The 144,179-nt window shown below is 39.9% G+C and overlaps 2 protein-coding genes across 3 annotated transcripts; both read left to right on the forward strand.

Annotated features, from left to right (window-relative positions):
• Positions 1-48,117: 48,117 nt before the first annotated feature.
• On the forward strand, positions 48,118-109,897 carry LOC126163167 (uncharacterized). Of its 2 annotated transcripts, none has more exons than XM_049920113.1 (10): positions 48,118-48,842; positions 72,130-72,294; positions 72,373-72,637; positions 80,465-80,677; positions 98,553-98,663; positions 98,962-99,066; positions 105,235-105,372; positions 105,480-105,626; positions 107,282-107,473; positions 108,798-109,897. In XM_049920113.1, the coding sequence occupies exons 1-10, from the start codon at positions 48,604-48,606 to the stop codon at positions 108,819-108,821; spliced, it is 1,599 nt and encodes a 532-aa protein (XP_049776070.1). In that variant the 5' UTR covers positions 48,118-48,603; the 3' UTR covers positions 108,822-109,897. The 2 variants fall into 2 exon arrangements, with proteins under 2 accessions (XP_049776070.1, XP_049776071.1); XM_049920114.1 differs by having other exon boundaries at positions 109,550-109,897.
• Positions 109,898-137,468: 27,571 nt separating this feature from the next.
• LOC126161270 (uncharacterized) lies at positions 137,469-140,559 on the forward strand. Its single transcript, XM_049917010.1, has 3 exons — positions 137,469-137,474; positions 140,129-140,325; positions 140,367-140,559. The coding sequence occupies exons 1-3, from the start codon at positions 137,469-137,471 to the stop codon at positions 140,557-140,559; spliced, it is 396 nt and encodes a 131-aa protein (XP_049772967.1).
• The last annotated feature ends 3,620 nt before the right edge of the window (positions 140,560-144,179 follow it).

A 144,179-nucleotide genomic window follows, 5' to 3' on the forward strand; every position in this document is an offset into this window, starting at 1 on the left:
CAGGAAAGAGGTGAAAGCGTTGCACGGTGGGGTTCACGTATTGACGAGTTACGACTTCATTTTAGAGAAGCCTTCCGAGTTGTCACGACAGAAGTTGAAATGGCTGGGAGAGCAGTGTTCATACAGGGACTCTATGACAACAGAATCAAAACAACAGTGAGGGCTAGGAGGGAGTCCGTGACACTCTCTGAAGCCGTTGACATTGCTGCTACGGTGGAAAGCGCGATAGCATCGGCTAAACAGAAGCCTGCCGTGAGAAATATGGTTAGAACACCAATGATGGACAAGGCTAAAAGTCCATCGTGCTATAATTGTGGAAATCCAGGGCACATGGCGAAAGACTGTCGTGCACACAGACGTGTACGAGTTTACGAAAAAGACACGGATGGAATGCGTCGGGAAGAGAAAGAAAATACAGACAGGCTAGCGAACCTGGAACAGGAAAGGGCGGACAGGCTAGCGGAGATAAATAGAGAATTTAAGGGGCACTGTAGAGAAATAAAGAGTTTGACATCGGTTCATTGGTGTTCTAACCATATTTCTCACGGCAGGCTTCTGTTTAGCCGATGCTGTCGCGCTTTCCTCCGTAGCAGCAATGTCAACGGCTTCAGAGAGTGTCACGGACTCCCCTCTAGCCCTCACTATTGTTTTGATTCTGTTGTCATAGAGCCCCTGTATGAACACTGCTCTTCCTAATTTCAAGACTAGCGCAACACTCCCAGCCATTTCAACATTTGTTCATGAGACCCAGAAAATATTAGATACAGGCTCCCAGGTAGATGCTATTTTTCTTGACTTCCGGAAGGCGTTCGATACAGTTCCGCACTGTCGCCTGATAAACAAAGTAAGAGCCTACGGAATATCAGACCATCTGTGAGGCTGGATTGAAGAGTTTTTAGCAAACAGAACACAGCATGTTGTTATCAATGGAGAGACGTCTACAGACGTTAAAGTAACCTCTGGCGTGCCACAGGGGAGTGTCATGGGACCATTCCTTTTCACAATATACATAAATGACCTAGTAGATAGTGTCCGAAGTTCCATGCGGCTTTTCGCGGATGATGCTGTAATATACAGAGAAGTTGCAGCATTAGAAAATTGTAGCGAAATGCAGGAAGATCTGCAGCGGATAGGCACTTGGTGCAGGGAGTGGCAACTGGCCCTTAACATAGACAAATGTAATGTATTGCGAATACATAGAAAGAAGGATCCTTTATTGTATGATTATATGATAGCGGAACAAACACTGGTAGCAGTTACATCTGTAAAATATCTGGGAGTATGCGTGCGGAACGATTTGAAGTGGAATGATCATATAAAATTAATAGTTGGTAAGGCGGGTACCAGGTTGAGATTCATTGGGAGAGTCCTTAGAAAATGTAGTCCATCAACAAAGGAGGTGGCTTACAAAACACTCGTTCGACCTATACTTGAGTATTGCTCATCAGTGTGGGATCCGCACCAGATCGGGTTGACGGAGGAGATAGAGAAGATCCAAAGAAGAGCGGCTCGTTTCGTCACAGGGTTATTTGGTAACCGTGATAGCGTTACGGAGATGTATAACCAACTTAAGTGGCAGACTCTGCAAGAGAGGCGCTCTGCACCGCGGTGTAGCTTGCTCGCCAGGTTTCGAGAGGGTGCGTTTCTGGATGAGCTATCGAATATGTTGCTTCCCCCTACTTATACCTCCCGAGCAGATCACGAATGTAAAATTAGAGAGATTAGAGCGCGCACAGAGGCTTTCAGACAGTCGTTTTTCCCGCGAACCATACGCGACTGGAACAGGAAAGGGGGGTAATGACAGTGGCACGTAAAGTGCCCTCCGCCACACACCGTTGGGTGGCTTGCGGAGTATAAATGTAGATGTAGATGTAGGTTAAACATACCCAGTGTAATTAGTCAGAGCACAAAGCACCGTGTACAGATTCAAGTGATGTAATATGTTTTAAATGCAACCAGAGAGGCCATCACGGAACACAGTGTAACGGATGCCCATGGTTGGCGAAACTAAAGAATAAGAGGCCGGTAAACTAGATGGAGGCGCAATGAGGCAGTCGCATTGCGCCACATCCAGTAAGGTATTTACAGTAGACTGCGCAAATACACTCCTCGAAATTGAAATAAGAACACCGTGAATTCATTGTCCCAGGAAGGGGAAACTTTATTGACACATTCCTGGGGTCAGATACATCACATGATCACACTGACAGAACCACAGGCACATAGACACAGGCAACAGAGCATGCACAATGTCGGCACTAGTACAGTGTATATCCACCTTTCGCAGCAATGCAGGCTGCTATTCTCCCATGGAGACGATCGTAGAGATGCTGGATGTAGTCCTGTGGAACGGCTTGCCATGCCATTTCCACCTGGCGCCTCAGTTGGACCAGCGTTCGTGCTGGACGTGCAGACCGCGTGAGACGACGCTTCATCCAGTCCCAAACATGCTCAATGGGGGACAGATCCGGAGATCTTGCTGGCCAGGGTAGTTGACTTACACCTTCTAGAGCACGTTGGGTGGCACGGGATACATGCGGACGTGCATTGTCCTGTTGGAACAGCAAGTTCCCTTGCCGGTCTAGGAATGGTAGAACGATGGGTTCGATGACGGTTTGGATGTACCGTGCACTATTCAGTGTCCCCTCGACGATCACCAGTGGTGTACGGCCAGTGTAGGAGATCGCTCCCCACACCATGATGCCGGGTGTTGGCCCTGTGTGCCTCAGTCGTATGCAGTCCTGATTGTGGCGCTCACCTGCACGGCGCCAAACACGCATACGACCATCATTGGCACCAAGGCAGAAGCGACTCTCATCGCTGAAGACGACACGTCTCCATTCGTCCCTCCATTCACGCCTGTCGCGACACCACTGGAGGCGGGCTGCACGATGTTGGGGCGTGAGCGGAAGACGGCCTAACGGTGTGCGGGACCGTAGCCCAGCTTCATGGAGACGGTTGCGAATGGTCCTCGCCGATACCCCAGGAGCAACAGTGTCCCTAATTTGCTGGGAAGTGGCGGTGCGGTCCCCTACGGCACTGCGTAGGATCCTACGGTCTTGGCGTGCATCCGTGCGTCGCTGCGGTCCGGTCCCAGGTCGACGGGCACGTGCACCTTCCGCCGACCACTGGCGACAACATCGATGTACTGTGGAGACCTCACGCCCCACGTGTTGAGCAATTCGGCGGTACGTCCACCCGGCCTCCCGCATGCCCACTATACGCCCTCGCTCAAATTCCGTCAACTGCACATACGGTTCACGTCCACGCTGTCGCGGCATGCTACCAGTGTTAAAGACTGCGATGGAGCTCCGTGTGCCACGGCAAACTGGCTGACACTGACGGCGGCGGTGCACAAATGCTGCGCAGCTAGCGCCATTCGACGGCCAACACCGCGGTTCCTGGTGTGTCCGCTGTGCCGTGCGTGTGATCATTGCTTGTACAGCCCTCTCGCAGTGTCCGGAGCAAGTATGGTGGGTCGGACACACCGGTGTCAATGTGTTCTTTTTTCCATTTCCAGGAGTGTAGAAACGATTTTATGGAATACGGTGCACAAAAGGAAAAAGAAATCCAATGAAGTTTTAATAGATAGTGGGGCACAAATAAATTTAGTAAAAAAGGGAAGTTTGTGGAACAACGGGAAATGTAACCCAAGAGACGGTATTAGGATAATGGGGATCGCTAATACCGTAGCAAAGACTGAAGGTTCATTAGAGTTGGAACTGCAGATTGCAAGGGATCTGCTTGTAAAACATACAGTTCATGTTATAGGGACAGAGGTAGATCTGCCGTTTGAAGGTCTGTTGGGGAGAGATTTCCTAACAAGACAGAATTCCCTGATAGATTATGAAGCATAATGTGTATGGATTCATGGAAGGTGAATTGAGCTGAGAACGGCATGGGAACGTCAGTCTACAGGAAGGGAATCCTGTAGAAACAGTTATAATGGTAGCGCAGTAGGAGCGGCGGAAGAGAGATGTACTTATTCGGTTGCGGTCGGAGCCGCGAAACCGAGAAAAGTCAGATCGAACATGGTCGGAGCCGGTTCGATGGCAGCGGTAGCCGCAAGAGATAGCTATCGTAGTGAGAAAGCGGTTGGAGCCGCCAAGCAAAAGTGTAAATGTTCGTTTGCGGTCGGAACCATGAAACGAAGTAGACGTGTAACGAACGCAGTTGGAGCTGGTTCGATACCAGTTGGAGCCGCAATAGAAATAAAAGACACGTCGAACGGGGTTGGGGCCGGTTTGATGGCAGTAGAATCTGCGAAATGCAGAGTCAACAGTTCAGATGCGGTTGGAGCCGCGAGAGAAGAGAAAGACACGTCGAAAGCGGTTGGGGGCGGTTCGATGACAGTAGAATCTGCGAAACAGTGCTAAAATACAATTACGGTTGGTTCTGTGACACAGAGGTTAAGTCAGTGTGGGCAGGAAACAGTAAGAGCGAAACAAAAGGGGCAAAGAATAGCAATGGGCCCTAGAGAAAGAATTCTTAGAATCGAAGTCAAAGCAAGGAATGAATCAGAGGTGTTTATTCCTAAACAGGAAATAAATCCTGGAGTTTATGTACCAGAAGCGCTGATACGAGTTAAGGAGGGCACTTGTATAACAAGTGCACTAAACACAATGGATGAGAGAATATCTATGAAGTGTCCAGTATTAGTGACAGAGAAAGTGCCGCCGGCCGAAGTGGCCGTGCGGTTAAAGGCGCTGCAGTCTGAAACCGCAAGACCGCTACGGTCGCAGGTTCGAATCCTGCCTCGGGCATGGATGTTTGTGATGTCCTTAGGTTAGTTAGGTTTAACTAGTTCTAAGTTCTAGGGGACTAATGACCTCAGCAGTTGAGTCCCATAGTGCTCAGAGCCATTTGAACCATTTTTAGAGAAAGTGCCACCTGAGGAGGTGTATAAGGTATGGCAAGTGAAGAGAGAAAAGCCTGAAGTGAAGTCACGGGCTACTAAGTTAAAGGAAAACCTGAGGGTTGAACATTTAAATAGTGAAGAAAGCAATGCCATTTTAAAAATATGCATGGCATATAATGATATCTTCCTCTTGCCAGGAGATAAATTAACATATACAGACGTTACTAAACATGAAATTAAATTAATACCGAAGCAGAAGGGCGATCAGTATGTTCAAGGCCCTACAGAATGCCGCAGGCGCAAAAAGAGGTCTTGCAAGAGGAAACTGATAAAATGTTGCAAGACGATATTATAGTTACAAGCAAAAGTGCGTGGAATTTCCCATTATTGATGATTCCTAAGAAAATGGATGCTAATGGAAAATAGAAATGGCGAATTGTAGCCGATTATAGGCGCCTGAATGAGATCTCAATTAATATTGTGTATCCTCTTCCAAGAACAGACAAGATCTTAGACAGACTAGGAAAGGCAAAATAGTTTTCGACGCTTGATTTAGCTAAAGGGTACTATCAAGTGCTATTAGATGAGCGAGATCAAGAGAAAACGGCGTTTAGTACGCCCTATGGGCATTATAAGAGGATGCCAATGGGTCTAAAAACAGCCCCAAATACGTTTCAAAAACTAATGAATTTAGTCTTAATGGGACTGCAGGGAGAAAAGGTATTTATATATCTACATAATGTAGTAATATTTGGATCCACACTGAAAGAACTGAAGAAAAATTTGAAAGACTCAGGAAATATAAGTTCAAATTATAAGTCGACAACAGCGTGTTCTTACGTAAAGAAGTGACATTTTTGGGGCATATTCTTACAGCAGAAGGATTAAGGCCAGGTCCGAAAAAGATCGAAGCAGTGAGAAAATATCCGCAGCCAAAGACTACCACACAGTTAAAAGGTTTCCTCGGACTCAGTGGGTATTATAGGCGTTTTATAAGCAATTATAGTAAAATTGCAAAACCCCTTTACGAAGTGCTGAAGAAAGGAGTAGTATATAATTGGGGAATGGAACAAGAGGAAGCATTTCAACAGTTGAAGGAAAAAGTGATAAACCCCCAATATTGCAGTATCCATATTTTGGACAGTAATTTATAGTAACCACAGATGCTAGCCAAGTTCCATCGGAGCCGTTTTGAGTACACGCAAAATCGGTAACGATTTACCTGTAGCATATATCTCAAGAACATTGAGTAAGGCTGAGCGATCATATAGCACCATAGAGAGAGAAATGTTAGCTATATGTTGGGCAGTGAAATATTTTCGACTGTACTTGCTTGGTCGAAAATTCACAATTTGCACAGACCATAAGCCATTAACGTGGGTAAGCAGCGTTACCGATCCGTCGTCAAGGTTAATGAAATTCAGACTGAAACATAGAAGAATATGACCACCAAACTCTGTATAAAAGTGGTAATAGAAACCAGGTAGCAGATTCTCTATCCAGAATACAAAATTTCGGGGCAACGACCGAGGTAGATGACGACAGAGACGCAACGGAAAGGAGTCAGGAACAGATAATCGGAACAGCTGAAACAGCTGGGATGAATAGTAATTTAGAAGCGGTCTCTGAGGTCGTAAGTGGTGACATAAAAGAGTCAGCTGCAGGAGGGGAGATAAGCAGGGCCAAACGCTCAGGCCATGTGGAAGGCAAAGATACACAGGCCGTCACAAAAAAGGCAGCCGTGCAGGAATCGGCCGCCAATTTGAGTTTAGAGGAGGAGAATACAATCCTCAAACAGTTTCATGATTCACCAATTGGTGGTCATCAGGGGATAGGAAGAACTTATGAAAGAATAAAAAAACATTGTACATGGGAAGGCATGAAAGCCAATATAGAGCAGTATATTCACAAATGCGAAATCTGCCAAAGGAATAAAATTACACAGAACAAAACTAATAAAGTGCCCATAGAAATTACGACTACCTCTGAGCATGTATTTTAAAAGTGTGGCATTGATATTGTTGGTCCAGTGACCCCCACAGACAAGAGCAATAAGTACATCCTTACTTTTCAAGATGCACTAACAAAATTTCTAGTCGCGGAACCTGTTGAGAAACAAGATTCCGAAACGGTGTTAGTAGAAAAGATCATTTTGAAGTTTGGCATACCATCCATATTACTATGGACAGCAATAATTATATGGGCAGCAACTTCGTGAGTGAAACAATGCGAATAGTATGCAAATTGTTGCGCATAGATAAAATTCAAACCACTTGCTACCATCTGCAGACTAATGGAGCTCTAAAAAGAACACACAGAACCTTACCTGAAACGCTCCGCCATTACATAGACCGAGCACAAACCGATTGGGATGCATGGATCCCATAAGCGGTCTTTGTATTCAACTCAACACCGCATAGTGCAACTGGATACACACCTCACGAGTTGTTCTTCCGGAGGTTGTGTAATGTACCAGGAGTACTACAAAAGAACCCAGATGAAGTAACATATAATTATGACGATTACGTGCTCGAACGAAAAGAGCGAGTGCAGGCTATACACCAGTGTGCGGGAAGCTATAATGCCCAAATTAAATTGAAGAACAAGGAATATTATGACAAAACCCAGCATCCGAAAGAGTTCCAATTCGGAGACAAAGTCCTCCTGTATGATAAAAGTGTTAGAAGGGGAAGTTCAAGGAAATTAGATAGTCAATGGCGAGGCCCATACATAGTAATAGAAACTAAATGACCAAATGTGGTCATACAGATAAGAAAGAATAAGTACCTGACGGTACAAGCCAATTGCCTGAAAGAATTTTTCTAATTACCTGATGGCGATGACACAGCTGATAATTGGACTGGCCATATTAGCCTTCGGGATTACTTCGGTCCAAACGGTGGGTCTTCATCCGGATTTTCACCTTACAAAATTCCAGTCATCACCAGGACTGTATTATGACAACAAGGGGAGGGTCAGTCTCGATAGTAAGACATGGAGAATTGTAAGTTATTTTAACTTGCTAGAGTTACAAAAGAAATTTGAAAAGACCGAAGCATTAGCTACCAGAGCTGTGACATTCTGTCAGAGAAGACTCGCTTTACTTAATATGAGTGCGTCAGAATGAGCCAGTGTGAAACATGCATTAGAATGGCACATCGGAAAAATAGAAAAATCTCAAAGTCTAATTGGACAGTTAGCTCACCGTGAAGTGAGAATACGAAAACAGGGAATACTAAATTTTGTTGGAGAAATAAGTGAAGTTTATTTGTAACTCTAGATGTAGATGATGCATTATATTTCAAGTCAAAATTGATGTTTAGAGGGAGAACAGAAACAACTGTTAAGATTAAGCCGAGAGCAAGTCACAATAATAAAGGCCACGTTAACGAGTTTTAATTAAACTGTCAGCTCAATAGCTAGAAATGAACAGGTAATTACTCAAGGAATGAAAAGGCTTAGTCATAACGTTATACAGTTCGAAAATAGCACTGATAAGTGGCTACAGAGAGGAGTTATTTTGATAACCATTAATGAGCAGCTGATTTAGCTATTGTCTATTTTCAATGAGCTTGAACACGAATATGATTTGTTAATCACAGCAATTGTAAACGCACAGAAAGGTATTTTAGAACCTCATTTGATTAATCCTGTGCAAGTAGTAAGATATTTGGAATTAATAAAAGATGATATAAAAGACATATGGATATTAGTTACTTACAGTAATTGACTTTGATGTTTTTGTAGCTGGTAACATATTAAGTTATGTATTAAATATTCCCCTGGTAGACAGCAGTTTATTTGATATGTATAAAATGTGCCCCCCTACCAGTTGAAGTAGACGCCAAAAAACAATTGTTTACATATATATCTCCAAAGAAAGAGATATTATTAATAGATGATGCGGAAAGTCAATATGTGAAGTTAAACTATGAGCAATTGTTGTGTAAAAAATTAGACCAAGGTCACAGAATATGTAAACAAACATTTGTCCTATTGTCTACTTACAGTCATGAGATGTGTGAGGCTAGAATGCTACAAACGGTTACCAAGATACCGAAAGACAGTAACCAGAGGTATGTATGATTTAATGAAAGCGTATGGACGCAAGTCAGAAGTAACGAATGGTTATTTGCAGCACCTAAAGATGAAGGTCTTACAGTGTTATGTAGTGATAATGAACCCAGAGATGTAGTTGTTCATGGTACAGGCAAGTTAAAATTTCTTGGAAAATGTAAAGGTTATGGTGCTCAAATATTAATACAATCTGAGCACATAATTAAACAAATGTAACAAACGATGATATTGTTTAAATCTGAATTTGGAGATAGATTGTTGCATTGTTAACGAAGAAAAGCAAAATATAACAGAGGTTACCTTAAATTTGTCAGTCAAACATGTTGTAAGACAGTTAGACGAATTAAATGCAGCTGGACATAAGTTAGATGAATTGGAGACTGAAATTTTATACCAGCAAACGACCGCCTTCAACGGATTTTCACTAAGCAGTATGTCCATCTGGAGTTATATGGGCTCAAGAATTGTAACTGTGATAATCCTTTTATGTATTTGCAGATACTGTAAATGTTGTAGATAATGCTACAAATTTACTTTTAAGAGTATGGGAGGCGATTGTTGTAAAAAGATCTGTGTAAGAAATAAAATTATAAATCAGTACCCAAGTAGAGAAATGGTTAGGTACCAACCCGCTCGTAGGGAAGTTGGAGAAAATGATGAAATTATTTTAGAAAGAATGCCCATCAGATATGAGGCAAGAGATAGGGCCATGTGAGTTATGAAAGAGGAATAATACCAACAAGATATTTGGAAGAGATCGAAAGACAATGACCAGTAATGTTAATGTCAAAATTGGACAAGAGATAAAACACTATGATTATACTAATGTAATAATGGTATGATATGATGTGTGCCTCAAGATGTTATTATTTGTGTTCCCTTGAAAAGAGAGAAATTATTATATGCACATGATTTGTATAGATATAAATGTATACAGAAAGTAAAATTTTCTGTTGTGTTAAGAATACATATTGTGTGTGCCCTTGAGAAAATATTGTTTGTGTGCCCCTTGAAAACTAAGAAATTATGATGTGCCATGATTGTACAGAAAGTAGAAATTTTTAGTGTATTAAGACTAGATAATGTGTATGTCCTTGTGATAGTAATGTTCATGTGTTCCTTGAAAAGCAAAAACAAAAAATTGTGTCTATTAGTTGTATACAAAGAGAGTAAATAATTGTGATGTGGAGACTGAATAACTATGTGTAAACTTGAAGATGATTTTTAACTGCTGTTGAAAAGAAAGGGATAATTGTATTAATGAATTTGTATATTCATAATAGGATTTTGTAAAATACCATTGAAATGTAAAAGTATCAGGAGCCTTTTGTTGAACAAATGTTTTTAAGAGACATGAATGCACTTTAAAGAAAATTAAGTAAATGTATAAAGAAAATGTAAATTTACAATTTAATAAAAAAATTCGAATGCTAGAGGCATAAGTTAACACATTGATAGCAAAATTTTGCAGTCTCTGAGGACAGAGAATACAACATTTTCCCTCGGGGAGGGAGATGTCGCGAATGGGTCGCGGATGTGAGTAGAAATGCATAAGATTGCATAAGATGAACCTGTAGGAAAGCAACCTAACGTCAGCCAGGGCGCTGGGAAGCAGGAGAGGCTGCGTTTTATAAGCAAGAGACGCTGGAGCTTTGTGACCAACTACCAGAGAATGTTCTGGAAGGACGACAGGACACGGGAGACGCGCGTGATAGCGGAGGATTGCATCAGACGAGCCTATATAAGCAGGGCCGCTGGTGCTAGGGGATTCCCTCGACAGTTGCCTCAGATGCTGGACCTGAGATACTTTGCCCTTGGGACGGGACTTAGTTTCCCGTGGCACTTAGCTGCACAGGATACATGCAGGACTGCACAACTTACATTCAATGTGTTGATGCCTGTTAGGGATCGACAGTGGTCTTATCCTACCTAGTGTTTCGTCTCAGTTATTTCATCAGAAGGATGCGTCCTTTATCCCACCGAGTTCCCTTATCTGCAAAGAATTTCCAGCTTGTGTTCCAGCACCAGGACTTCGAGTTGGACCAGCCACCTCATTATTGGACTTAGCGACCAGCTCCCATCCTGATCCGCTCGCAGGAAACTACAGACGCGAAAAGTATTTGATCAATATATTCTACCTGTGCTGATGTAAGATTGCGAGACACGGACACTGAACTTCTTTACAAAAGGGAAACTTAGGACAGCACAGAGAGCCATGGAAAGATCAATGCTGGGCTACACAAGAAAGGATAAGAAAAGGGAGATGACATCCAGTGCATGATGAAGGTTAAGGACATCTTAGAGACAGTGGGCTCCTTGAAATGGCAGTGGGCTGGCCACATCGTGAGAAGAAAATGCAGCAGATGGACGAAGCTAGTACTGGAGTGAAGTCGAGAGACCATCGGAGGCCTAGAGGAAGACCACCGGACAGATGGGACAAAGAGCTCACGAAGATTGCTGGTAGCACCTGGCAGAGAACTGTCCGAGACTGTTCCACTTGGAGAGGACTGCTTACGTGAATCCACGACTCGAAGAGACCACAACAATTAATGACTGAATTAACTGATGATGATGATGACGATGATGAATTCCACTATCCAAACATTACCAACTACAGCCATCCACATTTTACAATGCATGTCCTACCAACACAGAGTTTCCATGAAGGACACATATCCAAGTCATCCGCTCACTAACTGCTAACTGCTAGTCCATCCAACCACAGAGTCTCTTACTGAGAACACAGAGCGCTGTCAGCGATATTAATACAATCCATAGCACTGCCAACATACAAACATATAAACAGGCTACTTACAAACTGAATTGCTTTAAATTCTCTCTTGATTTGCTTGTCCCAGTGACCCAAGACACTTATTTACAACAGTTCTGTTCTCTAACTGGAAGGTGAGCCGTGCATGGCTCATGTTACCTCCATCACGTATCATTTTACACCCTGTTTTTAACGTACTTCCACCACACTACGTGGCTCGAAACAGCATATCCAGACACTCCGGGATGATGATGGCATTGAAACAGAGGATGACAAGCGTAAAGCTGAAATACTAAACACCTTTTTCCAAAGCTGTTTCACAGAGGAAGACCGCACTGCAGTTCCTTCTCTAAATCCTCGCACAAACGAAAAAATGGCTGACATCGAAATAAATGTCCAAGGAATAGAAAAGCAACTGGAATCACTCAACAGAGGAAAGTCCACTGGACCTGACGGGATACCAATTCGATTCTACACAGAGTACGCGAAAGAACTTGCCCCCCTTCTAACAGCCGTGTACCGCAAGTCTCTAGAGGAACGGAAGGTTCCAAATGATTGGAAAAGAGCACAGGTAGTCCCAGTCTTCAAGAAGGGTCGTCGAGCAGATGCGCAAAACTATAGACCTATATCTCTGACGTCGATCTGTTGTAGAATTTTAGAACATGTTTTTTGCTCAAATATCATGTCGTTTTTGGAAACTCAGAATGTACTATGTAGGAATCAACATGGATTCCGGAAACAGCGATCGTGTGAGACCCAACTCGCTTTATTTGTTCATGAGACCCAGAAAATATTAGATACAGGCTCCCAGGTAGATGCTATTTTTCTTGACTTCCGGAAGGCGTTCGATACAGTTCCGCACTGTCGCCTGATAAACAAAGTAAGAGCCTACGGAATATCAGACCAGCTGTGTGGCTGGATTGAAGAGTTTTTAGCAAACAGAACGCAGCATGTTGTTATCAACGGAGAGACGTCTACAGACGTTAAAGTAACCTCTGGTGTGCCACAGGGGAGTGTTATGGGACCATTGCTTTTCACAATATATATAAATGACCTAGTAGATAGTGTCGGAAGTTCCATGCGGCTTTTCGCGGATGATGCTGTAGTATACAGAGAAGTTGCAGCATTAGAAAATTGTAGCGAAATGCAGGAAGATCTGCAGCGGATAGGCACTTGGTGCAGGGAGTGGCAACTGACCCTTAACATAGACAAATGTAATGTATTGCGAATACATAGAAAGAAGGATCCTTTATTGTATGATTATATGATAGCGGAACAAACACTGGTAGCAGTTACTTCTGTAAAATATCTGGGAGTATGTGTGCGGAACGATTTGAAGTGGAATGATCATATAAAATTACTTGTTGGTAAGGCGGGTACCAGGTTGAGATTCATTGGGAGAGTCCTTAGAAAATGTAGTCCATCAACAAAGGAGGTGGCTTACAAAACACTCGTTCGACCTATACTTGAGTATTGCTCATCAGTGTGGGATCCGTACCAGATCGGGTTGACGGAGGAGATAGAGAAGATTCAAAGAAGAGCGGCGCGTTTCGTCACAGGGTTATTTGGTAACCGTGATAGCGTTACGGAGATGTTTAACAAACTCAAGTGGCGGACTCTGCAAGAGAGGCGCTCTGCTTCGCGGTGTAGCTTGCTCGCCAGGTTTCGAGAGGGTGCGTTTCTGGATGAGGTATCGAATATATTGCTTCCCCCTACTTATACCTCCCGAGGAGATCACGAATGTAAAATTAGAGAGATTAGAGCGCGCACAGAGGCTTTCAGACAGTCGTTCTTCCCGCGAACCATACGCGACTGGAACAGGAAAGGGAGGTAATGACAGTGGCACGTAAAGTGCCCTCCGCCACACACCTTTGGGTGGCTTGCGGAGTAGAAATGTAGATGTAGATGTAGATGTAATTTAAATTACTACTGTCACTGAGTTGCTACCTTGCCTGAGCGCGACTCGGGCTAGCAGCGAGTATCGATATATCCCCTCTTGTAGTATCTTTGCTCGACTGCTATTACTTCCCAGTCGTTGTCTATCGTAAGGAGTTCGTCGCGAGTTCTGCCAGTCAGTTGGAACGAGTCTGGAGCGCAGTCCTGACCTGCCAGTCGGGGAGTTTCAATGCGGCACTAGTGCAGTCAAGTTGAAGCAGCAGTGATGTCTGCGTCGACATGGCTCGCCCGACCATTGCCACTACGCATCACTTGAACTGGGCCACGGTCTTGGTGGATCGTCGGTCGGTCGTCCTACTGGACGACGTGTTTTGACTCGCCGATCGTTCATGAATCGGCTGTGTGTGTGCATCGACTCCCGATTTGTCTTCATGGGTGCTTAGTTACTGTTGGGTACAGTTCTAGTCTCTGTGCAAGTGTTTGTCAGGTTGTGTGTATGTGGCGTGATTTACTTTCACTATTTATTTTAAACGTTGTAGGCGTATTGGCTCTGAGAGGTCGGTTGTCTCATCGGATGATGTGTAACTGGTTCTCTGAGGGCTTCTGGGCCCCTTCAATTACCGTCTTGTGGAACTTGGGTCGGTCCTTTCCTGGTGCAGGAATGTCGTTTAGCCAGTGGATATGTTTCCTCTGCATGGTTGGGTCCGAGTCAGTATTTCCGCCGTCATGTGTCTGGAAGTGAGTCGGAGACTCACCAGCAGTGCAGTCGCGACAGAGCAGCAGTCGCGGACGGGTCAGCAGGCAGTCGGTCGGTTGGTGCGGACCAGGGAGAACATCTCCATGCGGTGCAGTCGCCTGAATCCGTTGCCAGTGTTGGAGCGTGTGTGGAGCTGTCAAATCGCTACGAACTTCGTGGTTCAACGACCCACGACGTCAAAGTTGAGTAGTAGTTTCAACTATCCAAGCCACGTCCATTCATGCTGTGTGCTTTGTAACTTTTGTGTGTTTGAGTTCTCACTTACGGATTGGTGGCAAGCAAGTCGTTGTGTCAGTCGGTCCATGGCTGTCCCCTGGTTGGGTTCCGACGCATCAAGTGTAGTTGGGCTCACCACCTGTCTCACCTAAGTGAATGAGAGCAGACCAACCTCCCTGGACGCTTCTGAGTGCCACCGGTGTTTAATTATCTGTTGTCAGCTACTTTAAATTTAAGGCTAATGTTTCTTTTTTTGTTTTCTTAAAAATTTTAGCAAAATTAATTTTTAAATTTATCTTGCCAGGTAAACATTGCGGCCTTCTGCTTTTAAAAGATTATGGTAATATATTTTAAAATTTTGAAACTTAATTGTGGCCTTCAGCCATAGGTATTGCATCTTGCATATGTATGTTCAATCTGCTTAGCCTTAAGGCTTTCCACGTAGGCATGATACTTTTCTTTTATTTATTTGATTTGCCTCTTTCATTGCATTTTAATCTTGTACATTTTTAAGATTTCTTGTTGTTGAACATTCTGGCCTTCTGCCTTTAAAAGTCTATGGTAATATATTCTAAAATTTTGAAATTTTATTGTGGCCCTCAGCCATTTGTATTGCACTTTGCATATGTTTGCTGGGTTTTTAAAATTATTTTATTGCTATCTTAACTGGATTTTTATCTTGTTGATTTGCTAAGATCTCTTGTTTGGAGGCCTTCAGCCATGAAAGAGTTGCATTCGGTAAAGGTGTGCTGCTTTGCTTGTAAAGGTTACTAAATTAAAATAAACGATAATTAGAAGGAGAAACTGACCTCAACCTTTGGTCCTTTCCACAATCCTATTACCTGTTCTGCCCAGCGGGTTTAGCGGGCTTAGAAGGTACAGTCCATTGAGTGCTTAATGAAATGCTGTATTATGAACTGAGTATAGCATATTCCAGTAGAAAAGTTCATCACTCGTTTTCTTTCATCTATGTATTTCAAGCAGCACCACATTGGCCGACTCCAGGCCATAATTCAGACACGCCCCCTAATATTGCTGCAATGGGCTCATCATGTGGGATGTGCGCCATCAGCAAATACACTCCTGGAAATTGAAATAAGAGCACCGTGAATTCATTGTCCCAGGAAGGGGAAACTTTATTGACACATTCCTGGGGTCAGATACATCACATGATCACACTGACAGAACCACAGGCACATAGACACAGGCAACAGAGCATGCACAATGTCGGCACTAGTACAGTGTATATCCACCTTTCACAGCAATGCAGGCTGCTATTCTCCCATGGAGACGATCGTAGAGATGCTGGATGTAGTCCTGTGGAACGGCTTGCCATGCCATTTGCACCTGGCGCCTCAGTTGGACCAGCGTTCGTGCTGGACGTGCAGACCGCGTGAGACGACGCTTCATCCAGTCCCAAACATGCTCAATGGGGGACAGATCCGGAGATCTTGCTGGCCAGGGTAGTTGACTTACACCTTCTAGAGCACGTTGGGTGGCACGGGATACATGCGGACGTGCATTGTCCTGTTGGAACAGCAAGTTCCCTTGCCGGTCTAGGAATGGTAGAACGATGGGTTCGATGACGGTTTGGATGTACCGTGCACTATTCAATGTCCCCTCGACGATCACCAGTGGTGTACGGCCAGTGTAGGAGGTCGCTCCCCACACCATGATGCCGGGTGTTGGCCCTGTGTGCCTCGGTCGTATGCAGTTCTGATTGTGGCGCTCACCTGCACGGCGCCAAACACGCATACGACCATCATTGGCACCAAGGCAGAAGCGACTCTCATCGCTGAAGACGACACGTCTCCATTCGTCCCTCCATTCACGCCTGTCGCGACACCACTGGAGGCGGGCTGCACGATGTTGGGGCGTGAGCGGAAGACGGCCTAACGGTGTGCGGGACCGTAGCCCAGCTTCATGGAGACGGTTGCGAATGGTCCTCGCCGATACCCCAGGAGCAACAGTGTCCCTAATTCGCTGGGAAGTGGCGGTGCGGTCCCCTACGGCACTGCGTAGGATCCTACGGTCTTGGCGTGCATCCGTGCGTCGCTGCGGTCCGGTCCCAGGTCGACGGGTACGTGCACCTTCCGCCGACCACTGGCGACAACATCGATGTACTGTGGAGACCTCACGCCCCACGTGTTGAGCAATTCGGCGGTACGTCCACCCGGCCTCCCTCATGCCCACTATACGCCCTCGCTCAAAGTCCGTCAACTGCACATACGGTTCACGTCCACGCTGTCGCGGCATGCTACCAGTGTTAAAGACTGCGATGGAGCTCCGTATGCCACGGCAAACTGGCTGACACTGACGGCGGCGGTGCACAAATGCTGTGCAGCTAGCGCCATTCGACGGCCAACACCGCGGTTCCTGGTGTGTCCGCTGTGCCGTGCGTGTGATCATTGCTTGTACAGCCCTCTCGCAGTGTCCAGAGCAAGTATGGTGGGTCTGACACACCGGTGTCAATGTGTTCTTTTTTCCATTTCCAGGAGTGTAGAACACTGACACCCAATCCTGATAAAACACCCACCTGGTGAATGGATTCTTCATCTTCTTCCACCTGTGTATGTCACACAGCAACACAATGTCTGACTGTGACTGTGAGGCAGACACGCCATGTGAAGGTGCTGCAGTGGCTGGTTGTACTAGGATGGCTCACAATGTGTTGCAGTTCCTTGTCACCCTCAGGTCATGTGCACACAGTGCCCACATACTTTTTGACAGTTCCTCACAGCTCCGTCAGTGGATCGATGTGAGTGATTCAGTCCAGCCTACCCATCCAGACACGTGTACCTGAGGTCGCTGACGCAGTCAGATTTGCTGAGGTGGGGCCGGTCCAGATAGCAGAAGCCTGATGTCAGGAGAGTATGGGGGCTGACACTCTTCCCTGCCATGTTTCCCAAACTACCGCTGATTGGACCCTTCGATTCGCACCTGGCAAGTAACCAGAACTCCCACCTTGTCCTGCCACTATTGGTACTCGACTCTGGCTTCTGTGAGTGCAGTGCTGAATCGTGACAGTTGCAGACTCGTCGAATACTGGACTCACAGACCAATATACACTGCAGTACATTCACAATGACAAATTACAAAGTCCATTTGGTTTCCCCATGAAGAAACTTTACAAGAGGGTTTTGTAATATAACCGAATCTTAAATTTACCCTTAATTTGAACAATACACACTGACTTGTCCCAAAGACCTTAAAATATGGGACTCACAGAATGTAAAAATAATGTACATCAATTATATTTTGAAACTGAATGGAATAACCAGAGAGTAACATTTACTTGCTTAATCGTAAGAAAGGAGACTATTCATTAAAATAATGGCGCAGTAAGAATGGCATTCACAACAGTCCACATCCATTCACACAGCAAATCAGACACATTCTCATACAGCGTAGGTGATGTTAGTAACAAAATACACACATTCTGTACCTTCACTGGCGTCACAATTACCCAAAGATGTAACAAACTGCCTTCCACCACAATGGACACATAAACATAACAGAGTAGACTTATAACACTTACTGCAACGTTCGTTATATCATTATGCAGTTTATCTAGTGACGATAAGATTTTAGTCTAGTCACTAGGGAGCCAAATATAACACTTACTGCCCAACAGTGGGAAAAACCAAATACAACACTATACTGCTCCGTTTGTTACACTGGCACATGTATTATCAAATATGGTATTATGTAGCAGTACATTTTACCCCCTGGGCGGATTTAAGTAAATTGACCCTACGTTACCTAATGGAATTGCATTAGCGAACATGAATTTAATATAACAGTAGAAGCCAGAACGCTAAAGATACAAATTTGGAGAATTGATTAAGCAACCAAGTTTACTTAAATGAAATAAAATACAGTCACCGACCTAATTAGGCATAGTAAAATGAAACATTACTTTTAAGAATCTGTATTAAAGTTTGGTAAAGGAAAGCTACCATTACTTCTTTCCCAGAGAAGTGCAATGAACTCTACCATAACCAGACAAGTGGTACAGTGATGCTAGCAGCTATAAATAGTATATGGAAGTTCTCACAGAAACGGTTAACGGCTTATTTCCTCTCAATGGTAATTTCTTTGTTATATATGAATTATGTGATCACCAAACGTTATGAAAGTCAGTACTAAACCAGAAATTGGACATGTACTTAATCCTCTTTCAACAGTTACTTTCCAAATAGAACAAATATAATTAAAAGTCACTTGCAATGCGATTTTTACGTTCATTAAGAAGTAATGTTGTTTCTGTTTTTATGGATAAGGGCAATTACATTAACTTTATCTTTCATAGGCAAAGACTTAGGTGGGGGCCCTCAAACTGTCTTGCCAAATTTGACTGCACAAAGCAAACAAAACTATAGAATTTCTTCAAAATGCAGTTAGTAAACTCATTGTTCAAGAATGTTTTCTCGTATTAAGCAACACAAAAGTGAGGGCCCTTAAACTGTCCATTATCATAAAGCAAACTAAACACACTTTTCTGAGAAAAATCATGAGATGCAAATTTTGGTATTATTCATTCACTAATTTTACTCACCATGCAGTACTTTTAAAATACTTAATGTCAGTGATCTTTTATACAAGTTGTAGTGGGACGCAAAATTGAAGCGTCACCCATCCACCAGTATCAGCCCAGTTTGCAGGTGAATATAAGTTTACTTTAGTTTTGTTTATGTATTTCTATCATATTTTTGTGATAGCTGTGAATTATCTAAAGTTTTTGTATTTTTTGTATGTTTCATGTACGGAGAGGGCGGCGCAACGAACGGAGACAGCATCTTCGCTGCCGCGACCAGAGAGGAAATTGCTGGCCACTATACGTCGCGGGTCGACAGCCAAAGAGCAACAGAAGATCCTGGAACCGAGTTGTTGCGTCGTGCTTCTAAAAATTGAAAATGAAATTTTGTACTCTTTTTGTATAACAATGACGTCATAGAGAGCTTAATCTTATTGAAAATGTCAGTTCTAGTTTGTCAACGTTCAAGTTCACAACTGTATGTAGGAAGCTAATAAATTAGTGGATGCTACTAAAGTTGAAACACGTGTTCTGAAGATTTATTTATGGAGAATTATGTGAACTGATTAATAATATGTTTGACAAGATTATTGGATTTTGACAGCGTTCATCGCAACTTCGAATCTCAAAAGTTTATTTATGTGTGGTTCTAATTTTGATTAAATCAAGATAACGTGTATCAATATAAGTTCTGAGGAGAAACAAACGACGTCTAAAATTGCAAGAGTTTACGCAAACCAATTGGCCCAAGTGACGAAATTCTTTGCTTACGACTCAACTGATGTTTTACACTTTCGTTCAAGAACTATTCTATGACAATTTAAAAAGAATATAAATCATTTTGAAGTGGGTTTTAACTGACGTAGGTGACGAAGTCTGCACATGGTCATATGATAAACGAAAGTCATTCCTAAACAAAACCTATACGTCGTTACACTACACCGTGGCGACCTTATAAACAGGACTTGTGTGCAATTAAGGCACACAGGTACGAAACAAAACATCAAGAGTCCTTCGGGAGAGCAACGCGAGTTTTCGTGGAGCCTTCACCAGCCAGCGGCGACTTCGCGGATGTGGGCATCCGACGGAGCGCAGCCAAGCAGTACGGTCATGCAGTTATTCCACGAGAAGGCGCATCTGTTGGGCAGCAGCTGAACGCTGCAAACCCCGACAACCTTTTTTCTCCCTAAACTAACAGGCCCAGTACGTCAGCTGGTGGGCGTTCCTCCGGCTGGTATTAGAGGTGTGGCTGAGGGCTTGGCCTGTCTACGGCGGTGCCGGGCGTGGTTGCAGCCAGGGACGTCTCCGGTGTTCGACTCAGCGTCCTGCCGGTTGCGGAAGCGGGGTCGCAGCATCTCTGCGGCATCTACGGCTGTTACTTCTGCAGCCCATAGTAGCACACTGATCATCGAGAACTACAAATTACAATATTAGTGTCCGGTGAGTCTGTTTCAAGTTGGAAGTGCAGTGTTGTACATAGGGAGTGTGCTTTTACAGGATTGTTGATTACAAGTCTGCGTGTGTAACTAGTTAATATCTTACAATAATGTCGGGAAGTGAAATGTCAGACGAAGAGCAGTCTATGTCCGATAGGAGCATGAGATCCCTTTTTAGGGCGATTGCTAAATTAAAACAGTCTAATGCAGAATCTACTGCTAGATTAAAAGAGGAATTAAAACAGTCTAAAGAAGAATCTACTGCTAGATTAAGACAGTCTAATGAAGAATCTACTGCTAGATTAAACAGTCTAATGAAGAATCTATTGCTAGATTAAAAGAGGAATTAAAACAATCTAATCAAGAATCTACTGCTAGATTAAGTGATAAAATAGAGGCTTCTAAAGTTGAAATGCAGGAAAAACTAGTAGGACTTAGTAATAAGATTGCGGATAATTGTAAAAGGTTAGAAGAACATATCCAGGAATCACGTGAGGAAAAAGCTCGTATGCGAAATGATATTACTGACTTAACTGAGAGACTAGATAATGTCAATATCTTAGTTGTAAATGAAATACAGGAAAATAACGAAATGTTACGAGATGAATTTTCTATGCAAACAGAAACTGTTCGTAGAGAATTATTAGAATCTATTAAAGAGGTCTCTACCAAACCTGTGGAGATTTCTTCAATAGATAATGTAGAATTAGAGACATTAACTCAGCAAGTAGAAAAAGATCATACTGAAATAGAAAACATGAAATTTTTAATTACTGAAATATGCAGTAACCTTGAGACCTCCAAAGATAATAACAGTGACGAAGGTACAGAGCGTTCACATCGTGAACACAGTGAAGAATCGATACTGGCTAATCGCGTATCCAATACAGAAATGCAAATACAGGAAATTTCTAAACGGTTATCGGAATTAGATAATAATGAAAACATTTCAAGTAGTAGAAGTAACAATGTAATCAGAGACAACAGTCGCATCATGTTTGCTAGCTCGGACGACAACAATACAAATAAAGAAATCACGGCAAGCCAATCCGATGCAACTCCGTCTCTGCAATCTAAACAAAATCCAACTATGTCTCTCGCAGAATGTTTGGATGATATAACGACAAATTCAAATGTAGCAAGTCGATTTCCTGTATTCAAACCAGGAGGCGAACTTCACCCTATAATCTTTATAAAAGCTTTTGAAACTTCATTATCTCCTAAATGGAGTAATAAAAAAAGGATTCAATTTGTAATAGGACATTTAGAAGCAGAAGCTGCGGAGTGGGCAGTACTGCATAGAACTGAATTTAGGGACTGGGATGATTTTGTTAAGCAGTTTAAACAACATTATTGGTCAAGAGGAAAACAACAACACTTAACTTTAGAGTTGCTAGACCCTCCTCCATATTCTAAACAGTGGGGAGGTTATAGGAATTATTTCGAATGGCATTTAAACCGTGCTAAATTAATTGAAGAACCAATTATTGAAAGTCACCTAATACGAGTCCTAATTAGTAGGTTACCGTATTATGTAAAGGAAAGAATGATAGAAAGAGAATGGTCACAACCTTGTGAATTATTAGGATATTTAGAACAGTTAGATATACTTAACAGAGAAAGGGAAGACGAGAAATTTAGATTTGGTAGAAATGACAATCCTCGAAATAATAATAATTCAGAACCACGAAAATTTAACAACAACAATCATAGCCGGTTTTGTTATATAAAACGTCAATCTAAAGATAAAGAGAGCCAACAAAATCATGGTAATAACTCTAAAATGCGGAAATTACACAATAACGATCATGAGATAAACCACCCTCAAGTAATTAATGAAGGTCAAGTTGTAGGTGACGTTATCATAGAAAGTTCGGAAAACTAGTAAAGTCCTTTAGTACGGGACAACTAAAGGGAACTGTTAGTCGAGATTATACAAGACCGAATTGCAGTTTATCATTAAGCTGCCAAATGGAAGGTAATTGGCAACAAGATTTACTTCAGGAAGACAATCAGATAAGGGAGAATATAACTTATAAACCCGTTATTAAAGGTTATATTAAAGATACCGAAGTAAATATTATAATTGATTCGGGTAGCAAAGTGAGTATTTTATCGAAAGAATTATTCCAGCTTAAAAGAAAATATTGGAATTTCCCAACCTTACCTGTAACTGGGGTGAAAATTATAGGAGTTACTGGTAAAAGAAGTCAAAATATTACTGAGGAAGTTTATTTAACTTTTGAAATTGCTAAACAATTAATTGCTCACTCTGTACTTGTCGTAGCCAACTTAAATGTGGCCATAATTTTAGGTATAGATTGGCTGTGTAAATATAAAGCTATATTAGATTTTAAAGACTCTTCCTTAACCATCCATAGGGAGGCATGTGCTTTTAAAGTGAGGTTTTCTGATAATCGAGTACCTGAAAATTTCTACGAATCCTTACAGATTAAATACACACAGACCATAAACGTATTAACAGATTTTAGTGATCTTGAATATGAAGTATACCAATGTCAGGCTAGTAGCAGTATCGAAACCGAAGCGAAAGAAAAATGTTATTCTACGAATTGTCTATCCGAACAAGAAAAGGAAGAGTTGGAATCTTTGTTGTTAGAATTTAGAGCCGTCTTCTCAGATGAACCGGGGAGAATTAAAGATTACGTTTGTAAACTTAAGATTAAAGATCAAAAACCATTCTTTAAGAAACCTTATCCTATTCCAGTACAATTCAAAGAACCGGCTAGTAGAGAAATAAGTAAGATGCTAGAACAAAACATTATCGAACGATCATGTAGCGCTTTTAACAGTCCTTTGTGGGTAGTTAAGAAAGCTACTGGTGGGGTACGACTGGTTTTGGATGCCCGTGAGTTAAATAAAATTATAGAGATGGAAAGAGACAGACCTATTCCTATGGAGGACGTACTTCTTAAGATTGCTGGTTCACGTTATATGAGAACAATGGATTTAACTGCTGGCTACCATCAAGTAATATTACACCCGGATTCACGGCAATATACGGCTTTTCTTTTTGAAGGCAGATCATATCAGTTCCAAGTTTTACCCTTTGGACTTAATATATCAGTGTCAACTTTCATTAGGGCATTAGATTCTGCTTTGGGTCAGCAATTGTTACAAAAGATTATTTTATATGTAGATGATATTTTGGTAGCCACTAAAACGTGGGAAGAACACGTAACGATATTACGGGAATTGTTTGACCGTTTAATTGACAGAGGAATTACTTTAAAATTATCTAAGTCTTACTTTGGAAAGGAGGAAGTGAGATTTTTGGGGCATATAGTAGACAGTAAAGGTATTAGGCCAGACCCAGCACGTATTGAAGCTATTGCTCGATGCCCGAGTCCTAGAAATCGGAAACAACTGAAATCATTCTTAGGAATGGTAGGATTTCTGAGAAGATTTCTTCCAGGGCAGGACATTGTCAATCCTAAATTACTGGATTTATTAAAAGAGAAGTCAGTATGGCTCTGGGGAAAAGAGGAAGAGGAAGTTTTTAATAAGATAAAAAGAGAATTAACAGAAGCCAAGATGTTATACCACCCAGATTTCAATCAGGACTCTGATTATGGTGTGTCTTGCGTAATATTCCAAGGTGATCTGACCAATGAAAAGGGATTACATCGGCCTATTGGATTCGCTAGTAGAACTTTAAATATACATGAAAGGAATTATTTTGTAACCGAGAAGGAAGCTCTCGCAGTGGTATGGGGTTTTCAACGATTTAGAGGATTATTAATGGGAAGAAAAACAATTGTATATACTGATCATCAGGCTTTAATCTTTTTGAACAATTGTCGGTTACTTCACCGTAGACTATTACGTTGGGTATTATGCTTGCAGGAATTTCAGTATGAGATTAGGTATATAAATGGATCTCAGAATGTAGTTTCGGATGCTTTGTCGAGACTCCCCGTAGGAATGGAGAATATTAACATTGCAGAAGAACCAGGAACAAATTACCATGTTTATTTCCTTTTAACTCAGGAGAACGAACGGAGGCTTAAACAGATAGTAACTGCTATTAGATGCAATGAAAGAAATGATGATCAATATAGGGACCTTATACAAAACCTTAATAATGGGAACGAAACAGTTAACACCCGGGGTGTGTGGTTATATTTTAACGACTTGTTGTATTGGAAAGCACAGAGCGAACACCAGAGATGGAAAATCTGCATTCCGGAAACTGTTGTGTACGAGTTAATTACTTATACACTCCTGGAAATGGAAAAAACAACACATTGACACCGGTGTGTCAGACCCACCATACTTGCTCCGGACACTGCGAGAGGGCTGTACAAGCAATGATCACACGCACGGCACAGCGGACACACCAGGAACCGCGGTGTTGGCCGTCGAATGGCGCTAGCTGCGCAGCATTTGTGCACCACCGCCGTCAGTGTCAGCCAGTTGGCCGTGGCATACGGAGCTCCATTGCAGTCTTTAACACTGGTAGCATGCCGCGACAGGGTGGACGTGAACCGTATGTGCAGTTGACGGACTTTGAGCGAGGGCATATAGTGGGCATGCGGGAGGCCGGGTGGACGTACCGCCGAATTGCTCAACACGTGGGGCGTGAGGTCTCCACAGTACATCGATGTTGTCGCCAGTGGTCGGCGGAAGGTGCACGTGCCCGTCGACCTGGGACCGACCGCAGCGACGCACGGATGCACGCCAAGACCGTAGGATCCTACGCAGTGCCGTAGGGGACCGCACCGCCACTTCCCAGCAAATTAGGGACACTGTTGCTCCTGGGGTATCGGCGAGGACCATTCGCAACCGTCTCCATGAAGCTGGGCTGCAGTCCCGCACACCGTTAGGCCGTCTTCCGCTCACGCCCCAACATCGTGCAGCCCACCTCCAGTGGTGTCGCGACAGGCTTGAATGGAGGGACGAATGGAGACGTGTCGTCTTCAGCGATGAGAGTTGCTTCTGCCTTGGTGCCAATGATGGTCGTATGCATGTTTGGCGCCATGCAGGTGAGCGCCACAATCAGGACTGCATATGACCGAGGCACACAGGGCCAACACCCGGCATCATGGTGTGGGGAGCGATCTCCTACACTGGCCGTACACCACTGGTGATCGTCGAGGAATAGTGCACGGTACATCCAAACCGTCATCGAACCCATCGTTCTACCATTCCTAGACCGGCAAGGGAACTTGCTGTTCCAACAGGACAATGCACGTCCGCATGTATCCCGTGCCACCCAATGTGCTCTAGAAGGTGTAAGTCAACTACCCTGGCCAGCAAGATCTCCGGATCTGTCCCCCATTGAGCATGTTTGGGACTGGATGAAGCGTCGTCTCACGCGGTCTGCACGTCCAGCACGAACGCTGGTCCAACTGAGGCGCCAGGTGAAAATGGCATGGCAAGCCGTTCCACAGGACTACATCCAGCATCTCTACGATCGTCTCCATGGGAGAATAGCAGCCTGCATTGCTGCGAAAGGTGGATATACACTGTACTAGTGCCGACATTGTGCATGCTCTGTTGCCTGTGTCTATGTGCCTGTGGTTCTGTCAGTGTGATCATGTGATGTATCTGACCCCAGGAATGTGTCAATAAAGTTTCCCCTTCCTGGGACAATGAATTCACGGTGTTCTTATTTCATTTTCCAGGAGTGTATTCATGAAGGTTACGGGCATTTTGGAATTCATAAATGTATTAAACATCTAATGAAGTATTATTATTTCAAAAATATGTCCCGTATTGTGAGAAGTATTATTAGGGCTTATGAAACCTGTCAAAAGGTTAAAGTTAATAACAAATCTATGCGTTATAAATTATATGCTGTAATTCCTCGAGGTCTGTGGGATCTACTGTCATTAGATTTTTTCGGCCCTCTGCCTCGTAGTTCAGGAGGATTAACTTATGTGTTTGTTGTAATGGAATGTTGGTCCAAACATGTGAAGCTATATACTTTGAAACGAGCGAATACAGCAAGCGTTATACGCTGCCTCACCCGAAATTACTTTGTTAACTGGGGCATTCCTAAACGACTTATGTCTGACAACGGTAGTGCCTTTATTAGCCAAAAGTTTCAAGATATGATAAAACAATATGGAATCAAACATGTCTTAATTTCGAAATATCACCCTCAAAGTAATTTAGTAGAAAGAGTCATGAAAGAATTAGGACGACTATGTAGAACTTATTGTGCACATAAACATACTCGGTGGGCCAAACTAATGCCTGAATTCGAAAAGATATTAAATGAATTGCCTCACCTAACGACGGGATTGTCACCTATAGAAATTTTAGGCAAACGAATTTTAGGTGAGCCTTTACTAGCTGCTCTACCTTGGCCACCAGCAAATGAGATCCAACAAGGCATCCCAGACGAAAAAGTTTGCGAACAGATTATTAAAAATGCCGAACGGAGAATTAAAAGTTATAATCAACATGCTATAGAACCCTCATTTCAGGTAGGAGATCTTGTGCTAGTACGATCTCATCCTAAAAGTTCTAAGATCGGTAAGGAAATTAGAAAATTCTTCTTTATCTTTGAAGGTCCATATGTTGTACATAAGATTGTACATCCCAAAGCGTTACTTCTTAGGGAACCTTCATCAGGTGTAATTAAAGGATTATATAGTGTTGACCAAATGAAACCTTTCATTCCTAAATAAGTTAATATTTAGTATATGTTACATACGGAAGAGCGTTCATAGTTTATTCATGTGAAGTTTTTCGTGATAATTACGTATTATTTTAAAGAATTAAACAGAAAGTTTAAACAAGTGTTGTACAATAATCTACTGGTACTTCAAAAAGAGAAAGATAACCAAAGGGGGGATTTATATGGAAGAAATTTTGTTATTAGGTCAGAAGGAATTTTGTATATTTTTACATTTACTCGGATAGTAGGAACCAAAGGGGATGGTCAATAATTTTAGGGACCATGGGCGTCCAGAGCTATATGGCTCACGAGAACATACCAGAGCGCCTTTAATAAAGGTTTGTAATAGTGTTAATATAGAACACACCAAACGGGGCTCTCTCGCTTGTTTCTCCTAAATAAATTGCCATTACTCAACAAGGTGTCCGAAGGTAAAGAAAGTCGTGCCGAGATTCTAAAGAAAGTTTTGCTTGATTTCTTCTTGACCTCAGACATAAATAAGGCATTAGGGAAAAGAATGAAGAAAAGTAAATAGTACTGTTAGTTATTGTGAGAAACTTATTATTAATGTACATTTTTGGAAAGAGTAACTCTAGGAAATGAATAAAACTGAAACTAATTTATCACAATTTGAACGCTCTGTCCTAATGTAACAACGTTAAAGAACGTACTAAATTAGTATTTACTAGCAACTATTAATTGAAGAGGAGTAATCTCCATACATTCGGTTATCAATTACCCTAATAGCACAGTTAAGAGTAAATGACAAATAGTCACAACAATATCATAGTAAAAGGATTAAATCTAAGAGCAAGGACTCTAGATTACGTAAAATGCGAGGAAAATGTACTAACAGTTAAATATTGTATATGGAAAAGGTCTTATTTTCGGTTAAAACCTGACAAACTGAGCTTGTGGGTGGGGTATGTAGTGGGACGCGAAATTGAAGCGTCACCCATCCACCAGTGTCAGCCCAGTTTGCAGGTGAATATAAGTTTACTTTAGTTTTGTTTATGTATTTCTATCATATTTTTGTAATAGCTGTGAATTATCTAAAGTTTTTGTATTTTTTGTATGTTTCATGTACAGAGAGGGCGGCGCAACGAACGGAGACAGCATCTTCGCTGCCGCGACCAGAGAGGAAATTGCTGGCCACTATACGTCGCGGGTCGACAGCCAAAGAGCAACAGAAGATCCTGGAACCGAGTTGTTGCGTCGTGCTTCTAAAAATTGAAAATGAAATTTTGTACTCTTTTTGTATAACAATGACGTCATAGAGAGCTTAATCTTATTGAAAATGTCAGTTCTAGTTTGTCAACGTTCAAGTTCACAACTGTATGTAGGAAGCTAATAAATTAGTGGATGCTACTAAAGTTGAAACACGTGTTCTGAAGATTTATTTATGGAGAATTATGTGAACTGATTAATAATATGTTTGACAAGATTATTGGATTTTGACAGCATTCATCGCAACTTCGAATCTCAAAAGTTTATTTAATGTGTGGTTCTAATTTTGATTAAATCAAGATAACGTGTATCAATATAAGTTCTGAGGAGAAACAAACGACGTCTAAAATTGCAAGAGTTTACGCAAACCAATTGGCCCAAGTGACGAAATTCTTTGCTTACGACTCAACTGATGTTTTACAGTTTCGTTCAAGAACCATTCTGTGACAATTTAAAAAGAATATAAATCATTTTGAAGTGGGTTGTAACTGACGTAGGTGACAAAGTCTGCACATGGTCATATGATAAACGAAAGTCATTCCTAAACAAAACCTATACGTCGTTACACTACAAAGTCCTTAAGTATGACTTTAAATTCAGTTTACTTTAACTTACCACAAAATAACGTACTTTCTTTTGTCACCACTTATTTTCAATCGTTTTTCAAATACAGGATACTCAGATGTTAGTAATTAAGTGGAATGGATCCTAAGATGTATGATGAGAGGAACTAATTCAAGGGCCAGACACACTGTTTACCATAATTTGACTTATTATTGCAAATTAAAAAACACTTAAATGTACTGGTTCATACTTCAGATTAGATCAGATTAGATTTACTTTCATTCCAATTGATACATAGTGAGGAGGTCCTCCAGGATGTAGAACATCTCAGAAAAACAACAATACATGATAAATATTTACAACTCAAACAAATAAGCTAATGTACCATTCCATAGGTCCCAAGTGGAATGATCGTCATTTTTTAATGAACACTATATGAAAGAATCATTTTACAAATACTAATGCACTGAATTTAAAATAAGAATTATTTTTATTTATTTATAAAGTAATGAACATGTAATATAACTACTATAATAATTATTTACAATGAACATATTACAGTACTGAAATGGTGCAGAAGTTAGATTGTACTTAAACAAACAAACAAACTAACACACACACACACACACACACACACACACACACACACACACACACACACACACACACACACATACATACAACACACACACACATACACATACACATACACATACACACTTATTTACAATGAACACATTACTGCACTAAAATTGTGCATACATATATATATAAAATCAGTTGGTTCTACTGAGAAATTCATCAATGGAGTAGAAGGAGTTGGCCACCAATAAATCCTTTAGGCTTCTCTTAAACTGAATTTCATTGGTTGTCAAGCTTTTTATGGCTGCTGGCAAGTTCTTGAAAATGTGTGTTCCTGAATAATGCACACCTTTTTGTACAAGACTAAGTGACTTTAAATCCTTGTGAAGATTATTCTTATTTCTAGTATTGATTCCATGAATTGAGCTGTTGGTTTGCTAAAGTGATATATTTTTAATGACAAATTTCATTAAAGAATAAATATATTGGGAAGCAGTAGTTCATATCCCTAGTTCCCTAAACAGGCTTCTGCAGGATGTTCTTGAGTTCACACCACATATAACTCTTACTGCACGTTTTTGTGCCTGGAAAACTTAAGCTTGGCTTGATGAATTACCCCAAAAAATAATCCCATATGACATTATGGAATGACAGTAAGCATAGTATCCCAGCTTTTTCATTTTCATATCCCCTATGCCTGACACAATTCGCAATGCAAATAGAGATTTGTAAGACGCTTCAGCAGTTCTGTGGTGTGTTTTTCCCTGTTGAATTTATTATCAAGCTGTAAGCCCAAGAATTTAACACTGTCCACTTCTTCTAACTGCTTGTCATCATATGTTAGGCATATGCTCGTGGGACACCCCTTACAAGTTCTGAACTGCATGTAGTGTGTTTTTTCAAAGTGCAGTGACAAGTAATTGCCTATGAACCAGTGATTAATGTTCACAAATATTTTATTAGCTCATCTTTCTAAGACTACACTTGATTTGCTATTTATTGCAATATTTGTATCATCGGCAAACAAAACGAACTTGGTATCTGTAATGTTACTGATGAGAGGTCATTGATATACACAAGAAAAAGTAAGGGACCTAAAATGGAACCTTGTGGGACCCCACATGCAATTAGTTCCCAGTTGGATGATGCCTGATAACTTGATACATGTCTCTTTACTAATAACATCATTTGTTTCCTGCCAGTGATGTAAGATTTGAACCATTTTGCAGCATTTCCTGTTACACTGTAATATTGTAATTTATTTAAAAGGATATTGTGATTTTGCCTATGACAGATCACGAAATATACCAGTTGCCTGCAATTTTTTATGTAATGAATTAAGCACATTTTCACTGTAAGAGTAGATAGCCCTCTGAATATCAGAACCCTTTAGAAATCCGAACTGTGACTTTGACAGTATGTTATTTGAGATAAGACAGTTATAAAGTCGATTGTACATTACTTTTTCTAAATTTTTTGAGAATGCTGGCAAAATTGAAGTTGGGCGGAAATTTGATGCTATTTCTTTATCTGCCTTCTTAAACAGTGGCTTAACTTCAGCATATTTTACCCATTCAGGAAATATTCCACTGATAAACAACTGGTTATACAGATAGCTCAATATGTTACTTAACTTGAATCACATTCTTTAATTAGCTTTGTTGATATTTCATCATACCCACTAGATGTTTTTGATTTTAAAGATTTTATGATAGACATTATTTCTGCTGGGGTAGTGAGGGTCAAATTCATATTATGGAAGTTACTTGAAATGTCTGGTCTGAGGTATTTCATAGCAGCATCTACAGAACCTAACGACTCCATATTTTCAGTTACAGTTATTAAATTTCGTTAAAAAGTTCTGCAACACTATAGATATCTGTCACCAATATATCATTTACTCTTAATGCTATTTGTCCCTCTTCATTTCTGGTTCTACCGGTCTCCTCCTTCACTATATCCCACATTGTCTTTATTTTGTTATCTGATATGACTATATTTTCCTTGTAATATATTTGCTTTGATGTCCATATTACAGTCTTTAATATTTTGCAGTATTTCTTATAATGTGCTATGGCATCAACATTGGAATGTTTCGGATTGACAGATACAGTTTTCTTTTTGTTTTACAATATACCCCTATAACTTGAGTAATACATGGCTTCTTTGTAGACTTTGCTCTAACCTTGGTAAGTTTTTGGGGAAAACAGTTTTCGAATAAGGTAAGTACTTTATTAGCAAAAGTGTTATATTTTTCATTCATGCCATGAGCACTGTAAACATCAGTCCAGTGAATGTCTCTGAGGAGTGTCCTAAAATAATCAATTTTGGGCTTCTTGATTACCCTCTTGACCTCAGATTTAACAGATTTTATATTCTGTTCAGTGTTAACATTTAACAGAATGAACTGCATGTCATGATCTGACTATTGGTTTTGTAATATAATTTTGTCCCTTGGACTTTACTATAAAGATATTATCAATGGCTGTTTGTGAGCAATTGGCTACCCTAGTGGGGAACTTTACAGTAGGAATTAAGTTGAATGATAGTGTTACTAACTCAAATAAGTTCTTGTTGGGCGAGTCTTTAAGGAAATCTACACTGAAATCACCAGCAACCACTATTTCTTTGTTTTTAGTTGTTAAATGGGCCAGTACAGCTTCAAGGTAGTTTACAAACATTAAAGTTACCTGCAGGTGCTCGATATACACTTAATATTATGAAGGATTTTTTGTGAAATTCTACTTCTGTTGCACATAATTCCATATACTGTTCTAGGCAAACTTTATGAATGTCTATGTTCTTAAATTTATGACAGTTCCTGATGAATGTGGCAACTCCTCCTTTCTCCATTCCTGATCTACAAAAGTGAGATGCTAACCTAAATCCTGTAACACTTAAAAGTTCTATACCAGTGGTCACATTATGTTCAGAGAGGCAGATTATGTCAGCTGGGTTTGAAGACTCTAATTCATCTATGCAGATAATTAATTCATTAATTTTATTTCTCAGTCCTCGAATATTTTGATGCAATGAAGATAGCTGACATTTCACATTGACTGAGTTAAAATTGAGTAGATTTAAAATATCTGCTGACTGTTGAAATTTCTTAACCAATGGCTGTTTATGCTTATGTAATAAGCTACAATTATGTTTTTTGGTTTCTTTCTCAAACTGAAGGTTTGTCTCAGTCCTAACCTCTCTTAAAATTTTCTTTCTTTCTGTCCCCTCTACCCTAAAAACGGGTCTTTTCTGAACCCTATAACCACTGGTATTTTATTACTCATGACAGTGCCTCCCTCCTTTAACTTTCCTGCTATTTTCCCAGCCAGTTTACCATTCCCCTTCCTGTTGAGGTGAAGGCCATGCCTAGCATAATCCCACCTATTGAGAGAATCAACAGGAACTGCACCAATGTGTGACCCTGCACCCAAAATAAGCAGCCGTTCCAGCTCCAAATTAACTCTCTTGACAGAAGAGTTCAAATGAGGTCGGTCATGGTGCCCAAGAACAGATACAAACTCAACACTTGTATGCTTCTATGCTGATGCAATCTTTGCCAGGTCACACTCTATACTGTACCCAGCATCTCTGTCAATACTACTACCTGCCCCACCCACTATAACCATTGTCTCTTCCTTAGTGAAATTTTTGCAAACTGATCCCAAGTCCTCTGTCACCTGCTCCAGACCAGCACTAGGTTTAAAAAAATTGGTGACCTGGTATTCTGATCCTAGTTCATCCTGCAGAAGTTGACCAACACCTCTTCCATGGGAACTACCTAACAACAACACTTTCTTTCTCTTTACTGATTTCCCTACTTTCTTACTTCTCAATTTGCTGCTGAAAGTTTGTTGTGTCCTGTCTACACCTGCAACTGCTTGAGGCTCACCAGTTTCTAACTGAAGCAACAGGTCAAATCTATTTTCCACATTCACCACAAAGCTGTCTGATAAAATTCTAGGCCTGTTCCTCCTGTTGCTTGTTGCCACTTCCCACCTCTCTTTGCCCTTCCTGTCCCTACCACAAATCCTACAAAACAACTGATCAGTCTCATTTACTTCTCGTATTCCCACGCCACTACAGTCACCCACATCGAAAAAACTACAGCACCCATCACACCAAAGCCCCAACCTAACAATTCTATGGCAAGTCAAGCACTTTTCACTCATGATAAACGTAATAGTTTATTAAGAATAAGTCAGTTAAATTACAGATAAACACGAAAATAAATCTCACCCTTATCAGCATCTGCAACCAATGTAGTGACCAGAAATGTGGTCCGTTATCGAAGATAACTCACTTCACAGGGCCGATCTCATGAGAGAAGTTATTGGTGAGTGCAACAGCAACCGTCTTCCCTGTTACCCTGCTCAGTGAAGTGAAATACACAAACTTGGAAAATGTAGACTTTCACGGCCGGAAATATCATGTCCATTATAATTATCCGGGCTGTTATGCCATGGTCGGTTGATGAATTTTGTGTTAATTCCCAACGTTTCGTCTCCGACTGCGGGAGACATCTTCATGGGGGTCCGTAGCTCGATGGAAGGTCCAACACACACACTGGCTCGCTACTGACTGCCGCTAAATTCCGTGTCCGCGCGCTCCCACGCAGCGGCGTGACGTCACGTGTTTTGAAAACGTCAGTGCAATTGGCCGCTGTCCGTCGCCGTCGATCGCCGTTGCCATCACCCAGTAGTGGACGGGTGGTACACATCTTCTTTAACACCGGCATCCATATCCCGTTTAATTTCACGCCCTCCTCCTTTCGGTTGAAATTATTTGGGTGTTTAGCGATTTCGATTGCCTCCCTGTAGAGCCTTTCGTAATATCCGCTTGTGGCCGCTAGTACTTGCGTCTCCTCGAAACGAATATTGTGGTTCCCTGGCTGGAAAGCATGCTCCGCAACAGCTGATCGTTCCGTTTCTCCTCTTCTACGATTTCCCTTGTGCTCTTCCAAACGTTTAGAAACAGTTCTTTTAGTGGTACCCACATAAACATCTCCACAGCTGCATGGGATCCTATACACTCCAACTTTTTCCAGTGGTTTGCGAGCGTCCTTGGCAGGCTTAAAGTATTCCTGTATCTTCCTGGTGGGCTTGTAAATTACGGTAATATTCCGCTTCTTCAAGATCCTCCCTATTCTTTCCGTTACATTTTTAACAAACGGCAGGAAAACCTTAGATTTTGCAGTAGCCTGAACGTCAGTATGATTTCTGCGTGTCTGCCTCAACGCACGTTTTATTTCGGCGGACGAATATCCGTTCATCATTAGTGCATTGTGGAGATGTTCCATCTCAGCGTCGAGCAACTCAGGTTCACAAATATTTCTAGCTCTGTCCGCTAACTGAATTCTCGAGTTTAAACCGTTCAGATGTTCGTGGAACCAGCTTAGTTCAGTTTACAATGGAGGAGGAGGTAGACGGCAAATTACATTTCCTCGATGTACTTGTTTTTAGAAACGAAAATGGGACTTTGGGCCACTCAGTATACCGCAAACCCACGCACACGGACCGCTATTTGCACCGGGATTCGAACCACCACCCACAACAGAAGCGGGGTGTTATCAAGACGTTAGCGGACAGAGACCCCAGCCTTACGCAAACCAAGATCATCTTTTACGGACGCCAACAGAGCCTTAATCTAAGAAGGTGGTCGAAAACCACATTTCACATCATATTTCCGCAAAATAAGGCTAATCCTGTTGGAAATGCTTCCTGTGTAAGGCAAAAAGGCCGTAGACTTAGGTGCCACTTCGTTGCTATTGTCACTCACCCATTGCACAGGAGGCTGATGGCCCAACGCACGTTTGATCTGCCTCTCACTATAAGCATTCTGACGAAAGGTGACTTCGAGATATGATAGCCCAGCTGCCAAACTTTCAGGGTCTGAGATAACGTGGGCTCTGTGAACCAAGGTTCGAAGTACTCCTTCACGCTGAGCTGGATGGTGACAACTATCAACTCGCAGATACAAGTCAGTCTGGGTAGGCTTCCTATAAACAGAATGCCCCAACGTACCATCAGTCTTCCTTTTGACCAACACATCAAGGAAGGGAAGGCATCCATTCATTTCCACCTCCATAGTGAACTGAATATTCGGGTGGATTGAATTCAGATGCTCCAAAAACCGGATTAAATTCTCACTACCATGAGGCCAAACAAAAAAAGTATCGTCTACATATCTGAAAAAACACGCAGGTTTCAAGGTAGCTGACTCCAATGCACGTTCCTCAAAGTCCTCCATAAACAAATTGGCCACAATAGGTGACAATGGGCTTCCCATTGCAATTCCATCAGTCTGTTCGTATTACTGACCATTGAGTAAAAAGTAAGTGCATGTCGCACATGTCGAAACAAACTTTTTAACTCGACACCAAACTTAACCTCAATTAGCTGCAACGAATCAGAGAGAGGAACGCGAGTGAAAAGAGAAACCACATCAAAACTGACTAAAATATCAGAGTCATTCAAACGCAATCCCTGCAATCGACGTAAGAAATATGCAGAGTTCTTAATGTGTTCACACCAACGTACTAGTGGGCTCAACAAACTAGCAAGATGTTTAGCTACACGATATGTTGGAGCACCAATATTAGAAACAATAGGCCTCAACAGGACAGCCTCCTTATGGACCTTAGGGAGGCCATATAATCTAGGTGGTACAGCACAGTAAGAATTAAGACTCTTGATAGTCTCCTGTAACAAAGAACGTTTCTTCAGGAGGTTATTTGTCTTTCTCTCAACACTCTTAGCAGGGTCAGCAACGATTTTGCGATATGCCGAATCAGAAAGTAGACACTGCATCTTTTGAATGCAATCGCGCTTGTTCAACAAAACGGTGGCGTTTCCCTTGTCCGCAGGTAAAATAACAATATCAGGATCCATTCTAAGTGAACGTAAAGCAGCCGCCTTAGCTGCTGTGACGTTACACTTGGGTGGACGGGCCCCAGTCAACACACGACAAGCTTCCCTCCTAAACTCTTCCGCAGCCTCGGAAGGTAGTTTATAAACAGCCTGTTCGATAGAACTAATAAAATCAACGACTGGCAAACTCTTAGGCGTCGGTGCGAAGTTCAAACCTTTCCCCAGCACAGACAAAGCAGCGTCGTCAAATGTTTTCTCTGTCAGATTGATCACAGAACGTCGAGAATTAGAATTAGACACTGAGCCAAGGAAACTTTCAAACTTCGCCGAATGACGAGCAGTTACAGATTGAAATTCCCAGTCAGACTGCGACCAAGAGGTACCGTCCACCCAATCCCAAGAAAATTCAGAAACATTAGACGCCATCATTAAATGAAGCTGAAATAATTCCTTAGAAACAAAATCTAATTGATGGCGAGTATAGTGGATCCTTTCATGAACAAGAGCTAAACCAGCACGTTGCTTGATGCGATTGGCGGCAAGCGAATTAATATGATGCATATTAGCAAACGTTGGAATCACACTATGATTTCGACACTTCAATAAAAACGATAGTGCACATTCCAACCTTACTCTACTGCTGCAAAGTTTATCCAACCTCTACAGGCAACGATACATTTCCTCCCCGTAGAGGTAACATTTGCTTGCACATTTCTTTTGCCTTGCATTTGTGCCTTGAGAATGGCAGGGTGTACTCCTGTCGAAATATCGGCGGTGTTCGACGTCACCTGGCAGCAAACCCGTAAGTTATTTGAACATTCAATTCTCCGGGAAAAGTTAAGGTCTCACAATGCTCAGCTTCTTTATAAGCAACATTGTTTGCAGCTAAAAGAGAAACCCATGCTCTTGGTGTATTTCCGACTGCAAAACCTCAATGCATTGCTTCAAGCTGGGAACCTTTTCAAGAGCAAATGCGGTCACACATAAACTGAAGTAGGGACTATGCAACCTACAAGGAAGGGTGTTGTTCATCCTGCACCTGTCAATGATGTTAGATTCGACTAAATTGGATATTGGCCCATGTTTGACAGTAACAAACAAAATGGAAATTGTGTGTACAGGCTAAATCACCCATTAGATATTGAAGAACTGTTTTGTAAAATTTCACAATCAGTAAATAATGTAATTATCAACCAGTGAGGTCCCTTGTTTGTATCGGTTATTATCATTTTTCTTATTAGTGGATAAAAAAGTATGAGAATAATAGAACAGAAAAGAAGTTTATTGTCTTGTAACATACAATTGCAAGTCATTGACTTAATGTACAGGAGACTCATCAAAACACAAAAACTGGTTTACAATTTTGCTTATAATATCATTAATTTAGTATATTGTATTGGATAAATAATTAATTAGGCAATTAATAATTTTTCTTAGGAAGTAACAAACTCTTAACAATTAAAAGTCCTACGTACTTGCTCTCTCCTGCTCAAATTTTCAGGCTGTCATTCATGAATTCATCTACTGAATAGTAACACTTCTGCACTAGTTCCTCATATAAGGTTCTTTTCAATATTTATAAATTTATGCTGATTCTCTTCCTTTGACTTTGTTATAAATTTTCATATCCATATTCTGAGCATAAGGCTTTAAACGACACATGGGCAGCACAAAATTATTTTAAATTCTGGTGCGGTAATCATGCTGAAAATGATTTGCTACAAATAAATCAGGGTTACCGTGTACAAAGATAACCAACTCATAGATGTATAGTGAGAGAATGCTTAATATACTTAGATTTTTTTGGAATGGGTGACATGATTTTCTTTGCCCTACATTGTGCATATTTCTAATGATGGTTTTCTGATGTTTTGGTATTCATACTTATAGTTTGAGTTACCCCAAAATACAATACCATACCTTATTGCTGCCTCAAAGTAGCTGTGATGTACTACTTTGCTTATGTCCATACTGGTTGCATTGCACAATATCCTCATTGCTTATGCTAGGCTATTTAATTTATTTGCAAGGCACTGTGTATGTGTACTCCATGATTTTTATCCAGTTGCATTCCTTGGGATTCCACACAGCTAGCTCCCTGCAAAACTTGGTTTCCGTGACTGATCTGAATGTCATTTAATTTTGCCTGTTTTGTTTTAAACTATGTTAATGGAGTCATTTCCATGTTTAATTTTAACCCATTTAAATCATCTAATTTTTCTGAAGTATTCAATACAGTTTGGGGGCATTTGGTCATTACTGTTACTTTCAATAATTACATATGTGTCATCTGCAAGTAAAACTGAGTGACACTCAATATTAAATGGTAGATCATTTATGTAAAACAGAAACAGACAGACAGATGGTTCAAATGGCTCTGAGCAATATGGGACTTAGTAGGTGAGGTCATCAGTCCTCTATAACTTAGAACTACTTAAACCTAATTAACCTAAGGACATCACACACATCCATGCTCAAGGCAGGATTCGAACCTGCGATAGCAGCGGTCGTGCGGTTCAAGACTGAAACGCCTAGAACTGCTCGGCCACTTCGACTGGCAAACAGACGGACAGAATCCCGGGGTACTCCTTGTGAAATGGTTTTCCATTTTGAAGTAAGTTCCTCTCAGATGATATAACCAGTCATTGTCTTCAGTTGGTTATGTGGAAGTAAACCATTCTAATACAGTGCACCTAAATCCATACGTTTCCAGTTTACAGAGTAGCAAGGAGTTGTTCACACGATCAAAGTCCTTTGGTAGGTGACAAAAAATTTTGTGGCATGCAGTGAGTTGTCTAGAAAGGACCTAATTTAATCTACAAAATGTTTTATAGCAGGTACTGTACATTATTTTAAATGTTACTATGAAATTTTGAATTTGTATGGTGACTGTTTTAGATAGTGATGGAATAAGTGAGACAGTTTCCCATGTGTTATTTTATGTTTTTTTGAATAGTGGCTTAACAACTGCATACTTACTGGAAAATAACATTCTTGGAGCAACTGGTTAACGATTGTAGATAGTGGCTGTGCAATTACACTCCTGGAAATTGAAATAAGAACACCGTGAATTCATTGTCCCAGGAAGGGGAAACTTTATTGACACATTCCTGGGGTCAGGTACATCACATGATCACACTGACAGAACCACAGGCACATAGACACAGGCAACAGAGCATGCACAATGTCGGCACTAGTACAGTGTATATCCACCTTTCGCAGCAATGCAGGCTGCTATTCTCCCATGGAGACGATCGTAGAGATGCTGGATGTAGTCCTGTGGAACGGCTTGCCATGCCATTTCCACCTGGCGCCTCAGTTGGACCAGCGTTCGTGCTGGACGTGCAGACCGCGTGAGACGACGCTTCATCCAGTCCCAAACATGCTCAATGGGGGACAGATCCGGAGATCTTGCTGGCCAGGGTAGTTGACTTACACCTTCTAGAGCACGTTGGGTGGCACGGGATACATGCGGACGTGCATTGTCCTGTTGGAACAGCAAGTTCCCTTGCTGGTCTAGGAATGGTAGAACGATGGGTTCGATGACGGTTTGGATGTACCGTGCACTATTCAGTGTCCCCTCGACGATCACCAGTGGTGTACGGCCAGTGTAGGAGATCGCTCCCCACACCATGATGCCGGGTGTTGGCCCTGTGTGCCTCGGTCGTATGCAGTCCTGATTGTGGCGCTCACCTGCACGGCGCCAAACACGCATACGACCATCATTGGCACCAAGGCAGAAGCGACTCTCATCGCTGAAGACGACACGTCTCCATTCGTCCCTCCATTCACGCCTGTCGCGACACCACTGGAGGCGGGCTGCACGATGTTGGGGCGTGAGCGGAAGACGGCCTAACGGTGTGCGGGACCGTAGCCCAGCTTCATGGAGACGGTTGCGAATGGTCCTCGCCGATACCCCAGGAGCAACAGTGTCCCTAATTTGCTGGGAAGTGGCGGTGCGGTCCCCTACGGCACTGCGTAGGATCCTACGGTCTTGGCGTGCATCCGTGCGTCGCTGCGGTCCGGTCCCAGGTCGATGGGCACGTGCACCTTCCGCCGACCACTGGCGACAACATCGATGTACTGTGGAGACATCACGTCCCACGTGTTGAGCAATTCGGCGGTACGTCCACCCGGCCTCCCGCATGCCCACTATACGCCCTCGCTCAAAGTCCGTCAACTGCACATACGGTTCACGTCCACGCTGTCGCGGCATGCTACCAGTGTTAAAGACTGCGATGGAGCTCCGTATGCCACGGCAAACTGGCTGACACTGACGGCGGCGGTGCATAAATGCTGCGCAGCTAGCGCCATTCGACGGCCAACACCGCGGTTCCTGGTGTGTCCGCTGTGCCGTGCGTGTGATCATTGCTTGTAGAGCCCTCTCGCAGTGTCCGGAGCAAGTATGGTGGGTCTGACACACCGGTGTCAATGTGTTCTTTTTTCCATTTCCAGGAGTGTATTTTGGAGACTGTTTTCAACACTTTTGTTGGTATCCCATCCCATACTACTCATATTTTATTTTATAGTGGAAATATCACATTTTCTGTATCTTTTTCCAGTAGTTTCGGTAAATGTACTGAACACTTTAACTTCAAATTGCTCACTGCAAAGAAATTTACCTTATCTGGGAAATTTTCTACATTGATGTTTGATTTGTTCACATTTATAAATAATCCATTAAATAACTCAGAAATTGAGCAATATTTACAATAGTTTTGTCCTCTATCTTGATTTCAGAAATGACATGGCCTCTAGCTGTGGCACCTGTTTCAGCTTTGATCATTGATCATAATGCCCTTGATTTATTTTCAGTATCCAAACTAAATTTATTATTTGCCAGTTGTTTTGCTGCCTTTACAACTCTTTCTAAAAGTATTTTTGTAGTTTTTATATAGGTAACAAAATCAGGACTTTTTCTATGTTTTAGTTCCCTATGTAGCTGTCTTTCTCTTGCAGTAGAGGTTTTTTCAGTAGTACAATTTACTTTATTTCCTACTCTTTTATTATGCACAGAATGGGGATGTTTCATTAAAAACGTGTAGGAAGTTTTCTAAGGAAGTAGTAAAATTATCAGAACATGAAATACTACGATCTACATCCCACTTCACCTTCTTTAATCTATGATGAAAGAAGTTCATATTTTCTTTGTTGAACTGGCGTTTGGTGTAGATTTTTTTTCGTATGAGGTTTTTTTTTTGGTATCTCCATAAACAGAGCAAAAGTCCTAAATCTAGACAAAATTTATTTGCGTTATTAAAGGTTGTTGTTGTTGTGGTCTTCAGTCCTGAGACTGGTTTGATGCAGCTCTCCATGCTACTCTATCCTGTGCAAGCTTCTTTATCTCCCAGTACCTACTGCAGCCTACATCCTTCAGAATCTGTTTAGTGTATTCATCTCTTGGTCTCCCTCTACGATTTTTATCCTCCACGCTACCCTCCAATACTAAATTGGTGATCCCTTGATGCCTCAGAATATGCCCTACCAACCGATCCCTTCTTCTGGTCAAGTTGTGCCACAAACTCCTCTTCTCCCCAATTCTGTTCAATACCTCCTCATTAGTTATATGATCTACCCATCTAATCTTAGGCATTCTTCTGTAGCACCACATTTCGAAAGCTTCTGTTCTCTTCTTGTCTAAACAATTTATCGTCCACATTTCATTTCCATACATGGCTACACTCCATACAAGTACTTTCAGAAACGACTTCCTGACACTTAAATCTACACTCGATGTTAACAAATTTCTATTCTTCAGAAACGCTTTCCTTGCCATTGCCAGTCTACATTTTATATCCTCCCTACTTCGACCATCATCAGTTATTTTGCTCCCCAAATAGCAAAACTCCTTTACGACTTTAAGCGTCTCATTTCCTAATATAATTCCCTCAGCATCACCCGACTTAATTCGACTACATTCCATTATCCTCGTTTTGCTTTTCTTGATGTTAATCTTATACCCGCCTTTCAAGACACTGTCCATTCCGTTCAACTGCTCTTCCAAGTCCTTTGCTGTCTTTGACACAATTACAATGTCATCGGCGAACCTCAAAGTTTTTATTTCTTCTCCATGGATTTTAATACCTACTCCCAATTTTTCTTTTGTTTCCTTTATTTCTTGCTCAATATACAGATTGAATAGCATCGGGGAGAGGCTACAACCCTGTCTCACTCCCTTCCCAACCACTGCTTCCCTTTCATGCCCCTCGAGTCTTATAACTGCCATCTGGTTTCTGTTCAAATTGTAAATACCCTTTCGCTCCCTGTATTTTATCCCTGCCACCTTCATAATTTGAAAGAGAGTATTCCAGTCAACATTGTTATAGGTTCCACGCTCCAATCTGTACAATTGCTTAACGTATTATCTATACATGTTGGTGACTTTCGTTTACTCGAGTAAAATAATGAAATTATCACTGAAACCCGACATTTGCATCACATCTATGAATTTTGTTGAGTTGTTGGCTTCAGTAGATAAATCTGTGTTGACATCAGCAGTTGTCATGACTCTTTTCTTGGTTTATTTTTAAATTTTTTTGCAATAGGCACTGACATTTCGACAAAAGGATTTCCTCATTTCTGCGCCTGGTATTTTATACACAGACTAAATTACAATATTTTGCCCTTAATTTATGCAGCAGCTTTCAAATATACATTCTTTATTAAGAGTTGTTGTTGTTGTGGTCTTCAGTCCTGAGACTGGTTTGATGAAGCTCTCCATGCTACTCTATCCTGTGCAAGCTTCTTCATCTCGCAGTATCTACTGCAACCTACATCCTTCTGAATCTGCTTAGTGTATTCATCTCTTGGTCTCCCTCTACGATTTTTACCCTCCACACTGCCCTCCAATGCTAAATTTGTGATCCCTTGATGCCTCAAAACATGTCCTACCAACCGATCCCTTCTTCTAGTCAAGTTGTGCCACAAACTTCTCTTCTCCCCAATCCTATTCAATACTTCCTCATTAGTTATGTGATCTACCCATCTAATCTTCAGCATTCTTCTGTAGCACCACATTTCGAAAGCTTCTATTCTCTTCTTGTCTGAACTAGTTATCGTCCATGTTTCACTTCCATACATGGCTACACTCCATACAAATACTTTCAGAAACGACTTCCTGACACTTAAATCTATACTCGATGTTAACAAATTCCTCTTCTTGAGAAACGCTTTCCTTGCCATTGCCAGTCTACATTTTATATCCTCTCTACTTCGACCATCATCGGTTATTTTACTCCCTAAATAGCAAAACTCCTTTACTACTTTAAGTGTCTCATTTCCTAATCTAATTCTCTCAGCATCAACCGACTTAATTCAACTACATTCCATTATCCTCGATTTGCTTTTGTTGATGTTCATCTTATACCCTCCTTTCAAGACACTGTCCATTCCGTTCAGCTGCTCTTCCAAGTCCTTTGCTGACTCTGACAGAATTACAATGTCATCGGCGAACCTCAAAGTTTTTACTTCTTCTCCATGAATTTTAATACCTACTCCGAATTTTTCTTTTGTTTCCTTTACTGCTTGCTCAATATACAGATTGAATAACATCGGGGATAGGCTACAACCATGTCTCACTCCTTTCCCAACCACTGTTTCCCTTTCATGCCCCTCGATTCTTATAACTGCCATCTGGTTTCTGTACAAACTGTAAATAGCCTTTCGCTCCCTGTATTTTACCCCTGCCACCTTCAGAATTTGAAAGAGAGTATTCCAGTTAACGTTGTCAAAAGCTTTCTCTAAGTCTACAAATGCTAGAAACATAGGTTTGCCTTTTCTTAATCTTTCTTCTAAGATAAGCCGTAAGGTCAGTATTGCCTCACGTGTTCCAACATTTCTACGGAATCCAAACTGATCTTCCCCGAGGTCGGCTTCTACCAGTTTTTCCATTCGTCTATAAAGAATTCGCGTTAGTATTTTGCAGCTGTGACTTATTAAACTGATAGTTAGGTAATTTTCACATCTGTCAACACTTGCTTTCTTTGGGATTGGAATTATTATATTCTTCTTGAAGTCTGAGGGTATTTCGCCTGTCTCATACATCGTTCTCACCAGATGGTAGAGTTTTGTCATGACTGGCTCTCCCGAGGCCGTCAGTAGTTCCAATGGAATGTTGTCTACTCCGGGGGCCTTGTTTCGACTCAGGTCTTTCAATGCTCTGTCAAACTCTGCACGCAGTATCGTATCTCCCATTTCATCTTCTTCTACATCCTCTTCCATTTCCATAATATTGTCCCCAAGTACATCGCCCTTGTACAGACCCTCTATATACTCCTTCCACCTTTCTGCTTTCCCTTCTTTGCTCAGAACTGGGTTGCCATCTGAGCTCTTGATATTCATACAAGAGTTTCTCTTCTCTCCAAAGGTCTCTTTAATTTTCCTGTAGGCAGTATCTATCTTACCCCTAGTGAGACAAGCTTCTACATCCTTACATTTGTCCTCTAGCCATCCCTGCTTAGCCATTTTGCACTTCCTGTCGATCTCATTTTTGAGACGTTTGTATTCCTTTTTGCCTGCTTCATTTACTGCATTTTTATATTTTCTCCTTTCATCAATTAAATTCAATATTTCTTCTGTTACCCAAGGATTTCTATTAGCCCTCGTCTTTTTACCTACTTGATCCTCTGCTGCCTTCACTATTTCATCCCTCAGAGCTACTCATTCTTCTTCTACTGTATTTCTTTCCCCCATTCCTGTCAATTGTTCCCTTATGCTCTCCCTGAAACTCTGTACAACCTCTGGTTCTTTCAGTTTATCCAGGTCCCATCTCCTTAAATTCCCACCTTTTTGCAGTTTCTTCAGTTTCAATCTGCAGTTCATAACCAATAGATTGTGGTCAGAATCCACATCTGCCCCAGGAAATGTCTTACAGTTTAAAACCTGGTTCCTAAATCTCTGTCTTACCATTATATAATCTATCTGATACCTTTTAGTATCTCCAGGATTCTTCCAGGTATACAACCTTCTTTTATGATTCTTGAACCAAGTGTTGGCTATGATTAAGTTATGCTCTGTGCAAAATTCTACAAGGCAGCTTCCTCTTTCATTCCTTCCCCCCAAATCCATATTCACCTACTATGTTTCCTTCTCTCCCTTTTCCTACTGACGAATTCCAGTCACCCATCACTATTAAATTTTCGTCTCCCTTCACTACCTGAATAATTTCTTTTATCTCGTCATACATTTCATCTATTTCTTCATCATCTGCAGAGGTAGTTGGCATATAAACTTGTACTAATGTAGTAGGCATGGGTTTTGTGTCTATCTTGGCCACAATAATGCGTTAACTATGCTGTTTGTAGTAGCTAACCCGCACTCCTATTTTTTATTCATTATTAAACCTACTCCTGCATTACCCCTATTTGATTTTGTATTTATAACCCTGTAATCACCTGACCAAAAGTCTTGTTCCTCCTGCCACCGAACTTCACTAATTCCCACTATATCTAACTTTAACCTATCCATTTCCCTTTTTAAATTTTCTAACCTATCTGCCCGATTAAGGGATCTGACATTCCACGCTCCGATCCGTAGAACGCCAGTTTTCTTTCTCCTGATAACGACGTCCTCCTGAGTAGTCCCCGCCCGGAGATCCCAATGGGGGACTATTTTACCTCCAGAATATTTTACCCAAGAGGACGCCATCATCATTTAATCATACAGTAGAGCTGCATGTCCTCGGAAAAAATTACGACTGTAGTTTCCCCTTGCTTTCAGCCGTTCGCAGTACCAGCACAGCAAGGCCGTTTTGGTTAATGTTACAAGGCCAGATCAGTCAATCATCCAGACTGTTGCCCCTGCAACTACTGAAAAGGCTGCTGCCCCTCTTCAGGAACCACATGTTTGTCTGGCCTCTCAACAGATACCCCTCCGTTGTGGTTGCACCTACGGTGCGGCCATCTGTATCGCTGAGGCACGCAAGCCTCCCCACGAACGGCAAGGTCCATGGTTCATGGGTTCATTAAGAGAACCGAAATCAATCTTGCTCTATATCTCACTGATCTTTCCACAAGTATGCACGATTCTCCTAGTGCTAAATACTCCAACAAAAGCTGTTGGCAACATAAAAATTATAAAAGTTATTTAAGATCTTGATACTATCCTCTGTAAGCCAGTGTTCATTCAAGCATACAATCTTGACAAAAGATTCGCAAGTCGGTAAGTTTTGTTTCTCTGCCATTTGTGTAGTTTGAACTTAACCTATTTATGTTCAAATGCATTATGAATGTATTGTTACTTTCTGTAATATTCTTAATGGCATTTGTTTTGAAATGCTGTTTGTGTATTTTCATTTCATCTTTGTTATCAATTTTTACATCCCGATCTCTGCATACTAGTTTCCCTTACTAACTATGATCTTACAAATATCATTGCACATATTGCTGAATGTAGCCGATCCTAGTCTGTTTAGATGCAGCCCATCTTGTTCTAAACATTTATCACCAATAAATTTATTCGAATCTAGGAAGACTACGCCAAGTCTGTTGGACTGTTCTCTGACGCGTTTGTTTATCCTGTCTATGTATTTATCACTTATCGATCTTCTGTGCAGGGTATTACTTGTATTTAGCTTTGAGGCTGGGTACACGTTTTTCACCATCCGCATTAGATATCGTGCTTCGTTTGCGATCTCGTCTTCGCTGCTGTTTTTGGAGTGAGTTCGCCCCCACGTGAATGAAAACACCATTATAGTTTTCATTGCGTTTACCAGCGGGAATGCATTTTGTTTCGTTTTCTACTTGCTCTTGAAGTGATTATTTAATCGATCTATACTTATTAATTTTCGTGTTCGGTACTGCAATGTTTTGTATTGATGAACGCCAGTTATTAAGAGGCCATTTCTGGTGCTTTGTTTGTCACTGTCTTGATGCTTTCTTCCTTTGCTTTTTGTAGTTACTGCCAGCCACTGATATTTATTTCTAGGTTGGACATATTTTGTATTTATTTCTACGCGATCTTCGTCATTATTCTAACTTTTTTGGTTTGAATATGGCTTTTAACACTTTGAATTTGACTGGTTTTGGGACTGATGACCCTGTAGTTTGGTCCCTGTCTCTCCAAACCGAGGTACCAAACAACTGGTTTTTTTTTTTTGTCATTTTCCGTCACTGATTCACTGTTTCCACGAATCCATAAAATTTTCATCTAACAGTTTCGCGTTTTCTTACCTCACGATTACTATTTCTTTTCTGCAAGAACTATTCAGTAACGCGATAATTTCGTCTTTGGAATTTATCGTGTTGAGAAAATCACGCTCATCTGTAACACAGTTACGACATGACCACCTAATATCGACATTTACGAACTTGAGATACACATTCTCACATTTTTCGTGTAACCAGAAGTTACATTTTACACAGAGGATGCCTTTACTCACAAGTTTTTTGCATTCTTTATACAATGAGTTGTTGTGGAACTGTTTTTAACTGAGACTGAAGTGTCGCTGCACTGTTCTACCGGCCTAGTTTCTAAAATTATGGTATAAATATTATTGAGTGTATTCAGATTCGTGACCTGTATTCACATTCAGTCCTAATTAAAAAAATTGAAGTCATGTTTAGTATGTTGCTAGAAGTGTGTACGAGGCGAAAATAATGTTTTAATTTTTTACTAACGCAACATACACTTACTAGCCTGCCGTCTTCCAACATCAAAGATCTTCAGCGAAAACTTCTCCAAAGTACTTGGTCAACACCTGTAGAGTGTAGACATGAGCTAGAGATGTCATGTTTGTTATGGCCGTTTGTTGTTAGCGGGTTGTTTGAGTTTTTGTGTATAGCAACATTGAATTCATTAGGCGTGCTATTGCAGTTGGTTTTTATGTGTCACTCAGTAGACGGCGTAATTTGTTAAACGCAATGCTATAACTGCTTTGTAAAGCTACGTATATGAGGGCCAGGCTTGTTCAGGACAATTATTGCGGGAAAAGGATGATGATGTTAAGAACGTATACACTGCCTGTGCGATATGTTTGTGTGACCGGTTCATAAATGGAAAAACTACTTACAGCCACCTGGAGACAAATATTATTCGTTTAATGAGAATTTACTTAATGTGCAGGCAGCTACCGTTGTGCTGATTTGCGGTTATTGTTACCTAATTGACTTATTTGACATTTTGTCTGAATTTAAAAAGGTTATACTAGCTTCATCTGTATAGACCAGAATGCCACCTCAACGCAAATTAACGCCGCTTGCACTGGAGGAGCTGTGCATGAGTTTAATTTTAAGTCACCTAGAACAAGAAATAAACCTTGTTCAGCATATTCGAACATATCAGACAACCTCTTTAATTTTACGCAGGCGGGGCATTGAGGCAGACGCCTTACAAGCGGAACTTGCTGCCCAGTTTGATTCCTTGCCACCTTTGATGGGTGAAATTGTGCGTCAGAGTATCACAAACAGGTTGGTTCTCATATATAACTAGTTTGTGTTGCATATGCTTTCGGAACAAAATAATATATTGCCTGTTATCAATAACAGTAGTACCATTACTGACGTTAAGTAGAAAAATAAAATTACAACTTGCAAGCCCACAATTCAGTTTGGTACGCTAATATGACTATCATCAGTGCTATATTACCTATTAAGAGAGAAGTTCGTTTTTGCTATGTCGCAGTTTTCATTGTTTTCAAGCTGTGTTTTTAGCATGTTTCCATAGTCTTGAGTTGGCAAATCTTAGTTGTATCATGTTTGTTATCTATTAATTCTCACTTTCTTTATAATTGTGAGGTCAGAAATGTTAATGATACCTTTATCTTCCCCACAACCAAAACGAACCTTACCTAATAGCCACTTATAAACTGCTCAAAAAAAGTTGTGCAGCACCTGCATCTCCACGAATAGCCTATGTGCGAACTTTTATTTAAGGGAAGTTGTGAATTAGGAAATAAGTCTTACGAGACATACAAGGACTTAAAGCAAAATAACAACAAAAATAAAGGAACTCTGTTTGAAAGTGCATTTCTTTGCACTACAGTGAAATCAAAACAAAGTGGTCAAGGCAACACCGCTCAAGCTTAACCCAGTCTGCTGTGCTGCTATTCATGAGCTTGTCTGGAATGTGAAAAGGGTTCTTGTTATGACAAGTTGCAACTGGTCCCCAGCATTTTCAATCAGGTTCAATGTTATCAAATACCACAGGCCATTCGGTTCTGTTTTTATGTCTCCTGGAAGGAGGTATCTGCAAGTTGAGCTCAGTATGCTTGTACATTATTGTCTTGACAGGAAACCCATCAGCAGAATGTTGACTGTGGACCTGGACAAGATGTTGAAGGATCTTCTCCTGGTACTGTGCTGTTCCAAAATTATCCTCAACAGCAATGGGAGTCATCCGACATTGCTCCAAAACGTGACTGATCAACTCTTTCCATTTCTCTTCAATAATTCATGTAAAGTGTATAACCACAACTTGTCATTACACTATTCAAACTGATAACATAGCTTTTTCTTCTTCTATTAGAAGAAGAAATACGCCGGGAAAATTTCAGAAGTCACATAGCTTTTTCTGTTTCACAGAAAGTTGTTTTTTTTTTTTTTTTTTTTTTTTTTTTTTTTTTTTTTTTTTTTTTTTTTTTTTTTTTTTCCTCCACAATTTCTTCATGATAGGCCTCATTCATAAAATATAATCCATCACTGCTGGAAGTGTGACACTTATTAAATTACTCCAGGCTGTTATGATGTGGTTTGCTTTATCTTACCATGGCATAATAACCTGGAATATTTTAATAAGTGCAATCTTTAATAATCCCCCATCCAGAAATCCAAATTGAGGTACTTATTTTTAAAATTAAAAAAGAGCGTATATTTCGATGAATTTGTTCCAGTAAATCAATAACTGCAGATTGTGAAATACTATGGACTAGCCCTCAATTACTGTAGATATTCATTGCACCAAACGCAACAGTTTTCAACGAGAAATAATATTGATTAGTCTACAGAGGCTTAAAGTGGATTTAACATTAGTACAGAAAAAATTCAGGTATGTGAGTGAACATTAGGGTGACTCAGCTACAGGTAATTCTGCAGTAGGTAAAATTTTGCTGCTTCCTATCTTAATTGTATTCCACTCAACAAAAAATAAGCCTGTGTAATATTTTAGCTCGATTGGGTACCTACCAGGCAACAACCAAACTCCTTAAAGTTACTATACTAGAAATTAGTGTCCTGCATGGAGAATAATTTTAAGATCTTATTTAAGAATGCAAAGGAAACATCTTAAATGTTTTAGAAGAAGTGGCAGTTTTTCATACACCACAGAACTATCAAACTGAGCTGAAAAACTGTAGCACATGGCTAATTTTGATTGCCTGAACTTCCCCAATGGAACACTTTTATAACTTGCATAACGGATATGTATTGCTGTTTTAAAACCTGCTTAGTATAGAAGCATTAAATAATTATTTGTAAATAATTTTAAAATATATATATATATATATATATATATATATTAGTTATGCTATTTATACTTCCAAATTTATTTATATAACCACCACAATGCTGTTTATTCACCACTTTCTATCACAACTTGATTTAAATTTATCGTTAAATCCAGTAATATGATTCCCAATTTCTGTTGTTTACCAAGAAAATTATATTCTGGTTGCCAGGCCCTCTCCATCTTGTGCATAGTTAGTTTTCATTCGTGCTGTGTCTGCTTGGCCCACGTTCGGTTCATATTAGTACCTCAACATTTTTGACACTGAGTCTGTTATAACAGTTTGGGGAGTGACATCTTTTCCCTAGGTATTTTATTGGATCATGGGTCTCCGTTGCCACTGGTTCTGTGCTATATGTTCTAATTTGCAGTTAATTGCTCTCATTCTGGAATTATTTTATTGGAGCATGAGTTTTGACAATTTCAATGTTCACCTTATGGTGTATAAATTCCAAACTTATCCATTTGATGTTATGCAATTGATAGGTTACGGCTGGAACATTGGGACATAGTTCATTCTCTCTTGCCTTACAAAGTGATAACACTGTTAACAGCACCTCCTAATAAAGGGACTTGTGTAACACTAATGCAGCCTTGAAGAAATTTCACTCTTTTTCAAAAAAAGAAATTAGGCCTACAGGATTTTTTAAGATTATTTTGGAGAATTTTCGGAAATTTCTTTCCTGCAGCAATGTATAATCCTAACCTATAGTTACCCTGACTACAAAATGTCTTTTTCATTTTCATCTGTAGTTACCCTGACTACAAAATGTCTTTTTCACTTTCATCTGCTTGCATAATTAGCAACATATTTTGCTTAACTGCTGTCAGAACATCGACATCAAATTCGGAGAGAGTCATAGTGTCAAGAAGTAAGTACCGGAGGTGGTTCAGTGATTACGTTATAGCAGTTGTGCTGTTTTCCATATCAATATTCTGATAATGTATCAGCTAAATTTGTGAACAGGAAATCATGAAAAGTTGCATTTGATGAGAGAATACAGATCTTTACATAAATTAGGACAAGGAAAAGCATCCCCAAAGGAAATACACGTTCTTGAAGAGTTCATGTTCTTGTTATATCCTAACTGAAATTGGTGTTGAACGCAAAAAGTGCACCTGTTATTCATCTGGCAGGACATAGAGCTCTTGGAATATGAAATGATATCGTAGTGTTTGTATTGTGACCAGTGAACTCCAAAAGTTCTTAGTAAGCATTATTCCATTGTTTTGACAAGGAATGATGATGCTCAAGAAATCCAAGAATGGTAGAGTGGACATTACCAGTGACTTCATTGCTACCAGCATGTAAAATTTCTTGTCAGTTTCATTCAGGTTTCTCAGTGTCTTTTGAAAAGTCGAGACAGCCCCTTCAATGTATGATTGACACCAAGGAAGACACAACAGATCACCATTAAACAATTTTTCAAGATTTAATTCAGTTATTCCCTACTTTTATAGTATGTGGTAAAGAGCCGAGGTTTCACTTCTCTAGAAAATATTGGAACTATAGGGGCTATCAGTATCCGCTCATTACCTTGAAAACTTACAGTCATTGCCAGTGTATCAACCTTTCCAACACCTTTGAATGCTGCAAGCAACTTCCCATATCTGTGCAACACTAATTCTTGGCAGACATTAAGGTTAAGTTTGAATCATACTTCCTTTCCTCTCTCTCTCTCTCTCTCTCTCTCTCTCTCTCTCTCTCTCTCTCTCTCCCCCCCCTCCCTCCCTCCCTCCCTCCCTCCCTCCCTCCCTCCCTCCATCCCTCCCTCCCTGCCTCCTTCCCTCTTCTCTTTTATTTATTTAATATTTTCTATATGAACATACATAATAGGCTGCCAGATATGTGAGAGTCTCGAAGATTTCTTAACAAATAGAATCCAGTACATGGTCCTCAATGCAGAATACTCATCAGGGACAAGGATATTGTTGGAGTGCCCTGGGGAAATATGATAGGACAGCTCTTACACTCTAAATACATAAATGAACTGATGGACAGGGTGAGCGGCAATCTGTGGCTATTTGCTGATGATACAGTCGTGTATGGGAAGGTATCATCACTGATGTACGGGAAGATGTCGTCATTGAATGACTGTAAGGGTATGCATGATGACTCGGACAAAATTTCTAGTTGGTGTGATGCATGGCAGCTCAGTCTAAATGTAGAAAAGTGTAATTTAATTCAGATGAATAAGAAAAGCACTCCTGTAATGTTCTAATACAGCATTAATAGTGTACTACTTGACACTGTCATGTCAATTAAATATCTAGGCATAACAGTACAAAGCAATATGAAATGGAACGAGCACGTGAGGACGGGAGTAGGGAAGGCGAATGGTTGACTTCAATTTATTGGTAGTATTGTAGGAAAGTGTGTTTCAGCTGAGTTGCTCAGGGCGGAGTTTCTGGAGAGAAGAAGACACCCTTTCCTGAAACATTTTTGAGAAAATTTAGGAAACTGGCATTTGCAGCTGGCTGCAGAACTATTCTACTGCTGTTAATGTATATTTCACGTAAGGACCACAAACATAAGATAAGAGAAATTAGGGCTCGTACGGAGGCACATAAACAATCATTTTTCCCTCATTTTATTTGCGAGTGGAACAGGACAAGAAATAACTAGTGGTACAGGGTAACTTTTGCCATGCACCATTTAGGGGCTTGAAGGATATGTATGTAGATGCAGATGTCTGAAATTTCAGTAGCAATCAAAGATGTAAAACTTATTTGTGCCACTGATTTTGCAGCTATTAATGATTTTAGAGGGAGTGCTTGTAACAAAGTGAAGCATGCTAGAATTGTTGCTGCTGCTGCTTCAGTTGTTGCTGTTGCTGGCCTTTACTGAACAGTAGCCGGCCGCTGTGGCTGAGCAGTTCTAGGCGCTTCAGTCTGGAACCGCTCGATCGCTACGGTCGCAGGTTCGAATCCTGCCTGGGGCATGGATGTGTGTAATGTCCTTAGGTTAGTTAGGTTTAAGCAGTTCTAGGGGCCTGATGACCTCAGATGTTAAGTCCAATAGTGCTTAGAGCCATTTGAACTGAACAATAGCAAGCAACTTATTACTGTCATCACTGGCAACAGCTTCCACTGCTTGACGGGGAATCGTCTCAGTTTTGATGCACCCCAAGGCGATCATTGGCAATACAATTCTTCATAAGACATTTTTCCATTGGAGCCAGAGATCTAATTTCTGATTTACACTGTCCATCTAGGCCTGTTGTCCTTTTTGCTTTTAAAGTGTTAGGAAATTCTTCTCCTCTTCTCTTCTTGTCTGTTCCAGAGCAGTTCTGCGAGCTATGTCATTTTGACAAAACTGTCTCCTTTTCCATTTTGGTTATATGCTGTTGTAGTCAATTGTTAATATAAAACTTACGTTTAATAATCATTTCTTAAGTAAAGTAGAAAATTTAGGGACAAGCAGTTCAAGAGAAAGTCACGGCAGTACATTGGAAAAGCGACTTTTATAAAATTCAACCATGAAAATCTAGCACCAACTTCTCCTTCTGAAATTAAGAAAATCATATATTCTCTCAAGAATAAAAGCCCCGCTTAATTTGATGTTGTTTCCTCCAGGGAATTAAATGTTTGTTCTCATATAATAAGCCCTGTCTTACCTGAAATATGTAATGCAATACTAACTCGAGGGATTCTTTATGATGTTTACGATTATTGAATCGCCCGCCGCATGTGAGATACGGTCAGTGATACATTTTTCGACCGCGAGAAGCCTATCAGCTGCAGAAATTCGTCGTCAGTTAACAGAAGTTTATGGCTTGAATGCAATGAGTGAAGGTAAAGTGCGTCAATGGGTTAGAGAGTTTAAAAATGGCCATCAAAACGTCCATGACGAAGAACGCTCAGGCCGGCCCTCTGTGATCAAAGATGATTTGGTGGCTGCAGTCGAAACAAAGATTTGTGAGGACAGGAGATCCACAATTTCCACTCTTTCTTTGGAATTTCCACAAGTTTCAAGATCGGTTTTGTACAAAATTGTGTCTGAAAACCTAAACTTTAAGAAACTGTGTTCTCGGTGGATACCCAGACTCCTCACAGAGGACCACAAAGGGAAGAGATTTGCCACTTCATTGGACTTTTTGATTTGTTACGAGGAAGAAGGGGATGACATGTTGAGTCAAATTGTCACTGGAGATGAAACATGGGTATCCCATATCACTCCCGAAAGCAAGCGACAATCGATGGAATGGCGACACACAACCTCACCCGTCAAGATCAAAGCGCAAGATTATGGCAGCTGTGTTCTGGGACCAGCACGTTGTTTTGCTAGTGAACTTTATGCCACGAGGAACGACAATCAACTCAGATGCCTACTGTGCAACTCTAAAGAAGCTCCGCAGAGCAATTCAAAACAAAAGGCGCGGCATGCTGACAAAAGGAGTTTTGCTCCTGCACGATAACGCTAGGCCTCACACCTCTCAAAAGACTCAGGATTTGATTGATTTTTTTGGCTGGGAAGTTTTGGACCGTGCACCATACAGCCCCGACCTTGCTCCTAGTGATTTTCACCTTTTCTGGTACCTGAAACACCATCTTGGCGGGCAGCGCTTCAATGACGACGACGAAGTGAAAGCGGCCGTGAACTCTAGGCTGTCAGAGCAGGCGGCCGAATTCTTTGAAGAAGGAATTAAAAACTTAGTTGTACGGTATGACAAGTGCTTAAATAAACAAGGCAATTATGTAGAAAAATAGGTAAAAGTGTGTAGAATCAGAAAATTAAAGTTTTTTTACAAAAGTATTTGTATCTTTTTTTAAAAAATAAAAATGGCCCTTACTTAAAAAACAACCCTCGTAAGTCGTCTTGTATCCTCCTACAGTCACTCAACTTCGACACCTTAGTGTACACCTCAGCAGACAACTGCAGATTGCTGCCCATCCTGTCCACCAGATCATTTACTTACATAGCGAATAATAATAGTGGCCCTTCACACTTCCCTGAGGCACTCCTTACAATATCCTTGTCTCTGATGAACACTCACCGTCAAATTCTATAATTTAAGATGTTTTTGAGCCACTCACATATTTTTGAAGCTATTCCATATGTCCATACCTTCTTTAACAGCCTGCAATGGGGCAACATATCAAATGCTTTCTGGAAATCTAGAAATATGGAATCTGCCTATTGCCCTTCATCCATTGTTCGCAGTATATCTTGTGAGAAAAGGGCAAGCTGAGTTTCACACTAGCAGTTCTTTCTAAAACCATGCCAATTTGTGCACATAAGCGTCTCAGTCTCAAGAAAATTTATTATATTTGAACTGAGAATATGTTCAAGGATTCTGCAGCAAACTGATGTTAGGGATATTGGTCTGTAAATTTGCAGGTCTGCTCTTTTGCCCTCCCTATACACAGGAGTCATGTATGCTTTTTTCCAGTGACTTGGGACTTTGCACTGGGTGAGAGAGTCATGATAAATAGAAGCTAGGTAAGGGACCATTGCCATAGAGTAATCTTTGATAAACAGAATTTGGATAACATCTGAACCTGGTTGTTTTCAACTCCTTCGGTTGTTTCTCTATGCCAGAGATGCTTACTATTATGTCATTGATACAGGAGTCTGTTCAAATGTCAAAGGATGATGTGTTTGTACAGTTCTCCTGCATGAGCGATTTCTTGAATGTGAAATTTAAAACTTCAGCTTCGGTTTTTCTGTCTTCAGCTGTCATATCAGACTGGTCAGCAAGTAACTGGATGGAAGCCTTAGACCCACATAGCTATTTCACATAGGACCAGATTTTTTTGGGTTCTCTGCTGGATCTTTTGCTGAGGTACAACAGTGTTAGCAGTTGTATGTTTCATGCATAAATCTTTTCACAGGTGCATGAATCTCTATTAACCTTTGCTTGTCATCAGTTACACTCTCTCTTTTGAACCGAGAGTTCAGCAGCCTCTACTTCCTCAGCATTTTCTCGTTATTGAACCATGGTGGGTCTTTTCTGTCCTTAATCCACTTATTAGGCACATAATTCTCCAGACTGCAGTTTACAATCTGTTTGAGCTTTGCCCGTAATTCCTCTTCGTCCAACTTACTAGAACTAGCTGATGTCAATTCACTAAGTCAGGTGCTAGCAACTGCTTATCTGCACTTTCTAGCAGAAACACTCACCTAGCCTTCTTAAGTGATTTATGAACTTTTGTAACCATAGTTGCTATAATGACATCATGATAACTAATCCCCAATTCTGTAATGATGTTGTTGATAAGCTCCAGCCTTTATGTAGTTGCAGAGTCAAAGATATTTCTATTGCGTGTGGGTTGCCGAAGTAGCCGCTCAAGATAGTTTTCAGAAAACGTGTTCAAAATTACTTTGCACATCTGTGTCCACAGCAAAGAATCCTTAGACTTCCCAGTCTGTACTTGGGAGGTTAAAGTCCCTTCCAACTTGTAATGCATAATTTGGGTATTTACATTATACTGACCATAGACATTGTTTAAATGACTCTAGAACTGTCACAGCAGAATCACGTGACCAGTAAAAACATCCAACAATTCAGTTGGTTTCACCTACACCTGTTATATGCGACCAGATAACTTCACTGTCACTCTCAACTTTGACCTCAGTTGACACAATATTTTTGTCAAAAGCAATTAACATTCCCACTCCTATGCTCTCGAATATATCTTTCTTATATATCTTCCGTGATTCTTTAAATATCTTAGAGCTTTCCACTTCGGATTTCAGCCAGGTCTCAGTCCTGAGAATTATTTGAGCTTGAGAACTTTCCTGGAGGGCAGTAAATTCTGGAACTTCGCTGTGAATACTCCGACAATTAAGTGATAAAATTTTGACAGTTGGCTTGTCTCTACTGTGAATGCCGTCTGACTTTCCTCGCTGTGCATCGACTGGCGAGTGTTCATCAGAGTATCTCAAACTACCGCATGGCTTAAAAAGCCGCACCCAATCAATAATGCAGGTCTAGAAATCTGCAGCCAAGACCAGTACAGAGTTGACAAATCCTTTGGTTGAGACCCTGCACTTGGCTCCAAACCAGAGGACTCCGATCAACTCTAGGTATACTCCTGCAAATTGCGAGGTCCGTTTGCACCCCATACGTGAGGCCAGCAGTCTTCACCACTTCCGCCAGTCACCTGTATGAACTGAGGGTGGCGTCAGAACCCATGCGACAGGCGTCATTGGTTCTGACATGAGCCACAACTTGCAGACGGCAGCACCCTCCGTCTCCACATCTCAGATAAGGCCCTCCCTGGCAGTCATACTGAGTGCACATTGGCTTTCTTTCCAGCCCTAAACACTATCTGCCTAAGAGATTCCATAACACGCCCAACTTGGAGTTCCCAACAACTAGTAAACCCCTCCACCCATGTGTATGCTTGTACCCTGCTGAAGGAGTGGCCAACTGTCCTCTCACAGGATGAATGGGCAAGGCCAGACAAGCAGTCTTTACATTGGCCCTCCACCTTGAGCCACACAAATGCATTACTACCCGCCACTCACTCTGCTGTGAGGGCAGATCCATTGTGTCGGGTACCCTAGGAGATGCCTCAGTAGCAGAGCCCATAGACGAAACAAGCAATACCTGTGGTGTCCCATGTGATGTACCAGATTCTCCACTATTGTTACACCCCAAGGCAGCAACCGAGCGAGGTGGCGCAGTGGTTAGACACTGGACTCGCATTCGGGAGGACGACGGTTCAACCCCCGCGTCCGGCCGTCCTGGTTTGGGTTTTCCGTGATTTCCCTAAATCGCTCCAGGCAAATGCCGGGATGGTTCCTTTCAAAGGGCACGGCCGACTTCCTTCCCCGTCCTTCCCTAATCCGATGAGACCGATGACCTCGCCGTCTGGTCTCCTTCCCCAAAACAGCCAACCCAAGGCAGCAGCCAGAAGGTGACTGGCGGTAGCCAAAAGCACATTCAGCTGTTGACGAGCTGTGGCCAGTTCCTCCTGCATCCGCACACAGCATGCACACATCCTACCCATCCTTGCAAAACTAACTGAAGAAGTAAACTATAAAAGCAGGCAAAATCCTAGATGTTCAACTTGCTACCTCCTGATGTGTCACAAATGGGCACTGATGCCTCGGTGAGCTATGTAGCTGGCTGAAAACTGTTCTACAGACTGCCTGAATTTACACCTACAAAATGTGAGTCTACACCTGTTAAATGGACACACATGTGAAATTTCAGAAATGTACTACAAGGAAAAGATAAGCACTTAATTTGCCGCTCTGTAGACGTATATCAGCTGAGAGCTTGGTCATCACTGCTTGGCTTACTAAATGTACAGATGCTTGTGTTCAGAACAAAACAAAGCAAAAGTAATGCCCTCAGTAAATCAAAGTTCACATTTCAGAAGAGTTGTTCTACTGAGTATGCCATTTACACATTTAGTCACCAAATTTTCCAAGCATTAAATAATGAAACAGCACCAATTGGTATTTTCTGTGATCTTGCTGAGGCATTTGATTGTGTGAATCACAATTTCTCCTTAATAAGTGGAGATTTAATGGGACTGATGGTGTAGCCAACCAATGGATAATGTCATATCTAGTCAAAAGAATGCAGAAAGCTGGACTTAGTAATTCACCCAATGTAATTCGGGAAGATTCTTGTGACTGTGGAGAAATCATATATGGAGCTTCCTAGGATCAGTCTTAGGCCCGCTGTTGTACCTCATATATATACCGGTAAAAGATCTTCCATCTAATATACAACAACCCCAATTAGTTCTTTTTGCAGATTATGCTAGTATTGTAATCTATCCAAGCATACATACAGCAACAGAAGAAATGCTAAATGTTGTTCTTGAAAGTATCATTGACTGGTTTTCTGCAAACCAATGATAGCATAACACATGGTGAAGAAATAATAAACATGATAGAAAATTCAAAATTTTAGTTGTTCATATTGATGAAAATTTAAACTTGAAAACGCTTCATTTGGAACTCCTAAAACAACTTAGTTCAGCTATGTTTGCATTTAGAATCTTTGCAAATCATGAGAAGAGAGAAACCAGTGACATATTTTGTAAATTTTCATTCAGTCGGTAATGTCATATGGAATAATTTTCTGGGGTAATTCATCTTTTAAGAAAAAAGTGTTCATTGCTCAAAAATGTGCTATAAGAAAAATATGTGTTACCCACAATCATCTTGTAGACATCATGTTAAGGAGTTTGAGGGATTTGGACTACTGCCTCACAGTATATTTATTTCCTGGTGAAGCTCATTGTAAATAATCCACTGCAGTTAGCTCATTGTAAATAATCCACTGTAGTTCAGAAATAACAATGGGGAAGCATAATTACAATACTAGAAGAAAAAATTACATTATAGCACAAAAAGGGATGCACAATGCTGCACCTAAAATTTTTGATAGGCTAACTTACTCATTGATATAAAATGTCTGACAGGTAGCAAAGTAAAATTTGAAAGCAAACTGAGAAAGTTTTTTACTAACAACACCTTATATTATATGTGATTGCAGTCTTTCTCGGCGTATTGCACTGATGAATTCTTCTCGAGTTATAAGGTGATGGGTGTGAAACTCATCAAAACATTGTGACAAGACGACACCATCACGCGGCTGGTAACCTGAGATGAATTCATCACCTTATATTATGTATATTTTAATATGTAATAAGTGGTGGGTAGAAATTACTAGCTCATATCCATATACCTATAAAAAATGCATATGGTCAGCATGTAGCCATATATACCAAATAATTTGCAGTGCAATTATAAAATAACTCATCACACATCGTTACAGTGTATCGTGTAAATGATCAATGGTATGTAAACCTTAACTTTCTCCTCATCATACGGTCTTAGTAACATTAACTCACGGTCTCCATCTAGTTTGTTTATGTATTTAATTTATCTTTATTTGCCCAAGGATTGTCTCACAGTGATATAGGTTCTGTCAAGGTAATACAATCCAAATCAGCAGGCCAAAATATACAACACAGCATACATAACATGCTTTATGAGGATACAACTGGTCATCTATGGGGATAGGACAAGTGAACAGCCATGGCTTTGATTAGGGAACCTTCATGGCATTTGCCTTAGCAGTCTAGGAAAACTGAAATCAGGTTGGCAGAACATGGCAATGCCATCCTCCCTAATAGGTCGTCAGTGTCTTAACAGCTGTGCTGCCTCACTTGGTAAACCCCTGTTGTATAATGTTCCTTGATTTACACAAAATTTGCTCAGATAACCTGTAGTGTAAAACATAGTTTGGCTTTTCATTGCTACACACACTGAGATCACCCAGTGATGACTCTGGAACTGTTTTTGGTTACTGTTTCTGTTTACTTCCAGTGTAAAACGTATCTTCACTACCACACACATTGAGACTCCCACTAATGACTCCTGGACTGTGAAGATAGTGCTCTGCCCCTTGCATTAACTCCAGACTCATTTCTCTTCATATTCAGCTATATGTCACTGTCCACCTGAAAAGCTAAGCTAACAGACATTAGTATCATGTATTTTGCGTCTTGACAAATAATTTCCTTGTAAGAGCACTAAATCGTGTTGAAATGCCACAAGGTGCTGTAGTTTTCCCGTTTTGTTACTGTCCACTAGTCTGAGACCTCTAAGTAATGTCGAAAATTTTAATGGGTCTTCTGCTAACTGACTCACATATCTGAAATCAAAATACTTTGTGCTGTGATGGAAAAGGGTCATGTTAAGTCAGTTCATTCACATGCTGCCTCACCAACTCTGATGCAATGGTATCAAATTATCATACTTAAGTATAACTCATTCTAGGCAGACAAGTTAACTTTAAGTGTGAAAATTTATTTCGCTTCATTTGACTAATTCAGTAATTTTTTAAAGATGATTTAATTGTTCAGCCTATCACCTGCTCACAGTGATAAAAAAAAGTGTTCATAGACAGCAGTAGCTTGTTTGAAACTTTTATAGGCATAAAAACACTGCAACAATTGCTGAAATTCATTGTTGAGAATAACTGGTATGCAACAATTAGTCTGTTTGGCCTCAGTTCCTCTTTGTCTTTCTGTAAGACAGGTCGTATCTGCTTGTGGTGAGGCGTATCATTCCACTTGTATAAAGTATGTTTTAAGTGGATTAGTGCTCAGTTCCATAAAATTTCAGGCATGCAGCCACATAAATTCAACTTCTTCTTCTAATATTTCTGCTGAATACCGTCCAGCCATCTTCAGAGTAAGCCAAGGTGACTGATGCTCCATTGCTTGCTCCGTCCATTTAAACCTGCAGACCGAGAAGAAGGAGTTGAATTTATGCTTCTGCACACCTGAAAATTTTTAGGAATAGTCTTTGCGCCGCGAAAATATGAAGATGCGTTTCTAGTGCTCAGTTAATTGCAATGGAAAATGTGAATTCATGCATTGTTGGAAAATTACTAAAAACACTATGTCATTTGACAACCTGTACCTTAGTAAAAACTACAAAAAATAGAAGAGCTGACTGTAGACTAACAAGATTTGACATTGCTGTGATCCAATATAAGTTTTCCACAAGATCAAGAAAGTGCTACTATCTGTGGATGTCACAAATACTACTACTTAAAAGTTTTTGAAAGTGATCAAAGAATTTGTTGTGATCCTCTCAAAAACACACACACACACAGTTAAAAATCTTTGAGGTCAGTTTGCTTGCCTTTGTCTAAAACATTAAGTGCTAAAAAAATCTATGTAAAACCAGGCCAAAAATTGTGCAGATTGCAGAGCATCTCATAAGATTTGTGAACAGAAAACTGACATCAGTGATAAAATCGAAAGTGATGCAGGTGACCCAGAGGTGACATTTCACGAGTCATTACTAAAAAAATCAAAGTATTGAGGATGCAAATAAAACTTTACATGATTTGGGGTGCTCTCCCTTAAAACTTCACTCCATTCCAAATCACAGCAAGGCTTCACATAGCAAAAAGAAGCTAGAAAAGGTGAAACATGTTTTGGAAGGAGAAGTGTGCCAGCAATTAGATTGCAGTACTGAAGATTCTGACCGTAAAGAAGAAACATTTGATGATGACATTGTTAAGAAAGCCAAAGATATTGATGCCATGATATTGTTAAAGAAAAAGTGGCTAGTGTAAGAGCACCTGAAAAAATTCAAGTTTTAACTGTAGCTCCACCCTGTTGGTCAAAAGAAAACATAATGTCAGAATTCAATGTTAGCGAGTATTTGTTTTGACAAGCAAGGAAACTGAAAACAGAAAAGGGTATTTATCAATTCCTAAACCAAAAAGGGGGAAAGTTATTGCTGATGAAGTGATAATGTTTGTCACTGATTTCTACCCAAATGATGAATGTACTCAAATTTTATTGGAGGGCAGTGTGTAAGGTAAAAATCGTAGATGGAGACCAAGAGATGAATACACTAAACAGATTCAGAAGGATGTAGATTGCAGTAGGTGCTGGGAGATGAAGAAGCTTGTACAGCAAGCATGCTACTCTATCCTGAGTAGCATGGAGAGCTGCATCAAACCAGTCTTCGGATTGAAAACCACAACAACAGCTCAAATGTTACCAGGAGCAAAAGACAAAGTTAGCATTCAGAAGAATGTGTATATGGAAAAAAGACATCCTTTGCAACTTAAGAGAGCTGTACTCTCGTTTTAAATAGGAGAATCCAAACATATACATTGGTCTTTCTAAATTTTGTTCAATCGGGCTGAAGTGGTGTATTTTAGCTGGTGCTGCCGACACTCATTCAGTGCATGTGTGTGTTATCCACCAAAATGTATGACAGTTTTGTACACAGAATACATTGAAGAAACATACAAAGAACTTATAAAATTTATTGTATGTGACTGTGTAAACTATGACTGCATGCTTAACACTGTAATAGTTGTCCCAGTGATGACAAACTGTCGGAATTCTTAAAACAGAAATTAGCTTATGAAAATGCTGATGATGAAATTGAGTTCAGCCAGTGAATAAACACAGATCATCGGGCAGAATTGGTAAAGCAGTCTGCAACTGTTGGTGAATACATAGGCTTGTTGGTAACAAAATTACAGGCACTTAAACCACACTCATTTATATCTAAGTGTCAGTCAAAATCATTGACAAACTTGAAATAAAATCTAACCCCAGAAAAGCAATTCTGTTAGTTAACTTTGCTGAAAACTGCAGTTTTGTAATTCAGAATGAAATTCAGAGTTACCACTGGACAAGAAGCAACTGTACAGTCCATCCCATGTGTGTTTATGTGGTAAATGAAGAAACTAAGTTGATAATAGTGAACCACAGCTTTATAAATGATAATATGGAACATGTTGTAGGATTTGTAAATGCTGTCCAGAAAGAAATGGTTAAGTGGCTGGCAGAGCATTACCAACAAGTGAGGAAAGTGCATTATTTTACTGACGAATGTGCCGCTAAATATAAAAATAGAAACAACTTTAAAAATTTGTGTGAGCACAAAAACGGTTTTTCTATTGATGATGAACATTCCTTCCCCCCCCCCCCCTGCTCGCCACGGTAAATCTGTGTGTGATGGTTTGGGAGGAACTATAAAATGTATATTGAGAAGAGCTAATCTTCAACTAGTGGATGATGCACAAATAACAGATGCATCTGGTGTTTACAGTTTCTGCAAAGTTAATATTGACAATTTTTTTCCACTTTTTAAAAAAAGTGAGTGCAGATTTCCAATGCAAGAACTTCAAAGGAGATTTTTAACAACCTGCACAATACCTTGCATCAGGAATTTTCACCATTACAAATTACTTTCTTGTGATTCTTTAGAGACAAGAAGAGTAACTTCTTCTGAAACACCTTCCTTGATTTCTTTCATTCAGTGAAAACGCCCCACAATGGACATGCACTCATCCTCAACAAAATTCTTTTGTAGCAGCTGTATATGATGACAGGTGGTACTTTGCCTTTGTCAGAAATGTCTGTGATGAAGAAGGAGATGTTGAACTACTTTTTCTCGACCCGCATGGACCAGCAGTGTCATTCTTTTGGGCTGAGAAGGAAGACTCTTGTTTTGTGCCTTTAGAAAACATTTTATGTTCTGCTGGTGTACCTAAATCAATACCATTAGGCATGGCAAAGAAGGGAGAAAGAGGACGACCCATGGGAGGAATATCTATCCTACTGAAACCCTGGATGACGCCCACCAAAAAAATCATAAAACAAGAAAATAGTATGCTAATAGAAGCGGCAAACATAAATATAATTGCAGCCTATTTTAAACCGCATACAAATGCTGTAGAAATAATTGACGAAATAGTCACACTCATCAAACAATGCGACAGCAAACCCACCATTATTGCAGGCGATCTCAACTGCAGAATAGACACAGAAAACTATAAAACAAAACTAGTCGTTGAAACCCTAGAAGAAGATGGTTTCACCCTACTTAACGATAGGCAGATACCTACATACATATGCCACAATGGGAAGAGCACCATTGATATCGCATTAACAAGAGGAGACATAGAAGGAAGTATTCAACCAATATGGCATGACTCCATTACTCCTGTACGAAAGCACATTCCAATGAAGATAAAAATAAATATCGTCACGTCACCGCCAGCAAGAAAGACCCACCAAATCACACAAAGAAAAATTGATATAGAAAAATTAACAAACGAGCAAGAACAATTAACACAAATAGAAACTTTCTTAGAGGAAGGAGACCTCGAAAAAGCAACAGACCAAATAGAAGACCTCCTAAAAAATTCAGTGATACAAACAATCCCCAAAACAAGGACGGCCAAAAGATGGTTCGATGCTGAATGCTACAGCAAAAGGAACACTGTTCTAAGAATCCTCCACAGACTAAGAAACCAGCATGACGAGGAAACATACAAACTGTACGCAGAAGAGGGGAGAATCTACAAAAAACTAATAGAAGAGAAGAAAAAAGAATACATAGAAAGTGAGGCAAATAGAGAAGCGGATGAAGCAGAGAAAGACCCATACATAGCAGCAAGACCAAGAAAAATGGTTCATACACCAAATATAGACCTGAAGGAATGGGAAGACCACTTCAGTAAGATACTGAACAAACAAGGACTCAAAACACCCCCAAAGAAAGAGAAACAACATCAAACTAAGGAAAAAGACAATACATGGGAACCCCTAAATGAAGATGATGTGAAAGAAGTAATAAAAGCACTGAAGAACAAGAAAGCAGCAGGACCTGATAATATATACTTGAACACATAAAAGATGCAAAAGAGGCCCTCCAACACATATGGACCAAACTGTTTAACAAATGCCTGGAACTTGAAAGAATTCCGACACAATGGAGACACTCGACAATAAAAGTTCTCTACAAAGGTAGAGGAGACCCAATGGACCCAAACAAGTACAGAGGCATAGCCCTGGAAAATACTCAATTCAAGATGTTTTCGAAGATAATAACACAAAAAATCCAAGCCTCTGTGGACAGTCATCTCCCAGAACGACAAATGGGTTTCAGATCTGGAAGATCAACACTTACGGCAGTCAGGCTTCTTCTAAACAACATCGATGATGCGCTACAAAAGAAACAAATGTTCTACACAGTGTTCATAGACTTTACCAAAGCCTTTGACCTATTGGAAAGAGAGCTCATAGTCCGAAAACTGGAAAACACAATGGGAGAAGATAGCGTATGGGCAAGAATAATCAAATCAGTCCTCGAATACAATTTAATTACAATATCAGACAACCTCTCTCGTTCGAACCCCATTCTGCAATCGAACGGAGTCTTACAGGGTGACCCAATGAGCCCTTTGCTATACATTCTTGCCACTGAAGAAGTACTCCGAATTGGAGAAAATGAAGAAGATGTGTATGTATATGCATACGCTGACGACATAGTCGTAGGTTCAACAGATATACAGAAGCTGCAGAGAATCATTGAGAAAATAGACAGATGGTGCAGTGAACACAAACTACACATAAACATAGCAAAGACAGAAATGGTAATTTTCAGAAAAGGAGGCGAAACACCCAAGAATGCGGAAATCAGTATCAGAGGACAAAAAATAAAAATCTCATCAGACTTTAAATACCTAGGAGTGACATTGCAACCAACAGCCAAATGCTTCACAAAACATACAACAGAACATGCAGCCCAAGCAATAATAGCAATACAGGACATCAAAAACATCCGCCTACTCAGTCTAGAAATAGCCATGAAATTATTCAACGCAAAAATCTTGCCAATCCTGGCCTATGGGATGGAGGTTATATGGGACCACCTGACAGAAAAAAATCTAGAAACACTAGAAAAAGTAAAATCGACCTATCTAAAAAGAGCACTAGGTCTCTCAAAGACAACAAGATCTAGACTAGTGTACCTGCTAGCGAGAGAGACATTCCTAATTGAAGACATCAGACTTCGATATATGATGCCACACACCAGGGCTTCCAGAAAGCAACTCAAGATCATGGAGGACAAACGAGAAAAAATATGGCCGGAGTTTTACGGCACCGAAGCAATGACGAACCGCTCATGGACAGCACCAAACTTTGAACAGCGACATGTTGTAACTCGACTTTCTACTCACGGCTTTCATCATCTAATCTGCAAAAACAAAACTTATCACGACCCAACCGCAACATGTGTATGTGAACTGTGTAACGATACCTGTGAACGATATCACATAGAACTGTGCAGTAAAAGAGTGAAATAGATAAATGAATATGTAAATGTAAAATGTTAAGCAAAGTAACTCTATATGGCTATTTGGCTGCAATTTTATTAAATAATACCATTAGGCAGAATGTATTATTTTAATGAAAAAGATGTGAAGTTAACAGAATATAATTTGTCACAGTGGATGAAAAACAGATGCTCTTAAGAAGTTTCATTGATAGTTTCAAGAATCTGCACTGCTAAACATGTACATTTCAAATTAACATTAGTGTGGCTAGAATAATTGTTGTTTAAAGATGCTAATTTGACACCCTAAATAAAGTTAACCATTGTAATGAAAATGTTTCAGTTTATAACTTTTGTCTCTGTACTTTCATGAGGCAGCATTGTTATAGGTTATCAGTTTACATAATCTGATTTGAATGATCTTTTGAACAATGATGTGATATATGTTAAATAAACATCCAATATCTATCAAAACTCAGGGTGCTACCTTTTTTCCCCCATGGTCAGTTTGTGAGATGTATGTGGAAGGAAGTAGTACCCACATGCTGCCTGATCTTGGAACATACAAACTCAAAATTTCAACAGTCAACGTCTTACTCACTGTAATGCATAATGCTTTTCTTGTTGCATTTACCACTGGATTTTGTTGAGTATCTTTGCTGTAATACTCACATGCTTACTAAATTATGCTGTGGTGAAACATACCACTTTTTATGGATCATCCCTACATCATTTATTAGTCTAACCTGATAAGGTTCCCATAATGATGTTTTATAAACAAAAAAGATTCAACAAGTGGTGTGCAAGCTGCTGCTTTCATGTATGAATTATTTCCCATGAAGATTCTTTCACTGAATCTCAGCCTGTCATCGGGTTTTGCTTCATTTAATTTTATGTGGTCATTCTACTTGAGGTCACTGTGGACAATTATCCCTGGGTATTTTATAGTTGTTACTGATTCCAGCGATTTATCACCAATAACTTAACTGATCAGTAATACATCTCGCCATCAATTCATACGCGATACATTACACTGTGTATGTTCCACGTCAACTGCCGGTCCCTACGCTAGTCAGCTATCCTCTGCAGGTCTGCCTGTGGATAATTTGTTTCTCTTGTACAGTAAATGTGCACACATTTATCATCAGAGGTGCAAGGATTATTAATATTAACTTCACTCAAAACTTCCATGCTTGTAGGCCACGGTCAATGTATAAAACTTTCTCATGTCATTTCATTTTTGACTGCAGGAGACATATTCAAAGGTAAAGCAGTTAACTGCAATCAGAACTTGAGGGAACGCCAAATATAAAGGCAGTGTAGAGGGCACCACAGCCACCACGTAACATCAGTTAAGAGTTATGTCTGGTAATGCTGCCGGTATTCTCAATTGAAAGTCATTGATCATCATTCTTACGGTGACCGTTAACATACGGATTTTATCTAATCTAACACCTTCCTCTTTTCTGTTAAAAGTATTATGGTGCTTATAAATATCAATACCCTCTGTATACATGTGCACATGATAATGCAGTGTTTTTAAGATGTGAGATTTATAAACACTGCAATAATTTTAACAGGAAAAAGGGAGGTGTTAAATTAGATACAATTTGGGTGCCAATGTTGCACCATAAGAATGATGATCGATTATTTCATACTGAGAGTGTTGGCATTACCAGAGATAATCTCTTAGCCAACATCATGTGATCGACTGTTGTGCCCTCTGCACTGTCTTTATATTCAATGCTCGCTTGAGTTCTGGTTGCTGGTCTCTGCTTTACTTCTGTAGATGTCCCGTGCAGTTGGAGATAAAATGTTAGAAGAAAATTTTATGCATCAACCGTCGTCTGTCAGCCAGGAAGTTCCAAGTGAAGTCAGTACTAGCTGTGAAAGCCTACAGTGTATGATATTATGCTTCAGTTTTTCTTTTAGAGTAAACACATTTTCAAGTATTACCTTATATTGAACATTGGAGTCCTAACACATAAAAACAATACAGCCAGTGGACTTGTATGTACATCACCTTGCTTTAGAGAACTATGAGTCGTCATGTCTCCCTTACATCTTGCAGAGCATCTAAGTATTTACACTTCAAAAGGCTTCCTCAATACTGTTATGCATTTCTTCATTGGTAATGCTGAGCCACATGGAGCTTTATTATTCCCATAATGAGTTGCCTGGCATGGTAAAGAGATGTACATTTCAGTAGGGCTGGAGATTTTGCTGAATAGCACCCAGTCTCGCAACCTCGAAATTATTCATCAAAGAGCTATTGCATCTGAATAACAAATTATGCTGGAGTTATGTCCCGCTGTAACCACATATAAACCATGATTCACTGTTTTCAAGCTAAGGTATTAAAATTGTTTGTGATGTACAAATAAGAATTTTCATCCACATACACTGTGATCAAAAGTATCCGAACACCTGGCTGAAAATGACTTACAAGTTCATGGCGTCCTCCATCGGTAATGCTGAAATTCAGTATGGAGTCGGCCCATCCTAAGCCTTGATGACAGCTTCCACTCTCGCAGGCATATGTTCAGTCAGGTGCCGTAAGGCTTCTTGGGGAATGGCAGCCCAATCTTCACGCGTTGCCACACTGAGGAGAGGTATCGATGTTGGTCCGTGAGGCCTGACACAAAGTCAGCATTCCAAAACATCCCAAAGGTGTTCTATAGGATTCGGGTCAGGACTCTGTGCAGGCCAGTCCATTACAGGGATGTTATTGTCATGTAACCACTCCACCACAGGCCGTACATTATGAACAGGTGCTTGATCATTTTGAAAGATGCAGTCACCATCCCCAAATTGCTTTTCAACAGTGGGAAGCAAAAAGGTGCTTAAAACATCAATGTAGGCCTTTTCTGTGATAGTGCCATGCCAAACATTCCATGAAAAACACGACCACACTGTAACGCCATTGCCTTCGAATTTTACTGTTGGCACCACACTTGCTGGCAGATGACGTTCACCGGCCATTCGCCATACCCACACCCTGCCATCGGATTGCCACATTGTGTACCATGATTCGTCACTCCACACAATGTTTTCCCACTGTTCAATTGTCCAATGTTTATGCTCCTTACACCAAGCAAGGCATCGTTTGGTATTTACCAGTGTGATGTGTGGCTTATGAGCAGCCACTCAACCATGAAATCCAAGTTTTCTCACCTCCCGCCTAACTGTCATAGTACATGCTGTGGATCCTGATGCAGTTTGGAATTCCTATTCATATAGCCTGGATAGATGTCTGCCTATTACACATTATGACCCTCTTCAACTGTCGGCAGTCTCTGTCGGTCAACAGACGTGGTCGGCCTGTATGTTTTTGTGCTGTACGAGTCCCTTCACATTTCAACTTCCCTATCACATCAGAAACAATGGACCTATGGATGTTTAGGAGTGTGAAAATCTTGCATACAGATATATGGCACAAGTGACACCCACTCACCTGACCACACTCAAAGTCCGTGAGTTCCACAGAGTACCCCATTCTGCTCTCTCACAATGTCTAATGACTACTGAGGTCGCTGATATGGAGTATCTGGCAGTAGGTGGCAGCACGATGCACCTTATATAAAATCGTATGTTTTTGGGGTGTCCGGATACTTTTGATCACATAGTGTACCTTTCAAAAAAATTGGTCCAAACACACATCATGGTGGCTTCCTCGCCCGTATCATAACATGTGGCAATTCCTTTCCAGCTCGTCACATAATGGGGCTTTCCTTTCCTTAGACCATAAAACCACATTCCTCCTGTATGAAATTTGATACATGGCACATTCATCAGAAAGTAACACTCTTGAGCGAGACACAGCATTTGGAAATTGTGCCAACAAAGCACAGGAGACTACAATTTACCGTTCCATATTGTCATAGGTTAATTCATTCACATACATTGGGCTAAACCCTTTAATTTTTAAATCTTTTCGTAATGTGATTATTCATGGTTAGCAAGTGTACTGAAGTTCAACTGCTCTTTTATGAATGAATTTCATTGGAAGCTGCTAAATTGATTGATTGATGGTGCTAAATGTATTCTCTCATGCTTTTTGTTAGCTTCAAAGCAGCTATACCTATTAAATAACTGTTTATTTCCTCAATTGTACATAGTTACAAGAGATACTATGACTTCTCGGACACCCTGTGTGCATGTTAAGTTGGTAGAATTTTGTATTTGCTAAATAATTACTTACCTTTTACTATTTGCGCCACTTTTTTCTTTAGTTGACTTATCTTCTTCTGTAATCTTAATTATCTCAAATTTGCTACACTGTTTCCACAAATAATTACTTCACATTTCAGATATGAATAAGCATATGCAAAATATATACTATGGAGTTTACTGTGTAAGATATAAACTGCTTTGTGTTCTTATTATGCAACATGTGCTCAGTTGCTGATAATGTACACTCTCTGTGTATATTTCTTGGTAAATTTGTTTTTGTGTGAAAAAGTTCTGTACATAAGTGGTCACATTACATGTGCTGTGGAAACATTTATTATCCTTTCAGTACATTGGTTTCCACTGCCTTTTATGCCCTGTGTGGGAGTTAAAATGCGCATGAATGAAGGTGATCCTCGTAATGTTGACAATTCTTACTTTCTAGTTTTATGCAGTTGTATGTCATTTGCAAATTATCGTGAAACATTGCAATCTTTTATCTGAAGGGTATTCAAAAATGCATCCATTACTGGAGAGCCTCGCATTCTTGTTGGGATGCTGGATGTCATATTAAATAAAGATGTACGTAACTTGAACCTATCTGATCCAAAAATACGGCTAAGCAGGAAGTTATGGCCAATTATTCTGAAGAAATGTACAGGTTTGGAAAGGTAATTATTTTATAAGTGTGTTAAATCTTCCAGGATTTTTATTAAGAGAGAATTACAGATCTCCCCGTCTTTTTGCAGGTTTGAATTAGGGGCAAACATGCTCACAACAAAAAAATTGCCATCTTTTCAGTCATTTGTCAGCTCACTTGCGAAATCATGTCCATATCTGACAGAACTGATCCTGAAGGAGGCTGTTATAGGGTCAGGGGCATTGTCCACTATTGGATATAGGTGTCAGAACCTACGTGTGCTTGATATTTCAGGCTCAAAAGTCACATGCATTGATATGCTGCACCTGTGCCTGCCATTATCACACTATACACAACCTCTGGACAGCCTTCTGGTGAGCTTTTTATTGTTACTGTATTATATATGCGCATGGCAAAAATTACCTTGCTGATTCCCCCCCCCCCCCCCCAACCACAACCACCACCACTACCACTCTCCTCCCTCCCTCCCTCCCTCCCTCCCTCCCTCCCTCCCTCCCCCTGTCCCCCCTCTTCACCTGCAGCTCTCCCCCCATCTATCTCTCTCTCCCTATACCCCACCTCTCACCCTACTCATATTATTTTCAAATTCCTTCTGCATGTAGCTGAGATCCAAAAAATTATAAGTATTATTTTATTTGTGATAAGAAATCCCTGAACATTGTGCCTTCTTTTATTTTTCTTTTTTTTTTTTTTTTTTTTTTTTTTTTTTTTTTTTTTTTTTTTTTTTTTTTTTTTTTCATGTCACATTGCGTATAAATGTTTGCTGTAAGAAGGAAGATGCATGGAAGTGAAGATGTCTTCACAACAGATGGGTTCAGCTCATCCTCATGTCTGAGTAATCTTCCCCAACTTCTCCCTCTTTTCTCCCTGAAGAAGACACTAATAGTTCTAAAAGATAGGATAGTTTTTTGTACATTTTTATGTGTGTTTCAGCAGTACTGGAACCTCACCTCCTACAGGTCAATATTGTCTCCTTGTAATTTTACAGTTTTCTCAAATGATTTTCCGTTTTGATACAATTATTGTAAGCACTAATTGCATGAAACTTTTTAGGATTTTGGTCACTTGTATGCTGCTTTTTCAGGTTGTAGATAAAGAAATTAAAGATTTTCATTTTCTTTGCTTAAGTGAAGATGCAGCCATTGATAGGCAGGAAATTGGTTGATTTAGTTTTAGCATCAAATTTGAGAGCTTAGAAATGTTGAATGTATAGCTAGTTCAGCTTAAGGTTGTGATAAGTTTGAACATGAAAGGATACCATGAATTTGTTGTTATGAAACACATTGCTGCCTGCTCAATTCTCATTAGCTATTTAAAACCAACTGTTGACACATCTTCTTGCCATCCCTTGGCAACTCGCATAGACTACTCCCAACGTTGGTCCATAAATTGTACAAGTATTTAAAAATCGTAGTTGCATTGGCACCTACAATTTTAGGATGTGATAGGTACCTACCCACACTATAAGCAGGCGAAGTGGGAGTTCATAACTTGATGCACCTCCCAGAAGGTCCCCTCATTAAAACAATGAGGAGTTCATTTCGTCTGGCACATCCATCAGGGTCCGAGGGATAATTAGGTTGCCACTAATGCCTTCATCTTGGCTTTCCTGGGTGACACATTACTCAAGATCTTAAAGGTGATGGTCTACCGCTGTGATGTCAAGCCACATATCCCTCCCCCAATGCAGTACTTTAAGTGCTGGAAGTTCTGCCATATGTCTTCTCACTGCACTTCCAGCATCACATGTGGAGATTGTGGACATCTATCCCATCCCAATACTCCATGTGCCCCGTCTCCCATCTGTGTCAACTGTGGAGAGCGTCATTCCCCTTTTAGACTGCAGGATTTTGCAGCAAGAAAGGAAACTCATGGTATACAAGACCCTGGACCGACTGACCTACACTGAGGCCAAGAGGAAATTTGAGCACCTACATCCTGTGGCTATAACCTCCTCTTATGGCGCCGCTACGAGAGCAGTTGTAGCCCATCAGTACCGTGAGTTCCAGTCAGATCTCAGAGCCAGAAGAGTACACCTGCCCCCTTGATGGTGGAGGGCACTTCCCTCCTTGTTGCTCCTGCACTACCTATCTCAGAAGCACTGTCCCCCCAACCATCGGGGACACCATTCCCCACTTCTGAGCTGGAGAAGCGTAAGTCTTGTTCGGCTCCTCTCACTAGGAAAGGATCCCTTGGGTCACTCCGTTCCCGGGTTTCTGCTTGTGTGAAAGACGACACCTGCCAGTGGCTGAAGTGCCCAAAAGCAGCTGGTCGCAGGGCTTCACGATCATCCTCACTCCTGGAGACTGAATCAGTGAAACCCTCCCATCCAGAGAAACCCAAGGATCAGCAAGAGAAATCCAGAAAGAAGACCCACAAGACCAAGGGAATTGCAGTGCCACCCACACCACCACTGCCTACAAGCTCTGCGTCTGAGGATGACGTGAAGATCCTGGCATCTGCTGAGGACCTAGATCTCGCCAGACCCTCAGACATAATGGATATAGCCTGTTTAGGAAATAAGTTTGTGGCAGCAGGTGACCCTGAGGTGTAGACTACCTCTTTGAGTGTTTCATGTCTTCCCAGTCTCACAGTCACATCATCCTCCAGTGAAATTGCGGCAGTTTTTTCCACCACCTAGCTGAGCTACGGCAACTGTTAAGCTTTACACCTGCTTTCTGCATTGCCCTCCAGGAAACCTGATTCCCAGCAATGCGGACTCCTGCCCTTCACGGCTACAGGGGATGTTATAAGAACCGTAGCGAATATAATAGAATGTCAGGTGGAGTTTGTGTTTATTATCATAGGGCCACATTTTTTTCAAGGTGATGAGTCCTGCGGGTCCTGTTAACCTGTACCATCACTGGTAAACGCTACAAAAGTCTTTTGCACACAAATGTCATTCCAATCCTCCAACAGCATTGAAATGTGGGTGGAACCATTTTTAAGAAAGATGGCACTATCCCACACATTATATAGTCAACAAAGTGGCTATTGCAGAGGCATTTCAGAAATGCTAGAATTATTCTGCACAGTGTGGCCGTCCATATCACCTGATCTTAATCCTTGTGACTTTTGGCTTTGATGTTCTCTGAAAGATGTTGTGTTCAGTGGTCCAGTTACACACATAGCTAAACTGAAGGTACGCATTCTGCAGCACATTCTAAATGTGAGCCCCAAGACACTCTGATCTGTTGTGGAACAAGCTGTTTCTTGATATCTGCTTGTTACAGAAAGTGGTGGATGGCATACTGAACAGAAGAGCTTCTGTGAAGTTTGGAAGGTAGGAGACGAGGTACTGGCAGAATTGAAGCTGTGAGGACAGGTTGTGAGTTGTGCTTGGGTAGCTCAGATGGTAGAGCACTTGCCCATGAAAGGCAAACGTCCCGAGTTCGAGTCTTGGCCCGGCACACAGTTTTAATCTGCCAGGAAGTTTCATACTGAACATACCTTTCACCAGTCTCATGAGAGTCAAAAAAGATGTAATTTTGCTTATTATGCAGTTTATGGCCCCAGGACAATTAAAAACTGATGTCATTTTGCTTTTATGCAGTTTTTGACATGAGGGCAATTAAACTCAAATTTTTGCCCATCCAGTTTGGTATGACCTTGCTGCAGTAACAAATTTGTGCAGTCATGCACACTGAGCAATACAAATGATGTAATGCGCAACTCAGACATAGCTGTTGTATTGCGATTCATCTGCCATTTTTAGCTGACCCCATTTATGTTAAGAATGTACAGCGCCATCTACTGGTAAAATCCCCCCCCCCCCCCCCCCCCCTCCATATGATGATTCCCCAGCTTCAGTAATGCTTTTCAAATTTGACATCGTTCTGAGCAGTGGTTTTCTCTCCACAGCATTTTGAAAATGCAATTTTAATTATGGACACACTATATTTAAATAAATCAGTTTTCCAGAAACAGTACTGTACAGGACTCACCATTCACAAATTCAACAGGGTATTTCATTGTTTGCACGGCCTCAGCTGCAGTGTTGTTGAATTCGCATCTCTGCGTCTCAAAAGCATGAGAGAAATCACCATGCACACTTCGAAGCACTCTGCTGATGGTTGTAGGATCACTCCAACACTCTCTCCCCGTTCCCACCGGTAATCTCCACCCATACATTAATCAAATCTTCTTCTTTTTCTTGAGTATTGCTTGTTCTCCTTGTGGCACAGCACGAACATCATATTTGTTCTGAATATATATTTAATTAGATAGTTTGTGCATTTTGACAGCATAAGGCAACAGCTTCAGAATATTGTTTATCTGCTTTGCTGTAGTCTCCAGCAGAAATAATCAACACTGTTGTATTGCAACTAACATTACTCTCTGTTTTCGAACTGATAATTCCCAAATTTGTCAAAGTTATCATTATATAAACTGCTTCACTATGAGCACTTTGTATATTAACAGATGTTACAGTTTTCAAGATTAGATCACTTATAGCTTCTCTCCTTTCATAAAATATTTAATAATCTGTTTTTACTTTGTCGCAGCACAGAAAGGCCAAAGATCTTATTAGCTTTGTCTTTCATGTTGTAGTCAGTATTTCAGTCACTTTTTTGCTCAAAATACCCATTTTTATTCAAACATTCAGGATAACATAATTGGAGATAAAAGTTTAGAATGCTACTTCCTTTCAGAAAATTCGAACACTTTAAATACTTTCCATCCCATAACAACTTCTCACTGGTTTATTTTGTCACAGAATACATCACAGTGTACAACTTTTCCACAAAGAAACTTTAAGTCATAAGACATTAGGAAAGTGTGGCCAAACATGAATAGAACATAATGACACATTTTTTTTCTTTTGTACCATTAAAATAATAATTGGTGGTGCAGGGGCTCTTTACAAAATGACAGTATCCTCTCATAGTCGCTTGCTGTCAACTGATGTTCACACGCTGACTGACGTGACAGTGGCCCGCTCACTGCAAAGTATATGTGGCTGTGTTCTCCGATCCCTGCTCATTCAACATGTAACGTCATTATTTTCACAAAATCATAATGTGAAAAAATTCTTTAATTACATTTTTTTTTAAATAAATATCCTTACATTGCTCAGGCGGCAGAGGCAGCAGTGTGCACAAAAATTCCACCACACTTCAACTTCCATGCAGATACTATTTAACATATGCTGCATAAAAAGGAGAATTCATTTTCATATATTGTATTCTCCAGCATCACAAGAGTCATCATATGGTAGTCTACGAAGTATGCATGTAGATGTTGATGTGTGATATGGCTCATAATGACAGTATACATGTAATTTACTAACACAGCAAAATCTCATCTGTATGAGATACTCCCATTTGTGAAAAGCCAAAACTCATAGCGTAAGCAAGATCTTAAAGTTCACACCTGGCACATACATTTCTTATACTGATTTCATTAGTTCAGAGCTTCCACAAATGTGGGTGCTCTAAGTAACAAAAACTCCAAAATAGAACTGGTGAGCAGCAGTCTTTCCTTAGATTTTAGGGAAAAGACTGCGTCCCTGTCTTACGTCTTTTTTTGTGTGTGAGCATTTCATTCTTGGTCTTCCAGTCTTATTGTTTCCTCCTGATTCTTATACATACAGGGTGTTCCCGAAATGTTGTGACAAACTGTGAGGGGATGTAGAGGTGATTGATGAGAAACATATTTAGAATAGGGCTCTATGTCTAGAATCCACATCCAATGATGCTACAGAGTGTCAAAGTTATAGATGCCACCACCTGCCGTTAGGCCACCCCTTCAGCAGCAAATGTGACTTCGTACACAGATGACCATAGGTAAAATGTCTTACAATGTTGTCTGTTATTCAGTGATCATGACTGATTGCCACAATCACTAGTGTAGAAGATGGAGCTAGCTGCTGTGTAGAATGGCCTTGTCTCCTATGAATGTGATGCTCTGTTATCTCAGTGATAACGATTTCATACATGTTTCCATCTGCAGTTTATTTTTCTCCTGAAGCCCTCTAAAAATTCCAGTGTTTTTCAGTATTCAGAAGAAAAATAAACTACAGGTGCAAACCCGTGTGCAAAACTGTCATCCACCCAGGCAACAGAGCATCGCTGTCATAGGAGACGAGGCCTGTCTACACAGCAGCTATCCTCATCTTCTTCACTGGTGATCATGGCAGTCGGTCACAAACACTGAATAACAAGCAATGTTGCGAAACATTCCACCTATGCTCCATCAGCTTACAAAGTCATGTTTATTGCCAGCACCTATAACTATAGCATCATTCAATGGTGTTTCTAGACAGAGGTGTCTATCTTCAATTTGTTTCTCAAGGCACAGTCTACAACCTCTCAAAGTTTGTCACAACATTTCTACAACATCCTGTATCGTATGTCACCCACCTTTCCATGTAGCTTACTCATATTTTTCTCAAAATTCCTAACATCTTGTATTTTTAAAATATAAAATCGTCCTTTTGTCGAATGTAGTGCAGTAACTCAATATGGTATGAACTCAACAAAAAATCTCCTGCAGAAATATTGAGCAATGGTGCCCCTATAGCCGCCCATAATTGAAAATGTGTTTGTGGTGCAGGATTTTGTGCACAAAGTGACCTCTGAATTATGTCCCATAAATTTTCAATGGGATTCATGTCAGGCAATCTGGGTGGCCAAATCATTCGTTTCATTGTCCTGAATAGTCTTGAAACCAGTCGCAAACAATTGTAACCCAGTGACATATTTAGGGACATGGCACTTTGTCATCCACAACAATTCCATTGTTTTTTTGGAACTTAAAGTCCATAAATGGCTGCAAATGGTCTCCAAGTAGCTGAACATAACCAGGACTCAGTCTATTCCATGTAAACCAGCCCACAGCATTATGGAGCCACCACCAACTTGCACAGTGCCTTGTTGACAACTTGGGTTCATGGGATTTGTGCCACACTCGAACCGAACCCTACCATCAGAACGTCCGAAATGAAATTGGAACTCATCTGACCAGGCCAGGGTTTTCCAGTTGTCTAGGGTCCAACTGATGGTCACGGGCCCAGGAGAGGTGCTGCAGGCAATGTTGTGTTGATCGCAAGGCACTCGCATCAGTAGCCTGCTGCCATAGCCCGTTTATGCCAAATTTTGCTACACTGTCCCAATGCATACATTCGTCATACGTTAAATTAATTTCTACAGTTATTTCATGTAGTATTTCTTGTCTACCAGCAGTGACAACTCTATGCAAATGCTACTGCTTTTAGTCATTACATGAAGGTCATTGGCCCCTGTGTTGTTCATGGTGAGAGATAATGTCTGAAATTTAGTATTCTTGTCATGCCCTCAACACTGGATCTCAGAATATTGAATTCCCCAATGGTTTATGAAATGGAATTTCCCATACATCTAGCTTCAGCTACCTTTCTGCATTCAGAGTCTGTTAATTCTCACTGTGTGGCCATAGTCACGTCAGAAACCTTTTCAAATAAATCACCTGTGACAGCTCCGCCAGTGCGATGCTCTTTTATACCTTGTGTATGCGATACTGCCGCCATCTGTACATGTACACCTCGCTATCCCATGACTTTCTTCACTTCAGTGTATACTGACTGACAGGAGGCCCTTGATTTAAATGAATACATGTCTCTGATTTTAGCTATTAACAGAATCAGTGTAATGTGTAATTTAAAGTTTTATGTATTGGCCATAATTCTCTTTAAAACTGTAGAAAGTAAATATAAACCAATTTTTTTTATGAGGTTGACGTTAACTCACCCAGTAAAAAATTATGTACAGAAGTAATGAGGAGTAGAAGAAATAAGATTTGTACAATCACTGGCTAGATGTTCATCAAAAGTTATTCAGTTTTAATTAGCTTTAAAAATAATCATCTTATGATCCCTGTAGTTCTTCTTATTTATGTGCTTGTTACAAAAAATTTGAGAGGAATTCCTCCTAATGCAAGACACTGTTTTGTGCTTTCCATTTCGTCCTGATGTTTCAGCATTTTTTTCACTATCTTCCATAGGTTTATGTGTTTATTTTCTTTCTGCAAAATTGTTGTTACATGTTAACCTCTTGTGTGGGTTATGTGAACTATTGACACAAAATATGTACATTTGTAAAACAATTGATTATTGACAAGTATTTTTACTAAAGTTTACATACAGAACAGAGTTTTTTAATGTATGGACAAGTTATATTTAACTGGAAATGATGTATTTTTAGGAGAAAACAGAATTTGCTAACAAGCATGCACTCTGCAAGACAATGGAGATTCTTTGTCTTGGCAATACACAAGTAAAAGTAAAAGGTGCAGCTTTTGTTCTACGAGTTCTGCCTTATCTTACGTCACTGGGGAATTTCGTGTTCACAGCAGCTGGTTTGAAAAGGATATACGGGATAAAGACCCGACCAAAAGTTGGATCATTCCTGAAACAGGTTAGTGGTTTTTCGTCACCTTTTTTACATTAATTTCTTATGCAGATTAAATATGAGGTAACAATAGTGACAACTGTTACAGAAAGCAACTGAATTCTCTTGAATGTAATGCTTTATAGACATTACATATACTCCGAAGACAGAATGGTTTGAAGAGGTATCTGTGAAAATCACAGAGTGCCAAATATGCTGAATGATCCAACGTTTCATACTTTGGTTGCTTCCTTTTGGGCGTATATCGCTGTCATCCAAAATTCCTGAAATGACTACATTTCTGCCATTGACTGATGGAAAAGTTTTCATTTCAAAAGTTTCATAAACACCTTGGTTTTCCAGTTAACAAAACACCTTTGTGAGCTGATGTTCTCTCTCTCTCTCTCTCTCTTTCGCTCTTTCGCTTTTTGTAGTCAAGTAATATTTTTTCATCCAATTATACCAGAATATTACACAGTGCACAACCTCTAGATTCCGTCCACTGATTAGATTACCGATTTGTTTATTTTGCTTTGGGCATTGTAAGGAGAAGAACAGCATATTTTGAATTCAGACACCTATTTCTTAACTGCTGAGAATGAAGAACAAGGCTCTTATAGGTTGTCAATAGCTGTGAGCTAATTTATAAACCAAGACAAACTTATCTTATGATGGTACAGTAATCCAATGTATCTATTTGAAAACATAACATGGCTACTTTTATATGACAGACCAAGTTGGTACTTGATTTACATTATTTCCCAATATATACCATTTTATTGCTGTCATTGTGACCACTGTACAAGGCCAAGAAATTGGTCTTGTTTCTGTTTGTTTAAAAGATGTCACTTATCACTTGAGTTAAGCAGTTAAATATGAGAGTACAGTACATGATATGTTTCCTTTGAACACTTTAAAGAAAATAGTGTAGTAGTAAATGTAATAAGAGCATTTATGTGCAACTTTCTCAATAAATAATATATTAGATGCAGTAAAAGAGTGCCTTCTTACAAAGTAGATGTTGTTATTAATTCATCTCTTTGTCATCCATTTGTTTACCAATATTTCAATTTATATAGTATAGTCATTTTAGTTTTCTTGCGAATTGGCAATACCATAGTTGTTAGGAACTATGAATACTCCTGTCAGCTGATTGTATTTAAATGGATGTCCTATATCTCTTCACGTAAAACTAAGGACTTGAAATTATTATTTCAATCATTCATTCAGTCATTAGTCTAACTTCATTTTCCTGTACAGTACATACCTCTTGCATGTGGGATTGAAGTCATGTTTTATTCCACTTTTCTGTGATTGAATGTAGGTCAATATGGCGGAGCCGTATGTACAAGGGAGTGGTGGTCTTGTGAAAATCGAAAATAATGTGAGTAAAAATACAGTGTGTAGGAATGAAATTATGAAGCTAAATGAGCGTATTTCTAGTCTCCAGAAAGTCACCAGTGTATTGAATAGTGAGATATCTAAACTTTGAAAAGAAATAAGTGAGCCATTAGTCAAACAAAAGTTTCAAAAAGAAATAAGTGAGCCATAGTCAAACAAACCCCCCCATGAACCATGGACCTTGCCGTTGGTGGGGAGGCTTGCGTGCCTCAACGATACAGATAGCCGTACCATAGGTGCAACCAAAATGGAGGGGTATCTGTTGAGAGGCCAGACAAATGTGTGGTTCCTGAAGAGGGGCAGCAGCCCTTTCAGTAGTTGCAGAGGCAACAGTCTGGATGATTGACTGATCTGGCCTTGTAACACTAACCAAAATGGCCTTGCTGTTCTGGTACTGCGAACGGCTGAAAGCAAGGGGAAACTACAGCCGTAATTTTTCCCAAGGGCATGCAGCTTTACTGTATGATTAAATGATGATGGCATCCTCTTGGGTAAAATATTCCAGAGGTAAAATAGTCCCCCATTCGGATCTCCGGGTGGGGACTACTCAAGAGGACGTTGTTATCGGGAGAAAGAAAACTGGCATTCTACGGATCAGAGCGTGGAATGTCAGATCCCTTAATCGGGCAGGTAGGTTAGAAAATTTAAAAAGGGAAATGGATAGGTTAAAGTTAGATATAGTGGGAATTAGTGAAGTTCGGTGGCAGGAGGAACAAGACTTCTGGTCAGGTGAATACAGGGTTATAAATACAAAATCAAATAGGGGTAATGCAGGAGTAGGTTTAATAATGAATAAAAAAAATAGGAGTACCGGTAAGCTACTACAAATAGCATAGTGAACGCATTATTGTGGCCAAGATAGACACGAAGCCCACGCCTACTACAGTAGTACAAGTTTATATGCCAACTAGCTCTGCAGATAACGAAGAAATTGATGAAATGTATGATGAGATAAAAGAAATTATTCAGGTAGTGAAGGGAGACAAAAATTTAATATTCATGGGTGACTGGAATTCGAGAGTAGGAAAAGGGAGAGAAGGAAACATAGTAGGTGAATATGGATTGGGGCTAAGAAATGAAAGAGGAAGCCGCCTGGTAGAATTTTGCACAGAGCATAACTTAATCATAGCTAACACTTGGTTTAAGAATCATGAAAGAAGGTTGTATACATGGAAGAACCCTGAAGACACTAAAAGGTATCAGATAGATTATATAATGGTAAGACAGAGATTTAGGAACCAGGTTTGAAATTGTAAGACATTTCCAGGGGCAAATGTGGACTCTGACCACAATCTATTGTTTATGAATTGTAGATTAAAACTGAAGAAACTGCAAAAAGGTGGGAATTTAAGGAGATGGGACCTGGATAAACCGAAAGAACGAGAGGTTGTACAGAGTTCCAGGGAGAGCTTAAGGGAACAATTGACAGGAATGGTTCAAATGGCTCTGAGCACTATGGGACTTAACATCTGTGGTCATCAGTCCCCTAGAACTTAGAACTACTTAAACCTAACTAACCTAAGGACATCACACACATCCATGCCCAAGGCAGGATTCGAACTTGCGACCGTAGCAGTCCCGCGGTTCCGGACTGAGCGCCTAGAACCGCTAGACCACCGCGGCCGGCGACAGGAATGGGGGAAAGAAATACAGTAGAAGAAAAATGGGTAGCTTTGAGGGATGAAATAGTGAAGGCAGCAGAGGATCAAGTAGGTAAAAAGACGAGGGCTAGTAGAAATCCTTGGGTAACAGAAGAAATATTGAATTTAATTGATGAAAGGAGAAAATATAAAAATGCAGTAAATGAAGCAGACCAAAAAGGAATACAAACGTCTCAAAAATGAGATTGACAGGAAGTGCAATTGGCTAAGCAGGGATGGCTAGAGGACAAGTGTAAGAATGTAGAGGCTTATCTCACTAGAGGTAAGATAGATACTGCCTACAGGAAAATTAAAGAGACCGTTGGAGAAAGGAGAACCACTTGCATGAATGTCAAGAGCTTTGATGGAAACCCAATTCTAAGCAAAGAAGGGAAAGCAAAAGCGATGTACTTGAGGACAACATTATGGAAATGGAAGAGGATGTAGGTGAAGATGAAATGGGAGATATGATACTGTGTGAAGAGTTTGACAGAGCACTGAAAGACCTGAGTTGAAACAAGGCCCCCGGAGTAGACAACATTCCATTAGAACTACTGACAGTCTTGGGAGAGCCAGTCCTGACCAAACTCTACCATCTGGTGAGCAAGATATATGAGACAGGTGAAATACCCTCAGACGTCAAGAAGAATATAATAATTCCAATCCCAAAGAAAGCAGGTGTTGACAGATGTGAAAATTACCGAACTATCAGTTAAATAAGTCACAGCTGCAAAATACTAATGCAAATGCTTTACAGACTAATGGAAAAACTGGTAGAAGCCGACCTCGAGGAAGATCAGTTTGGATTCTGTAGAAATGTTGGAACACGTGAGGCAATACTGATCCTACGACTTATCTTAGAAGAAAGATTAAGGAAAGGCAAATCTAGGTTTCTGGCATTTGTAGACTTAGAGAAAGCTCTTGACAATGTTGACTGGAATACTCTCTTTCAAATTCTTCAGGTGGCAGGGGTAAAATACAGGGAGCGAAAGGCTATTTGCAGTTTGTACAGAAACCAGATGGCAGTTATAAGAGTCGGGGGACATGAAAGGGAAGTAGTGGTTGGGAAGGGAGTGAGACATGGTTGTAGCCTATCCCCGATGTTATTCAGTCTGTATATTGAGCAAGCAATAACGGAAACAAAAGAAAAGTTTGGAGTAGGTATTAAAATCCATGGAGAAGAAATAAAAACTTTGAGGTTCGCCGATGACATTGTAATTCTGTCAGAGACAGCAAAGGACTTGGAAGAGCAGCTGAACAGAATGGACAGTGTCTTGAAAGGAAGGTATAAGATGAATATCAACAAAAGCAAATCGAGGATAATGGAATGTAGTTGAATTAAGTTGGGTGATGCTGAGGGTATTAGATTAGGAAATGAGACACTTACAGTAGTAAAGGAGTTTTGCTATTTGGGGAGCAAAATAACTGATGATGGTCAAAGTACAGAGGATATAAAATGTAGACTGGCAATGGCAAGGAAAGTGTTTCTGAAGAAGAAAAATTTGTTAACATCGGGTGTAGATTTAAATGTCAGGAAGTCGTTTCTGAAAGTACTTGTATGGAGTGTAGCCATGTATGGAAATGAAACGTGGACGATAAATAGTTTAGACAAGAAGAAAATAGAAGCTTTCGAAATGTGGTGCTACAGAAGAATGCTGAGGATTAGAAGGGTAGATCACATAACTAATGAGGAGGTATTGAATAGAATTGGGGAGAAGAGGTGTTGGTGGCACAACTTGACCAGAAGAAGGGATCGGTTGGTAGGACATTTTCTGAGACATCGAGGGATCACCAATTTAGTATTGGTGGACAGCGTGGAGGGTAAAAATCATAGAGGGAGACCAAGAGATGAATACACTAAGCAGATTCAGAAGGATGTAGGTGGTAGTAGGTACTGGGAGATAAAGAAGCTTGCACAGGATAGAGTAGCATGGAGAGCTGCATCAAACCAGTTTCAGAACTGAAGACCACAACAACAACATCAACAACAGTTAAACAAAAGTCCATTTCTCTTCCGCAAAATAACTCTAATGAGTGGACGAAGATACATATAAAAACGGAGATGTAAATAAGAAAACATCTCCAGGGAGTGAAAACACCAAACAGTTGTCAGTTAAAAACAAATTTCATGTTCTTTCCGTGAGTGAAGAGGCAGGTTTAGGCCTAACATTGGTAAGGGAACATGAACTTTTGAACAAACCTTATCAACAGAATAGGCTCAAAGTTCATGATGGTGAGCAATTGAGCATGCCATCTTTTGCACGAAGTAATGGGACGAATGAGAAAGACAATATCAAGAAAAACGTACATGAGTGCAAACACGAAAGTAGTGTATTATTTTTAACGGACAGTCATACCAAAAACAAGACGAGACTTTTCAAAGAAAACAAAAAATATGACGCAACTGGTATTATGAAGCCAGGAGCAACAGCAAAAAATATTATTGTTGTCGACTTACATGATAAAATATTGGGAAAAAATGACTATGTCGTGTGTATAGCGGGTGCAAATGCTATTGCAAAAAACGAAGAAAATAACTGCATAATGGAACTGAAAAAGTTCCTGAAATGCAATAAATAACGAAATACAATAGTTGCAACTCTACCACACAGATATGATCTAATGTATCACTCATGTGTCAACAAAGAAATTCGAAAAACTAACATTAAAATAAAACAAATGCATTCTTTGTTTGGAAAATGTGGCGTTGTTGATATAGGCGAATTGGACAGGTGTCAGCATACCAAACACGATATGCATCTAAATTACGAAAGGAAAAAGCTTTGTGTGTAAAGTGATAAATGAAAGCATTGCGAATAGGGAGAGAGTGGCAAAATTCAGTGTATTGGTATGGGACCAGTGTCAGCAGCAGAAGCAGCAGCATCGTCAAAAGCAGCAGAATCATCAGTGGCAGGATCAACAGCTGAAACATCAACACATGCAGCAGAAACTGTTGCCCGTAATACACTAACACAAAGCAAACCCAGTGTTTTTTATGGTGAGTAACACGAGAGAAAAGGATTTGTTGCGTGAAACATCTCTCTCATGTGTTCAATATGAGTCTTCCACACCTCAAGCAATACTATCAACTAGTGTACTGGAAAAAGCCACTCCTAAGAAACATCATGCAAATGCAGGGGTGTGCAAAAATCAGACTTTGTCTTTATTCCATCAAAATATATATTCAAGTATAAAATAGACCAGTTGCTAATAAATTTAAAAAATGAGTGTGAAAGCGAGCCTGATGTACTGTGTTTCTCAGAACATCATGGTAGGAGTGGAATCCACATGCTACAAATTGAGAACTTTAGTTTAGCTGCACTTTACTGTAGATCTATTATGAGAAAAGGTGGAGTTGCAATATGTGAGAAGCGGTGATCAGCATTTTGAGGTGTGTGGCATTGAGTTAACGGCAGACAGTGCAACAGTCATTGTACTGGCTATTTACAGGGCACCTGCTGGAAATCTGAATGTATTTCTGAGACAAATAGAATCACTTCTGTCCAATGTACGTAGGAAAACTGAATCAACCATTGTTACAGGTGACTTCAGTGTGTGGACTTCTTAACAGAAAATAGAAGCAAAATGGACTTTGAACACCTGATGTACTGTTACAACTTAGTACCAGTGGTGGACACTCCAACTAGAGTAACAGACGGTTCTAGCACTTTAATAGATAATTTATTTGTAGATAAGGATATTTACAGTAATTTAACTGTGAAAAATATTATAAATGGCCCCTCTGATCATGAAGTGCAATTCCTCATTCTAAACCAAATAAATGTACAAAGGAAAGAAAACTTCATTTGGAAAAACTTTAGGATTATGAACATACACACCATTGAAAGCTTTAATTAGCAATCACAGCTAGTGGACTGGTCTCCTGTGTATGCTGCAATTGATGTTAACTCAAAATTTAATGGACTCGCATTCGGGAGGACGACGGTTCAATCCCATCTCCGGCCATCCTGATTTAGGTTTTCCGTGATTTCCCTAAATCGTTTCAGGCAAATGCCGGGATGGTTCCTTTGAAAGGGCACGGCCGATTTCCTTCCCAATCCTTCCCTAACCTGAGCTTGCGCTCCGTCTCTAATGACCTCGTTGTCGACGGGACGTTAAACACTAACCACCACCACCAAAATTTAATATATTTATAAATGAAGTTACAAGTATTTTTGAAGAAACCTTTCCAAAAATGTCAGTGAGAGAAAACCTGTTAAAATCTGGAAACAAGCATTGGGTTACTAAAGGCATCAAAACTTTTTGTAAAACAAGAAGAGAACTATATGCAGCAGCCAAGAGAACAAATTATCCCAGTAGGAGTTAAAGTTCTGAATAAGGCCATACAAGCAGCAAAGAACATGTGCTTGGAGACAGAAATTGATTACTCTAGCAATAAAGTAAAAACTATTTGAAGTTTCGAAAAGAAGGAAACAAGGAAAAATACAGTTAATAGTGAATATATCCAAATAAAAAGTGAGGGTCATCTTGTTAGCAACCCAAAAATAGTTGCAGACACATTAAACAAATATTTTTTAACAGTAACAGAAAAAATAGGTTTACAAGGCTCCATGAACCAAGCCATCGATCTTTTGAAAGCTAGAGTACCTAGCTCAGTACAACATATGAAGTCAACAACAGTCACTGTTCAAGAAATTGAAAGAGTTATTAAATCTCTGAAAAGTAAAACCTCTACTGGGATTGACAATATTTCTAACAAATTATTAAAATTCTGCTGCAGCCATGTAAGTAAAGTCCTTCGCCACGTTTTTGACGCATCACTTCAATAGTTCCTGAGAGGCTTAAGTATGCAGTGGTAAAACCTCTGTATAAGAAGGGAGATAAGACGGATGCTGCTATCGGCCAGTATCACTACTGACAAGTTTTTCAAAGGTTTTAGAGAAACTAATGCAAGCCAGGATAGTTAAGCATTTCAGGGATCAAAATATCCTCAGTGAAAGTCAGTTTGGATTTCAGAAAGGTTTGTCAACAGAAGATGCAATATTTGCATTTGCTGGAAAAGTCTTGCAATCTATCAACAAAAAACTAAAGGTAGTTGGGATTTTTTGTGACCTAACAAAAGCGTTTGACTGTGTCGGTCACCAGATTCTTTTACAAAACGGTGCACATCTCGGTATAAGGGGTCCATCGGGGAAATGGCTTGACTCGTTTCTGTCAAACAGGAAACAGAAAGCTGTAGTGGATAGTTAAAATGGAGTCCCATTATCTTCAGAATGGGATACCATCGTGTGTGGAGTTCCCCAAGGCTCAGTTCTGGACCCCCTACTTTTTATTATCTTTATAAATGAGTTACCTCTCTGTACGGAATGTTGTAGATTCACCATTTTTGCTGCTGGCACTACATTACTTATTGATAATTCAGTAGATAAACTTGAGGAGACAGCAAAGAAGGTTTTAAGTGAAACAGTGAACTGGTTTAACACTAATGGCCTTTCTTTAAATTACACTAAAGCTAACTAATTACGTTCAGTTCCACACAATATTCAAAGATGAGGAAATGGTAGTAAAAGTAGGTGAGCAGGTGATAACCAGGGTGGATACCTCAAAATACCTAGGCTTGCATATTTATAGCAAACTGAATTGGTCAAATCACATCCTGGATCTATGCAAAAGATTTGAGTTCAGCAACTTAAGCATTACACATTGTTTCTTCTTATAGAAGTGTGGAAACCATGAAGTCAGCCTATTATGGTTATTTTCATGTCATTATGTCATATGGAATTATATTTTGGGGTAATCAGTCACTGGCTAAAAAAGTACTGTGTGCACAAAAAAGAGCCATACGGATCATGTGTGGAGTCCATCCTAGAGCCACATGCAGGAATCTTTTTAAGAAACTTGGAATCCTTACGTCCACTGCACAATATATATTCTCTTTGACATGCTTCATAAGGAAAGAAAACTATGTTTAAACTGAATAGTGAGTATCGTAGTCATGAGACGAGAAGAAAACATGATATCCACTATGAACAGGCAAATCTAAGTATGGTACAGAAAAGAGTCAGTTTCACTGGCTGTAAGATTTTTAATGCCCTCCCTTCAAGAATTAAGTGTTTGGTAGAAGATGAGCTCTTGTTTAAAAAAAACTTTTAAGATAGTTCCTATTAGAAGGATCATTTTATACTATTTATCTCTCAAAATTGATTTTCTGTAATAAAACCTAAGTTACTGTTTACTGTGATATGAAATCATTTTGTTTTGTTTTTATGTGCTACCATAGATCTCTGACATGTTCCATATCCTGTGATACTGTCACAACATGGATCACTGTAACAAGAGATAAATAAATAAACGAAATAGCAAATACATTCATAAGGGTTGAAGCTTGGTATTGCTGGTAGTGAATAAGCAGTAAGGTATTTTGATATGTGGATTTTTGGTTTCGTATGGAGTTTTGCCATTATTGTAGTGATGTTCTTCTGTAGATCCCAGAATGTACATTCAGTCACAGGTTTGGCAAATTCCAAATAATTATCAACCTATACCTAAAGCCTGTACTGAAGAGCTGCCCAATTACATTCTCAGTGGGTTTGTATCTTCATCGTAATCATCAGCAACAATAACAACAACAACAGGATGTTATACGGTATACATTTATCAAGTCACAGGCTTGAGACTGTTCAAATAAAACCAATAATAAACAAACCACCTTTTGTGCAAGTTGCACACAAAATTAATAGAGAGTAACTCCAATTTATTAGATAGTTACATGACTCTTCCAGGACAGTACAAGCTATTGCAAAATAAACTATCCAATACAAGCCAAGTTCACGCAGTATCGGAGTTCTACCAATAACAATTAGAGTTTGCAATGTAAATATTGTAAACCAAATCAATATGATGAGCAGCGCATACTCCACTGATCACATTACAAGTGAATCAGAGCTGCCCTGCACCGGTATATATGCCAGATTCTGGCATGTTTCCATCAGACTTGTTACGACAAGTCATTGCGCCACAGTGGTCGAAAGTAATGTTGCGCCAGCTATTCATCTTCCATAGTGAAACTGGTGGTGCCACAACATCCCACGCCTCTGCGGCGACTGCTGGGGGAGAAGATGGGTGCTGACCAGGATCACAGAGGTTAAGTTGATTTCATTAGCACTGCAGAAGTCTGTTAATGGAGGCTGTGGTGTACATCATGGTCATGAGTGATAGAAATCATCCCATGGACCCAGGTTTGGTGGTGCCAAAATTGACAGGCCCACACTGGGGATGCCCACCTGGAAAGGAAAGGCCTCACCAACGACGTTCTTGCAGTGGGTGCAGCTTGTCCAAGTGGGTATGGTGAGGGCAAACACAAAACTGCTCCACTGTGTTCTGGCTTTCAACTAGATTATTTGTATAATGGTAGAGTTAATATGCTGTATCGAACACTGAAGCAAGAGTGTGATACTGCTTCAAAGGGAATTTCGAAATATATTCCTGTTACGCCAAGCTTCCAAGACCTAATTCTGCTGAGAGTTCATCCAGGTCAGTTAGGGGATAATTGTCCACTTCAGCTTGTGCATTTGTCATTAGTTCAAAATCACCACAAAATCTTGTGGTGGTGTTGGATTTGTGTACTGATACCAGTAGAGAGGTCCATTGACTGTGGGAAATGTGTATTAACACATCTTGACTAGCAAGTCTGTCCTACTGTATTCTGTTTTGAGGGCATCTTTTAGAGCCAGAGACACTGGGCAAGTTTTGAAGATATGCAGGATAGCTGCCGCTTTGAGAGTGGCATTAGCTCTGAAATCAGTTGCTATCTGTAACCCAGGTGAAAAGATTTGAGCATATCCATCACAAAGAGTCTTCAGGGTGGTGAAGGCTCTTTGAATTGCAGTGTGTGTACTGTTTCAGGCACAGTAAATCCAAAAGTGTGGTAGGAGCCCACCTCAAAATTTTTATTGACTTTTGGGTCAGCTACCACAAGAAAATTTACTGGATGAGAGTCTTTTTGTAAATGAGTAAAAAGTGAGTAAAATTGGAAATTTTCTCAGCAGGGCACATGATGCCATCCATGTGTCCAAAGATTTGTTTTGATTGCATGCAGGGGAGGCAACTCCAAAACTCGTGTGTGTTGGTTTTGCACATAGAAGCATTGTTGTTTAGGAAGCCCTATAAAAACATTTGCAAGGTTGCCTTCTGGAAATTCTGTACTTCCATAATTTCATCACTTACTTGGTTATCTTCCACAAGTTGAGACATATTTGCACTGGAATGCTACAACATACCTCTTGCAGACGTCCCCTTTTGCTGCACGCCAGTGGGGGCACATGCTGCACGTGTGACAAAGGCAACAATGTTTACAACTGGACAGAGCTCTCACTGCAGGTTTAATTGTTTACGGGACTGTCCAGGCTGTGGTGCAGGTGAGGTTCCCGCCAGATATGGCATACAGCTCGCACTTCTGGTGCCACAGAGCTGACTGCCCTGATGTATTCTTCCTTTATAAACAAGCTAGGCTGTGTGGACAGTTTATTCACATAGCTCCCATCAGAGAAAGATCAGATTTCCTCTCTTCTGAGTTGAGGGTAAAATGCACAATAATGTCCCTGATAAGAGGGTCTGCCCACATAGTTACTTAAAATAATAATTTCTTCTTAATCCCATTAGAAGGAGGCCCAATCTGTGTAAGGTTGATTGGAGCCCTTTTTCTGCTGCCAAAATTCTCGCCTGGCTTTAATAACATGTTCTTTGTCGAAAAATGTTTTTGCAATAAAGAAAATCTTCCATGCAACTCAAGTTCTGCCGGATTTTAATGGCTGTAGCTTGTGCATTGGCATTTCCTGACAAGAACATGGCTTTTTGTCTTTCCATGTCAGAAGTTTTGCAAGCCATAGAATATAACTGCAATTATTGGTGGTAAGCATCGCACCCCTCACATTGTGAAATGGTGGAAAAGCTGTAAACACAAATGTATCAAAGACATATTTAGTGTATGACATTTAAGTACGTTTCAGTATCGGATCACGTTATTCTACATTACATATATTCACAGACAAACATCTAGTCCTTGTATATATTCAATGGATTTTTGGGATGCCATGAGGAATTCTTCAAAGTCCCCACTGAACGCTGTGGCACTGCATTCATCTCTGATGTGTTGGATGGTCTGCTTAGGCATGCCGCAGTCATATGCTGGTGAAGACAGCAGTCCCCATTTGAAGAGTGAGTCAGCACATCTTCCCTGCCCAGTTCTTAGTTGGTTCAGAGTTGACTAGATCTTACGGGGCTGATCAAACCCAGGAATTGCCTCAGTAATACAAGGAATTAGGTGGCAAGTTGTTGGGGCATTTTGGAGCCATTCTCTTTTCCAAGAGTTGATGTCAGCCCCAGTGAAGCTGTCGAGAGCAAGAGGAGGATGTCTTGAATGAAGCCTGTTGATACCCTGGTCAGGTATATCGATGTGTACCAGTAGTTCAGGGTTTGCTTCAATCTTGTATTCCCTGACCAAGGCTGCTTCTCGTATTTTTGGGGGTGGTATATGACTCAGGACAGGTAGCCATATGTTAGGTGTAGACCTAACGGTTCCTGAAATAATGTGCATGGTGGTGTTAAGTTCAACATCGATTTTGTTCACATGACTACTGTTTAGCGTTATAGGTGCACAGTACTCCATCGCAGAGTATTCCAGGCGCAGTGCAGAAGTCCTCAGAGATGTTGCCAGGTGGTTCCGCAGAGTTTATGGATGAGGTTGTTTCTTGTTCTCACCATGGCAGCTGCTTTTGTAAGGTCTGATTTAAATGACAAGGGTCTGTCTAACATGACCCCTAGGTACCTCAGCTCCTTGTTGTGGTTGAGGCATGTGTCGTCAAAGTATACTTCCAGAGCTCTCTCGGCTTCTCTGTTATTGAGATGGAAGCAGGTTACTTCTGTCTTCATGACGTTAGGCCGAAGCCTCCATTTATGGAAGTATGCTGCCAGGGCAGACAGATGGGATGTCAGTGTTTCTTCCAATGTATCAAAATCTGTGTGCCTTGTTGCAATGACCCAGTCATAAGCGTAGCCAAATTTCCTAGAAGCTGTTTCTGGCATGTAGCAATGTATAGACTGAAAAGCAGTGGGGCTAATACCAAGCTTTGAGGTAAGCCATTTTGAAGGAATTTCTGGCTACTGACTTTGTTTCCCATGATGACCTGGAATCCTCTGTTACCAATAAGCTTTTGTCATTTTTTGGCAGGGAATTATTTTCATCAGTTTATAGAGTAGGCTTTGTCTCCTGACAGTATCATAGGCTGCTGACAAGTCAATGAAGGCCACAGATGTTTTTAATTTCTTTTGTAATCCCGCTTCAACATGTGTTGTAAGAGCCAGGACTTGTCTCCACAGCTACGGTTGGGACGAAAGCCGGCTTGTTCTACTGGGATGGCCGTGAGTATTGTCTGACAGATCCTGTTGAGTAGTACTTGCTCCATAAGATTGCACACCATGGTAAGCAGTGCTATACGCCCGTGGTGTTACGGAAGATTTCCCAGTTTATCTGCCAGCCGCTGTGACCGAGTGGTTCCAGGCGCTTCAGTCCGGAACCGCACTGCTGCTACGGTCACAGGTTCGAATCCTGCCTTGGTCCTGGATGTATGTGATGTCCTTAGGTTATTTAGGTTTAAGTAGTTCTAAGTCTAGAGGACTGATGATCTCAGATGTTAAGTCCCATAGTGCTTGGAGCCATTTGAACCCATTTACCTGGCTTTAGGAAAGCAGTTATCTTGGCATGTTTAAGTTCTTGGGTGTGTTTCCTGTCTACAGTAGTGATTTTAAGAACTTTGCTAACCATATTTTCGTATGAAACTTCCTGGCAGATTAAAACTGTGTGCCGGATCGAGACTCGAACTCGGGACCTTTGCTTTTCGCGGGCAAGTGCTCTACCAGCTGAGCTACCCAAGCACGACTCACGCCCCGTCCTCACAGCTTTACTTCTGCCAGTACCTCGTCTCCTACCTTCCAAACTTTGCAGAAGCTCTCCTGCAAACCTTGCACAACTAACACTCCTGAAAGAAAGGATATTGCGGAGACATGGCTTAGCCACAGCCTGGGGGATGTTTCCATAATGAGAGTAAGTAAAGAAGTAAAGCTGTGAGGATGGGGTGTGAGTCGTGCTTGGGTAGCTCAGTTGGTAGAGCACTTGCCCGCGAAAGGCAAAGGTCCCGAGTTCGAGTCTCGGTCCGGCACACAGTTTTAATATGCCAGGAAGTTTCATATCAGCGCACACTCCGCTGCAGAGTGAAAATCTCATTCTGGCATATTTTCGTATATTTACCAGACTTTGATAAGAAACACCGGGAGGATATAATCTAAGCCAGGGGCTTTACCCTCCATAGACATCACCATTTTCGTAAAAGTGAGTTGGACACTAAACTAATGGATACTAACTCTGATTTATTAGACAATTTGAGGCCTGACACAGAAAACTTGTGAAACAGTAAAATAGTGATGAGCAATGGGATGGGAACGGGCTGGAGTTAACATGGCTAAGTAATACTTTAAGAAAAAAAAATAGATAGCAAACAGAGCTAGAGTATTACAGCTTGCTCTGGGAGGATAGCACAAGTTAACAAACCCGGAGTAGTTAAGCACATGAATGAAAATCTAATTAATCTAGCTCAAAAAAAGAAAAACAACTAGAGATATTTACCATACACTTAAGATGGGTTCAGTACATAGACATTATGCCTTTTCAACAGATACTCCACATTCCTCTAAATGTATAGCACCCCTTCCCCCCCCCCCCCCACACACACACACACACACACACACACACACACACACACACACACACACACTTGATTATCCCGACTTAAAGGAAACTTGTTTTTGTAAACAACATGAAAAAAGGACAAAATTTCAACTGGAATAGCACGCAGCACCAACTGTGTTCTAAACGCTTTGACAAAGTTGTTATATGTGACCACCTTTAATACAGAGTAGAGTACACTGAAAGATATAAAGTATCAACATGCATAACCTATTAAATAAAAGTCTTAATGCTACATTGCCAACAACTAGAACAGCACAAAACCTGTTACATTTAGACAATCAGAGTTTCAGTCAACTTATACTAGCCAGAGACTGCATGATCAGGGCCAGTACGAACACAGTATTCTATTCAAGGATGCAGCCTCCTACCGCATGAATCAACAAGAAACATGGGTCAGAACTGCAACTAAGAAACTCAGTGTTGTGGCCAAACCAAAATATTTGCAAAACACCACCATTTAAACATACTCCTGTGCCTTGCCACTGCAAAAAGAAAACAATTTTACATGGCCTTTACTGGGATTTGGAGTCCTCAGAGCCTTTCACCCGCAAGAATATTAATATCAGTCTCTGATAGCAGCTGTGTCGTCTTTAACTTGCTGCCACTCCAGCAGTAGGTAAAAATCACTTATTGAACAGCATAGCTCACCACCAGTGCATCACCTTTGGAATACAGCCCAGCAGTCGAGAGAGAGAGAGAGAGAGAGAGAGAGAGAGAGAGAGAGCTGTATAGCAGGCATACATTAACTGCCTGTCTTCTCACTGTGTAGTGTTGCTTCCTTATTGACTCTCCACTGACCGCTTACTCCTGCTCAGGGTATCCTCTACAGTTTACCATTTGTTGCTCGTCCTTGATCCCAGGGCTAGCAGCAAGTCAATTGATAGCTGCAGCCATTGCAGTAGTGGTTCAAACAGTAAGAGCTATCTTAGAGTAAGCCACATAATCAAAGACCGGCTCACACACTATTGATGTCGACACTTTAAGCACCATAAATCAAACCAACATGACAATTGTGACACTGTTCACTGAACACATTACAACGATCTCAGACCAAACCGGGATGCCCTTATAAATTGTATTCGGGCATGGTCTCGTCAGTGGACACACCTGATGGAAAGTGCTCTCTGTATTGTGGCACCAGTTAACAGTAGTGTTGTGCCAGCTATTTGGTTTCCTTAGTGGTGTCGGTAGTGTCACTACACCGCCCAAGTGATGTTTGTCAGTGATGCACCATGCTGTGAGCCACGGGAATTAATAATATAGATTATTCCTCATGTCCTTTATGAAACAGTTATTAGCTTCCACTCTGTTCCATCTTATTTTTCATGGTCTTTAGTGGTTGTAAATGACAGTAAAAATCCATTTAGTTGTGGAGTAGAACTCACATGTCGGTAAGTACAAGTAAGTTAAGAACTGTGATCCTGTGCCTAGTATCCATCCCTTGTTCCTGCTTCAGTGTAAATACAGTTTGATTATTATTCATTTCTGTTCAAATAGATAATGGTATGCATCTGGTTCATATTTTGTAATACAGAATAAACAAAATATAGCCTGTACTTTTTGAATCTAGTCACTGTTTATTTTACAAGCAATAGAGCCCTAACTGTTCCAGTTCTCATTCACATTTGTCACTATTGTTACAGTACCATTTTAACTGTATTCAGTGTAATTCTTGATTGTTCTTCATAATAGCCACAAAATTTTAGATGAAACATCGGTACGTGACAATTACTGTTTCTTACCTTTCATGTGATTGCTGGCTTTAACCACTTGAAACATTTTAAATCAGAACACTATTTTTAATAAGATGGGAATGAATGCTCAAACAATTCAAGAGAACTGAGTTATTCAAGAGAGTTGAGTTAATAGCTTCACCTTTGAAGGGAAAGTATACAATCAAATTCGTGCATAGCCATGGGCACCCGCTTGGCACCCTCATATGCCAACCACATGGGCCACCTAAAGTAAACGTTCCTAGCTTTCCAAAACTCCAAACATTATTGATGACATTTTTATAATTTGGACCCTAGGCCAGGACAACTTATTCTCATTCCTCCATAATCTCAACACCTTCTCTCCCACCCACTTCACCTGGTCCTCGTCCACCCATCGTGCCACCTTCCTAGAGGTCGATCTTCTCCTCTCAGTGGCTCCATCCACACCTCAGTCCATGTCAAACCCACCAATCACCAACAGTACCCGCACTTTGACAGCAGCCAACCCTTCCACACAAAAAAATCCCTCCCATACAGCCTTGCCAACAGTGCCAGATGCATCTGCAGTGAAGGGAACTCCCTCACCCAGTATGCTGAAGGCGTCACAAAATCTTTGCAGACTGGCAAACCCCCCAGTTCTACACAAAAGATCTCCCATGCCATATCTCCACGCACAACTGATCCTCACATCCATCCCAAGCACCAACCACAAAGAAGCGACTGCCCTTCTCACCCAATATCATCCAGGAATGGAACGACTGAACCGTGTCCTTCGTCAGTGCTTTGATTATCTATCATCATGCCCTGAAATGAACCAATGAACAGCCATCGTCAAATTGTTGCAAAAAACCAGGTGGACCACCTAGTGGCACAACATGCAGCAGAGAACAGTATGCGATATTTCAGTGGCCGCTTCACAATCTGTGCCATCTGGATCCTCCCCACCACCACCAGCTTTTCTGAGCTGTGTAGATGGGAGCTATCCTTACAGCACATCCTTTGCTTCCGCAACCTCGCTGGCCTAAACCTAAGGTAACTCACTGTCCCACCACCAAATAGTGTGTGTGTGTGTGTGTGTGTGTGTGTGTGTGTGTGTGTGTGTGTGTGTGTTTTCTCTCTCTCTCTCTCTCTCTCTCTCTCTCTCTCTCTCTCTTACCACTTGAGAAAGGAATTTCACTCCAAAAACTAGCCAAGTAAAGCTCTGTACCTTTTGTGTGTGTATCTGTCAACAACGCAGTGCTTCTGCCTGTAGGTGTCGTCTCCTATATTCTTAAATAATTCAAAGTAACAGCATGTATATTTTCCTTTATACACTGCAAATGTTGAGATTTGCTATGGAAACAGGAGATGGATCTGTTAATTAATATTACTGTTTTTTCCAGGTATTTTACAGAGGTCCTTCAAATGTAAAATTGAAAGTAATTGCAAACTGCTGCCCAAACCTGGAAAACTTGTTCCTGGGCTCAGAGTTTGAGCGACGTGTGGAATACCAAGTAAGTATACTTGCATATGTGTTTAACCCCCCCCCCCCTCCAAAAAAAAAAAAAATCTATTTCCGTGTGTACGGTGTATGTATGTGGGATAGGGAGGGGGGGCGGGTGAGATTTGTATGCCTATGCTGTATGGAGAGTGAATGTTTTTCATCATGCTGTCATTTAGTCATTTATACCCCTTTCACTATCACCCATTATCATATTAATAATAAAATTCTGATCTACCACATTTATTGTTTATATTTTTTAAATGTAACTTTTCTCACATTTTAAATTATTTATGCTCTATCAATCACAGGTTTGGAATGCATTTGAGAAAGTACGCACATTAACACTTGAAAATATTATTGCTGAAGACATTACAGCAGGAATGAAGAATTTCTCTCAGCTTGTTGAACTGCAGGTAACGTATACTTTAAAATTATTTTAATGGAGTATATGTTCTACATTAATGCATACGGTTAGATCTTTAGGATAAACATAAATAATAATTCTAGAGGCTTCTTCCCTCTACCCCCCACTTTCCCTCTCTCTCTCTCTCTCTCTCTCTCTCTCTCTCTCTCTCTCTCTCTGTGTGTGTGTGTGTGTGTGTGTGTGTGTGTGTGTGTGTGTGTGTGTGTGTGTTAGTGGATGGTAGTTCACACAATTTTGACCTCTTTTCTGTCTTATTACATTGATGTACAGAACAGTGGATAATAACTGGCTATACATGCCCTACTCTCTCTTATTTTCACTGTTCCTATGTAAGATACACAGTGAAGGTAGCATAATTTTTGCGCAGTATTCCGTGAACACTGGTCCTCTAAATTCATGTAGTGGGGTTTCATGAGAATGTCATTTTTGTTTCAGACTTCCACATTTAAGTTCCCTAGTATTCCCCTTACAACCTGTAAGTATTGCATTACACTTTCATACCCATTGCAATCCTAGACATGTGTCCTGTAATCCCTTCACTGTTTGGTGTCATGCCTACTTGATAATGACCCCAAATACAAAGTCTTACTCTGGAGTAGGTACACTGGCATTTGGTACCTGTAGTTGTCACTGACTTTTGAACAAGACCATTTTACTTGTGTTTCAGAACATAAGAAAAGACCTTTGACAATATTAGGAAAATGATAGATTGTGACTCACCATAAAGATGACTCGATGAGCTGCAGACAGGCATAACGGAAAGACTGTTACACATTATAGCTTTCGATCAAAGCCTTCTTTACTAAAGAAAGCACACCTCGTGCACACGTGATCGCTACCACTGGCAGCTCCAGCTGGAATACAACTGTCATGTGAATAGCAATTTGGAATGCGTAGGAGGAGTGGTAGGGATAACAGGATAGGATTGGGAGGGAGAAGAGCACTATCTGGTGGGTCATAGAGAAATAGAGACTGAGAGACTGCCAGACACAGTGTCGGGAGATTGGGGGAGGGGGGGGGGGAGTGGGAAAGGAGAGGAGGGGAAAGGAGTTCAGTTGGGGTACATTGGCAGAGGGCAGCACATAAATGGAGTGAGGAAATGTGAAAAGTAAGGAGGTGATAGGGACGGAAGGACTGCAAACTGTTGTGTGGAGGGTGTGCGGACTGTAGGTTGAGGACAGGATGATTTTGGGAGTTGAGAATGTGCTTTAAAGATAATTCCTGTTTGCACAGTTCAGAAAAGTTGGTGGTGGAGGGGATCATCCAGACGATGATGAGTATGATTGTGTTTTTAAAGGGTCCAAACAACTGGGTCACCAGTCCCAACGAGGATCCATATGGCCCAGTTTGTGAAGCACCATTGAAGTCAAGCATTTTATGTTCAACTGCACGTTGTGCCACAGGGTGGTCCACTTTCTCTTGACCACAGTTTGGCGGTGGTTGGTAGTTTGGACAGCTGCCATCCCTTCCACATCAGAAAATCCCTTTGCCACCTGGGGACAGTGTATCTGCAGTGACAGGAAATCCCTTCCCCAGTATCCTGAAGGTCCCATCAAGGCCTTCACAGGCAGTCGCTATCCCCCGGACCAAGTTTGCAAACAGATTTCCCATGCCATTATCCCACACATCCCCAGTTCTCCCTTCACCCTTAAGAGCGAACTGCAAGAGTGCCCCTTTGTCATCCAATACCACATCAGACTAGAACAATTGAACCACATTCATCAGGGCTTTGATTATCTATCATCATAGTCTGAAATGAGGGACATCCTTCTCACCCCTCCTAAAGCGGTGTTCCATCATCCACCCAACCTGTACAACATACTAGTTTATCTCTATGCTACTCCAAATCCCAACCCCCTTGCCACAGGGATCATATACCTGTGGAAGCCCCAGGTGCAAGCCTGTTCAATCCACCCACCCAGCAGGTCCTATTCCAGTCCTTTCACAAACTTATCTTACCCCATCAAAGGTCGTACCACCTGTGAAAGCAGCCATGTTGTGTACCAGCTCTGCTGCAGCCATTGCACAGATTTTTATATTAGTATGAGTACAAAACAGCTGTCCAACAGGATAAATGGCCAACGCCAAACTGCGGCCAAGAGCAAAGTGGACCACCCTGTGGCGCAACATGCGTTGAACATAACATACTTTACTTCAATGGCTGCTTCACAACCGAGGTCATCTGGATCTCCCCAACACCACCAGCTTTTCTGAACTGTGCAGATGAGAGTTATCCTAATAGCACATTCTCCACTTCCAAAGTTATCCCGGCACACCTTCCATCCAACAGTTTCTGCCCCCTCATCCTTTAATCTCCTCCCTTATCACATTCCCTTATCTTCATAGTGTGCCAACCTTCTTTCCCTTCCCCTACTCCTCTCCTTTTCCCTTCCCCATTTTTCCCCCACACCCCACCTCCCTGTGCTGCACCTGGCAGTCTCAAGTCCCTGCAAGCCCCACCAGACAGCGATCTTCTCTCCCCCATATCCTGCTATCCCTCCCACTCTCCTGCCCCATTCCAAATTGCTATTCAAGTGACAGTTGCAATCCAGTCAGAGCTACCATTGGCAGGGGCCATGTATGCACGAGGTGCGCTGGCTTGTGTGAATATGTGTGTGCTTTCTTTGGTGAAGAAAACTTTGGCCGGAAGCTATAGTGTAACAGTTTTCTCATTGTGTTTGTCTGCAACTCATCAAGCCATCTTTATGGTGAGCAGCGGTCTATTCTTTCCGTAATAATATTGATATTCCAGCCTGGTGTTTCCAATGTTAGTAAAGATATTTGGTGCAATTTGATGTGCTATGGACCATTATAAGTGGAAGGAAAGGAAGTATGGAGTGCAAGGACAATGAAACCAGGTGTGGTCATTAAGTTGTTAGAGGATTTCTGCAGTATTTTGGAGGAAAGGCCTACTACAATAGATTGCATAGTTTTTGAACAGATTAGAAAACTTTTTTGTCGAAGAGTATAGAACTATTGTGGTAGATGAAGAAGCCACTGATGAAGATAATATCAAAAGTGACTTTTGGGATGACCCATCAGTATAACTAGAAAATGAGCTGACTTCAGAAAGTGGTCCAGCATTACAAGGCAGTGATGAGAGTAGTGGTTCCTCATAGTATCCAGCACCATCAGAGAAGATCTGAACAAAATTTCCTGAAGGATAGGTGACTGATACCTACAAAATCTGGACAAAGTAGCCAAGAGGAAATGATCCTCCACAGTAGTGCCCTCCAGGAGTAGTCCTTGACATGTCCTTATAGTGTCAAATTCACTACCGTAATGGCACACAGAAGACAAAAAAACAAGACAGTTTCACAAAACTTTGAAAACACACTGAAATGACATGGCAGAAACAGCAAGGTACTACAAGACTAAATAACAAGATATATATGATCAATCATTGAACTATGAAAGTAACGTGGAATTATACACAATTGAATCCTACGAATCTGGGCGAGTCTGAGCAATGTCTTGTAATGCACAAGCAGAAGTCCAAGAGGAAAAAATTAAATTGTTTCTCACATGATCATGTGTAAACCTGATAGCAGATTTGTTGGTGAAGCCACTGATATAGAAAAGAAAGCTGTGGAGTTTGTTATGGAAGTAAATCGTTTCATTGACAAGCATAATTTTACACAATTGTAGATAATTAATGCAGATCAAATGAGATTTGCTAAAGTGTTACATTCAGGGAGAACCTTTGCTGTTAAGGGGGCAAACATAATTTTTGGTGTCATAGGTTCGCTTGCAGCAATCACATATTCACACATGATAATGTCTGTTATTGTAGCTCTGCCACACATGTAGGTACTTGTCTTGGAACCCATTGGGAAATCTCTAGCAGATGTGGCACTTGAATTTTCCAGTGTGAAAGCATATACTGGCAAATCACCAAACATGACAAAAAGGGACTTGACAGTGTTGCTGGAACAGTTGTTATGGCCAGATTTGCAGGGCAGCAATGAATTCTTCTTTTGGTTGATTCTTGGGCAGCAAGTAAAGATGATGCTCTTTACAATGAGGCAGTTCCTGTAGTTGTTTAATTTCACAAGAAGCTGATCCCTGCAAAATGTACTGAATTGGTTCAACCAGTGGGTATTTTCTTTTTGTATCCATTCAAAAGTGTGGTATGATTCATCACAGATGTGGTAGTGTTCTTAACCACAGGTAAAGTGTGGCAAAGAGTACTATTTATTTACATTCAGTCTTTTGTGCACTTAAAATTTTCGACAAATAGATACAAACAATTGATCTAATATGCTTTCTTCAAATGTGGTTATCCCAAGGAACATCTAGAATCGTTTCAATTGCCCTCTGAATATTGTTTTGAGAGTGATTTAGAAGAAGAATGTTCCAAAGAAGACTGTGTTCAGCTTACCTTCATTCAGCTTACCTTCATTCAGTGTGCTCACTGTGAAAGATGTTTATTCCTAGACCATGGATAACTTACCGATCTTTATGTCTACTGCACTTGAACTGCCCTCGGTGCAAAACATATGAGGGCGTGTTGAAAAGTAATGCCTCTGAATTTATCTTGTGAGAACTTGTAGAGCTTTATAAATAAAGCAAACATTTATTAACATTCTACATATTTATTCTTCATGTCTACATATTTGCAAATCTCTGCCACTAAAAGGGCTCTGAATTGTAGAGTGTAATGTGGCAGTATGTAACATAACTATGTTGGTGTGTGAGAAACAGCTTGCTGTAATAGAGTTTCAAATTTGAAGAGTTTGTCAACACATGGAGTACCCTCTCCTTCAGCATGACGATGCTAGACCACACATGAGCAATGCCACATAAACAACAATCTGGTGGCTTGAGTTCACTGTCACCGATCATCCTCCGTACAGTTCTGACTTGACCCCATCTGTTTTTCATCTTTTTCTAAAACTTAAAGAAAAGCTTCGAGGACTTCACTTTGATTTTGATGAAGCAGAGCTGAGGTTGTGACTCCATTAACAAAGTCAGTCATTCTACAGTGACAATAGTAACAAAATGGTATCTTGTAGAAAGAAAAGTCTTCATCACTCTGGCGGCTATGTTGAGAAATAAATACAAGGACCTGAGGAATAAAGATGTAGAACGTATTTAAAAATCATGCCCCCGATGTTTATATTCATCACTTAAACATTACTGAGTGTGTTTGCTTGTCCATTACAGTATTCTGCTGTATTTGGACTGATCTGCCTGAGGATTCCTCCATTTACATTTACTCATAGTCCATATTGGCAGCTCACAACTCCTGTGTTTCTTGTCCATAGCAGCCCTAATTTTCATGGTATGTATATTTCAATATTGGCTATTCAACACACTGTACAGATTCAGAGTGTGCATGACAACAGTTGGGTACCATTCCTTGCTAGTACTGATTGCACTTACTCACCCAAGATCGTATCACTTTTTAGTGTAGCAGTAGATATTTAAAGAAACAGTGGCAACTCCAAGTAGGAATATCAACAATGTAGGGAAAGGCAGATTGCTACTCACTGTAAAGAAGACACAGCCCCAATTACGAGACACTTGCACAAAGCTTTCGGCCACAGCCTTCGTCAGCATAGGAGAAACACACACCATTCATAAACACAAGCAAGCACACCTCATTCACATATGAACACCAACTCCAGCAGCTCAGGCCAGAATTCATTCTGTACTTAGGATTTCTCTATCAACTGGTGGAATTCATTCCTTTCTTCCTTCCTTTCCAAGCCAGTTACTGTAACATTCTGTAATTTGTACAGCCGTTTTTCCTTTTATCTTCTTGTCTCCTGTGAATAAAAGAGCCGGATGTGCCCCCAAAGATTGAAAATTCTTTCAGTTTTTGCTGATAATTTTGGTGTTTCGTTTTTTTTTTTTTTTAAGATGAAGTAAGACTTTTCTTTGTTTTCTTCTTCCATACATTACGATCTACTGGTTTTCATTTGTATTTTATGAAGCCTTTAAGTGATTGGTCAGTGAAAAGTTTCAATAACCACTAAATTTCATTTAATTTTTGCAGTAGTTACCAAATTTTACTCCAATTTCAGTTTGTTGTATGAAAGGTTACTATATTTTTCTATGTTCTTTTTACTAGAAAATAGTGTTAATTTGTAATGGAATTTCCATTATTTTATACACCTAATTTTTATTTTATTAATTTGTGTTGCTGTTTCAGCTTGCCAGTGGTGGTGTTGATTTGGGATTAGTAGCACAGTGTTGTCCACTGCTTGAAAAGCTAACAGTTACTGCAGAGCCACTAAGGGCTTGTACTATACGTGCCAGCCCTATATTTCCAAAACTTAAAGATATTAAGGTCATGACTTTTGATATTGGCATGCTCTGAATTGAATTGTTGCAAATTCTCGTATATTGGTTCCTGTGAATTTTAAGTTTTCAGATGATTTTATTTCTTTTTTCTAGGTTACCTGTCCCGTCTCCTTGGAGTGTGGATCAGTGCTTCTTAGGTCCCAGAATGTTATCCATATTGACATTGTTCGCATAAGGGATCTCACAGATTCCATCTTTTCCTTGTGGCTGCGGCGAAATCCAATGACATACTTGAAGACAGTGAGTATTGTTGTAAACACACACAGCGTTAGGTTATTATTCTGTTTGTAGTTAATATTCACCCATAATAATAACATGGTTTAACAGTTTTAATCTCAGTGCTATTCTATGAAGAACAAAATGGAGGAATTGCAGCAGAAGAGAAGTATGAGGTCACCACTGTATGAGTGAGAATGATGCCTGCATTCAGTGTACATGTGGTAATAAAACAGTGCTTCACAAGAAGATGATATGAAATTGAGAAGAAAATATTGTGGGTAAACAGTTGGCTGTGGAAAATGGAATTGCACTTCTGAGATTCAACAGAGAGGCTTAAAAAATATTGCAGTGAGCATATAGTATACATATAATTCTGTAATTTTTTGTGGTTTGGCAAGTCAGCAGTTTAATTAAAGCCATTCTTTGGTTTGAAAACAACGTGAATCATTGGACTAAACTGCAGTTAATGCAGCTGTTACATGTAAGAAAGGTTAAGTTAAGAATTGCTGAAATAAAAATTTGTAGGATGTTAAACAAGCATCGGACAGGTTTTTGAGTTTAAAAAAATGAAACTGCTTGCAAGTAAGCTTTCCTAATACAAAAGCGGCAGTTTTTCTGTGGAAACTGTTAATAATACTGTATGATATCTCCTAACATATGATAATGACTATGATTTTTTTAAAGAACTTCATTAGCAGTAGTGAAAACCTCAGGCCAACAAAACTAACTCTGTCTAGTGGCAAGGATACATTTTGCAGTTACAGGGCAACTAATCATGAGTTCACTACTGTTTATTATGCAAGTGGATTTCACACCTGTTAATGTTAGGATTCTTGTAAATGTCCTGATGAATATGTGTGACATAGGATTGCAACTGTATGCAGGAACTTAACATTCTTAAATGATAATTTAGCTTATTTCACCATAACATGGGAGAGGAGTCACATCACAGCACTCTTAAGATTGGCCACACTACATGTCATCATACAGCAATCCTGAGTCATCTGATGAACTGGAGGGATGGATTATTGGCCTGACCTTGAGCTAGTCAGAGTACGGAGAAATGCCTGATCGAGAGTCTGCCACAGATGAGCTCATTTAACACAGTTCTACCAGCAAGCGTTGTGCCATCATCATCCCACACACCACTGACTGTGGTTGTAATCACAACATTTTTTAACAGACTTGGTTCAATCTCTGTCAAACTATTTTTACAAAACAATGACACTTTTGATCATGTTGTAAATTCAGAATCATCTGAAACAGTGCATTGCTTTGTTTTCAGAATCATCTAAAACAGTGCATTGCTTTGCTTCACCTTACAGCGGAGAACTACTTGCTTTTGTGTCACCAAATTCTAAGAAAATGGAGTACATAACAGTTCTTCCCCCCCCCCCCCCCTCTCTCTCTCTCTCTCTCTCTCTCTCTCTCTCGCTAAGTGAAGAAAGGTGTGTGTGTGTGTGTGTGTGTGTGTGTGTGTGTGTGTGTGTGTGTGTGTGTGTATACGCGCGCACTGCATGTATGTGTTTTCATATTAATTTTATTTTCATTTTTTAGAAAAACATTTTTGTGTTGAATTTCATTCCTGGCAACAGCCAAATTGTAAATGTCTGCATCTATATATGTGTGGGAAAGTGTTGCAGTTGTAACTAAATACGAGAATTGCTTTTTTACAGCTACTTCTGGGATACGTGGAACTGACAAGAAAGAGTGCAGAACTGCTACTGGATACTTGCCCACAATTGACAAGGCTTGGTTATCTTGGCAGTTGGGACATTAGATCCTGGGAATGTAGACGACTTAAAGAACGAGTTGTGCAGGAGAATTATGATGTCCACCTGCTTCTGTACTCACGGAGTGGAATCAGTGTAAGCACAATAGTTGAAGAAATGAGTACTGATGAGGAACGTGCCATTGTGGAGCTGTAGCAGATACAATTATACAAAGAAAGCATTTCTATTTACATCAAGTGCTTTAAATTTTGTGGAAGATTATAAGCATTCCAGGCAATATCATATAATTTCTAAATTCTGAATTTAATATGTTGTTCAAGGGAGAAGCTTTCATATAATTATAGTGTTGGAGATACTGTCATTTAAGTCACCTAAATGTTTTTTGGCAGCAGTATGCTCATAAGACTATGATTTAATATGCCAAGAACAACATAATTTAAATATCTGTTGGAATTTCCTAAAATGGCACCTGTTCTCAAACAAAATATTATTTTGTTCTCTGAGAACTATTTGATCAGTGAACAAAATGATTACGGGTTACTTGTTTACCTCAATGTATGGAAATAGTAATCAATCCTGAAACTAAAGATACTATTAGATACACATTAAAAAACTGGAGGAAGGCAGTTAAAGTTACACAAAATAATGTGTATCAATAGGTTTTATAAAGAGGAGTTTTGGCTTTCATGGCCATCATCATTGTTGATAAAGATGTTTAATCTTTGCAGCTCAATCGTTTACAGTTAAATCTTCTTATCCAAAAACTTCAAGGGAAATACCTTTTGAGTGTTTGTCATTAACATTGGATAGCAGTACTGGTACAAAAGATATTTACTAGAAAACTATCCAAAATTATGACCAAACACCTTAGCTCCATAGATTGTACTCATGTTCACCATATGAAGTCTTATTACGATGGTCAGATATTATGTATTTGTTACATTGTTAACTAAAAATATTTTAAATTAACTTTTAGTTTGCAGGAAGTATTGCAAAATATGTAATGTAACAAAAAAAATTTTCTTCAGACATTTTTTTAAGTAATAGTTATGAAAAATGAGAGGATAAAACAAAGCTGAAAGTTTATATTCTCTAGTTATCAATGTGTTGAGAAGAACATAAACTTCAAGATATTCTCTTAAAGACCCCCTGTAAAATTATCATATTTGGAAAATAGATGTTAGCTGAATACTTTTAATCATTGTGTTGAATGCCCATCTTTAAAAGTTGTGCAGGAGCCTTTAGAAACGATGCTATGAATGATTTTGGCTCTCGTAACATATCGTCTAATGTAGCATTGAGATATTGCTTTGTTGTGAATCATATTTAGAACTCAAAACGGATACTTTAGAAATATGTCCCCAAATCAGGGCCCTTGAAGTCAAGGGCATAAATCAGCTGACATTAATTCCACTGCATAGTGCCACATTCTAATGTTTATATATTTCATGTTTGACAGGGCATATTTTTGGCAGACTGGTAATATTGACATACACTTCCTGCTGTTGGCTGTGGTGGTGAACGTGTTACTGCATAATCAGTGCTGCTTCATTTGTTGAACTGATTCATAATTATGACACCAACTTGTGGATTGACATAAGAGTTCCAGAAATATATGATATCTCAAGATTTACACTATCTGTATTTTGCAGCTTATTTTAATTACCAGTGAAATTTTTTACCTTGAAATGATGTTTACAAACTCAAGGGTTTGGTTTAAGCAGGATTATTTAATATGTGCTGTTATAATGCACCCTTCAGTTTATCTTCTTAGCATTATCAATAATATATCTCTCAGAAGGAACTGAATTATCATTTTGGTAGTTAAAAGTTTGACGATAAACCCAAGCATGTGGTGTGTGTCTTCAGCAGTTACACAGAGAGATGTTGTGTAACTGTAAAACTAAATAGTACCCATCTCCCATCACATAAGATAAAACAGGGGAATATGTTGTATGTATGGTATCTCATGCACATTTTCTTTCAGAACATCTAATTTAAAACCTCACTGTCCTATAATCAGGTCCATAACATCAACTTTCCTTATCTGTCATTATGTCTCTGAAACCAAACAATTTGTAGCTGCCATGCTTTGGCTTGAATATCACTAGGTATGTCCAAATGCACTTTAAAATGTATATTCTTCTGTTGTAGACTTAATGAAATCAAGAGAGAAATTTGATTGAAACTGACTTTGTATGTCTGCCATAGGAAACTTGAAGAGGATGCAAGGATTCTGCTGGCCCCAATAAGAAATTCCTTGTTATGCCATCATTGTGACACACTTTCCATTATTGTTTTTCTATGAGGAAATAAAACTCTGTTACCTACCACATTTATAGTGTCCTTTCCTTCTAAGTTATTTAAGTGATTCTTACAAGAATAATCTCAATTATCTGCTAAAAGTAATAATTACAAGGCCAAGAGAGCACAGTACTCACATTTAAGGCAAAGTGCTACTTTATCAAAGGTGCATCCTCCTCCCCCCTCCCTGCACATGCACGCGCTCGCGCACACACACACACACACACACACACACACACATACACACACACATACGGCTTATGTATAGAACCAAGATGTTACTGAGAAGCAACTATGATGAGTGGAGAAAGAAGGGGAAGAAAATGAGCTAGAAACATGACAGCTTAGGTTCTACATATCTAAACTTGTAGCTGAACACAAACCACCTATCCAAGTTGTAGGTGACGTGACTCATTGTCCTCATCACATAAACTGTTTATTTTTTACTGATGACTTTCCATTATCCACTGATAAGAAGTTTTCATGCAATCTTAGTTTGGCCACCTTCCTTCATGTAATCTTAGTTTGGCCACCTTCCTTCATGTGTCACGCAGTGTATCTCAGATATTTGATATACTAGAATTTGCCAATTTGTTTGTAAAGATTCACTAATTGTTATCATATTCACAGAATTATTTTAAATATTTGTGACTTTCTACAGTTCTACAGCCAGGAAACTACAGCAAGAATTGATATCAGGCAAAATTACTACTTGCATTTCCATTTAAAAAAAGTATAGTAAAAAATTATATAATCTTAATCATATGCTTTGCTTTATGATGTTCCTTGTCTATCCTAACTATGTTGTATGGAGCATTTTACAATGCAGCAGTAGCATATAATTACTCACTTGAGAGACTGAAGTGCAATCAGCACAAAGAGCAGTAGGAATTCTTGTACCATGCTCCTCGTGAATCTACACAACAGAACGTAATAGATAAATTGCCACTGCAAGGCTACCTTCATTTTGCCCTCCCATCTAATGACTATTATTTCCTTACATGTTCTTTCACTTTCTAATTTGTAATTGTTTGCTGTCTACAAAGTTATGCTAATGCATCTTGTTACACATAGTAATATATTGTTCTGGGAGTACAATTTACCTAGAAATGAAGAACATTGTAATCTACAATTTAACCCAGTCTTTATTACTTTTTAATTTCAATATGTATTCAACAGATTTCATACTAGACAAAATTTTAAAGTTTAAATTTTTGATAAATTATCTATCTTTTACTACAGTACACTTCTGAATCTTTAACTTTAGGTAAATGTTGAATTAAAACAATTTAAATTTGTTATAGTAATAAATCTTGAACAAAAATTAATATCATGATGCATGTTAAGAAAATTTAGCCACATTTTAATGTTGATGACCTCACAGGTTACAGTTTTCCATAATTTACAATGAGAGTGTTCTCTTACATTTATAAAAATATAATTTACAGAAATATGTACAGTTGCACTGTTGTGTGTCTTGTTGGATATTTAAATAAAAAAAAATGTTGTTAGAAATAAGAAAGTTAGTCATAGAATCACAATGCACAAAAACCTCAATGATATGATTAAGCAGGGTTGCCCCAAGTTCTGGAAATCAGGGAATTTCAAACGTGTCAAGGAAATCAGGAAAATATCAAGGAAATTGGGAAGAAAACCCTGGAAAAGTCTCATTTTGTCTCAGTAAATGAAACGGTTTGCTTACTGAGATGTCATGCATTGTCACTGGCTGGGTGCAGCTGAGTGCCATGTACTGCTTCCCTAATTCCTCATTCTTACTGCATCTCCTCCTCCTGCCTTTCTCCTCAGCTTGCAGTCAGTGCTGCCACCACTTCTTGCTGCTAGCCTAGCAGCTACCAACGAGAGGCGTCAGGAGTGGTGTGTTTGGATCTTATTCTCAGAAACTGTTGATGGAGCGGCCAGAGATGGCGGCCATGTGAGCGTGGGTTGTGTCTGATTGATTATTTGAAAGTGTGTGCGCTCTCATTTTCGGACAGAGGCTTGGCCAAAAATTTAGTTGTGAGAGTGTGATTGTCTTTTCTGCATCCCTGTCAGCAGCTCGACAATCATCTTCACGGTGTGTTGTTACCTGTCCTCATTAGAATTGATTCTTAAAGTATTCACACCAGTTATCTGTTGCGTAGGCTGATCACCGAGGTCTCGTTTGCCACTAATGTGCAGGCCCTGCCCATCGGATCTAGTCTCACTGATCTTCCCACAGGCTGGGTCTGTATGTGTGTGCTATAATGCAACAGATTTTTGCGATTTAGCCATGGACCCAGGACTGCGGTGCTCCTCAGCAGGCCAGATGCCATGGGTGACGGATTTCAGGAATTGTGGCTGTCTCATCGCAAGTACATTGTACAGTGCACTGTTTTATAGACATTTTATTTATTCTAGTACTTTTTGGCACTTTAAAGTAGTTCATATATTAGAAAGTATGAACAATAAGAAGAAGAAAATTCTGGCAGTCACTGGCAGTTTGTATGCTATGTACTCATATATTTCTCGAAGGAAAACTCACACAATACCTGTAAAATGAAATGATCAAGTGGCATTGATGACCGGGAGACCTCATATGGGGAAGTTCTGCTGCCAGGTTGTGAGTCTTCATGCAGGTGATGCCACATTGGGCGACTTGTGTGTTGCTGATCATAAAATGATGATGCACCCAGTCCACGAGCAGAGAAAATCTCCAGCCAGGCCAGGAATCAAACTCGGGCCTGCTGCTGGTAGGCACGCATGTTACCACGCAGCTAGGCATGTGGACACACTGTACCTCTAAAATAATAGGCATAACACAGTGGGTAATAACTGACAATAACCAATGTAGTAGAACCAACATGTTATTGGCCGTCGCGTATAGTGTTGGTTTACACAACTGTTCCCCACCTTATACACTTCTTTCAAGAGGCCTACTTTTTTCTGAGGTTATTTCTGAAATCAGTGAAAGTATTTTAAATATGTCTTTTGTGACTCCAAGGAAATGCGTATTTTTGCCATCAAATGTCTTTCGTTTCATTGAAATAAAATAATATCAGTGGTCTTGATGAAACACGCATACCATTTGGCTTGCTTTCTCCATCTAAGAACATTCCATTACAAAAGATGTTGATGTTAGTACTTAATATTTTTGCTCAAATGTTTAGAAATACAGAAATTCCTACATTTTTATTATTATTTTTTTTTTTTTTTTTGTCAACTTGTGTCTTTACTCAACCCTGAGATCTCAAAATTTGTCAGGGTAAAATGCTAAAACTTGTCTGGAAACCAGGGAAATATCAGGGAATTTCACTTGGGGAAACTTGTGGCAACCCTGTTAAGTTACCTGAGATATTAAATTACACAATGTATGTTTTGAAATGTCAGTCTGTTAGTCAATACTTCTTCCTCAGGAGCTGGAGATCTAGACAGACAATGGATGACTGATGGGTGTCTGCAGGTACATATGGCTGTGACAAAAAACATACAGACAGACTGCTGAAGAAAACCAAGAAGCTCTTTCCTTCCTCTCTTTCCCTTTTTTAATATTAATTTGTGATAAAGCAGATTCATTTTTTGTTTCAAATAAGGTTCTATCTTGTATATGAAGGCAACAGCATTTATAAAATTAATAGCCGTACATTGACGGAACAAATGTGTATACCAGTACCACATAAAATAGACAAATGACTGGCACCTAGTCATGGGGAAAAAGGTGCATTGATTGAATATAGAACATGTTTGAATACTGGAATAACACTTAACAGACACACAGATAAATTTTACAAAGGAAGCAATGCCTCAGAACGGCTACACTTTCAATACACTCCCTAAAAGAATGTCTGTCATGTACACAGATAGTGAGTGCAATAAGAAACATAAATAATGGAATATAATGAGTTTGGTGTACCTCCAAAACCAAACAACTACTGGTGACTGAAAGAGTGAAATGACTGCCTGACTATGGCTCACTAACTGACTACATGTATTATAGACTGAACAACTATTTGTCACCAACTTTACAGCCTCACTGATAAAAATCTGTCACTGAGTGCCTCTCTCACCACCCATCATTGGCTACTGATACAAATGGATGTCTTCTAAGAAAGTGCTCTTGCCATTACCTGGCATACACTAATGGTAGTCTTCTATTTAGCTATGCATAACAAGACAGCAAAGTGCTCGAGACTGTGGGGCAGTGTTTTGGGAAACTGGGTGTTTTTCCAGCTAATGGCTTGTTTTGACACCTGTGGTTTCTTGTAGAAAGATCTACAACCTGGTAGTACCTGGTTTGTCATTAAAATATATAAAATCAAACCCTGACATTATCAATCTCATACTTTGTATCAACCCAATTGAGGTAGTGGGCAATCTACAGATATCATTGATTGTTTTGAATATACAACACAGTTGTGCATAATTAACTTCTTAAAGTTGAGTGTTCAATTAGTGACACGTTTATTTACATCAAAAGATATGTCACTCAACACTCATTCATTGCTTCACACTGTATTATAATCCAAATTGAAATGTTGGCACATTAGAGACTGGATGACACCTGCAATATCTGAACAAATCTTGGAAGCAGTATGCTACAGTGTCTATCAACAGTACTTGCAGGTTTGCTTCCTGCAGGTAAATACTGCCCAGCCATTCTGTCTCCTTGTAATTTTACAATTTTCTCAAGGGAATTGTCCTTTTGATTAGAATAGGCCAATGCAAGTTTTGTACTCATTATGTACCTAATTTCCTCCTGATAATCACAATATCCACACAAAGCACTCTCTCTCTATTACAGAGAATGATAATTTTCTCAGTCTCACTGTCAGAGATGATGAGTCATGGATTTTGTTTATGAACTATATAAATGTTGTGACAAAACACCAGTTCACTCTGAGAACTTTTGAAACTCTATCACACTTCTTCCAAGAATGTTATTCTCAGTGTCTTTTATGCACAATGGCAGATTGCTGTTTGAGTTTATACAACAGGATGCAATAATAAATTCAACAGCACACATTAAGAAAGCTACAAAAACTTGCCAGAACAATTTATGTGTCATGTTGAGTTCCAGCATGTTTGTACGAAATTTTGACAAGTTTCGGATAGGGGGACCTCCTATTCACTTTTCACTATTACTCAATCTTTGATCTGCCTCCTTATTCCTAATGAATCCTACTCCTGTTATACCATTTTCTTCTGTTGCTGATATTACCTAATATTTATCTGACCAGAAATCCTCATCTTCTCTCCCTTTCTCTGACTCTGCTGTATATAGATTGAGCCTTTGTACTTCCCTCTCCATATTTTCTAGTTTCCATATCCCATTCAGATTTCTGACATTCCTCACTCTGACGTATAAAATGTGAAAATTTCAGTAGTTTGTAGTCTCTTTCGTATGGTCACCTCCCCCTTGGCACTACCATCACAGAGATCTGAACAGGGGACTAATCAGGTGTCTTTTTGCCAATGAAGAGATCATCATGACTCATTTTTTCAATTAGTTTTGTTCTCATTGTGTACCTAATTTCCTCCTGACAATCACAATATCCACAGAAAGCATTCTATTCCCTATTACAGAGAATGATCATTTTGTGTGGATACACATTAGATGTCTTTAATGTAGTGGTTTCCATTACGTTTTGCATCCTGATACAATTCATCATTGCATGTTCTTCTGTTTTTATTGCTATTTTCTCGCACTAAAGACAAGAGGGTGCTGGAACCTCTAATCTGCTCCTGTGGCCTAATTGACAAGACTGTTTGGCAGAATCAAAATTACCCTTTATACTGTAAATCTCCCACCAATTGCTCATTGTCTTCATTCAGAATCTGATCAGTGGCTACGATCAAACCTAGAATCCATGACATTTTGATTAATAATCAAAGAACTACCTCTAGACCATGTGGGATTTAAAATTTTCATGGCATAGGCAGAGTTCGAATCTTTCTCGCGTATTCACCCAGCTGGCAGCATTGAGAAGGCATGATATTTCAGCAAGCTAGTTTCTTGCCATCAAGCTTTCCTGATGACATTCTGTTGGATGGTGCCTTTTCGGTTCAAGATACTAACTCGTAATGCAGAAAATTCTGCTGTGGTCTCTGTTTGCAATTAGCCTTAAAAACATTTTCTGATAAATTACAGGAGTGGCCAATATCAGTTGCTGTTTTGATGTTTAAAGCTTTTCCGGCGTACTGATTGTTCCCGTGTTTTTATGGAACAATCAGTTGTTGTTGTTGCAGTCTTCAGTCCTGAGACTGGTTTGATGCAGCTCTCCATGCTACTCTATCCTGTGCAAGCTTCTTCATCTCCCAGTACTTAATGCAACCTACATCCTTCTGAATCTGCTTAGTGTATTCATCGCTTGGTCCCCTCTACGATTTTTACCCTCCACGCTGCCCTCCAATGCTAAATTGATGATCCCTTGATGCCTCCGAACATGTCCTACCAACCGGTCCCTTCTTCTTGTCAAGTTGTGCCACAAATTTCTCTTCTCCCCAGTTCTATTCAATACCTCCTCATTAGTTATGTGATCTACCCATCTAATCTTCAGCATTCTTCTGTAGCACCACATTTCAAAAGCTTCTATTCTCTTCTTGTCCAAACTATTTATCGTCCATGTTTCACTTCCATACATGGCTACAATCCATACAAATACTTTCAGAAACGACTTCCTGACACTCAAATCTATACTCGATGTTAACAAATTTCCCTTCTTCAGAAACGCTTTCCTTGCCATTGGCAGTCTACGTTTTATATTCTCTCTACCTCGACCATCATCAGTTATTTTGCTCCCCAAATAACAAAACTCCTTTACTACTTTAAGTGTGTCATTTCCTAATCTAATTCCCTCAGCATCACCCGACTTAATTCAACTACATTCCATTATCCTCATTTTGCTTTTGTTCATGTTCATCTTACATCCTCCTTTCAAGACACTGTCCATTCCGTTCAACTGCTCTTCCAAGTCCTTTGCTGTCTCTGACAGAATTACAATGTCATCGGCAAACCTCAAAGTTTTTATTTCTTCTCAGTGGATTTTAATACCTACTCCGAATTTTTCTTTTGTTTCCTTTACTGCGTGCTTAATATACAGATTGAATAACATTGGGGAGAGGCTACAACCCTGTCTCACTCCCTTCCCAACCACTGCTTCCCTTTCATGCCCCTCGACTCTTATAACTGCCATCTGGTTTCTGTACAAATTGTAAATAGCCTTTCGCTCCCTGTATTTTACCCCTGCCACCTTCAGAATTTGAAAGAGAGTATTGGAGTCAACATTGTCCAAAGCTTTCTCCAAGTCTAGAAATGCTAGAAACATAGGTTTGCCTTTCCTTAATCTTTCTTCTAAGATAAGTCGTAGGGTCAGTATTGCCTCACGTGTTCCAACATTTCTACAGAATCCAAACTGATCTTCCCCGAGGTCGGCTTATACCACTTTTTCCATTCGTCTGTAAAGAATTCGCGTTAGTGTTCTGCAGCTGTGACTTATTAAACTGATAGTTCGGTAATTTTCACATCTGTCAACACCTGCTTTCTTTGGTATTGGAATTATTATATTCTTCTTGAAGTCTGAGGGTATTTCGCCTGTTTCATACATCTTGCTCACCAGATGGTAGAGTTTTGTCAGGACTCGCTCTCCCAAGGCCGTCAATAGTTCTAATGGAATGTTGTCTACTCCTGGGGCCTTGTTTCGACTCAGGTCTTTCAGTGCTCTGTCAAACTCTTCATGCAGTATCGTATCTCCCATTTCATCTTCATCTACATCCTCTTCCATTTCCATAGTAGTGTCCTCAAGTACATCGCCCTTGTATAGACCCTCTATATACTCCTTCCACCTTTCTGCTTTCCCTTCTTTGCTTAGAACTGGGTTTCCATCTGAGCTCTTGATATTCATACAAGTGGTTCTCTTTTCTCCAAAGGTCTCTTTAATTGTCCTGTAGGCAGTATCTATCTTACCTCTAGTGATATAAGCCTCTACATCCTTACATTTGTCCTCTAGCCATCCCTGCTTAGCCATTTGCACTTCCTGTCAATCTCATTTTTGAGACGTTTGTATTCCTTTTTGCCTGCATCATTTACTGCATTTTTATATTTTCTCCTTTCATCAGTTAAATTCAACATCTCTTTTATTATCCAAGGATTTCTACTAGCCCTCGTCTTTTTACCTGCTTGATCCTCTGCTGCCTTCACTACTTCATCCCTCAAAGCTACCCATTCTTCTTCTACTGTATTTCTTTCGCCAATTCCTGTCAATTGTTCCCTAATGCTCTCCCTGAAACTCTGTACAACCTCTGGTTTAGTCAGTTTATCCAGGTCACATCTCTTTAAATTCCCACCTTTTTGCAGTTTCTTCAGTTTTAATCTACAGTTCATAACCAATAAATTGTGGTAAGAGTCCACATCTGCCCCTGGAAATGTCTTACAATTTAAAACCTGGTTCCTAAATCTCTGTCTTATCATTATATAATATATCTGATACCTTCTAGTATCTCCAGGATTCTTCCAATATCAGTAGCTTTTCAGTTTCCTGCCTGAAGTCTACCATGAACTGAAACCTGTTACTGATTTTTGCACCAGAATATGAAACTGCTGTCAGGGTCAACATTTCGCTCTATTCAGTAACACACATATACATATGACTTTAGCTATGGATAATGGATGTAGTAACATGAATTGGTTATTAAAAATTTAATTTTTTGACACACCATCTTGTCTAACAGTAGTGGTAATATTCTGTCTACGATAAATTATCTTCAAAATCATTATTATTAGTACAATGACAACTGACACCAATATTTGACTAATTACTTACTGAAATCCTTATTCTTCATTCCACAATAACTAATTCTCCTGCTCAATAGAAGGATTTCTATCATCGTAAATTGCAAAAGGTGGTAGGTAGGACCTAGTACTAGCTCAAATCTGTATTGTTTTCCTTTCTTTTGTTTCCTTTATTGCAATTTATCATGCAAATGATCCACGGAGAGTGAAAGTAAGTAACTAATCATACAAAGCTGGATGTGGTGCTGATGAGTTAGCAGGATAATCAGTACAAACAAATGGTGCTCAGAAAGGCCAAATAGCGGAAAGTTTTGTACAAGGTTTTTTTTTTTATTTATTTAGATTTCACATGTTTTCTTGGATGCTGGATCCGATTTTTCAAAATCCAGCCACAGTTTCGGCCTGGAAATGGCACAAAAGAAAAATGGAAAAACTGGGATGTTTTTGTTATTTGTAACTGAGATGACGCAATTGTCGGCAACGTTGAGTACATTTGAAAATAAAGAGAACAAGAATTTTCCACAACATAGGTCTTGGGAATCTATTTCGTCAGGCCACACATATTGACGTAGCGTGAATTTGAAACTGAGGAGATGGACTATCGCAAGGCTTTTCCCTACGCGCGTTATAAATGAAATGTTGCATCTGAAACAAACCAAGAAAAAAGATGTGATGAACGCTGAACGATTCGCGCAACAAATAATAAACTATTCGAAAGCATATATAGTGTTATTCTTTTCCATATTAAAATTCTTGTCAGTGTTTATTTAAGCTATGTGCCACTAAAAATTGAAAATTACAAAACCGCCGCTAGAAAAACGTGAATAATTTTGGCACGAAATGTTGCATTATTCACATTAAGTGTGATTGGCTGAAATAAACCAAAGAACTGCGAAATAATGTATGCACGAAAAAATGCTATCTACTTTTCAGCCCTATACGAAAACTGCCGAACTTACGTATGTTTTGTCAGAAAACTAATTTTCTACGAGATAGCATAACGTTAATGAAAAAAATGCAGTACATTTTCTACTGGTTAGAAATAAGGTGACCTATTTTCTGACAATTATTTTTATAGCAGTTTTAGGATTCGTTTAATTTTTGCGTGGACATCGGTAAAGCTTTAAATGCTGGATCAAACAGTGTATGATTTTGTACAGGGCTGGGCATAATTCTGGTATGGAGCATATATTGTTACCACTTCCAAGGTTTTTCCATGATTTAGAGCCACTGGCGAATAAAATCTTTAACATGTAAACAACGAAACGATAATCAACTGTAATAACCAGTTTTTTAATTATACACAAATGCAACGCATTTGTACGAAACGCGTGATTTTCCGCACATAAAACTCAGACGATGAAATATTTTTGCAAACGCTCCTTATAATTACCGTAAAAATATATATCTTTTATTATCATCTGCGTAACGTTAAACCGTTTCAGCACGAGCGATTCGCGTAAAACAGGATTTTATGTGGAACTTTACAGCGCAATATCGCGGCAATTCACAAAACACCAGGACGACCAATTATGTGTATTTTACCTACTTAGTACTTACAAAATTCGAACTGGTTCGTACAATTTTGAAACAGAAATAGCGAGCGTGAAAATGCTCACATTAAAAGTGTTTTGGCAAATGAAATTCGAATTTGTTATTTGAGTAAAAAATAAAACAGTTTCCGCGGATTCAAATCACGTACGAAAGAATTTTACGTGCTACGTTAGCTCGACTTTAAACTATCTCGATAAGGCCGATATTTACAATATCAAATTTCTTTGTCAAAAATATTTGATGGTGTAATAGGGAACTTTGTCAAATGTGGCCCAATATTTGATCAAATCTAGGGGCTCGCTGTAGATTTGATCAAAGAAGTCGCTTGTCTTCTGTTCACTCTTCACTACAATCGCTGCAGCGTTCTGTCGTTTGTAGTGTTTTTATGAACATTGCCGGTAAATACAATTGGTGTGTGCCGACAACTACAAAATTAATAGAGATGTATGAAGCTGATGAGGCGCTTTACAACGTGAGGCACCCAGAATACAAAAATAGATTAAGAAGATTGGAGACCTGGCCTGACCTAACCTAACCCTCTCCTGCAGCAAGGAATCGCAGTATTAAGCCGCGTACACACTGAGACTGAAACATGTTTTCAAAACATGTTTCCGGTAGCTTGATGTAGACACCATTTGGAAACACAGAAACATCTATCCGTAGCAGTAGCGGTAAGCCGCGTACACACTGCCACTGGAAACATGTTTCTGTTGGAAACATTGTTTTCTGCGATGTTTCGCAAATGCTTCCGACTTTGTTTCTGGTCTCTGTTTCCGTCCACACTGGCGGCAAACATTTCTCGTGTGTTCACGCCGTCTGCAGTGCCCCTTGTGTTACTGTGTTCATATCGTCTGCTGCTGCGTTATGTCTGGTGTCGAAGAAACAATAATGATATGTGGAGCTGCATTATTAATACTAGAAGGTTTACACAAACAAAATGAAATGCGTCCTCGTCGTTGGTGGAGAAAAACATTCTATAGAAGAACTGGCGGAAATAACCTGCTACGTGAGCTGAGTATGGAAGACAGCTCTGGCTTCTGCAACTTCACTCAGATCTCACCTACCGATTTTGAATATCTGGCAAATATGATATCACCATTTGTTTAAAAAAAAAAATGACATGAATTTCAGGAAAGCTATTTCAGTCAACCAAAGGCTTGCAGTTACTCTTCGTTTCCTGGCAACAGGAGATTCATTTCAGAGCCTTGCGTATTTATTTCGCATTTCGAAACAATCAATATCTAAAATAGTATTTGAAGTATGTGGAGGTACTGAAGGATTATGTAAAGGTAAGTAAATGAAAAACATCGTTAAATAAGCACATTTTCAAAGTGTTATTATTTCTCAATTACATTACATAATTCATCAAACACAACTTCTTCAACTGCGTTGTCACTGTCTTCATAGCTTGTAAATGTAACAGGGGAATTGTTACTTGATGATGATGATGGCCCTGCCACATTCATACCCCTTTTCGACTGCTCACTTTCCAAATACGCTACATGTTGTTTCATTAATACATCATTAAGCAAAGTCATTGTTTTTGCTCGTTCTGACTCGGGCAATTTCCGTAAAACTGATGCCACATACTGCCCATACGCACTGCATTCATCGTTCTTGTTCTCTTCTTGTTTTTGCAGCACTTTAGTTAACAATTGAGACGCAATCTTGTACGGTTGCTGCATGTCTTTTTTCTCGCCCATCCTTCTAATTTTTGGTGGTGGAGGACTGGAAGGACCAGCTGCAACCTCTTCATCCTCAGTTGTGCCCTCTGGCGAATGTACGAAAACCTGAAATCAAATTTCTTTTTTTTTCAGATACCTGCGACTGAAAACGACTGGAGTGAAACAGCATGTTTATTCTCACAGATTCTTCAGTTCCCCATGTCGGAGCAATTGACGGGAAACATATCGTGCTACAGTGCCCTATTGGTAGTGGAAGTGAATATTATAATTATAAACGTTCATTCAGCATTGTGCTGCTTGCTGTCGTCGATTCCAGCTACAACTTTTTGTACGCAGATATCGGATGCCAAGGCAGAATATCAGATGGTGGTGTGTTCAAAAACGCGAGCATAAATGAGTTAATTAACAAAAAGAAACTTAACTTGCCACAAGCTGAATGCTTACCAGTTGGCACCAAGGCCCTACCATATGTTTTTGTAGCAGACGATGCTTTTCCCTTACAGGAAAACATTATGAAACCCGACCCGGGAAAACATGTTAAAACAAGGGAAGTGTTGAGAAAAAGATACAATCACTCGTGGTTGCGTACAGGCGCGAGAAAAGAAAAATTATTTCCAGCCGACCACTGCATATGACTCGAACTGGTTCGGCTATCGGCTGCTCCAGTTCTCGGACGATGTACATGAGTCGAAGGAGACAACAGATACAGTGGAAAATGAGGTACGAAAATTATGCTTGTTTTTCTTTTTTTGTATTTTACAGTACACAGTCACATTCACCCATAGTTATTTTGCCACGGTACACTTCCTTGTGGGCTTAAAAAATAATTAGCAAATTCGTCTCGAATTTGTTTATTCGTGGAAGCAGCTTTCCTTGGTATATTCTGTGCTGAAATGAAAACTGATGCAGTGTCATCTCCTCTCCATGTGCCTGGAGTCATCTCACCTGTTTGTAAATCATAGGAATCGAAGCTTTCATGTGGGGTGTACTGGTTCCTTGCCGCAGCATTTCGCCTTAAAACATTGTGGAGACATACAGCTGTAAGTGTGACAGTTTTTGCCTTTTCCGGTTGTAGCAACATAGGTTTTCGAAACACATGAAAAACTGAAGCCATAATGCCGAAAGTGTTCTCAACAACCATTCTGGCCCTTGAAAGTCTGTAATTAAAAACTCTCTCTTTTAAACTTTTAACATGTTTTCCCGGGTAGGGTTTCATAATGTTTTCCTGTAAGGGAAAAGTATCGTCTGCTACAAAAACATATGGTAGGGCCTTGGTGCCACCTGGTAAGCATTCAGCTTGTGGCAAGTTAAGTTTCTTTTTCCAGAATGAGATTTTCACTCTGCAGTGGAGTGTGCCCTGATATGAAACTTCCTGGCAGATTAAAACTGTGTGCCCGATCGAGACTCGAACTCGGGACCTTTGCCTTTCACTGGCAAGTGCTCTACCATCTGAGCTACCGAAGCATGACTCACGCCCGGTACTCACAGCTTTACTTCTGCCAGTATCTCGTCTCCTACCTTCCAAACTTTACAGAAGCTCTTCTGCGAACCTTGCAGAACTAGCACTCCTGAAAGAAAGGATACTGCGGAGACATGGCTTAGCTTTCAGGAGTGCTAGTTCTGCAAGGTTCGCAGAAGAGCTTCTGTAAAGTTTGGAAGGTAGGAGACGAGATATTGGCAGAAGTAAAGCTGTGAGTACCAGGTGTGAGTCATGCTTCGGTAGCTCGGATGGTTAAGTTTCTTTTTGTTAATTAACTCATTTATTCTCGCGTTTTTGAACAGACCACCATCTGATATTCTGCCTTGGCATCCGATATCTGCGTACAAAAAGTTGTAGCTGGAATCGACGACAGCAAGCAGCAATGCTGAATGAACCTTTATAATTATAATATTCACTTCCACTACCAATAGGGCACTGTAGCACGATATGTTTCCCGTCAATTGCTCCGACATGGGGAACTGAAGAATCTGTGAGAATAAACATGCTGTTTCACACCAGTCGTTTTCAGTCGCAGGTATCTGAAAGAAAGAAATTTGATTTCAGGTTTTCGTACATTCGCCAGAGGGCACAACTGAGGATGAAGAGGTTGCAGCTGGTCCTTCCAGTCCTCCACCACCAAAAATTAGAAGGATGGGCGAGAAAAAAGACATGCAGCAACCGTACAAGTTTGCGTCTCAATTGTTAACTAAAGTGCTGCAAAAACAAGAAGAGAACAAGAACGATGAATGCAGTGCGTATGGGTAGTATGTGGCATCAGTTTTACGGAAATTGCCCGAGTTAGAACGAGCAAAAGCAATGACTTTGCTTAATGATGTATTAATGAAACAACATGTAGCGTATTTGGAAAGTGAGCAGTCGAAAAGGGGTATGAATGTGGCAGGGCCATCATCATCATCAAGTAACAATTCCCCTGTTACATTTACAAGCTATGAAGACAGTGACAACGCAGTTGAAGAAGTTGTGTTTGATGAATTATGTAATGTAATTGAGAAATAATAACACTTGGAAAATGCCAACAGAAACATGTTTCCAGTGGCAGTGTGTACGCGGTTTTAAAGCCTGTCTTCTGCAGATGTAGCAGTTCTTAAGTGAATATTGTGCTTTGTGATATGAGGATACACTTCACTTAGCACATAAAGAAATGTGTGCTCATCCATCCTTAAGTAATTGATGTACGACTTGACGTTCTCCACTATAAACTCACGTAACAAGTTTTGTTGAAGGCTTTTATGGTGTCGTCGTAAAACCCACGGTTTCACCCAGGTATGTTTCCTTTTCTCCCCCCACTTCTCTTCCGCATGTGCACATGCAACTGCCGCGGTTAATAACAAGTTGTTGTCAGCCATCTTGAACTTTGACGAAAAATATGATGACAGTGTAATACCACAGTCTAATATATACAGTCGCGACACTCTCGCTGATTTTTGTTATAAACCGCGACAACAGCGCCCCAAGCGGTGGAGAAGCTACACTGCTGAATACGGTATTCAGTAAATGTAACCAGTATCGTTTATATTAATTTTTAACATGATTTTTACGAAAGGCAGTGTATGTAGCGCAATCAATTGCAGTAATAATTCTTCAGATTTCCTAAGGACCCTGAGAGGTATGAAACATCACATTAGAGCGCTCTTTATTTACGATTTTTTTCTAAACTGTATTGAATTACTGAATTTGTTCTTCTTTTTTAGGAGTGGTTAATAAATAGGAGAAGACAGGACCTGCTGCAAAAAGATATCCTTTATTTGCACAATAACGTGAAGTTTTGTGCGTTACATTTCGAGTCAGACCAGTTCATGAGTGCGGAAAAGAAGACATTGATATGGAATGCAGATCCTACGTTATTTGATGTGCCGAATAAGCCACAACTAGTGACGATGAAGAGAAAGTTGCCATACAAACGTGAAAGTGTTACTGCAAAAACAATATAACTGTCTCCTGACATAGAAGAAACAGCTACCACAAGTGTTCCTACACAAGAGACATATATAAAATCACTAACCACGAAATCTGCAACACAGACATCGTTTGAAGATGAAATGCTTAGATTACGTGATATTATTCACATGTTGGAAAATCGTGTGAAATGTAAAAACGTGCAAATCATTAGACTTCATACAAAATTACTACGTGACAAGGAAAGTGCCCATCGTAAGAATAAACTGCAACCACAACGTCCCAGGACACGAGTACAAAAGGACAAGTTCATTTTATAAAGTATTGGTTACAAGTACTTGAAAATATGCTCTCGATTTATTGATAAGCCAAATCAGTATACCACTGAATGGAAAACATGGTGCAAGATGGAAAGATGAAACTAAATTATTTGCACTTAATTTGTTGTATTATAGTACTCAGGCATACAGTTTTTTATCACACTGTTTTAGCCTTCCATCAGTACGTACCTTACAAAGGTATGCACAAGATATACACTTAAATTGTGGGATAAATAATAACATATTGCATCTTTTAAAGCAGAAAGTGCAGCAGATACCAGAAACTGATATAATTGTTAATTTACCTGTGAATGAGAGGTCACTAATGGAAAATTTGATATATGACAGCTCTAGGGATCGTGTTATTGGATTTGAAGACATGGGTTTCATACGTACATCTGTGGTTGCCAATACTGCATTAGTTATAATGATTAACGACATATTCTCAAATTTTAAACAGCCATTAGTATATTATTTCTCCAAAGGACCAGTAGGGGCCACCCATCTGATTCGCATATTTTTAGAAGTTGTCAAAAAACTCACAGAGATTGGTTTGGCTGTAAAAACATGTGTGACTGACCAAGGCTCGAATTTTGTGGAGTGGAGGCACAGACTGGGTATCGCACCAGTTAATCCATGCTTAGTACACAAAGGGAGTAAGATCTGCTTTTTTTAAAGACACCCCATACTTGATAAAAAACATACGTAATAATTTATTCAGGTATAGCATTATCCACACAACAGATGAAGGATGGATTGCCACTGCTTCATGGAAGGACATTTGTCAGTTGTACTCAAGTGATTGTGAAAGGAAGTACAAGTTGGTCCCCCAAGCTCACTAAAAGAGCTGTCCAACTGCCAACATTTTCAAAAATGAAGGTAAGCACTGCAGTTCGTGTGTTGAGTCATACAGTAGCAACAGACATTGAGACACTTGTTACTTGTGGCACCATATCATCTTCTGCTACTGCTACTGCATATTTTTGACAAAAAGAAAACGATATTTTTGACATATTTAATGCATATACTGTTAAAGGGCCTGTATCCTTAAGTAACTGCATTACAAGTGCCTCAAGACATTTGGAAATATTAAAGACAATAAAGCCATGGATACAGTCATGGAAATTTGTAGATGTTGATGGGAAAGATTTTTCATCTAGGATTAAGAGTGTTAAAGGACTTCTGGGAAACATAAGCGCTTTGAACATGTTTGTTGATGATGTTTTGGATGGAACCAAGCTATATTTATTAACACACAAAATTAATCAAGTTCCACTGGAAAACATTTTCTCAGTGATAAGGTATAAAGGTGGTTTTTGTAGCAACCCATCACCATGGCAGTTTTGTGCTGCATTCAATAATTGTGCTTTAGGCAAATTAATTAACACACGCAGTGTAGCTACCTCCAGTTGTGAGGGGATCAACTGGGATCAGACAATAGTGGATATGAAAGCAGTGCCCAAATTACCTGTTTCACCACTGTTGGACATCAGTGACACAAGTTCAGTGATCAGACTATCAAATGTGAAAGTCCAAACAGACCTCAGAGAGGCAAACAGCATGAGATACGTGTTTGGTTATGTATTAAAGAATCTGCTTACAATTCATTACTGTTATAAACGTAGGACAGTACTTGTAGACGGCAGCCAAGACTTAGATGCAAATGACAAAGTTTACTGTCATTTTAAAAGTTATGAAGGCGACTTCAGAAGCATATTTATTTGTACAGAAGATGTCAAAGAATTTTTAACTCATTGTGAGACTAAGATGACTTCTACTTTCGATGAATATGCTCACATAAGTAATTGTGGTGCTTTCTTTGTGAACATGTTGATGGACATCCCCAATTTGTCACCTGGGTGCTGTGCTGAAACCAAGCTGCTGTTAATAAGGCTATTTGTGAAAGTGAGGATCTTTTACATTATTAAACTCAGGAATCAAGACTTAGTCTGTAGGAGCAAGAGAAGAAATAAAAAAGTGATGAAGCTGGCTCATTTGGGTTGCTTAAGTGTTAGGACTGACTCATTCATTTAATTTTATTTTTGGTAAATGTATCAATGGAATATAATAAAGTTTTAAAACAGTTAATGCTCTTTATGGAGAAAGCCTGATACCACAAAAAATAAGATGGAAATTGTATTTTTGGAAGCAGGCTTCCTGCAAAACAGAACATAATGAAAAGTGATATGTCGTTTCATTTTTACACAAGGAAGAGCATCTATATACTTCATATGTGGGATATACAGTGTGTATTCTCTTACTTTCAGTGGAATAAGTGCGATTGTATGCCACTTCTTAATTATTTCTTCAAGATTATGTTGCAGCTTATGTCATTTCATTCAATAGTTTGATTAGAGATTAGATTAGATTAATACTTGTTCCATAGATTCGTAATGATGTGGAATGTGTCAGGTTAATAAAAGATGTCAGTACAAGATATTACATTACACAAAATATTGCATGACACTAATGTTTAAGTTTTTTTCCCTTAATTTATATCTAAAAATTCAGGAGTTGTCATCTAGAAATTCTTTTAATTTATTTTTAAATGTTAGTTGGCTATCTGTCAGGCTTTTGATGCTGTTTGGTAGGTGACCAAAGACTTCTGTGGCAGCATAATTTACCCCTTTCTGTGCCAAAGTCAGATTTAACCCTGCATAGTGAGGATCATCCTTTCTCCTGGTATTATAGCTATGCACATTGCTATTACTTTTGAACTGGGTTGGATTATTAACAACAAATTTCATAAGTGAATATATATACTGTGAGGTTACTGTGAGGATCCCTAGATCCTTAAATAGATGTCGGCAGGATGACCGTGGGTGGTTCCCAGCAATTATTCTGATTACACGTTTTTGAGTAATGAATACTTTTCTACTCAACGATGAATTACCCTAGAATACGATGCCATATGAAAGCAGTGAATGAAAGTAGGCATAGTAAGCTAATTTACTGAGATTCTTATCACCAAAATTTGCAATAACTGTAATAGCATACGTAGCTGAACTCAGACGTCAGACCATCAATGTGTTGCTTCCTCATCAATGAACACACCTAAAAATTTTGAAAATTCTACCTTAGCTACAGACTTCTGTTCAAAGTCTATATTTAATACTGGAGTTGTGCCATTTGCTGTACAGAACTGTATATACTGTGTTTTATCAAAATTTAAAGAGAGTCCATTTGCTGAGAACAACTTAATAATTTTGTGAAAAACATCGTTTACAATTACATCATTTAGTTCTTGGTTTTTGGATATTATTACTATACTTGTATCATCAGCAAAAAGAACTAACTTTGCATCTTCATCAATGTGGAATGGTAAGTCATTAATGTATATCAAGAACAGTAAAGGACCTAAGACCGAACCCTGTGGGTCCCTGTACTTGATAGCCCCAGTTTGAGGAATCAGCTGTTGTTTTAACATTACATGAACCACTTATTGTACTTTGTCTACTTATATTTCACGATCATTATGTCTCTTGCTGTTCTCCTAACACTTGTGACGCAAAAATATACTAACTATTTTGTAAATTACGTACAAAACGAATTAAAAACAAACATTATTTTTATGTAGCATCTGTCATCAGAGGAAGGCGAGCTTTCTGGCCGCTATGTGCGCTAGTGTCACTTGACCTGTCAAATGGTAACAACTTTCACAACAGTGAGTGTCGCGACTATATATGTTAGACTGTGGTAATACCCCTTCTAGCGCTACATCAAAGATCTTTGTCAAATATATTTGACAGAATATTTGATCACATCTTTGATCAAATCTTTGACAAAGAAATCTGATAGAGTAATACCAGCCTAACCGATAAAGATTATTGGATTTTAAAAAATTGCTTTTATTTAATCGATTTATCAACGTAGTGCAAAATTTGAGCTAAATGATTTTAAAGTGTAGTAGTGGTGCACTTCGAAAACTTCCAGAAAAACGTCGTTTTTGCATGTACAGTCCAAACTAATCTAGATTTTTTTCAAACGCTATATCCTGAGGTATATAAGGGTGACTGTTTTTGCTATGGAGGTAAAAATAAGAGGAGTTGTCATGACGAAACAAAGTCCGCCATGTTAGCTACCCGAAAACATTCGCTTCTGGTGGTTTGCTTCCGTGTAGTGGTGAAGTGTTTTGATAAAAAATGCTGGCTTGCGTCACTTACGGGTGTACTAATCATTCTGATTGTAGTCTAAAGTTTAAGCAAATCACATTTCATTCGTAAGTGGACTTATTTAAACGCTATTTTCTTATATATATTTGAAATTCTGATGCAATGTAACGTTTTACAGTATGATTTTATATCTGTGCTTTGACTTTAGATTTCTTATCAATCCAACGTGAAGAGCTCTCTGGAGGTGAGCAATACGCTTGGTTTTCATTGTTTGGTTATTCCCAAGGAACTGAAAAGTCCTGGCAGGAAATATCCTGGAAATGGGGACTAATGTTTTAAAATGCAATATATACACTCCTAGAAATTGAAATAAGAACACCGTGAATTCATTGTCCCAGGAAGGGAAAACTTTATTGACACATTCCTGGGGTCAGATACATCACATGATCACACTGACAGAACCACAGGCACATAGACACAGGCAACAGAGCATGCACAATGTCGGCACTAGTACAGTGTATATCCACCTTTCGCAGCAATGCAGGCTGCTATTCTCCCATGGAGACGATCGTAGAGATGCTGGATGTAGTCCTGTGGAACGGCTTGCCATGCCATTTCCACCTGGCGCCTCAGTTGGACCAGCGTTCGTGCTGGACGTGCAGACCGCGTGAGACGACGCTTCATCCAGTACCAAACATGCTCAATGGGGGACAGATCCGGAGATCTTGCTGGCCAGGGTAGTTGACTTACACCTTCTAGAGCACGTTGGGTGGCACGGGATACATGCGGACGTGCATTGTCCTGTTGGAACAGCAAGTTCCCTTGCCGGTCTAGGAATGGTAGAACGATGGGTTCGATGACGGTTTGGATGTACCGTGCACTATTCAGTGTCCCCTCGACGATCACCAGTGGTGTACGGCCAGTGTAGGAGATCGCTCCCCACACCATGATGCCGGGTGTTGGCCCTGTGTGCCTCGGTCGTATGCAGTCCTGATTGTGGCGCTCACCTGCACGGCGCCAAACACGCATACGACCATCATTGGCACCAAGGCAGAAGCGACTCTCATCGCTGAAGACGACACGTCTCCATTCGTCCCTCCATTCACGCCTGTCGCGACACCACTGGAGGCGGGCTGCAGGATGTTGGGACGTGAGCGGAAGACGGCCTAACGGTGTGCGGGACCGTAGCCCAGCTTCATGGAGACGGTTGCGAATGGTCATCGCCGATACCCCAGGAGCAACAGTGTCCCTAATTTGCTGGGAAGTGGCGGTGCGGTCCCCTATGGCACTGCGTAGGATCCTATGGTCTTGGCGTGCATCCGTGCGTCGCTGCGGTCCGGTCCCAGGTCGACGGGCACGTGCACCTTCCGCCGACCACTGGCGACAACATCGATGTACTGTGGAGACCTCACGCCCCACGTGTTGAACAATTCGGCGGTACGTCCACCCGGCCTCCCGCATGCCCACTATACGCCCTCACTCAAAGTCCGTCAACTGCATATACGGTTCACGTCCACGCTGTCGCGGCATGCTACCAGTGTTAAAGACTGCGATGGAGCTCCGTATGCCACGGCAAACTGGCTGACACTGACGGCGGCGGTGCACAAATGCTGCGCAGCTAGCGCCATTCGACGGCCAACACCGCGGTTCCTGGTGTGTCCACTGTGCCGTGCGTGTGATCATTGCTTGTACAGCCCTCTCGCAGTGTCTGGAGCAAGTATGGTGGGTCTGACACACCGGTGTCAATGTGTTCTTTTTTCCATTTCCAGGAGTGTAGAAGTAATGTATCACATGTAGTTAATTAAATCTTCAGTAAAATGTGTGGAACAACTGTTACAGTGGTTAAATTATAAGTACTTAAAGGGTTACATATTTGTTAAAGCAAAGTTCCTTATCTAAGTCCAGGCTACTTAGATCATTACATTAATCACTGTGTTGTCGTGTTACCCTGTAAATTGCTGTTATTTGCCATACTGAATGTCACTTGGTAGGTACAACTTAAAAACAAAGCAGATGTGTAAACTACAATGGGCTTGACAATCTTAAATTCAGTTATTTTCCGTCGTAATTTAACGAATCATTCACTTTGTTGACATGACAGCTGGCTTGTTTATATCGTCCCTACGTACATCTGTGGAACACCAAAGGAAATAAGGTAAGTTTCTGGCAAACTTGAACATTTAAAATTTACATTTGAATTGAAAATGCAACGAATACAAATCGTTGGCTCTAAACTAACAATCATTGCTTTTGGAGTTCTGGCTTTATCAATTATCGACACAAACGCAATGAAAGTGAATAGAAATGGATTACGAAAGCGCGCTTTTCATAGCACATACTTCTCAGTTATTCGAAGTGTATAAACAAAAAGGAATTACATTACTGATGCCAGAAGCGTCATATTTTCGTGTCGTATTACTGTATAGAATACGCATTTAAGACCAGAAGAACGTTTGAACTTGCGTTCCTTATGCTGTGTTGTTCATTAAAACAATGTAACATTTACTATGTAAAACAAATATCGCGTGCACACGACAGAAATAACGAACAAGAAGCAATTGTAAACACTCGTCTGTTAACGTTTTGGGGGATCCAAGATGGCGGCAGGCCCCGCCCACTGGCTTCAAAACAACGAACAGCATAAGTCTGTAGCGCCATCTCCCCTTTTTCTACCTCCATCGTTTTTGCAGCTAAAACCCGAGCGGTTCATTTGCAAATGATACCATTTTTAGCTGAACATTAATTTCAGCCCATTGAAAATCTTTTGCAAAAGGAATCGATCGATTAGTGCCACTTGCCTGGGCTCCAGCTTCAGTTCGTCATTCAAAACTTGCTTAATATTTTGGAATATAGCTACAGGAAGACGTATCTTCGAGTAGCTATGCAAATGACAGCTTGTCCGGGCCAAATCATGAACTTTTATACGATTTATTGCAGCAAAATAGCCATTATAGTTATACATTAGATTACAATCATTTGAGAGTGAATTACAAGGATGTATAGAGTGTTTGCATAATTCTTAGTAGTAGATTACATTCAGTACAGGTATTATAACAGATTATCATTTGAACCATTTATTGCATAGTCTCTAATTGATCTGGTCCTCTTGTTGTATATTTCTATATGGTATCTCTCACAAGACTGTCAACATAGTGTACACTTGCAAAGGTTTGACTGTTCGTGGTATGTTGTATTTGCACAAATTTCATGGTGGAATCCATGTACTGTGAGTCTTGTAATTACGTGCCTCATTTCAAAATTTGCGGACATAGAATTCCGTTGGTACTTCCTCTCTTTTCTTGAGTAGTGATCTTAGTGGGATCTCCGATGCTGATGTGTTGGGAAGTAAGAACCTTGTCCTTAGATCCTCTATGAGGAAAGATTCTTGGGCGAGAAGGTAGACTAGTGTTGACCTTGTGGTTTTTGCTACCCATAATGCTCTTTTGATATAGGTTGCTTTTACTCTTTCCAATGTTTCTAAGTTCTTTTCATTTAGATGTATCCATATGATTTCGATCCCATAAGCCAGTATCGGTATTATTTTTTATTTGAAGAGTGCCATAGCTGTGTCTAGATTTAGTGTTCTGATGGAACTTATTTCGTTTATCGCTCTGATGGCTTGTGTGGCTTTCTCTGTTGCGTGTTTAGCGAAGCACTTTGCAGACGGCTGGAGTGTTATCCCTAGGTATTTGTAATCTTTTGTGATAGATATTTGCTTTCCTTGTAGTGCAATTTTTGTCGTTTTTGGGATTTGCCCACCTGGTCTGAATACCATCATTTCCGTCTTGTCGGTGTTGATTACGAACTTGTGTTTTGTGCACCATTTTTCCACGTCTTCTATAGTCTCCTGTAGTTTCTGTAAGTTTTTTGAGCCTATCACTATGTCGTCCGCGTAGGCATATGCTTCGACATCTTCGTCTTGAGCGATTTCCATAATGTCCTTTGCTGCCAGAATGAACAGGAGCGGGCTTAGTGGGTCTCCTTGGAGTACTCCGTTTGTTTGCCTTATTGGTTCAGACAGGTCGAGGTTGTCTGAGATCCTTATCTCGTTCCATTAATTTATGGAGCTTATGATCCTCGTCCAGACGCCGTCTCTTCCCAGGGTTTCGTCGAGCATCCTTTTTACTAATGAGCGATCGAGGAGGTCGAAGGCCTTTGTGAAGTCTATGAATACAGCATAATATTTTTGCTTCTTACCGATGGTTTCCCATATGTTTTTTAAAAGCAGCTCCACTGCTGTGATAGTGGATCTTTTTTCCCTGAACCCGAACTGAGATTCTGGGAGGTGGTCTTCCAAAGTGTGTCTTATTCTTCCTGTGATTAGTTTTGTGAACATCTTAAAAGGGTTGTCGTCCAAGGCTATTCCTCTGTATTTGTTTGTGTCCTTTGGGTCGCCCTTCCCTTTGTACATTAACCTTACTATTGAATTTCTCCACTGACCTGGGATTTTTGCTGTTTCAATGCATTTGTTATAAAGTTTTGTCCACGTTGGTGCTAGCAGATGGGCTGTGTCTTTAAGGTATTCGTTGTCAAACATGTCCGGTCCCGCTGCTTTTTTCCTTTTTGTTGATTCAATGATGTTTCTGACCTCATTTGGAGTGAGTGGGGACCAGGCTGGCATCTCTTGCAGTGTGAGCTCTTGAGTTGCTACCTGTGCTCCTTCTCTACCATCTATGTTGAGAATGTCTTTGATATGTCTTGTCCATTCTTCCATGCTTATATAGTGTGACTGTGCCTGCTTTCGGGGGCGGATTGCAATGAATGGGTCTCTCCTGGCTTCTTCAGCTAGTCTTCTTCCCTCTTCTTCCCTGTGTACCAGTCTCTTCTCCTTTTTACTCCACGTTTCTGAACTCAAACAGGAACCGATTACGAAGGCAGACCCCCCCGCCCCCCCCCCCCAAACAAACCACACCATGGTTGTGTGCGTGATCTTTTCATACATATTTTTAGTCACTTTCATAATTAGGAATATTATTACCATATGACAATTAAAGCATAATTATTACATCATTGGTCTCAGGAACTTCTCGTAATTTTAGGAGTGATGAAAGTTTTCATTTTGCCGTCGCAACGAACATCATTATGGATTGAGAAATGAGAAGTTGGGTTTAAGTGGTGCCACCTGAAGTCACTACATCTTCGACACACGGCACACACTGTATACTTGGTCAGAAGAAAAAAGTCGCTCATACCTAGTTTTGTAGAAAATTTTCTTCTCTATTTTCGTAAATAGTCAACTTTGCCGAAAATTCCGTCGTTTCCGAGTTATAAGTGAAAAACCCAAAAAAAGTACCATTTTCTGTGTTCTTTCCATTTGTGACCCATTTCCGATCCAAAATTTTAGTGGTAATTGGAAAATTCTGATTCAGCGCACTCGAAAACATATAGGAGAAAGAGTGTGCGCTGATATCAAACTTCCTGGCAGATTAAATCTGTGTACCGGACCGAGACTAGAACTCAGGGCCATTTACTTTCGCGGGCAGAGTGAAAATTTCATTCTGGAAACATCCCCCAGGCTCTGGCTAAGCCATGTCTCCGCAATATCCTTTCTTCCAGGAGTGCTAGTCCTGCAGGGTTCACTGGAGAGCTTCTGTGAAGTTTGGAAGGCAGGAGACGAGGTACTGGTGGACTTAAAGGTGTGAGAATGGTTCATGAGTCGTGCTTGCGTAACTCAGATGGCAGAGCGCTTGCCTGCAAAAGGCAAAGGTCTCGAGTTTGAGTCTCAGCCTGCCACACAATTTTAATCTGCCAGGAAGTTTGATAAAGAAAATGGCTTGTCAAAAGAAGTTTTCACTAAAATCCCTCATTTGACTGGATTACATGTCTGAACAGCTCTTTAACCTTGTCACTACATCATACTTTGAACAATATTTTCTTTATCTTCCTATTTATTTGGATATCGTCTTTTCCTCTTACTAAAGTCAGTTGCTCTGGTTGTCAGCGATAAGCTTATGTTGACATTATTATGGCATGTCAAGTAGACAAGTAGTTCCATATAATTAACAGCTATCGGTTTTTGTTGCTAATTAATAACAAGTGTTGGCATTTTGGCTCCTATTTAATAAAATCGCGACCACTTAGCATAGTCCACTTTCGTTGTCACATCTTCAACTGGGCCCCCCACTCCATAGTTGGCTAGTCAGCTGACACTGAATTGAATTATGTGTGATTCTCTTAACATGTGAATGAACAGAACCATGCTGCTGATACACCATCCCAGTTGAGTTCATTAATAATGTTGTATTAACTGCACTTAAGGTCCCTCCTTCTGATGTCTCTTTAAATATAATGAATGTGTTAAAGTAAAGACAGAGATGTCACAGTATTTTTCAGGAACCACCATAATATTCTCCCAGCTGTATATCCAGAACTTTTTCAACTTTGTCCAGAAGAATTTTTGGTAATATTTTATAAATCATTCAAAAAAGTGGTACTCTACTGTAATTATTTAGGGTTCAAAATAATGCTTTCTCCTTTCATATCACATTCTTCCTAACTTCCAGGTGGTCTTGAAAAGTAAATGTAGCCCTTTTGCAATTTTTAATTTCAAGAATTTTAGTAGATGTACAGCAATCTAATCTGCACCATTTACTTCATTTGTTTTTAGTACTTTGATGGCTATATGAATTCCTTGCTCCGTCGGTATAAACAATTCTTCATGTATTTTTTGCTCGAACTGTACAGTTTAATAGCTCATAAAAAATTCTATAATAATACGCAGTTGTCACATTTCTTTAATCCTATTTTACTATTTTCACCACTGAAGAATTATTTACGAGTTTTTTTATATTTAAAATCGTGGCAAAAGCCTCTTCCATTATTTCAGTGGAATTTTCTTGTAGCTCTGTGGCTCAGATATTTTAATAACTCTTTTCAGTTTCCAGATTATTTTCGATCCTACTTTCCTTTGCTGTCTGAATTGTTCGAAATTATCTTCTTTTTTAACATTTTGATGTTCTCCATTTCTGAGTCCATTAATGTAGTCATTCCATAATGTCTTATTTTTATTCTTGGTTGATATTTTTTGTCACTTTTATAATTTGATCTAGTAGTTCATGCTAGTCACTATCTTTAAGTTGTTCCAAAATCTTCTTTCTGTTTTTCTGCACTTTCTTAGTGTTGGCTTTGTTTATTTTGTATGTAACTGTTTTCTGTTTTTTATATTAAATGAAGGAAATTCAATTTTAACTTCCAAGGGAAATTCATCTCACCAGTTTCTTACTTTCTGATCACTACAATATCATTCATTAATTCTTTAAAATTTATTCTCGGTATTGTTACATCGTCTGGCTGGAAACCTCATAGATTTTGATTTGGAGACATCCAGGCTTTGGTTTTCCTTTGTGGTTTTTGTAAGTGTTGGATATAAGTTTTAACTGGAATTGTCTTCATATGGTAATCTATCTTAAACCATTATCTTAAACTGTTACTATTTGTTTGTAAAGATGTCCAGTATTCAACTTCAACATTTTAATTTTTTTCTCATTTTGTATAATAATGTTACTGAGGAGTAAGTATTCTCGTTATTTCAGATTCTGAAATATACTATGACTGATCGATTTTCTGTGAATGCTACCCATTACCTTCATAAACCTATATTCTAGGTTATTAAGGGATATTTCTTTTATTCTTCCATTTATTGTTAAATGGGAGATTCTTTCTGGTTCTGACTGAAAAGCTGTTACTCTATGGTATTGTTATTCCCATTTATTTACGTATTGCTACTATGTTATTCATACCATTAATAAACAAATAAAAACCTTTACCAATTTATCACTTCTGCAAGTCCCTATAAATTACCTTAGCAGTTGAGCTATAATTTCCACACACCACATGTTGAGAAAAGGTATAATTAGTCCCACAAACATCTGTGATTTCAAACTTGTAGAGTAAGGATGGAAAGAATATTATATATTTGAATACCTTGAAATTGCTGAACAATGGCAGAGGGAGGCATCAGGAGGGGAGGGGGGGGGGTTAAACACACAGCTGTTATGGGAGTATGTAGAATTTATGCAAAGTGTCATTTTAGTGAAACATCCCACTGATTTCATACAGTAAGATAGCCGCCAACTCGAAAGTTTGTCATGTTTCTCCGCGGAAAAAAGCTAATTCTACCGGTAAAAAGAAAGCGTGTACAAATTGCAAGGACGCAATAACAAAGGTAAAGGAGCGTGTATCGAGCCTAGAATTTATAATCAGTGCTATGAAAGAAGATATTTCGAAATTTCAGGGCGGAAAAAGTGAGCCGAATTCTCTAAAAGTTCCGAACAACATGGCTGCTGCCAGCGAAAAGATGACTAAAATCACATACAAGAATAACGCTCAAGAACTGTAAAATCGTGTGAATAGTAAATGTAACGAAACGCAAGCATTGTGCATGAAAACTCTTTCGAAGTGCTCTCAATTATAGACAGTGATAATACAACGAAATGTGTCGAGCCGCATAGGAAAATGACGACGGAAACAAAGCACAATAAAAAAGATGTAAACCTCAGGGAAAATACAATTCTACCGTCAGTGTGGTCGCCGACAGTGTTTCAAAATCAAGAACTTCACAAGATGGTTTATCGACTACTGTGGACAAAAGACAAGAAACAAACTGTGTCAACACACAACACAAAAGTTCAGGTAGACCAAATCACCATCATACAAATTCTGGGAAAATAAACCTGTTTGATGACAGTCAGGGGAGGAACATAGCAGCTGAATTTCAGTGTAGAAGCATTTACAGCATTACTAGTACAGTCAAACTTGGCGCAACGTTTCAAGCAGTGACTTCTACAATTCATGTTGAGAAAACAATATCAACAAAGACTTTTTCGTGTTCTTGGCGGGAACGACCGATGTAGCAAGAAATGAAACGAAAAGCCTAATGATCTCACTCAAAATGAAGCTACATGAACTTAGAAACTCAAATGTTATCTTCTTCTCGGTTCCACATCGACATGACTTACCAAATTGGTCATTTGTAAATGAAGAAGTGCGGCAAGCAAATAAGGAAATACAAAATATATGCTCGAGATTCGAAAACGTAACATTTGTGGACATAAGCAGCAAAGGAAGAAGATTCAACACAATCCATGGTCTACACCTCAACAAACTGGGAAAAGACTTAGTCATAACGCGGGTCGAAGAAATAGTAAACAACAAACTGAGTGCGGAGTGTTATGGTACAGTGGCCATCCCTCCCAAGAACAAAAATCACGAATTTACAGATGAATCAACCATGAAATACCAGGTCAGTGATACAATACATCAGCAGGACAAAAGTGACGTTTTTTTAGGACAATAAAACTTTCCACCAGTGCAACACCAAATGCGAGTGTACATGACCCACATATGCGTCAAGTAAATCTCAGTTCAAACGAGTGCAATTTATCGTTTCTGCATTATAATGTACAGGGTTTAGGAAACAAAATACATGCATTTGAATCATTCATCACAGAGCTAGCTCCACATGTAGTAATAGTCACAGAACACCAAAAAACAGTAGACAACATTCATCATTTCAAATTAGAAGACTATAACCTAGCAACATTCTATTGTAGAACACAAAATAAGGGCGGTGGAGTGTGAGAAAATATAAGTTAATAACAGCCACAGAAAAAGTGTTACAGGCAAAAAATTCAATGCTGACAAAGATTCCGAAATTACAGCTCTCAAACTTACATTTTTTACTGTTTTGTTTATTGTTATATGTATATATAGATCCCCGAGTGGAAATTGTGACGCTTCCCTGGAATCACTTGATGGAGTTCTATGTAAATCAATGTCAGGTTGCAGAAAGGTAAATGTTATCATACTTGGAGACATGAACATAAACACCTTAGTCGTCAACCAGGAAAGCAAGTGTTTTGCAGATTGTATCCTCTCCTATGGGGCTAAAGACATTCTTGGACTAGTACCCACTAGAATGTCTAACACACCCACATCAATTGATCATATCATTACAAATTATGACCATATCATCTCAGCAGACATTATAAATGATCGCCTTTCAGATCATTTGGGCCAAACACTAGTACTAAAACGTAATACCAAGTTCAAACCAAGAAAAATGTATGAGCAGAAGCGAATACTATATGCAAACAACATTGCCAAGCTAGGAATTAGTTTAAGTCAGGAATCGTGGGAATCAGTTATTACTACCAATGGGGTAAACAATAAATGGAACGAATTTGTAGAAATCCTGACTGGGCACGTAAATAGGACCATGACAATAACAAAAGTAAATATTCACAAAAACCAACCTTTAACATCAAAACCTTTGCCGTTAGAGTGTAAAACAAAAGATCTAAAAGAAAAAATGGAAAACATGTATCACTTACACAGACTAACTGACTCAGAGGTACATAAACAAACCTACAAGCAGTACAGATACAAGTACCACAAAGAAGTCAGAAAATTAAAAGCAGGAAGAATCAGCCAAGATGAAACTCAGATAATGTCTCAAAGTCTTGCTGGTCACTTGTAAATAAAATAAGAAATAAGGAAACAGACACCCAAATTAATAATGTAGAATTAACCACAAACAATAATGTCATTTCCGATCCCTTTCTGGTCAACAAATAACCAGCACATATTCACAACTAGTGACAAACAGAACTGCAGAAGTACATTACCCGCAGTAAGTGCTTATGATATTTTGCAGAACACTGATAGCCTCAAAAACAAAAAAAAATCAGCAGGAATAGATGAAAATTCTCCATATTTAATGAAGAAATGCAAACATAAACTGATGAAACCACTACTTCATCTTATAAACTGTACACTCGAAGAAGGTGTGTTCTCTGACAGGTTGAAACTGGCTGTAATTAAACCATTACACAAAAAGGGGAAAGAAAGCATGTACAGAACTATAGGCCCATAGCCCTTATCTCAACTTTCAGCAAACTGATAGAAAAAATAATATTAAAAAGAATCCTGGAACACTTCAATAACACTGATATACTAGAGGATTTCCAACATGGTTTCAAGAAGGGTCGAAGTATCATGTCAGCAGCTGTACAATTTGTTCAACACGTACTTGAAAACATAAATGAAAAATCTGAAATGGCAGGAGTATTCTTGGACCCCTCATAAGCTTTTGACAGAGTACATCATGATGTACTATCGTCAAAAATTGCGAGGAGTGGTGCTACTGGAAAGCTCATCCAATTGCTTGAAACACATTTAAAAGGCAGGCAACAGTGCACAGAAACCCTATATTAAAACAGAGAAATACTAGAGTGAAAAAGGTCAAGTATAAGAAAAATTAATTTTGGGTTCCCCAGGGCTCCATTTTAGGTCCAGTCCTATTCATATGTTATGTAAATGATTTCACAAGTTCTCTAGACAGTAAGCAATTGGTCACTATGTACACCAATGATACATATGGTGTCTGTTGTGCAGATAGTGAGACCAGCCTAGTCGAAGAAATTCGTAGCTAGAAAAGGTAAGAGCGCACTCCGAAAAACAAAACTTGAAAGTAAACATGGAAAAAACAAATATCATTCATCATAAACCCAGTGGTATACACAGGCAGAACACTGAGACCAAGGAAACTCTGTCAAATAGCTGTTCAGATTGTAAATTCTTGGGACTATACATAGACAACACACTCTCATGGAAGCAGCAAGTTGACCATGTCTGCAAAAAAAATAACATCCAGTCTATATGTACTAAGACGATGATCACCATACCTCAATTCAGAAACTCTGAGGACTGTATATTATGGGTTAGTATAACCTTTCTTATCATAAGGGATAGTACTGTGGTGCAGCGAATGCCAAACAAATATGAAAAGAGTCTTCATACTGCAAAAGCGAGCCTTAAGAATTGTAGCAAAAGTAAAACAAAGAACCTCTTGTAAAACACTGTTCACAATATTCTTACAGTTTATGCCATGTATATACTATAAACCATAATGCTAGTGAAAGAAGACATAAAGATCACAAAAAGAAATATGGACATCCACCACTATGAAACAAGGCATAAAAAAGACTTTCATATGGTTACCAGAAGATTAACTCTAACAGCAAAAAGTCCTTATATCCATGGAGCTGTCTTCCACAATTCATTACCAGATGAAAACAAAACAGTGTGTCAAGCAGTGGCTTATTAAAAACTGCCCCTATAATCTGGACCTAAATGAATTATGATGTAATAAGAAATAATGTAAAAAGAAAATTATAATTGAAAAAATTAATTTTTATTTTTATATACTTTATATACAATCATGATGTAATAAGAAATTAATTTTTATTGTTTTATATACTCTATATACATTTATAATGTAATAAGGAATAATGTAAAATGAAAACTCTAGTTGTAAAAATATCACTTTTGTTCTTTATATACTTTGTTAAAAAAGGCACATGCATGTAAAAATTATATGTTACGAGCAAATTAAATAAATTAGTGAGGACTGGACATTCAATCTGGACAGGAAGAAGAGGACAACTGGACTATTTCTATGCCACGTTCCTGCCAGTTTTTACCAGAGATGAGGAGGAGCTCATTTATACGAGAATATACTGAATGTGATATCATCGAAAGGCCTCTTGACTCAGCATGATGTAGAACTTACATAGCCATACTATTGACATGTTTAGGAAAAGTTACTCAGGTGAGATATTACTTTTATCACACACAGTAACTTGGGAATCACCACATAGCAGAGATGCCAAGTCATAGATAGGCACAACAAAAAGACTGTCACAATATAAGCTTTTGGCCGTCAAGGCTTATTCGAAAATAGACGACACACACAAATGCAACTCACACACACACGACTGCAACCTCTGGCAGCTGAAGCCACACTGTGAGCAACAGCAGCAGTGCATAATGGGAGTGTCAACTGGGTGGGGTTAAGGAGGAGAGTGGGGTGGGAAGTGTAGCAGTGTGGAGTGGGGGACAGTGAAGTGCTGCTGAGGAGCATGCAAGGACAAGGTGGAGAGAGGGTAGGGCAGCTAGGTGCTCTCAGGAGGTTAGACAGTGGGCAGGGGAGAGGTGGGGGTTTCCAGAAAAGGAGAGAAGTAAGAAGACTGGGTGTGTTGGTGGAATGAGGGCTATGTAGTGCTGGAATGGGAACAGGGAAGGGGCTGGATGGGAGAGAGAAATGAATAATGAAGACTGTGGCCAGGAGGGTTATGGGATTGAAGGATATATTGCAGGAAGAGTTCCCACCTGCGCAGTTAAGAAAAGCTGGAATTAGTGAGAAGGGTCCATATGGCACAGGCTGTGAAACAATCATTGAAATTAAGGATGTCATGTTGGACAGCGTTCTCAGCAAAAGGGTGGTCCACTTGTTTCTTGGCTACAGTTTGTTGGTGGCCATCCGTGCAGACAGACAGCTTGTCAGTTGGCATGCCCTCGTAGAGTGCAGCACAGTGGTTGCAGCTTAGCTTGTAGATTACTTGACTAGTTTCACATGTAGCCCTGCCTTTGATGGGGTAAATGATGTTTGTGAGCGGACTGGAGTAGGTGGTGATGGGAGGATGTACAGCACACGTTTTGCATCTAGGTGTATTACAGGGATATGAGTCATGAGGTAAGGGGTTGGAGTAGGGGTTGTGTAGAGATGGACAAGTATGTTGTGTAGGTTTGGCGGACAGTGGAATACCACTTTGTAAGGATAATGGGCAGGACATTTCTCATTACATACATAAATTGCATAAATAAGGCCTCAAATTCTTGGTACTGGAAAACTGTGAGATGTAAATAATTGGAGAGTTAATTAGAAATGTAATTACAAAGACTATTAATTACAGAGGAAGACAAAAATAAATAACAAATGAAAATACATCGCTTGGTAACAACTTTTAAGAGACAAGGTACTGGCAGAAGTAAAGCTGTGAGTACCGGGCGTGAGTCGTGCTTTGGTAGCTCAGTTGGTAGAGCATTTGCCCGCGAAAGGCAAAGGTTCCGAGTTCGAGTCTCGGTCGGGCACACAGTTTTAATCTGCCAGGAAGTTTCATATCAACACACACTCCGCTGCAGAGTGAAAATCTCATTTCTGTGAACTTTTAAGCTGTTTCTCAAGATAGTGAGATCTTCTGTTGCCGGAATTTTTAGGTTACCATTTTGTTAATTAGAAGCATTAATTTTTCATGTCAACATCTCTGCAGTCTCTAGTTATTTATTGCTAAGGACTTATTACTTCAATTTCTTGATTAATTACCTAATTTACTATATGTATATAATTTTATTAATGACAACAATCCATCGATAATTATGACAACGCATGTCCTTCCAGAAAATTCCACACACCTTCGTAATGAATATCAGGTTTCTTGTCACATAGTACAAAATGATATATATAAAGACACACATACAAGGCCTTAGGAAGCACTGAATTGTCTGATAACTGTCCGGATGCATATAAAAAAAGGTGATATCGGACATTTCATATGAGTCCTGGGTGAGGCTGTACCATTATAATGTGACTGTAATACCAGTGTGTCACAGTTGGAATCGGCCAACTCATGCAAATACCATGGTGTAACACTTTTTAGGGATATGAAATGGAATGCTCACATAGGCACAGTCATGGGTAAAGCAGGTGGTGGACAAACCATTAATGCAACCCGTTGTGGAATATTGCTCAAAGTGCAGGACCCGTACGAAATATGACTAAAAGACAATATTGAATGTATACAGAGAGCTGCAGCATGAACAGTCACAGATATGTTTGACCTGTGGGATAAGGTCACATAGAGGCT

This window comes from Schistocerca cancellata, chromosome 2 (assembly GCF_023864275.1).
Source record: "Schistocerca cancellata isolate TAMUIC-IGC-003103 chromosome 2, iqSchCanc2.1, whole genome shotgun sequence".
NCBI classification, from domain to species: domain Eukaryota; kingdom Metazoa; phylum Arthropoda; class Insecta; order Orthoptera; family Acrididae; genus Schistocerca; species Schistocerca cancellata.

What these genes read in the sequence shown, in the direction of transcription:
- LOC126163167 (XM_049920113.1), top strand. Translation starts at nt 48,604, where the DNA reads ATGCCACCTCAACGCAAATTAACGCCGCTTGCACTGGAGGAGCTGTGC. An exon ending in AGCGACGTGTGGAATACCAA is followed by an intron (nt 98,664 to 98,961) that starts GTAAGTATACTT and finishes TATCAATCACAG; the next exon opens with GTTTGGAATGCATTTGAGAA. An exon ending in ACTCACGGAGTGGAATCAGT is followed by an intron (nt 107,474 to 108,797) that starts GTAAGCACAATA and finishes CATGTTTGACAG; the next exon opens with GGCATATTTTTGGCAGACTG.
- LOC126161270 (XM_049917010.1), top strand. An exon ending in AAAAAGGGGAAAGAAAGCAT is followed by an intron (nt 140,326 to 140,366) that starts GTACAGAACTAT and finishes CTCAACTTTCAG; the next exon opens with CAAACTGATAGAAAAAATAA.